Source organism: Myiozetetes cayanensis, unplaced genomic scaffold (genome assembly GCF_022539395.1).
Source record: "Myiozetetes cayanensis isolate MyiCay16 unplaced genomic scaffold, myiCay2020 scf2-11, whole genome shotgun sequence".
NCBI lineage: Eukaryota > Metazoa > Chordata > Aves > Passeriformes > Tyrannidae > Myiozetetes > Myiozetetes cayanensis.
In genome coordinates this window covers 99,392,328-99,514,223 of record NW_026087411.1, presented here as the reverse complement: position 1 = coordinate 99,514,223, position 121,896 = coordinate 99,392,328, and the positions used below count along the sequence as shown (strand labels likewise).

The 121,896-nt window shown below is 39.2% G+C and overlaps 2 protein-coding genes across 4 annotated transcripts; one reads left to right on the top strand and one right to left on the bottom strand.

The window, feature by feature from the left end:
* The first annotated feature begins 421 nt into the window (after positions 1 to 421).
* On the top strand, positions 422 to 78,074 carry KIDINS220 (kinase D interacting substrate 220). 3 transcript variants are annotated; one of them, XM_050315829.1, is made up of 30 exons: positions 422 to 565; positions 8,047 to 8,196; positions 13,176 to 13,274; positions 14,712 to 14,810; positions 16,242 to 16,340; positions 17,211 to 17,312; positions 17,733 to 17,831; positions 18,722 to 18,919; positions 21,073 to 21,171; positions 23,487 to 23,585; positions 24,220 to 24,318; positions 25,278 to 25,455; positions 25,959 to 26,123; positions 27,502 to 27,681; positions 28,054 to 28,219; positions 29,106 to 29,257; positions 31,655 to 31,944; positions 34,424 to 34,564; positions 35,197 to 35,440; positions 35,609 to 35,697; positions 36,652 to 36,796; positions 38,338 to 38,500; positions 54,384 to 54,562; positions 58,168 to 58,394; positions 62,525 to 62,635; positions 63,499 to 63,555; positions 69,724 to 69,864; positions 72,341 to 72,439; positions 73,529 to 73,777; positions 75,672 to 78,074. In XM_050315829.1, the coding sequence occupies exons 2-30, from the start codon at positions 8,089 to 8,091 to the stop codon at positions 76,941 to 76,943; spliced, it is 5,349 nt and encodes a 1,782-aa protein (XP_050171786.1). In that variant the 5' UTR covers positions 422 to 565; positions 8,047 to 8,088; the 3' UTR covers positions 76,944 to 78,074. The 3 variants fall into 3 exon arrangements, with proteins under 3 accessions (XP_050171786.1, XP_050171787.1, XP_050171788.1); XM_050315830.1 differs by lacking the exon at positions 63,499 to 63,555; XM_050315831.1 differs by lacking the exons at positions 62,525 to 62,635; positions 63,499 to 63,555.
* Positions 78,075 to 97,169: 19,095 nt separating this feature from the next.
* Positions 97,170 to 99,371, bottom strand: ID2 (inhibitor of DNA binding 2). The gene is made up of 3 exons (XM_050315846.1): positions 98,944 to 99,371; positions 98,682 to 98,746; positions 97,170 to 98,013 (listed from the first exon to the last, which is right to left on the bottom strand). The coding sequence occupies exons 1-2, from the start codon at positions 99,289 to 99,291 to the stop codon at positions 98,690 to 98,692; spliced, it is 405 nt and encodes a 134-aa protein (XP_050171803.1). The 5' UTR covers positions 99,292 to 99,371; the 3' UTR covers positions 97,170 to 98,013; positions 98,682 to 98,689.
* Positions 99,372 to 121,896: the final 22,525 nt, after the last annotated feature.

Sequence of the window (121,896 nt, the reverse complement as noted above, 5' to 3'; positions counted from 1 at the left end):
TCCCACCGAGCCACGCAGGCTTGTGCACTCGAGAATAAATAAATATCCGAAGAAGTCTCTCTCGAGTGTGTGATTACTGGCTTGTTGCACACCGCGTAACGAATCCGATTTTCACGGACAACAGCGAGGCGAGGTGATGTTTACTCTTTTTTTTTTCCCGTTTCCCAGTGGCAGCCCTCACCCTCGGTCTGAACACCACCTGTCACTGGGTTATCCGTCAGGCAGCAGCGATTGCCCACAAACCTTTTTCCCCCTCTTTTCTTTCAGAAAGCAGCCGAAGGACTGCCGCTGTCTCTCCAGGGCGGTGCCCCCTCGGGCTGCCGGTGCTGCTCCGGGCAGGAGCTGCCGCTGCCGTGCCCGCCGCCCGCGGCCATGGGCGCGCCCGGGCCCGGCCGGAGCCGCCCCCGCACGTCACGGCCCGGGCGGGCGGAGGCGCAGCCAGCGAAGATGGCGGACGCCGCCGCCGGGGAGAGCTGAGCAGCGCTCGGGGCCGCCGCCTCCTTCTGTGTCACTGTCAGGCCGGGCCCGGGAGCCGCCGAAGGGACCGAGTCCCCCCGGCCGTGGGGTGAGTGGCGGGGGGAAGGCGGGGAGCGCGGGCCGGGCGCGGAAGGGCAGGGGAAGGACACGGTGGCTGGGGGGTGGGGAGGCGGCGCTGCCGCTGCCAGACAAAGGGCACCGCGGGGCCGCTCCCGGAGGGGCCCGGGGAGCGCGGAGCGAGGGCGATCCGTGGCCGCGGTGGGCTCGGGGGCGCGGTACCAAAAGCCCCGGTGCCCTCACTGGAGGGTGCGGGCCCGGAGCGGCCGCGGGGCCGCTCAGCCCGCGGCATCCCGGGGCTCCGGCGGCGCCGTGTGCGGGGCGGACCGGGCTCGGTGTGGGGGTGTCGGGGGCACGGCCGGGGTTCGCTGTCATCCCCGCCCTGGCGGCCGGGGAACCTCTTGTACCCTGCTCCTCTCCTTCTGTTGACTCGGAAAGGTAGATAACGGTAGATAAGGAAAGTTTCTGGCATGTGATTTCCAAGATAAAGAATGACAGAATGGTTGAGGTTGTGAGGGACTTCCGTAGATCATCTTCTCTAACCCCTCTGCTCAAGCAGGGACAGCAAGAGTGGATCACCCAGGACTGTGCCCAGACGGCTTTTGTGTGTCTCCAAGAACGGAGACTCCACAATCTCTCTGGGCAGCCTGTGCCAGTGCTGGGTCACCCTCACAGTAACAAAGTGTTCCCTCATGTTCAGACAGAGATTCCTTTGAGTCCAGAGAAGGGCAGCGACGCTGGTGAAGGGTCTGGAGTGCAAATCCTGTGAGGAGCCGCTGAGGGAGTTCTGGAGAAAAGGAGGCTCAGGGGTGATCTTATTGCTCTCTGCAACTACCTGAAAGGAGCCTGTAGGCAGGTGGGGATCAGCCTCTTATCCCAGACAACAGGCAATAGGACGAGAGAATATACCCTCAGGCTGCACCAGGGAGAGTTTAGGTTGGACATTAGGAGGAATTTCTTCACAGAAAGAGCGATTAGACACTGCCCAGGGAGGTGGTCAAGTCATTGTCCCTGGAAGTGTTTAAGGAAAGATTGGATGTAGCACTTAGTGCCATGATCTAGTTGACACTGTGGTGTTCGGTCATACTTGATCTCTTTTCCCAACTTAATTGATTCTGTGATTGATTCCATGATTCTTTGTTTTAGTTTGTGCCCATTGCCTCAGGTCCTGCAACAGGACACCACTGAAAGAGTAGCAAAGTGTCTGAAAGGTAGTAGGGCTTTGCCACTGCTCATATATGCTTAAAAATTGGTTGGAAAAGTGATCTCCTCTCTATAGCTTTTGGTAAAGGATTGATGAGGGGAAGAATAATATGACTTTTCCTGGAAAAGTGTTTGAATCATGAGATTAATGGCCCTTCTGAGATCAGAACGTGTAAGAAAACCTACCTCCTTGTCTACTGGATAGGCATCTATTCTTTGTTCTGCAGCACTGTTTATTTAAAATAAATTGGTTAATAAGAAATTCAAATCTGCTTGAAATCCTGTGTGACCACAGCTTATGAAATGTTTCATTTTAAAGATCTGCATCACACGATTGACTTTTTCCTTAAGTGTAAATACTGTAAAAGTTAGATTTTTGCCTTATAACTTGTGTCTGTGGCTAACAAACCCTTGATTTTATGGTGCGGAGAAACATATTGGCCATATGAGGCCGTGTAAGGTGATGTTGCAGACTTTCTTGTTGTGCTTGCATGTGTTTTATACAGGTTTTGACAACTGATTTGTGTTGGTTGGTATAATTTAAAAAACCTTTAATAAGGGTACCTGTTTCTCTTTGCTTTCTTTATTTGATCTATTTAAAACCCAAAATAATGATTTGTAAGACTGAGCATTTTGTATTTTGTACAGGAATTGAATTATCTCTTAGAATTCACATGTTTTAGCAACACATTAATATTCATTGACTGTATTTAAATTTTTTCTCAAACTACTTTCTCTAATAAATTATAGATACTTTTATCAGATACTTCACAAACTAATTAAACTGATTTGTTAACAAGGGTAGAACATAGTTGCTATCAGCTGACAATAGCACTTTATTTGAGATATGTATCTACATCTTTCCAGTCTTATGTATGTAATCCCCAGTCTCCATTGGTTTATTAAAAAAAATTTAAAAATCCATCACTACAATATTTGGAAATGGCCGTTGCATTGAGTGCATGAGGTAGAAAAGGGCTTGTTTATCCCTGATTTCCTGTATTTCTTATTGTGTACAGTAATAATGGTTACAGCCAGAGAGACCTCCTTTTGTGCGAACATTTTTTAGTCATGTTGGCTTTGGGTTTCAAAAGAAGAATGTCTGTGTCTCTAGCTTTAGTTCACTTTTCGTGTATTTAGAATTTTTGAGTTACATTATTTTGTTTGTTGATAGAAAGTAACAAAAAACAAAAGGTAATCTATTAAAATGTTTCACATTTGGATAATAGGAATGTGGCTAAGAGAAGTAGAATAAATGTTCCCAGATAAATAAGGAAAAACTGAAAAGCAGCATAAGGTCATTAGTCACACCGGAATTTCAGACACTGGAGAAGAGGTGTGGGTGTAGACTACTTATGGAAACTTAGATTTGTTATTTCTCTCCAGCTCTGAACACCAGAAATTAATATTTTTAGAGACTCATTTCAGCTGTCCTGAAAATTTGTTCTGTAAACAGAATCCTAGTTGACTCAGTCTCCATGGAAAAAATATTTAAAAATATTTACCACTTCAAGTGATGCCTGACTTGTGATCTCTTAGTATTTGAGAAGTATGTCCATTAAGGAAGGGATTACAATAAGATGTCCTAAAGGGGGGCAATGCTTGTGTTAGCAAGGTTCCCTGCAGCCTGAGTAAAGGTGATGTTTCAGCCTGGTTTTCATTTCTTTATGCCATCATATAGCGTAAAAACCTGTAAGGATATGAAACTGCTTTATGTTAGTCTTTATAATAAATTTCATATGTGCAATTCTTTTGTGTTTCTCATTTTTTAAATCTAACTTGAAAAGGTGTCTTTTCCAGTGTTGAAAGGGTGAAATACTGCGTATTTACGCATTTGATTTGTACGTGCTCAGATTCCAGCAGCACAGTAATTATTTCCTTTTACAGTTAGCTGGAAAATCTGCCACAGTGTTGCATGTTGGGAAGGTGGCTTTTGTGTCTGGAAATAGAAGAAAGCATTGAAAAGAAGGCGACAATCTTTTTCATTGTATGATGAAAAGTATGAATCTTATATAAGTCATTGCTGTCTTTACCTATTGAAAACAAAACAAGAAAAGAAAGTCTTCTCAATTATGTTAGTATTTGTTGACCAGTTTTGGTATCTATTCATAAAAGAATCACTGCTCACACAATAAAAAAACATGGGGAAGAGCTATGGAAAAGATGATGATAGTCGGAAAATTTAGTGTGTAATAATGGTTTTTGTATGTAGTTAAAAACTGATATGAAATTCTGAGAGTACATAAAATATCTGCAGATTTGAGTTATCAGGACCTCTGCAGTCAGTATTGGTGCTGTTGAGAGAAACTACATTTATGCAAATTAACAAATTTTTGCAGTCTTTCCAAAACAGTGATAAAGGTATATCTGCTTCAGCTCAGGATGCAAGAGCCTTACAAAAACAGGTTAATCTCTCTGCAAACATTGCCTTCACCTGACCATTTGTGCTCTTTATATCTTTTCATAGTTCTTGGTGCATTTTTAGTTTTATAAAATTCCAGGATTTGCTGCCTGAGGACGTTGTGAGATTTTCAAGCTTGAAATTCAAGATTGTGAATGAAAAGCTGGTTTGTGGACTGGGAATTGGCTCACTTTGATGTGGGAGAAAAATAATAACATTAATCCTTACTGGAAAGGAGATTGGTTTCCAGATGGGTTCCTGGTTTTAATTGAAATTTTTGGTATAGATTGTGAAAATACTACTGTGTCAAAGAACAAAGTAAATGTGTTAATTGAGCAATTAAGGAGCGTTTATATATAGGATGCTCTTGAATGGTACTGGTTTTACAGTACCATTTTACTGTTTTACTGTATTTACAAAATTTGGCTGGGTTATGCTCTTATTCTTTATTTTCTTCAAGGATAAGCCATTTAGAGTTGTTTTTTTTTTTTTTTTTTGTTCTAGGGTTATTTGAAAGGTATGGTTATATATTTCAGGAGCTTTTTCCATGGGAGGGGCCAGAATAGAGTTACTTCTCTAGCTAGAGACTGTACCTCAGAGTCTTGTTCTAAAGTCTTTATGATAATTTAAAAGAAATCTGAAGCATTGGAAGAAATCGCACCTTGGTGACCAGCACACATATAGACTTTGAGTACAGTGTTTAACTTCTATAACATAATAACATAAATTTTATTTAATAAAAAGTCAGACTGCAGCTGTGCTCAGTTTATGTTGATGTGCTGTCGTGAGTGAAAGTATCATGAACAGACTTCAGCCGAATTTCAGGCGTGATCTGTGTTCTTGAGGAGAAGAAATAAAGCAAAGTTTCCAAAAATCTTAACACCACCCTTTTTTTACTAATCTTTGTTTCTGGATTGGTGGGGGTTTTTGTGGTTTTGGATGGTGGTGGTTGTCCCTAAACCATGCTTTCATAAAGCTCTTCAGTGATGCTGATCTTTTGAGGTGCTCTTAGAAGCTTGTCTGAAAAGGGACAAATAAAAAGCAAATATATGAGGATATAAAATTCACAGTTATAATATTTGATTTTGTGATTCTTGTTTTTATAAAATAGACTTATTAATTCTAAGAAGGAGATATTACGTGACAGTGAAGCATAGGGGACAAGGAATACTAATATTGTCAGAGATGGTTCACCCCTACAAATCTTTTTCCATTTCATAAAAGTCATATTGGCATGGATCTTGTAAACACATCTCTAGATGTGTTTATTGGCATCAGGTGTGTTGCTGTTAGTTAAAGGTTTAAGTTGCCCCTAGGGATTGAACTCTACATTAAGGCAGAAGCTGCACAGTTGCTAACTGGGATTTCTGGAGCAGGATGCTTATCTACAGTGCAGCAGGGCTGCCTTTGCCTTTTGGAAATATGTCCAAAGGGAACATCAAGGGAAGAGTCTTACTTTGAGGAAGAAGCAATGCTGAATACTTTTTTCCTTGTCACATTAACTAAGAATTAGTTGGTGAAATTTTGATAGCAACTGCAGAGCACAATTCATTTGCTGAGGCATTTTTGGTCATGTTTTGTGGATTTTTTTAGTACAGTTTTCGGTTTAGTATTTGATATGGAAAATAGCACGGGAATTTAAGGTACAGCTGCAGGAAAGAGGCTGTGACACTGCACAGGAAAATCAGAAAATGGCTGTAGTGGCAGTGGAGTGATGGCAAGTCACATTTCCTGAATTTCTGTTGTCAAATGTAAAAAATGATGGGAGGAATACAGGTGCGTCTGAATATCTAATGTCATTTTAGGTGCTTGAGAATACCTGAGAAACCTGCATAGGGCTGTAAGATGCTGCTGCAGGCCACAGGGGAGGTGGGGTGTTCTGGGTGGCAGCTGGATGCTGGGCAGGATGCTGACTTTCCTGCTATTTTTGTGTCTGAAATGGCAGTTGGAGCCAGTGTGCCTGCACTGAGTCACTAAAAGCAGTGTTTCTTTTCAAACCTTTTGGTTTTGGTGTACTTTAGTGGGTTTTTTGTTGTAAGTTTCCAACCTCTCAGTTGGCCCTTCCTTCTGCTGAAAAAAATGACAAGTGTATGACACCAACTGTTGTGCTGCTTACCCTTTGATGGTAATTTAGCTGTAGGGTAAATGTGACAGACCTTTTGTGGTCTTAGTTTATTTATAACTTTCTTGCGGGAGAGACTGGCTGTTTGGGCAGTGCCTGAGAAAACTGATGCTGGGCTTCACATCTAGATTTAGATCTATGGTTATTTTTCTACTGGTTTTAGGTGTCAGTTTTAAATAATGTCTGAATTATAGTTTCATATAGTTTGTAGTTTCTTTTGTCACTAGACATTCATGTGTGCCTGAATTTCATTTACACGTACCCAGAGCTTCTGTCATCTTAGCTGAGGTGTTAACTGGCATTTTTATGAACGAGGCATTTCTGTATATAGGTCATCTGATGGCTGCAGTACTGTGAGGGAGCTCAGGTTGTGTCTAACATATCCTGACAACACTGTGTTTGACTATACATACTTACTTGGTAAAGCAGAAAGGATGGTGTGATACTGTTACAGACTATGTAAGCAGCTTAAAGTGGAGCTAGATTATGTATTTTAAATCTCTGAATCTGAACTCTCGGTGCTAAGAATGATAAAGTTCCTGCTGGCTTCCTCTGTCTCTTTTTGCCCCACTTCAGTTGGAAGTGCAGAAAAATTCATTGGCTGCTTTGATGTGAGAGTAAAAGTAAGAACATTCACCCGGGAAAGGCACTAGTCTTTGGCTTCTGCCTGGTAGAGAATAGCCTAAGTGGTAGTCTTTAGCTAACACTGGAGTTTTTGCGATCCTGTCAGCAGCTGGTGAGGAGAAAGGTGTGGGGGTGGTGGAGTCTTGTGTTCATCCCCACAGCCTGTTCTGCGTCCAAGAAAACTTAATTTAGGTACAGTGCATGATTCGGCTTCTGCAGCTGTATGTGTATAAATTTGGCACAGTAATACTAGTGGTGCTCTGAACTCGTTAGCACACAGGTTTTTAGAAAGTCTGAAATGGTTCTTAATGGTCTGCCTTAACTAAGAAAAACCTTTCCTGTTTTGAATATTAGAGGTTAAAAACATAATCAGTTAACAGAAGCCATGTGAAGTTTGACTAGCGACTTAACAACGTGCCATCACATGCAGGCATGTCTGGATAAAGTTGATGATCACTGATTTAGTAAATGGTGTTTCTCAGAGTTCCTTATGGCTGCAATTTAGATAGAATCACTGTATTTCATAATGCTGATTAGTCTCAGTGTTCTGCTTATCTACATAAAGAATAAGGATTATATTGTAAATAAGTAGAATATATAAAGTATGTATGCAATATATCCAGGTATTCCTATAATGCAGAAACATTTATGCAAATAGGAGACTACTATGCATTACATTCAAAATATTCATTTAGGCAATACAGTGTCGGGGGAGTTTAGGTTGGATATCAGAGAAAGGTTCTTCACCCAGGGGGTGGTTGGGCACTGAACAGGCTCCCCAGGGCAGTGGTCACAGCACCAAGCCTGACAGAGTTCAAGAAGCATTTGAATGATACTCTGAGGCACATGGTGTGACTCTTGGGGATGGTCCTGTGCAGGAGTAAATGTTGGACTAGATGACCCTGATGGGTTCCTTCCAAGTCGGCATATTCTGTGAAGTTAGAATAATTTCTGTAATTTTCTAAGAACTAGAAAGATTAAGACCTTTCATGGAAATGTAGTGCATTTTAATGCCCTTGTCTCCACAGTATTTTGTTGAGCAGAATGGCAAGTATTTGTACCCAGCCAGTAACTTATTGGCATACACAGTTCATGCTTTGTCATATCAAATGTCAGAGATGTTATTGATTATTTGCTGATTTTTTCCTTTCTTGAAATACAGATAAGCTTTGTTACATAGAAGCATTTTAAATACTCTGTGAAGATGGCAAGTCTAATGAGTCAGAGTCTGTTGACCTATGTGGAAGAAGGAAATGTTCCTGCTCTGAAAGCACTTCTTGAGAAATGCAGGGATGTCGATGAGAGAAATGAGGTAAGATGATTTTTTAAAAGGTCAGTTTCATATTGCAGCTTATTAGTTAAAGAATGAATAATTAGTGAGATCACACTTGTTATTTAACGTGCATTCCAGGGTCTTTTTCAAGCAGTTGCTGTACCTTTACATAGGCTTAGTGCTGTGTGTTCAGTCTTTGTCAGCACCTCAGCATCTTTTACTGTGTATGTTTTCTGGAAGTTCTTCTCAGCTGGAAAACACAGCTCCCTCCTTTGTGAAATCAAGTTTATACCTGTATTTCTGCAGCTAGGAATTGCTTCTTGGTTCATAGATCCAACTGCCTGTGCATTCTTGCCCTGTTCATTTTGGGTTGAAACCTGGGATGATGATAAACCTTCCCCTGCATCCTGATTTTCAGCCAAGAGATACTTTGTTATACAATCCAAATGGGATTATATATTGCAATTTACTCTGAGCAGATTCTCATCTAGGTGAAAAGATATGTACCCAAAACATAAGTCTAGAGGAGCAATGGTCCAGTGCTTAACCACTGTGTTTGAAAACATTTTCAAACATATTTTTTTTAATTTTATTTATTAAATCTCCTTTGCTGCATCTTGTGACTTTTACTTTTTTTCTCTGAGGAGAATCTATCCTTGTTTTTGAAGATTTCCCTTCTGTCTAGGTAGTGTAAGACTGATGTTGAAACCCTCTTGCTCTTCTGTTTTTCCAGACTGAACAAATCCAGCTCTCAGTTCCTGCTTACATGTCTTGTGCTCCAGTCTCATAACTGGGTGACCCCGTTGCTGGACTTGGCAGTTTGTCAGTCTCTCTCTTTTTGGGAGTCTCTCTGTTGGGAGAGAGCACTGTATTCTGGATTCAGCCTCACCAGTGTTGAGTGGAGTGCCAGCTGTGCTCCTGGTAATGCAGCCCAGTGTTTGATTTGCCCGTGTTGCTGACGGGGTGCAGAGCGGGGTCATGACCCTCTTGTCCATTGGGACCCCATGCCTGGTTCTGCAGGCAGCTCCCCAGGCAGGCAGTCCCCAGCCAGTGCTGTTCCCTGTGGTCAGTCTCTTCCAATCTATGAATTTGCCTTTGAATTTGCACTTCAGGGAGGTCGTCAGCCAATTTTTCCAGCCTGGTGAACTTCCTCTGAGCAACATCCCCACGCTCTGGCATATCAGCTGTTTTCTATAGCTTGGAGCAACCCATAGAGCTGTTTTCTGTTTCAGGGTGCTGGGGGTTGAAGAAGATCCTACAATGTTAGCCCTGAATCGAGCCCTCTCAACAGGGCAACAGTTACTGTGAGCAGTTGGCCATCACCCTTTGGGTCTGACAGGCTGGGCAATTTTTTTGCTCATCTAGTAGTGTACAGAAAACTGGCTTTCCAACTTTTTTATGTTTTTAATAAGTAGGTCTTGTAAAATGCGTGTTCTGTTGCATTATTTTTAAAAATCTGCATAAGATGGAAAGAATGTCTTTTGGAAAGAAATCTCCAACCAAAAAACATCATGCAAACGTGAAAACAATGTACAGAATTTAGGCTTACTGTAGTTATTAGATCTGATTTCAATTAAGAGGGTTTTCTTTCATTATTGGCACATTCATTCCATGCTGTGGATGCACATATGCTGGGGGGTATTTGAGATGGGAGAATTTTTAAGTTTCAGAGCATACACATGAACCTCACCACCTGGCGTGCAGTGTGAGAAGTCTGTTCCTTCTGCTGGTAATTCTTTTCAACAACATGGCCGAAATCAGACAGATTGTGTTGATTTTATCAAGTGTCACTGCCTTCACCTTCTTTTCCAAATTTTTGTCTCTTCTTGGTGGGACTAAATGTGTCCTGACTTTCAATAACTGCCTTTTTTTTGCAGAGGTCATTTCCCCTAATACCTAATGTTTTCAGTCTTCTAATATGTTGCATTGGAGAAGGTAATTTCTGGAGACATACATGGGTAGTTGAATCAGTTTCAAATCCATTGGAGGGGGCTGTACATATGCATCAATGACAGGAGTTTTGTTTAAGTGTTAGCTCTTCCTTGGAATTCAATGGCTTTGAGTGCAATTCTCTTTCCAGTTTTGGATCTGCCAAGGCATTTTTCTTCTTGGGTAAAAAGAAAATACTGAAACGGGAATGCCACTGGAGGTCTAAAAAGGTTCCTGGTGAGAGAAGTTTTGCTAGTGCCAGGACCTCCCAGGCTGCAGTGACTTGTCCAATAGTAGGATCACCCACACTGTTGCCAACTCTTTGTATCTTGATCTGGTTGGTTGCCAGATAAACTAGGATGTCCCAGTCAGTCTGTGTGTGGATGGGTTTTTTGCATTAATGCCAGCAGTTTCAGTTAAGTGGAGCAAGTCTGTCTCTCTGCCTTTTCCCTGCACATCCTTCTCCCTCGTGTGATTTCTTTCCTCTCAGACTATATACTTGGATAACTTAACAGCTAATGATAGATGCTTGCCTGGTGTGATACACTTTGATCCTAACATCCTCCTCTCTCCTTTGATGTGCCTTTCTTTCTGCTCTTGATGCTGAAGAATCTTCTGCATGTTCAATTCTGAATCTTCTGTTCTCTCACAAACTGAGAGAGCACTAATCTGTAAGGTAACACCACTGATTGATTTCCCTAAAAAGATATAGGTGTGCTCCTTTATAATTTGGTTATTCCAATACTTAGACTGAGCTGTGATGTACAAATAGACAGTACTTAATTTGCCTGTGAGAAATATGGGTATTTAGTTTTTGTGGAGTGTATAGACTATTGGGCAACTTTTGGGAATTATCGGGATGTCACAGGTGTAGTAATCATGTTTTGTTTCTCTCTTGGTAAAATCTTCATGGTGGTTGCTAAAACATTATACTTTTATTTGAGAGTCTTCTAACAAAGAGGAAAGGATGTTTTCAGAACCCTTCTGAAAAGTTTTACATCTGTCTGAGAAAACCAAAACCAGTCTGCAGTTGTATGACACTTCTTACAGGAGAGATTAATTTTCCCATTCACAGCCTCCTCTTGCCCAGACATACTTTTCTTTAGTTTGTACTATCCTTTTGTTTTATCCACCTGTGGAAGACAATCAGAGTGATAACAAGAGTAACTATTCAGAAGGAGGTGAGAAGAATGGCCGTGCTAAAATATGTACTCAGTACAATAAGGTTCCTGTCTGCCCAGGTCCCTCTGGATGGCAGCCACTCCTCCCAGCTCTGTGTAGGCTGTGAAGGTGCAGGTCCTTAATGAAAGGGTTAAACAGAATCCCAGTATTGATGCCCTCACTAGTGGCTGGCCTCCAGCTGGACTTTGTACCGCTGATCCCAATGCTCTGAGCCCAGCAGTTCTGCCACTTTCAGTCCACCTCACTGTCCATTTATCTAGTCCATATTTCATTACCCTGTGTGGATGTTGTGGGACAGAGTGTCTAAATACTTGCTAGATATGTCATAAACAGTGCCTCAACTCTTCATTCACCAACAAGTGATGTCATCACTTAGAGTGGTCAGGCATGATTTCCAAAATCACTTGGAATGTGTCTTCCCAAAATAATAACTTCACAATAAGAGCTCATCTTAAAGAACAAAAGTTATGACAGTTCTCTTCTCCAGAGAGAGCTGTTCTTTTCTAAAATGTAGTATTTGCCTTTCTCTTGAGTTGGTTTTTTTTTTTTTAGATTTTTTTTTTATGACCTGACCTAAAACCCACTGCTTGTTGATACAAAATGTACTTTAGGATCTAGAAGCAATGATATGTGCAAAATGCAGTTATAACAGCATAAACTTACATAAGAGTTTAATTTTTCTCTGTGAAAAATTGCTCTGTTAGATATTGCATTATATCCTGTCATGATTAATACTGTTGGTTATCTGTAATGTCACAGGGAAGATTCTGTGAAGACTAGGGAATAGCTGATGGACCAGAAAGCTTTTCTCAAAGATGCCATGTGTTTCTGTGATTTTGTGTCTGTAAAGAGTAGAAAGAATCATCAAATATCTTCATTAATTGTACTGTTAACTGTTTCAATAATGAAAATTATTGATATTACTATATTCTTATTCTCCATTGATTTTTATTCGTATCAGGGAAATTGCTGGTATATAACTCCTAACATGTAGGTTTTACATTATTTAGAGACTAGATAATTTGAGTTTTCTCTATGTTAGGGGGAAAAAAACAGGAGAGTTGCCAGGAAAAATTATCTTCATTTATTAAACTTGTTGAAATTAACAAATTTACTGTAAAATTTAGCAAGTTTTACAGCTACTCTGTATGATGAAAAGTATCTCAGAAGTTTGCTGACACAGAAGTAGCTGATGGAAGGATGACAGATTGTAACTGACTTTTAAAACACCTCTAAGGCAAATAAACAGGTTTTTCTGTCTTTCATCTTCCCTGAGATGATACTGTCTTTTAAGAACCTGTGTTGCACAGGACAGGAATGATGTCTGTATTTTGTACACAGTCAGACAGCAGTGGGGTATATAGAACTTGGCTACTTTTTCCAAGGCTTCGGCAACTGCTCCTCTGAATCAGCGTGCATGTTTTAATGGCCATTGTGGTTCCTGTGGTGGATTTATTTATTAATTTCTTAACAATGTGACTGAGTTAGTTCAAGTTGTAAGGATATAACAGGCTGTATTAGAGATGTCTTCGGTGAGCAAATAATTCAGAAAGGCAGATGTTCAATAATGTAATTTGTTTCTTTTGATAGCCGTTTCTGATGTCTGAAATATGTGAGGGGCTTTGGTTTTGTCTGTGCCTTTTTTGTTTGGTTGGTTTTTTTGGATTTTGGTTTTTTGGTGTTTTTTTTTTAAGTTGCCTATATGACAGGGTTTAATACCATGTTCTCCATTTTTCTTGTGAGTTTACTGCATAGTTTGAAAACCAGTCCTTCTTACTACTTCTCAGAAGCAATTAAAAAGTGGAAACAATGCTCCTCTGTAGTTTCTGGGGGGTTTTATTGTGTATGTAAGTGTGTCATTTGTGTCACTTTCCAGTGCATCACTTTTCCTGTCATTTTGATTTCAGAATGGCCAGACTCCACTCATGTTGGCTGCTGAGCAAGGCAATTTAGAAATTGTCCAGGAGCTTCTCAAGAAGGGAGCTAATTGCAACTTGGAAGATGCAGTAAGTATTAGTGCTTTATATGGTGGAACAGAACAGTGGAGGAACAAGAAATTTCAAGAGAGGCAGGCAAAGAAAGGGAATTTAGGTTAGTGTTGGGGGCAGGAGGAAGAATATCAGGTGGAAAATGATGACATATAAGAGACATTTTATCCAAAATTCCTTGGCTTTTGTATTCCTCTGGGTTCTCATAAAGACTAGGGATATTCAAGCTGTTTAAAATGTCTGAGGCTCTCTTCTGAATGCTGCTGCTGTTTCTTGTGGGAAATTAGTTCTGGGAAGCTATAATATAATAGGTTAGGCAGAATAGAGAAATACAGCATCAAAGATGAGGTCTAAGTGATTTTGCTCATCTCAGTGATGTTGAGGTCTGTCAGTGGGTTTGGGGGTTTTATGTTTGTTTGGAATTTTTTTTTTCTTGGTTTTGGTGGGTTTTTTCAGTAAATACTGAGGGAGAATTTAGGTTAAAGGATTATTTCAGGTGAAAGCCAGAATGGTGGCAGAGAAGGGTTTCAAATTTATGAATTGTCTTCATGCCTTTGAGAAAGACGTTGACTCTGGATGAAAGATGCCCAAAAGGGATGAACAGGACAAAGATGTTAAAAGGTTTTGGAAGGTCTGTATATTCCAGTGAAGAGTGATAAACACACAAAAAGGATATTGCTTGTGTTTTTTCAGTTCTGCACTTAGTTTATTTACAGCAATGTGACCATCCAGGAAAAGCCTGGTGTGAAATCTGTCATTTAAAATAATAATAAAAAAAGTAACAACAAAAATAAACAACAACAAAAAAAACCAGTCTCTGTTTTTTGAGACATTTCCTTACAGTTGCTATAAATGTCACAATTTCTATACTTCTAGGAAGAACATCTGCCTTATAAACTGTTGCTATAATTATAAGCATATAAAACAGTAGTCCACACCTGGATGTGGTTGGAGTAGTAGGTGGAAAATTACTGTAATGCAAGAGGAAATGTATCTCCTGAAGTGATCCTAAATCTAAAAAGTTGTGGTCCAAATTCCTTCGTGTTAGTCCCTTGGGACATTACATACAGGCCACCAACATTTTCCATCTTGGTTACCATCTCATCCCTTCTCAGCAGTTTTCAAGGTCTTGACCTCATTCTTTAATCCTTTGTAGGTGTTGCTTCCTCTATAAAATTATTAAGATAACCTACAGTGAACTGCGGAATGGAAAGGGATGGATATTGGGTAGGGGAGCAGATAACTGGAGGGGAGATTTGAAATAGTTGTTTTGTATTTCCATGTGTATAACTGGCACACCGTGAGTTTGTTAGTACTTTTTGTTTTTTAACAGGACAGCTACTTTAAGGTCTTGTGGATTTCCTATTGTGGATTAAACATTGGAAAAACAGGTTTAATTGTATCGGAATATTGAATATTACTTTAAAATGTTGAGTTTGTTTTGTTTTTTTGTAGGATAACTGGACAGCTCTTATTTCAGCAGCTAAAGAAGGGCATACAGCTATTGTAGCAGAGCTACTCAATTATAATGTCAGTTTGGAGCATCGGGATTTGGTATGTGTTATCCTATGGTAAAAATAAAATAGTTTTTAGTAAGGAGAACAATTTTGTGAGTTGGACATTTTCAGTTCTGGAAAACAAAGGAATGTTCTTTCATTCTTAAATTATGTACTCAGTGCTGCCAAAGTGGAAAAGAACCTATAGTTAAATATTGTTTTTTACCCTTGTAAAGTAGTTGCTTTCAATAAAGTCAACTGGTTTTCTAGATCTACTTTTTCCCTCTTAATTTGTTTTGGAAAAAAACTAAACTGAAGAACAGTTTGATTTTTGGGTGTGTTTTGTGTGGGTAAGTTTTTTTGCAGGAGGAGGATTGGTTTGTGGATTTCTGTTGGGGTTTTTTTGTCTGTTTTGTTGATGGTAGTGGCTTTTTTTTCAAGGTATTCTGGTAAAATAAATGTCATCTTTCCCAGAGGATAACTGTGAGGAGTATTTACTTTTTCTCTGGACAGCTGTGATTGTTCATACAACTGTCCTTGTTTTCAGTATCTTGACATTTCTGTTCATTCATCTTGCCAAATTTTTGTATGGGAAAGTGGGTGCTACAATCCAGTCCACCTAAAGAATTACAAAAGCTGCTTATGTGATTCTCGGGTCAGATGCCTCTGAAGAGCTGAAGATTGTCTCCATTGACAGAACATGGAATCAGTACTAAATTAGTCCATGCAAGGACTAATTTTGCTCTGCTTAAGTTAGAGTGTGGAAAACCACTAGGGGAGAGTCCAAGTGCTTCCTTTAATTGAAGTTCCACTGTCTGAAGGCTGAGGCATCTTCACTAATCCAGCTTTTTCATTTAATGTTAAGCACATTCACATGGCCAGTGCTTGATTTTTAGCCCTGTATCAGTCAAGGGATCTTTTAACCTCCCCAGAAGTTTATTGTAGAGAAATAAATAAAAACTGTGGTTACAGTTATCAGAGGCATACTGTTATTTTAAAATTAATTTTGGTTACCTGACCTGTCAAATTCCTTAGGCAGTGAAACCTCTTTTTCTCCTAGTTTACAAAGGTAAATGAACACATCAATGCAGTTTGATATTAATTGCTCTTATGATTGCCTGTTGCAGAAATCAAAAGTAAACTTCTAATGTTAATTGATTTGGATTCTATACTTTTGTTTTAACATAGTGATGTGTTTCTTGTTTGTTTTTTTTAATACAGTGGTGGGATTTGTATGCATTTGAAATCTGAATTCAGTGTTAAGCAACATGTAGAACATGATGTTTTGTGAAGTTTTGTGTGCAGCAGGAAATCAGTCCTTTCATAGATGTACTTATTCTACATAAATAGGAGGATTACAATATCGTGTAGCCAATCCTTGCTATGGTTTGGATTTGCAAAACAGTCTTAGGACAAACAGAAAATGAAATAAAAGTCATTATTTACATTATTTTTCAGTTTTTACATTTCTTTGATTTGTGCTTGCCAGGGAGGATGGACTGCCCTGATGTGGGCATCATACAAAGGCCGTACTGAAGTAGCTAAATTGCTGCTTGAGAAAGGAGCAAATCCAAACATCACAGGAATGGTAAGTTTTAGTCTTAAATGATCCCTCCTCCAGAATGTTTGAAGGTTCTGCATTGTACACTCGTCTTATTATCTTGATTAAACATTTTGCATTTTTTTGCAATATGACATTAGTCACTGTACTTTATGGAGTTGCTTTAAAAATCTATGTGATAGCCACTGGGTTTTTTATTAATTTTGAACTTCATTAGTTGAAGCAAATGAGTGTATAGCTTATAATAAGATTCAAATTATCAGGAGAGGAAATAATAGAAAAGACAAGTAGTGTATCTAATACTACTTGTATAACAACTGTCATTTTTCTGCATCTGTAGAAGTTAATTGAATAACTAATGTGTGCAGTTTAGAGGCTTAGACTATATAAATGTGTACCATACGTACTAGAGAATTAAAAAAACCTAATATTTTGAGATTAGTTCATTTTATAGGGATATTCTATAAAAGCATAGCCATGTTGAAGCTTGACTGAACAATTTGTTTATACTGTCAGTTCTCTGGTGTTTGAGGCAACAGTGAACAATCAAGGAAGAGCATCAGTGGCCAGAACAACCTTTCTGATGGTTGATTTCCTCTGGTTTGCATGGCATGACTCCTCTGCAGTCCTGATTGCTTAGGGATATTGCATAGCTGTCTGTTGCTTCCTTCCTGTTCGTATTAAGATGAGGATGTGAATTTATAAACCTCGCTTGAAGAGTTTTTCTAGGTATCATCTAGACAATGTACTAGGTAACAATTATTAATATGTAGCTACATTTTTTTCTGTATATTCATTCTTCTGTGGGTTTAACTTCTCTTGGAGCATTGTTTTGTTTGTGGAAAATAATTAAAATAATTCAGACTATAATTATTTATTTGTTTTTTTAACTCTAAGCAATACAGTGTTTATCCAATTATTTGGGCAGCAGGACGGGGCCATGCAGATATAGTACATCTCTTACTGCAACATGGAGCTAAAGTGAACTGCTCTGACAAAGTAAGTTATATCTAAATAACATTTAATTTATGTAATGCTTGATAAATTTCTTGTAAAATGTGAGATTTTGGTTGGAAAAACGTGTGCTGCTATATTTTGCCCATGAAATTAGAATTAGTTGTTATGCTTGAAAGAGGTTTTGCCATAGTATGCTGAAGATGATCGTGCACATTTATTTCAGTGGAGCACCCTTCTATTTTCTGAGCTATTGGAAACCTTGCTTTCCTAGGTTATATAGAAAAATAATTCTTACAGTTACCATCTACAGAAGAAAAGAAAAGTTGAAGTGACTTTTCAAATGTTTGTATTAATTTGCAAGACCAAATTCTATCTTTGAAAAACGGAAGCAATAAAGTATAGGATAAATTCTAGATTGTATTCAGAGAGTAACGTGATAAAATGTTGTAAATGTTTTTTCAGTATGGAACCACCCCACTGGTTTGGGCAGCGAGGAAAGGTCATTTGGAGTGTGTGAAATATTTGCTGCAGATGGGAGCTGATGTTGATCAAGAAGGAGCTGTAAGTAACTGTTCATTTTGCAGTGATGAGAAGTGCACCTCCATGTGGCCTGTGTTATTTTATAATACAAATACCAAGAAATACATGAAAGGATGAAATGTTAGTATTACTCTAAGTGTATTACTTTCCAGCCATTTGCAGACTGCATGTGCAAATTATTGAAACTTCTTTGTGCCTTTTAATAAAAATATGATGTAACTAGGGAGTTGTATTGGCAGTGGGCACACTAGTATGTTAAGTGTAAGATTTAATGAACATAATGAATTTAGGTAATTGTCATCCGAAGGTTAACACTATCAAAATTCAATCTGTATCCAAGTCCGATATGTCCAATATCTTATTCCTCAGTGCTATTTGAAAAATAAGTCAGACAGAAAGTATCTGTTGAAATAGGTGACTGGTGACTGGGCCTTTTCAGAAGTTGAAATTTTATCAGGAGTTTTCAGCTGCATATTGTTTTTAAATAAAACAGATTACATTTAAATTACTTATCAAAATAAAAAAAACAGTTAAAAGGGGAAAATTGGGAAAACTTCTGGTATTCATATGATTATTTCTGCAAAAACCCTCATTGTGAACAGCATTGGTAGACCTAGGTGCTCTGATTATACTATATTCCCATATGACAAGAAAATTATTTTATCAGGCATGTGGCATTCAGGAGTTATAATAAACTGATGTGAGCTTTGCTGTTTGCATTTTAAGTGTTCTCTACTCTTGTACTTTGTTTCTTTTTTTAAAAAAAAGTGTACACTTTAAAACACAAAACTGAAGTAGCATTTGGATGGCAAAGAGAGTAATGTCTGAGTAACCTTTTGTTACTCAAGCTGCTGATGTAACGATGATTGCTGTATCCACTGTACAATAAAATCTGTTGGTTTTGTTTAAAGAATTCTATGACTGCACTTATTGTAGCAGTGAAGGGCGGCTATACTGACTCAGTAAAAGAAATACTGAAAAGGAACCCAAATGTAAACCTGACGGATAAAGATGGAAATACAGCTTTGATGATTGCATCGAAGGAGGGACATACTGAAATTGTGCAGGATCTTCTTGATGCTGGAACTTATGTGAACATTCCTGATCGAGTGAGTAAATTTTCATCATAATTGTTGTTTTATATATATGCAATAATAATGTATGTTTAAATACCAGTGTATGCAGATTTGTAAATACGTGATTTTTCTGGCTTTCTGATTTTTCTGCCACCTAGGGGTATTTTTATGTATTACAAGTGTGATAAACTGGAGAAACTACTCTTTTTCTTTGAGATTCTTGGAATTGAGAGTTTCCTTAGATAATTTGTTGTATCTGTAATGTATTAAAAAACAAAAATTAAAATGCAAGCAGTCACTCCCTTCCTCAAGGTAATATTCGCTGCTGATCTTTTTTGTTTCTTCTTTTTGTTTAAAGGAAGGGCAAAAAAGTGAATTCGAGTTAAATGTGAAGAAATAACTACCTTGTTCTTTGGTAGAAATCCTATTCATCAGCAATTAGGTTTTCACTTAAGTCAAATAGTGTTTCTTTAAACAAGAATTAATATCAATACTGAGCTAATCTGTAGATTTGGGATGGGGTTTTTGTGTATTAATACGTTTGTTACTGCTGTTAAAATTGCAAACCAATGCATTTTATAAAAAAGTATACATTTAATCAGCATGGACCTTTATCTTCTGTGATGAAACTTTTTACTAGAACACTTGCAAATATTAAAGGAAGACTTCAGCTCTGGGTTAAGACGTAGATGTAACACTGTTTACCTGAGCTGTTCCGTGTGCCTGACCTGTAGGTGCACTGCTCAACAGACGTGTGCAGCGTGGACAGTGCCCAGAGTGTGAATCTGCTTGCTCAGGGTTTTATTTGGGTGCTTACAGGTGCTTTGGACTGTCTGCATTGTCCTTTTCTCAGTCAGGTTTTTCTGAAGTGTCAGAGGCAGGCCAAGCACTGCAGCCTTGGGGCTATAGGTGCTTAAATCCCTAAACTTTGATGCCTCTGTCAAGATCAGTGATAGTTCAGAGCAGTAGTATGTTTTTGAGGCTACATTGCCAGTTTCTAAGTTGGATTGCTTGGGGTTGCAGAGAATAGAGGAAAACTTCCTAATTTAATAATTTAAAAGACTTTTTGGATGCATTTCCTATATTTCAAGTGTCAATGCATTTGTCAGATTGTTTGGTACTGAGCTGCAGTGTTGCATGTGACAACAAATTTGGTCTTGGGCACATATCAAAGCAAAATTTTAAATATCTAAGAAAATGCTTTGCAATCTCCCTACCTCTTTTTCCACAATGTTCTGTGAGGTCTGCATTCCTGTGCTTTTAGGAATGATAAATTACAGCTATCAGTGCAGCTGACTGTATTCCAAAAATATACCAAACAATGAGTACTCATAGTTTCAGATGCTAGAGTAGATTTTGATAAAGAAAATTTCTTGGTCTGCAGCCAGGTGTGTAATGACTGTGATTGATGGGGGATTTACTACTACTGAGCTCTCTGAGTTCCACACCTGTGATTTTGTAATACTTTTATTTATTTTTCCTATGTCATCTCAAAAAGACTATTAGTTAATTTCAGGGTTTCATATTCTGAAATTCTGGTATATGCTTAAGTATGTTAAAATCAGAAGCCTTAGGTACAATTGTAACTTTGTTTTATGAATATACAACTCCATTTACCATACCAAAATATTCTTTCTTTTGATCGTTTGGGGATAAAATCAGCCTTTTGCTTTTTTTTTTTTTATAACAGCATAGTGTATGTAAACAAGATAGAAGGCAAATCTGCACCAAAAAAAAGGCATAAAATTGTTCAAAATTCTTGAAGTCTTCTGTCAGCTTTGACACATCTAAAGGAGACAGTCAACATTATTGTCTGATTTTAAGAAGGTTATTACTGTGAGTGGTTGGTCTTCCTATGAACATAGAGTACAAATGTGTTTTTTTCATATTCATTATAATTTATGCTGTTATTTTTTAGGATAGTAGTTTAAGCTAGACTTATTTTTGGAGTGCTTGTTTTTCCACAACAATTTAATCTCTTTGAAAAAAAAGGCTAGAATTTTTTATTTTATATACCCATTTTTTCCGAGATAGAACTATATTTGTATCTTTCTTAAAAACAAGTGCAGATTTCTTAATGTAAGTAGGAATAGTGTGCATTTTGAGGCTATAATTTATTCTGTGTTACATTTCTTTTTCCTAATTAGTATTAATTAATGTTTAATATTCTTTCACATTTTTTCTAGAGTGGAGATACAGTGTTGATTGGGGCTGTTAGAGGTGGTCATGTTGAAATTGTGAGGGCCCTGCTCCATAAATATGCTGATATCGATATCAGAGGTCAGGTAAGTACAGCAATGTAAGTGTTAGAGTAGTTCTAAAATAGGATGTGAATTGGAATACCAAAAAAGTATATTGTGTTTCTGAAAACAGGGCTTTAAAACTTGCTCTGTCTACTCTGTAGGAAAGCCAGGTTCCATCAATCAGGAAAAATACATCTTGTTACTATGCCATTTTTAAGATATATGTAATTGTAATGACTTGTTAAGCAGCATTTTTTTTCAGTTAATTTATATAATGGTTGAAAAGCAAAAGACATAAATTCAACTTATTTCATCTGCACTACTGAACAGATTTAAAATAGTGACATACTTAAAAAAACCCTTATTATATATATATAATATATATATCATTATTTTGATAATATTTTAAATTTAATATAAATTAAATATGATGCACCTTAGATTATATCTGTTGTCAGTTCAGTTCTGTCACTGTGCTTGATTGGTTCTTATCTCCACCAACTTTCTATATTATGTTAACCACTATTGTCAGTGATTTGCTTGTTTTCTACCTACCCCTTCTTTCTTTTTTGTCCTTTGATCAAGGTATTATTTTTGTTCTTCTGTTGGAAGCTCAGGTAGTTGTTTTTATTGTTACATTCAACTTGCTTTTGTTTGCTTGAAGCTATTCAAACCACTCTACTTTTAGGCACACATGTTCTGCCAAGTTTGAACACAAAACTGAGTGGTCACTGAGAGCTGCAAAGATCCAGTGCCTGCTTTTGATGCAGAGCATCTGTGAGAGGCCAGGAAGCTTTTAGTTTGGAGAAAAAGTGGTATTTGGATCTCTTCCCTAGCCTGCCACTGGAACCTGTGTATCTCAGCTTCTTGCTGACATGGGTCTGAAAATCTGAAGCTTTTCAACATCTTGATAGGACTGAGGCAAGATAGAAATAGCAAGAGGACCCAGCCTCTTTGGTGGCAGGGAAGCTTGTGGCTTCTGGCAGTGTGAAATTGCCTGAATAACCATTTGCAGTGGTTGATCTAGAGAATACTTTTGTGGCCTTATTGGCACAGCTGGAGTCAGTGCCATCAGAAGAAGGTCCTGGCTGTGCATTTCAGGTCTTAGTTTAGGACCAGCAGTGTCAAAATCAGAGATGAGCAGTAGTGTTTAGCAACTCCCCTGCTGTTTGGCATTGCAGCTGCCTGCCAGCCAGACTTGTTCTGGGGAGAAGTGTTAACTGCCCAAATTCGTGCTGTTACAGCAAAGTTGCTGAGTCTTGTCCAGCTTTCCAACAACTGTGTTCCTTGCTGATGATTCATTCATATGGTCACTAGCTGGTGGGTGCCTTCAGCAAATAAAACATATGGCTCGAGAGTGAGTGTTGGGGCAGTGGAGAGCTCAGGTGGTGTTCTCCTCAGCCTGTCTGGTAAGGGGAAGGGCCCAGCTGGGAGCATCCGGCAGACCTGTGCCTGGCTGTGTAGCTGATGTTGCTGCTGAGAAGTTGACTACCTCAGGGTTGTGTCTTGTTGGAAGCCAGCTGACAGAAGGATAGAGAAGATGAAACACAAGTGGTCAGAGAGGAAAGAAATCAGTGACAAGGCTTATTAAACTGCTGAGAAAGGCTTTAAATTCAGTTTGCTGTGAAACCCGTGAGTGGAAGAGCTGCAAATGAAAGAATCAAGCAAGGTAGAAGGCTGCAAGAGGCACTTTGACATTCCTGCTTAGAAGCAGGTGTGTGTTCAGAGGCTTTTCTTAAATGTCTCTACACAAGTAACGCATCAAACAGAAAGAGTTGTGATGCAGTCACTAGGCTAAAAAAGATTGCAGGCAGAGAGACTTTCTGGGACAGCACACATCACTGGAGTTGAAAATTAATGACACAAGCAGAGTTGCACCTCTGAACCATTCCCCCTGGTTTGGTGACACAATGTCTGGCTGATCAGCATTCTGGTACTTGATGTTGACTTTCATGTCCCTTGACTTTTACAGCCTGGCCTATGAAAAAAAGTTATTTTATTTTATTAGAAGACTTTTATATTTGAGTTAAAACTGAATACTTGTAGTATTCAGTTTGTAGTTTTTGAAACTGTTTCAAGACAGGTTGAATCTGCTTGGATTGTTAAAGCCTCTTAATACATTGCACAAGGATTTTTAAAATAGATTTGTATTCTCTTGCCAGATTTTCATCCTCCCCACAAATTCTACTGTTGTGCAGTTGGATTTAGTGGCCTTTCCCTTTGCCCTAAGCTGTGCTAAAATTTGCTCTATTATATGCTGTTTTCAATCTATTATGGCTGTACTTTATATACAGTTTATGAAATTTATTGAACTGAATGAAAATACCGTTAGCTTTTAATACTCTTTTTTTTTTCAGGATAATAAAACTGCCTTATACTGGGCAGTTGAGAAAGGAAATGCTACAATGGTGAGGGATATCTTGCAATGCAATCCTGATACTGAAACATGTACCAAGGTAACAGAATTTTAATTGAATTGCTTTGTTTAACATCTTTGCTCAGCTCCTATGTGATTAAGATTATATTAAATGCAGTTTTTAGGAAGTGTTGGTACCTTGCATGCTGTAAAAAAGAGAATATTTTTTTCTGAAATACAGATTTTCAGCAATAGTGATATCCCCATAAATATGATTTCCTATTAAATCCGTGATAGCAGGGAGTGTGTGGATTCTTTATGTCAGCATCATTGACACGATCAGCAATAAGGACTAGAGAGCAGGTGCTACTGGAAACTGGGGAAAAGGGTTTCTGATGTTACTGAGCAGGAGTTTGGGTCACTGTCAATTGCATGTGCAGCAATAAAAAAAAAAGGAGAAAGTATGCACAGCACTGAGGTCTTTTCAAATACCTTGTATTGTATCTGAATCTTGTCTTTCTCTGTTTGTATTTTGTTCTTTGATTCTAATCCAATGCTGGGTCTGGGGTACTTTTTCACAAACATAAGTGCTGAAGTGTTGTTACTTGCACAGTAACATATTTAAATAAAAATTACCTTATAAGTTTTGGATTTAATTTCTTACCCAATCACTATTTTTGTCTTGATTTTGAGGATATAGGGATTTTTATATTAGGCCTACTTTTCCATTTTAGGATGGAGAAACACCACTTATAAAGGCAACCAAGATGAGAAATATTGAAATAGTAGAGCTTCTTCTGGACAAAGGAGCTAAGGTCTCTGCTGTAGACAAGGTAAAGAGTATTAATTTGTTTACTTTAGTATATTTAGTCATTTTAGATTTGCAGCAGGATTTTGTGGAGAGCTGTACAGAAAGAGAGCTTTCCATATGTTAATAATTATATAGACCATAATACTTAAATGCTTAGTCTCCCATATATTTAATAATTAAGTAAATCAGAATACTTAAATGTAAATTTGTTTCCCCTATTAATATATTGTCGTTCTATTGTTTGGGGTGTTTTTTTGTGTTACGGTGCTCTTAATAACTTGAAAAGAAAAAATCCAGGGCAAGAATAAAAATTTCACAAATAAACTAATTCTTAATGCGCTTGGAAAAAAGCATAAAGAATGCTTGCTATTTGTCACTAATGTTAGTTTTTGATTAACAGACATTAACCTTAACAATGCCAAGGACAAATACAACTGGTTGTTGGTGTCTCCTTATGCATCACCTACTCTGACTGTTAGCTTTCTAATTACAGAAACATTTATTTGGTAGTTTTTTTTATCTCTTAGTATTATGTTTAGGGCATATAAGCATTAATGTTGATTTGATGTAATAAGAAAGCTTTTACTGGGAAGTTTTTTTGAGCATTCTGAGCAGACATTGAAACAATTCTAACAAGCATTATTTCTTGTTCTGAACGAGTCTCTGAATTTCCTAATAGACACTTGTTTCTAAATAGAGACTAGTTTTCATGAACCTTAAGATACATTAATATAAGCACTTAAAAAAGAAGACAATATCTTAGATTTAGCATTCTAAGAACTTCTTTTTCATGCATCTTTTCTGAAACATTTGTAATGCTTTTTTGAGGGGAAAAAATGTTTGCGGTAAGGCATTGATGCTTTTGAGTGCCTTAAGATGTATTTCAAGGAAATAATACATCTGCAACAATGCGGACCATATGGTCTGTCAATAATCTTAGAAATTCATGGTAGATATTGCTAGTTTTTCACTTGATTGCAGAAAGGAGATACTCCACTTCATATTGCTATCCGTGGAAGAAGCCGTAAACTTGCTGAATTACTTTTAAGAAATCCAAAAGATGGTCGGTTGCTGTATAGACCCAACAAAACAGGAGAAACACCTTACAATATTGACTGTAGCCACCAGAAGAGTATTTTAACACAGATATTTGGTGCCAGTAAGTATAAGCGTTTTTTTTTTTAATCCCTCATATATTGAGAATCCAGTTTATTCAATTCTGTATTGAAAAGTGATTTTTTCATGTTGCAACTAATGGCAAAGCTTTAAAAATAATCAGTTGGCAAAAAAATTTTAGCATTCTGAAAGCCTAACAAAGGTCAAACATACCTTTTATTTTTGATTTTTGACACGGAATACTTTGCAAGTTCTGTTGATCGCTTTGTGTTTACTTGGATCTTGCTTGTGTAGGAATTACTTCCTTTGACTTTCTGTGATTTGGGATTTTGAGTCTTGTAAGCTGTAGTAGTCGGGATAATTATATAACTTTTTGTGAATGATTTAAAATTCCTTTGAACAGATATGTACCAATAATAACAGCTGTTATACAGGAGGAGTATATAAAAAAATATGGGTGAACCTGTTGTGACTTTATGTCTGAAAATTGTCATATTGAAGAGCTTTCTTAAAGCAAAGTTGTGTAACATAGTATTTGTATTGCAGGACACTTGTCTCCCACGGAATCTGATGGTGACATGCTGGGTTATGATCTGTACAGCAGTGCTCTGGCTGATATTCTGAGTGAACCAACCATGCAACCACCTATCTGTGTAGGTTTATATGCACAGTGGGGAAGTGGAAAATCTTTCCTGCTCAAGAAACTGGAAGGTAAAACTTGAATTAGCCTTTTTTGTAGGTTCCAATCTGTCTATAGAAAGCATCACATGGGAGTTATTAGTTTTTGTGAGAGTTGTTGGTCCATGTAATGTTGTATCGGGTCTCTGTTTCTCTGATGAAAGGATTTAAATTCTATTGTGGTTATTTCATCCCTAGGCTGCTTTGTTCATTTATACAATGTCAAGACAGTCTTTTAAGTGTTGCTGTCTATTGCCCTGTGAGTTTCCTGCAGCAGTGAATCTACCCTTTAAGTATGACTGAAAGTCTGGCTGCCAAAATATGCCTTGCAGGGCCTGTTTGAGTGTCAAATCGGGTTCAGGCCTCTTCTGCTGCACTATTTATTTGCTGTGCAACGTATGTACCTTTTTTTTTCAAGTTTAGAACAATTTCAGGCTATTAATATTTTATTCTCTGTAGCATAATTGCTTTGCATCTAGGTTTTTTCCGCTTTCCTCTTATTTACTTGAAAGTTTTTGAACTATCTGATATAGAGGGAAGCAAATGCAGTGTATGAAGTCAGTCAGTATTTTCCCCAATGGAAATAGGCATCTTATTTACAGTTTTAGCTTTCTCTAACAAACGATGCTTTTCTGAGATGCTTGGGTGTAATTGAGAATACCTTTACCTGTCTTATTGTTTCCTTTTTTCTGTGATTTCTCTGTTTTTAAAAGCTTCTGTATTAGCCAAAATGGGGACTCTGCATTAATTTTTTTTGCCTCATGCCCCATGTTATAAACAAAAAACATATTGATTTTGACTGTGATGTTTATTGTGGGTGAGCTCTTATGTGTTTAAAACACTTTTTCAGTGTTTTCTTCCTCACTCATGTTTTCATTCTGGATTGTGTATCTGATGCTTCTTATTCAATAGAACCTAAATAAGTTTCTTCAGGAATTCCTGTGTTACTAAATAGGAAACAGACAAACAGAAATAAATGCTGAAGCCTTCACACTGTACTGTTATATCTGACTATTTGAGGAATGTAGTCCATGTTTCAGTGATGGAGATTTTGGGGGTTGGGTGGGGTTTTTTGACAGATATGGTGGATTTATTTTTCTTCGTGTCAGAAAACATCTTTTACACTTTTGAAGTAGGATAGGAAATGGCATGACTTTTAATATGCTTTTAAAAGTAGAAAATCTGCAGCAAAGAGTGTGAATACTGTGTATTTAAAGGTTTTCATTCATTGCATGGATAAAAACTTTGGGTTTTGTACTGATGTTTGAAGAAGAATTCAAGCATCCACTTTCTTTCTTTGAATTAGTGATAGGGATAAGTTATCCAATCTACTGAAAAAGTGTTTAATTTCAAATATGATCCATTCTAGGGTGGTTTCACATGTTAACTGGTCTTTGTCTTTTTGTTTTAGATGAAATGAAGACTTTTGCAGGACAGCAGATTGAACCTCTCTTTCAGTTCTCCTGGCTTATTGTATTCCTCACACTTTTGCTGTGTGGAGGTCTGGGTTTGTTGCTTGCTTTCACAGTGGATGCAAAGCTTGGAATAGCAGTGTCACTCAGCTTATTAGCAGTTCTTTACATTTTCTTTAGTAAGTCCTATTTTATATGAAGTTTGTGAAGGTTTTTAACTATTTTTTGAATTAAATATTGCTTCATAGAATTGCTTTGTGATTCAGAAAGAAAATTACTAAATGGTTTTGTAGAAAATAAGACCCCTTTGGACCCTTTCCTTATGTTTTGCATATAGTTTGTGAGAGGGCATTCTGGAAAACAAAGAAGAATTTTTAATGTTATTTTCATTGTGTTACTCTTACCATTCTCATTTTTAGCCATAACTGCTAAAAGTTCATTAGCTTTTTTAAAGAACTCCATGCTTTATGTGTTCAGACTTCATGGTTCTTTCAACTGTGAATGTTGACTAAAATGAAACCATAACATGTTCTTAATTTTTAATATTTTAGCTGTAATTTACTTTGGTGGTCGAAGAGAAGGAGAGAGATGGAACTGGGCTTGGGTGTTAAGTACAAGGTTGGCAAGACATGTTGGATATTTAGAGTTGCTTCTCAAACTCATGTTTGTGAACCCACCAGAACTACCAGAGCAAACCACTAAAGCTTTACCTGTCAGGTTAGTTATTTAATTTCTTTACTCATGAATGACTCATTCAGGTTCACTCTGATACTCCTCAAACTGTGCATTTTAATGTGCTTGTTTATCTTCCTATGACAAGCTGTTGAGATTCCTGTTTGAAAAACAGTAGCCCTAGAAGATCATGAAGTTAAACTTTTCAATGTGAAGAAGATAGTAGTGTTTTCAAGAAAAACTATCTGCTTATGTTGGTGAAAGTTACTGCTTTTTGGAATTAGGGGGTTTGACTATCATATTAATAAAAATTTGTACCAGGCAAAATAAGAATTTTCTCGTGTACCTTATTGCATATTATGTTTAATGCTTGTTTTACTGATTGCTTCTGTTAAGGTCTTTTTTGGGGGGTCTTTTTTTTTTTCCTATAAGTAGAGCATCAGGCTGCTCAAAGCTTCTAGTTTACCTGAAAGCAAGAAAATTTATGCCATGTGTTTTATCATTTCAATTACTTCTATTGCTTAGAGACTTCTGTTTTAGCCTGCTGGTGCTTCTATGTGATCTTGTGCTTTTATAATTTTTTTTAATCCTCTATAAATGTTTTAAAATAGGTGAAAATACAGTTTCAAAAATACCTGTCAATATTATATTTTGGTATCATAAAAATATTTTTATGTTTTACTGTCATCTGAGGTGCCATTAGTAATGTGATCACTTTTATCTTCTTAAGAAATCAAGTTTTAGAATAGGGAGTGGGGCAAAGAAGAGGTTGATAAATGGAGAAGAAATATTTAAATTCTGTGTAGAATTTACATTTTGTAACACTTGAAAAAAACTTCTGGCTGCAGAGATGCAGCTAGACTTTTTTTGGTTTCCAGAAAATACTTTAAGCTTTCTAAAGTATACAAAATACTTGTGTTTTCTCTTTCAGATTTTTGTTTACAGACTACAATAGACTGTCCAGTGTAGGTGGAGAAACTTCATTGGCTGAGATGATTGCTACCCTCTCTGATGCATGTGAAAGGGAATTTGGTTTCTTAGCAACAAGGCTATTTCGAGTTTTCAAGACAGAAGATACACAAGGTTTTTTTTACCTGAATGACATTTCTGATTATTCCATTTCAGTGCACTGTTACCAGGGGTTCTGGTTTTTTGCTTTTTAAGCTCTTTTTAGAAATTGTTGTAGCCATGCAGAAATTCATATAGAAGGGGAAATTCTTTATTGTTCTGGAGAGAAAAATGCCCCATTTTCTCTGCTAATCTTGATTTTATTGATATAATAAAGGGATATCTTCTGTGAAATACCGTTTTTAGAAGTGCCTATGGAAATGTATATTCACGTTACATCCTTAATAGATACAGCATATTTCTATAGCAGTTAAGTCATTGTGTCTGAGTCAGGTAAAAGGAAAAGTATGTTTCTGTGTATTGCTAAGAGAAGTTTGTTTAGTTTATTAGATTTTAATTTAGAGCTTTTATGAGTGACTGCTACTTATTGGAAATAATAAATGTGTAGAATATGTTGGTCCAAAGATATAAATTGCTGTCATCAGTTCTGGTAAGATGGGATTAAATATTCCTGCTTGATCCAAATAGAACAAGCTTTTTTCTTCTGTCCCATATGTAGATTTCTGGAAAAAAAATAGGCATAGTGATATTGTGAAGGAAGAGTTTCTAGATGGCAACTTTCAGTTAATTGAGGACTTATTTGTACTTTTGAGTTCGGTTTCAGTCAGTTACTTCTCATTTAATTTTGACCTTGTCCACACATTGGGAAATCTGTTAGATGCTGTCTCCTCTCATAAAGTGAAATGTTTAGGCTCTTCTGTGTTGCAAAGGGTGGAAAAAACATGCAATGTTTGCTGTGCTCAGCTGTGTGCTGAACACAACTCACTCTTCATTGTTCTTTCTGAAATTAACTGCATGTTCTTTATGAAAGGAACGTGTGATATTTTTCACCCTTTTTTCCCATGTTAGGCATGCTGCAATTCTTCTCCTTAACCTCAGTGAAATGGCTTTCATGATGGTGTGATTTCTCCCAGAGATGTCTTGGGAATGGCACTGTAGTGCTGGCCTCTTGTGATTATTTGCAGTAATCATCCTTTCCCTTTCATTTTTAATCTTACCTTTCTCTTGTATTCCTTGGCTCTGTTGCCTTTCCATGTTATTCTTAATTATTTAATTGAGTTTTAAAATTTATTTTATCAGTTAGGTGATTTTGCACATCATCTCCTTTTCTCTTGTTGTTTGCAGGTGCAGGGTCATACATTTATTGTCTCTAGATGTTGACAGAAATTCCACATAGGCTTATTTTTAGTCTTCTATAACTTAAATTTTTGTTACATCAGTAAACTCACAACAAGCCTGTTCAATTGTCATTTCATTATTGTTGATTCCTTTGTTTCTCTCTAATCCCGGTCTGTCTCTTTCTAGAAAGAGGAAAGCTTTCATTCCTACTTCAATATGTCTAAAACTGAATATAATTATAAGTGAGCTGTTATTCTTTATTTCCTGCCCCTCACTCCTCATTATACATTTCTGTTTCTTTGTCCTGCAGCACAATCCTATGTGTCACATGTGTGAGTGATATGAAAAACCTTTCTAGCTCATACCCCAGTGCAGAGTATCATACATAGGCCATGTATAAACCTTGGATACTCTTTCCATGTAGCATATCTGCAGTTTGATTTTTCCATTCCAGTTCAAATACTGGTTTTTAGCTGTCATCATTTTGCTTCAGATCATTCTATGGTCTGCTCTTTGTTGTCAACAACTGTGTACAGAAGGTAGCGATTTTCTAGGTGTGTCCACCACTGGATGTGTAAAGGCCCTAAAGGCAGAGGCTGCTGCTTTGGACAATGCTGTTTCTTTGATCACTGATTTAGCTGTGCTAAGCTCCAACTGCAGTATTTCATTGTCTCTTCCTTGTCAATCCACTTGAAGTCAGGAGGTCTGTGTTCTCTTCTGAGGCCCTTGTGATCTATCCAAACCATATGTCCTCCTGTTTGTGTATGTTTTAGTGTGCAAGAAAGGATGGTCTCAGGCTGCAACTTGCAATTTTGTTTTAGTTCTCCATTGGCACTATTACTATTAGATTATGTAAGTACCAGGTTCCAGTTTAAAACTGAGTAGTACTGTTTTCCTAGGATTTATTTATGTAAATACACTTTACAGAGAGATGCCACAAAAGGGGTGATAACACTGATATAAAATCTATTTAATAATTGTTATTTCCATCCATTGTGGATTTCCTGAAACAGTGGAAATAAACTGAAGATTAAATTAATATCTGTACTTCATAATTTCCGAGAATTTTGCAAATAATGGATAATTTTCTTCCCTAGGTTTGGGGCTGGGTGGTTACACTGCAGTAAGCTTTTGCAAGTTAGTGTTTTATGAGAAGTATGTAAGTTAATAGATTTTGTACTCAACTGTCATTGCATTGCATATTCTTTCTAACAGCAAATACTTGCTTCCTAGGTAAAAAGAAATGGAAGAAAACTTGCTGCCTCCCATCCTTTGTGATTTTCCTGTTCATCTTGTCTTGCGTTGTCTCTGCGATTACCCTGCTGGCAATTTTTAATGTTGAGTCAGCCAACATGACAGTGAATGTCATTCTTATAACAGTGACCTGTATTGTTGGTTTGGCCTTTTTCTTGAATTGCCGCACGTGGTGGCAAGTGATGGATTCAGTTTTGAACTCTCAGAGAAAACGCCTCCACAATGCTGCCTCCAAGCTTCACAAGTTGAAAAGCGAGGGGTTCATGAAGGTAAGCATTTTTGTGAATTGACCAGTAAAATAATTGAAACAAACCCCAAAACCCAGAGCATTCTTAAGATGGGGTACCATTTATTTCATCAGGCCAAGTCTCACAACTGGAGAATGAAACTTGGTGAGTTTTTACTGACAGGAACCCTTCTGTGCCAGTGGTAATTGTGCTTAGTGTATGAGATCTGTCTGCTCAATCAGCAGTGTTAAATTTGGATTAAGTTTTCAGTTTTCTGATTTTCTTTTTACTGGGAGGAAGGTAGAAAACCAATTTTCTAAACTAGTAGTATTTAGTAGGAGTTTATTTTAGATCATAAGACTAGAAAGAATAACTTTGCGAATCTTCTGCTGATGAAAAACCAAGCCTTTGTCTGTCTGCAAGACCTGTTTATTAAGAAAGGAATTTTAGCACTGAAAGAACACTCCAAAACAGTACACATATTAAATGAAAAATTATAGAAAGCACTATTGTTTTGCTGGGTTATATCTATAAACTGATAAAAACTGTACCCATCAGGCTGTCATCAAATCTCCTATATGCTCCTATTTGAAAGTGAAATTTAGCATCATGGTGGTTAACTCTGTAGATTACAGCTAATATATTGTGTTACAATATGTTGTACAAATATTTTTCATAGATGATAGAGTAGTTTGAGTTGAAAGGGGCCTTTTAAAGGTCAAGTAGTCCAATTTCCCTGCAACAAGCAGGGACATCTTTAATGAGCTCAGGTTGCTCAGAGCCCCATCCAACTTGACCTTGAATGTTTCCAAGGATGGGGCATCCACAACCTCTCTAGGACCTGTGCTGGAGTTTTACCACCCTCATTATAAAAAAACTTTCCTATATCTAATCTAAATTGACCCTCCTTCAGTTTTCAAAACCATTATCCATTGTCCTCTTGCAATAGGCTCTGCCAAAATATTTGTCCAAATCTTTCTTATGGGCCCTCTTGAGGTACTGGAAGGCCACAATAAAGATTTCTACAGAGTCTTTTCCAGGCTGAACAGTGCCAATTCTCTCAACCTTTCCTCATAGGAGAGCTACTTCGGCCCTCTAATCATTTTTGTGGCCTACTGTGAACTCGCTCCAATACACTGATGTCCCTCCTTTGCTGAGGACCCCAGAGCTGGTTGTAGCACTGCAGGTTGGGCCTCACCAGAGTGGAGTGGTAGAATCATCTTCCTGGAGCTGCTGACCATGCTGCCATAAGACTTCAAGAGTGCTCCAGTGCTCCAGCACAGAGCCTGATATTATCCCCCTCCCCTGTCATGTCTAGTTTAATTAATTTAATGGCCAGTCTTCACGAGTGAAGATCCGGGGAAGGTCTTTACACCTTCCAGCCTGCGCATTGGATTTTTTAGGTGAGACACAGTGTGCGCGGAACTGAGCCCACCCTTTAATTCTAAGGTTCATCTGCCGGGGCCAAGCGAGCTTGGACGGTGGCAGCGAGGACGTAGGTGGGTTGCCTTTAAGGGCTAACGAGCTCCACCTGCCCGGGAGTGGCCCTGACCGGGAATCGAACCCGGGTCTCTGTGGTGATAGCGCCGCGCCTTTACCACTAGACCACCAGGGGCTCCAATCATGTCTAGTTTAAAGCTCTGTGAATTAGCCCTGCTGGCCCCTGGGCAAAGACTCTCCTGTTTTGAGAAAGGTGAATCCTGTCTGATGCCAGCATGCCTGGTGCCATGTTTCTGCAGCACAGAAAACCTTATCTGTGTCTTGGTACTGTGTTTCTTGACAGTTGTTTTTTGAGTGGTATTTATCTGACATAACTTCAGCCTTCTAGGAATTAGGTTTACCCTTTTCCGTCAAAGAAGAAAAATGGGTATTTCCGTTGAGTTTTTCATCTGTTTTATGTCGTCTTAATGTGCACATTCAAGATGAATCTAGTGATGAATAGGTCAGATTTTAATGTCTACCTGTTAATTGGAGAAATTAGGGCAGGTGAATTCCACCTTTCTTTCTCTCTTAAGGGTGGTTGTTAAATGTACAACAATGTTGAAAAGCTAAGAAATCTTCACATTGCATATCTTAAAAGGGAATGACTGAGCATTAGAGTAATAGCATAATGTGCCTGGCTGGAAGGCAGACGGAAAATTTTAGTGTACATTTTATGCCAAGCAATTTTTGAGGACTAGCTAAAGCTACAAATACTCTTTTATTTACTTTTGAAATACTGTTTTACAGTGTGTGAATATTAGTTTCTTAAATAACATTGTAATGGAATTTAAATAAGGATAGTTTGTTACTTCAAAGTGAAATATGAGTTTCTGCTGTACATTTTTGTTCAAATAGAAAATTACAATGTTGGAAGTGACACCTTAGGACCTTTCAGTTCGATTATTTTAAAGTTTATTCTTGTAATCTTTTTGAAGCATTTTTGAGAGAAGTAGCAATCTGCAAAAATAATTATATGTATTTTTATGAGTTTAAAGTATTATAGAGATGTCTTTTTCTTCTTTGCTTTTCATTTTTATAGGTTTTGAAATGTGAAGTGGAACTGATGGCCAAAATGGCAAAAACCATTGACAGCTTCACTCAGAACCAGACAAGGCTTGTTGTAATTATTGATGGATTGGATGCTTGTGAACAGGACAAAGTTTTACAGATGCTTGATACTGTGAGTTGGATCATTTTATGAAGATAATATCTGGATCATATGAATGATCTCTTCTATAGATGAGCTCGGTTGTGTGCAGTTATTGTGTATTTTCTGTAAAAAGAAGGCTATGTTGTAGTAGGTTTCTTTGTACATTGTGCCACTTTGTGCACACTTGCATAAATGTAATACTAAGAGTGGTGGGCTTAAAAAGTTGGCAATTAAATCACACATTAGTACTTTTGAAAAGTTTTGAAATAATCAGATGTAAACTATTGAAAGTATTTATCCTGTTGAAACAAACTTACAATGTTTGGAGAGGTTTTCATATTTACCCTTGAAGTCCTTTAGATGAAAAATGCTTAAATGCCCAGTATCTTTTGGGCTGGGACATACACTGCATGACACCTCTTCAGGGATGACTTCCACCGTAACTGCAACGGGTAAATTGTCAAGTGTGGCTGTTTCTAATTGTGGATAAGTTCCTAACATTAGGGATTTCATATTGAAGAAGGTGACATCTCTATACATCTCTTGGCCTCTCAGGTTTATAACTTGAACAGAATGCATATAAAATGTTGAGTCAGGTGTTCAAAAGATCTGCAGTTGCAGTTAATTATTATTAACAAGGTGTAATATCTACTTTTTTACAGGTGCGAGTCTTGTTTTCAAAAGGCCCATTTATTGCTATTTTTGCAAGTGACCCACACATTATTATAAAGGCTATTAACCAGAATCTCAACAGTGTTCTCCGTGATTCAAACATAAATGGACATGATTACATGCGAAACATAGTCCATTTGCCCGTTTTTCTGAATAGCCGAGGGCTCAGTAATGCAAAGAAACTGATGGTGGCTTCAACAACCAATGGGGACATTCCTTATACCGATAGTGCAGGTAAGGTTATGCAGGAGGATGATGTAAGAGTTTCAAAACCAATGATCCAGGAATCTGGGGTATGGAGCAAACTGTTTAAATAATTGATATGTCATAAGTGTTATTTTTATAAATCAGTCAAATGTATATGAATGGAGAAAATGCCCACCTGTGTCTTCCCTTCCATAGGATTGCATGAAGAGGTTGACAGGAGAGTTTCTCAGAACAGTCTTGGAGACATGACCAAGCTTGGTAGCAAAACTGCTCTCAATAGGCGGGTGAGAAAGATTTTTAGACTACATAGAGATACTGGTAAAACCTTTTTTCTTCTCTGGTTTTTTTTTTTTTCCTTTCACATTTTCAATAAAACCAACTTGAAAGACTTACCAAACGATTCTTATGAAATTTTTATAAATGATCCATGTAGGAAAAGGACATTCTTAAATTAGTAGACTGATACTTTGTCAAAGAGGAAGAAGTGTGCTTGCTCACCGAAGTGTTCCTTTCCACAAAAATTAAACTCAGCTCTCTGTGAACCCTGAGATGATACAGCAAATGTTGTGGTAGTTATGATCTATGTATATATATTATGGATATTTTTTGTGTAAGCCTGGTATCACTTTATTGCAGGATGTTGCAACAAGGGACAATAATTGTGAAATTTCAAATAATAAGTACTAGATTTGTACTGCAACATGTCCACCATGCTTTTTTCCTGCTTTCTGCTCTGTTTTCCCGTCTTTGCATAAAATCAGAAGGTGGTTGAATAAAAGGTATCTCTGAAGTTGTGAAAAAAACCTTCAGAGTCTGAGGATTCTGAGATTTTTGAGCTGGCATAGGTAGAGACTTATGGAGTTATGTAGCAGAGGAACCTGATAGTCACTTTAATTTTAAAATGCAGTTAGTTTAGAAGGACAGTAGGAAAAGATGATGGCAATACTGAAATTAGTAACCTTTTTACAAAATAATTCTGTGTCAATCTATTTTACCCTCTCAGAATCGATGTGGAAGTAAAATGTGTTACTCTTACCACTTCTTGGCTTCTGTGGAAATCATGTTCAGCTGTTGCACAGCTAAATCAGAATTAAGTTCTGATAAATACATTTGGTATTTCATGTCAGCCTCATGGACACAAAAGCTCTAACTGTATAATGAAGTAAAACTGACATATTTCAAATACACAACTCTTTTTGATACCAATCAATATTCTTTGCTTTTTGTGTCATTATCAGGATACTTACCGAAGACGCCAGATGCAGCGTACCATTACCCGCCAGATGTCTTTTGATTTGACCAAGCTGTTGGTAACGGAGGATTGGTTCAGTGATATCAGCCCTCAGACCATGAGAAGGTTGCTAAATATTGTTTCAGTGACAGGTAAGTGTGACATGGTTGTGTACAGTGAACAGTGTTGTGTTTTGGCTGCTTGTGGTTACACTCATACTTTTTAGTGTGTAAACTAAATCAAGCAGGTCAGTCCATGTGTGCGAGAGAAGCTTACAGACCATTCTATGTCTATGAAGAACTTACATAATACTAATTTCAGCTGGGAGGAAAATGATTCTAGTCCACATTTTTAGAAAGTTTTGTATTTTTAAATTTTTAAGTGGGGCAAGAAATACACATTTTTCATTTTCATAACACCGTAATGTGAACAAAGCTTGTAGTGATGATATCTAAAAGGGTAAGCTGCGAGGGAAAACCAGTTATGTATCCTGTTCCTTTTTGCTATGGATATTTAGAGTCCTTTATCCCTAAATGATGGTGTGGGGCTGATGGAAGCATTTTCAGACCTGTTTTTCTTCAGCAAAATACAATCAGGATTGTATCTCTGAGGTTTAGAAACTGGAAATAACTGGAAAAGGACTTACAGAGGTTTTATAAAATCATGTTTCATGTAGTAAGTGAATAGGGAATGATTATTTGCTGTCTTTTCTATTACAGACACTAAAAGGCACTGAGAAGCCCTGCAGCTAACTGGTTCAGAACAAACAAATTGAGTTATTTTTTGCACGGTTTATAGTTAAGAGCATAAATCTGCAACAGATCTAAAATTCTGAGCTAATCTTTTAAATAAGTGTGCATTCTCCTAGCTTTGTCAATTCGATTTGTAGCATGAAATGTCTTGTTTTGACAAATTAGAGTACAGATATGAAACTATAACAAAATCACAAACTGTCAGTTGTAAAATTAAACAACAAAAAAACTCTTGCAAGAACACTTTTAATGTAGTATAATCTGTGGTTACACCGGATGATTTCATGAACAGCTTCATGAGCAGAGCCTTCAGGCTGAAAGTTATATGTCATTACCAGTATTGATAAAGCAATTCTAGAAAATTTACTAAACTTCAAATGCATACACTGTAGCATTCACTTTTTCTGTTTTTTTTTAATAACTTTATTTGTAATTTATACTTTACCTTATTTATTTAAAACAGTATTTTTTTATAGCTCTGAATTTTACTGTATTGGCTATTGAGGTTGGCAGTTGTATGCTTACCTTGTTTGGACCACATTTCATATGTCAGTGCATAGAAAATCTGTCAGAGTATTTGCATGAATTTCTGGTTTTATATTGAGAAGTTAATGCTGTGTGAAATTCCTTATTGAGTTTTGTTGAAGTCAGTTAAGCTTCACCTGTGATGGGATGAGGGTAATTAGTGTTTAGGTTGACAGCTTTGGAGAGTCTCATATTCTGACCAGTATTTGCAGGAATTTTTATTAGGTTGTAAAATGATATTCTTAGAGGTGACTTGAGATGATTTTTAATTTACTGAGCAAAAAATATAATAGCAGAAAGTTCACAGATCAGATTAAAGTCCTTACATAGCTGTTACTGTGAGGAAAAAAGAGGTATCTTTCAAAAGGGGAAAAAAAATCCCCTGTGCTTTCTTCCCTCTTTCCCTGTTTTATTAGGTCGTTTATTGAGAGCTAATCAGATCACATTCAATTGGGATAGACTGGCTAGTTGGATCAATCTCACCGAACAGTGGCCATATAGAACATCATGGCTCATCCTGCATCTTGAAGAGACTGAAGGTGTTCCAGATCATCTGACTTTAAAAACCATCTATGAGAGGTAGGCATTATTCTGGTAATGGTATGCACTTTCGGTGATTAAAATAATGATCATTATTAATGATGATTAGAAGAACATGGCTTTCAAACAGCCATCAAGTTATAATCTAAAATTTCCACAATCTGACTCTTTTCTGCTAACTTTTGAAATCTCCTAGGTGACTTTCATTGCTATTGAATGCACCATATATGAATGAGTGCTTTGTATTTTAAACAAAGAGAACTATACTGGAATTCTTTCACAGGTAGCTAGCTATGCTTCTGTCTCGTGATAAATTTTCATCTTTACCTTGGCCAAGCTAGAAGTTGCAGGTTTTTTCCCCTTGTTAGTTAGTCTGAAGTAGGTTCTGCAGAAACTGCCCTTACTGATCAAAATCTCTAAAGATTTCTTGCAAGTGTGCCTGGGGCTATTGCAGTGCCATATGCTGCAGTTAAGGAGTGGAAAAATAAAGCATGACTTTCTCCATTTCTGGTACAAGTTGCTGTCCAACAGGGCTGTCTAGGTATTGCAACTGAGAACAAATGGTCTGTGTTTTCAGTGAGCACAGGACACGTGTGCTTGTATGAAGGTACTTGGGGATTATGTCCTGATGACAGTGGGAAGAATGGAAGACAGAGAATGTGACTGAGAGTTGGGCCTATAGGAGAAAAACAGAATCTGAGAATGAAAGTCAGTGAGGAGAAAGAAGGGTTTGACTTGGGTAAGAAATAATTGAGATTAGAGGAAAAGAACAGCTGAGGTAAAGAGAGAAGACTGTGACTGACTGAACAAGTTACCAGAAAATCTAGAGACCTTGCAGAGTCCAGGCAAAAGAACTTGGAGAGAACATTTTGGAAGTGGGCCCTGCACTGGAAGTCAAAGAATAGGAGAAGATGAACTGGATGAGGGTCTGTGGTGGGCTGGAAATGGTTGAAATATTGAGAATGGAATGAGAATTGGCTGGGAAAAATGACTAAATGAGTTGTATTAGGAAAGGAAAGTCAAAGGGAGCTTAAGATCTGGACACAGACAGGTAAGACAAGAGTGGGCTGGGCATGATGAGGCTGAAGATTGAAGACAGATGAAGAGGGCAGGTAGTAGACTAGAGTAGCTTCTAGGTGGGAGATTCTTTCCAAAATACCAAATTTCAGAGGCATATAAGTGCGTGATTAGAAAACACTTTCCTCTGGGGAATGAATGCAGTTTCTGGATTTTGCATTTCCTCTGTGAGTGTAATGTACCTGTGAAATCAAATATAAAGTAATGGGAACCCACCTTTCCATTGTGGATTCACATGACTAGTGTCGCAAACATTTACATGATCAGCTAGATACAGTCATTCAGACTCATCAGGGATCCCTTCTCCTGTCATGCTTTTCATTCTAACTTCTCTTTATTTAGATTTGCTATATGGCATGCTTCACAGTTTTATATTTTCATATCCAACAAACTTATTACAGCTTTTTCATTATTAGCATCTACAGTAATAAATCACTTTGGAGTGATCAAAGTCCAAAGCTGTCTTCAAGACATAACAATGTTTATGTTTTCTGATAAGCCAAAGGAGGTGTACTACCTGGTGTAGTCATAAACGAGTACTTATAACTCCAGTATTAACTGATGTTAAATCTGTAGTAAACCAACATGAAGAAAAGGAAAGGACAGTCACAACTGAATGTGAATGACTTACTTGGGTTCTGTATTGTTTGTTGTTAGTACAGGCCCTTGAGCTGTTGATACTGGGTGCTGTCTGGGGCATATCATGGTTTATTAGTTCAGGTGTGGAGGATATTCAGCACTCCTGCTATCTTGTTGTGCCTTTTGCTGTGCAGGTTGTATTTGGAATTAATATAGCTACTTGAGTAGACTGACAGTTATAACTGTATAGATGATTTTTAGTATATAAAACTAGAACACGTAATGTGAAGAAGCAGTGAAGAACCCTGTACCATGTGTTGGAAAAGGGAGGGTGGTGATTTTCTTCTAAGTAAAGCTGTTGGTATTTTACCTACAATGCCAGGAAAAAGAAAATAGGACCAATATTCTAGATTCTCTCTTTAGCAAAAAATACTAATAGGATTATTCGATATGAAAGTGATAAAGCTACAAGACCTAGTTTCTTTGACTACTTAACAATTAAAAAAAGTTTCCTGATAATAATGTTACTTTGTACTCAGGAAGAGAATTTGATGTCTCAGATATTTCTATTTAACCTGTGTAAGGAATTAAAGATATAACTCTACTGAAGTATTGGCAAAGCTGAGATCTCACATGTCTGGTGATTTGGATGATCATCTTTACCATATACTGAATATGAAAAGGTCTATGAACTCTGGGATTGTCTGGAGTTCTAAAAATTCTGTTTTATCCAAAATAATCCTTTCTGTGTCATTGTTACTGTTTTTATCTACAACTGTTTGAAGTGCTTTGGCTTAAATATGTTTCCATATCATTTCAAAGTTAGTTCCTCTTCTAGAACTTCAGTTTCTGTTTTCTAACTTTTACTAGTTTAAAGAACAGCTTTCCCATTTGGAGTCTCATGAATAGATACCAGATTTTGATAATTCTGTAGCGTGTTCCTGTGCTAAGTTTGTGTTACTTCTTTCCTACCTTTTCATCTGCAGGGTTTTTGTTTGGGTTTTGTGTGTGTGTTTGGTTTTTTGTTTGTTTTTGTTTGGGTTTTGGGTTTTTGTGTTTTGTTTTGTTGTTTTTTTGTTTTTTAAATATTTGATGCTTTAGAGCAGGAACAAGAATGTAATTTTCCTAGAACTGAATAGTTTGTGTCAAACTACTTTTTATTGTGACTGTGCAAAGTCTTTGGTTTTGCTGTTCCTTTGGATGAAAGCAATCTTGTAGGTTCTGTGTTAAGTATAGGAGTTTCACACTTGATCACATTCTCTGTATAAGGAAAATGCTTTGATATTATTATAGTTGCTTTTCCAACATTTAAAATATCCTGTGTTCAAAAGCTTTTGAATCACCGGTGTTACCTTGCAGTGAGAACTCCCCGCTGCTGACTGTGCAGGGCAGAGGGGGCACAGTGGGCTGGTCTGTTACAGCTCTCTTGGGCTGAAGAGTTACAGTAGATAATTCACGTGCGCACTGAGGGTATGGCTGACAAGCGGTGATGAACCCCGCGTTGTGTCCCTGCCGTGTCCCAGGTTGTTCCCGGCCCCCCTCCCAGCGCCGCTGGTGCCGTGGGAGCCGCGGCTGAGCGGGGCGCGTTCCCGGCTGCGGCGCGGGGCGGTGCCGGCAGGTGGCGCTGGCGGAGCGCCCGCCGAGCCCCGGCCCCGCCGCTCCCGGCCCGCTCATCCCGCGCATCCCGCGCTCCTCTTCAGCTCCAGAATCTGATTTTGCAGACTGTATTTGCAAACCGTAGTAAAGGAGACGGCCGTTTTCTGTCACACCTCGGTGCTAGCTGTTGTAGTTTCAAAGAATGCAATAGGAAAACTAAACTAAGACAACTTAAAGCTGCTCTACAACTATGTCAGAGTTTGTGCGATGCTGGGCTAGTCACCTCTATAGTACCTTTCACTTGGGCAGTACTTGTGCCTCTGTGGGGAGATGGCATACAGCTTATGGTTCCGTAGGCTGATATTAAGCACTTGGTGTTCAGAGCTATTTCTGGAGCTACTGGGAGCTCTATTTTCAGTTAATGGAGCACTCTGAAAAAAATGGATGTCTCAGTTTGATAACTACATATGCCTATATCTCAGTGCTTCAATTTGTCTTTAATGCAAAAGCTAACTAATATATTCTTATTATGAAAAATTGTTGGGGAAAATAAACTTGTGGTTTTCTGGAGATACTGTGAAGAATGTGAATATTGATGAGTCTGAAACCAGTTCTGTCAGGAGAAGTGTATCTTTGCTGTATCATACTATGCAGAGGTGGAAAAACCTACTGGATGTTACAGTGACAACTTTTCCCCTGGGTTTTTAAAAAATATGAAAAATACCCCTAAAACAATACCTCAAAGAAAATTAGACTGGGATTTTTGGCATAGGCATACCTTTATGAATCTATATGAATTGGAGTCACTTAACATCTCCTATAGTAACAGGTAGAATGTTGCTATGCTGTAATTCTTTCACAGAGGGAAGCAATCCCATGCTTTGTATCTGGGGCAAATTTTGAAATTAAAACAATGGTGAATCTGCATTGCTGGCTTTCAGTCCATATTCTCAAAAAGAATGCCTTTACTCTTTTTTTACTTCCTTAAATGGACTTACTGTGTCGTCTCACTTCTATCCTCCCACCTCCAGCCTTTCTATCTCTCTGCTGGTCTGAGCCTTTACTTGGCCTAGCTTTCCAGTTGGTACACTTACTAGTACCAGTATTTATTCCTCTGGGTTTATGTGTTGCCTTTTCAAGGCATCTCTCATAATCAGGAATTTCATGTAGTTTCTTTTCTTACCAGGTTAAGCTCTAAAATTCTGAGTTTGTCTGTTGTGTTCTCCTTCCCCTTTTGTGCTTAGGTACCTTTGTGGTCAAGCCCCCTGTTGTCATTACTAACCTCTCATCCTGGTCAGGTTTAATTATCTTTACCATTTTATTTGTAGTTGTGACATATAATTAATATTTCCCTACATTTCTATTGTGCTCCTCCGTGTTGCTGTACAGAGTCTTCTTAATGTCAGTTTAACCAAAGGGGTTTGCAGAAGTTGCAAAAGGCAAATTTTGAGAACTCTGAAGTGGAATAAAGTAATGGGCTTTCTGCAAATGAATTTATAAGAGAATTAAGTTGTCAGATTAAAGCAAGTTTCTGTTGAATGTTTGCAACTGTGATTTCTCAGACTTGTAAATTAGCCATCCATGGGAATGTGCTCTCTTGTGAAGACAAATTAAACATCCATAACATCAGAATAACTGACAGTGCCCGATCTAAATAAATTATATCCTGGGAAACATCCCTGTGGCTTTTGTAGAAAGAAGGTATGTTTCAAGAAACTGAATTCTCAACAGTCAATAAACATATGAAGAAAGCAATGAAATATTTTGAAATCTAAGAAATTTTAAGACCTTGATCTAAGAACACCTAAATGCATGAAGATTAAAGATAATAGTAGGTAAGATTGCCTCAGGAAAACAAAAGATGGGAGTACGTGACTCATGAGAAATTTACAGGTGAGGTTTCCAGAGATAATTCTTGTGTTCTTAGACATACCTGTAAATGGTCTGACAGAGGGAGGAGATGCAATGTGGGGATATAACCAGGATAGCTGTTTCACATAGACTTATGGAAGTAGTTATGAGTAAGTTGCAGATCGAAGTCATTGTGGATATAGGTATCATAACATACTGGGGAGAATACTCTCATCTATAATCCTGCTCACACAGCAAGGGGCTGTAAATCTGCACTGAAGAAAGGAATTCATGAATTGTTGCTGGTTTCTCTGAAAAATGTTCAGTGCCCCTCAACAGTCGGAAAATGAAATAGTCTTTAGGAGTTCTTAGCAAAGCAATGGAAAGAAGGAATGTATTGTATTATACAAATCTGTGATTTTTCTAAATTTCAAGCACCAGAGTTTCTAGTCATCACATTTTAAAAAGGTTGTACCAAAGTAGAAAAGATATTTAAGAGACTAAGGAAAGCTCTAGTCTCACATCAGATTTTACTGTGAATATCATCACTGTCCTATTTCCTATGCAGTGATAAGTCCCAGTTTTGTTTGAATACTTTCTCCTTTCTTCTCAAGTCTCCCTTAGTCTAAGACATTTGATTCATTCATTTCTTTTCCCCAAAAACCTTAATTTTTCAGTTCAGTTTGAGGCTCTGAATTTTGGTCATGTTTGTTTCTTGGTATTTTCTACTGCTTAAAACTGAAGATGTCAGGGATTTGATATTGCCACCTTGTTGATTAAAAGTCATGCTATTAAAGCTGATTTTATGGGAAGGAATGTCTTCTTAGTCCTTTTCCACATTAAGTTGACTCACTAAATAAGATAACCTGCTGAACACATGTTATCTCTATATCCCTCTTATCATGGCAGAAATCAGAGTCTGCAGTACTTTGTCAATTGAAAGATGTTCCTAGAAATCACTAAACTAGTTCTGTAACCCTATTACCTGTAAGCTTTTTTTACTTCTCAAATCTGGAGATGTTAGGGAGAGTTTCTGTGTCTCTGAACTAACCAGTTCTCTTTTAGATGTGGCAGATCTACCAGTCAGTCACTTCTTAGGGCTGTTAGTAGCTGGACTGCAGGGTTTGTACAGCTGAAAGTGAAACTTCAGGCATGTGTGTGCCTCTTGAGTTCAAGAATACATTTCAGAATATGATTGGCTAAATTTGTAAACACTTCAAAAATTACGGATGGTCTGAATTATTACTGCTGAAATTTCTGCAACATCAGGGGTTCTGCTACTGTGAATGCCCAGAATTGCTGTAGGTTACCTTGCATCTAGAGCCTATTCAGGCACATGAGAGTCAGTAGCTGAAGCCCTTAAAAAGCCTGGGGAAATAAATGTGGTTTGAGCATGGTTGCAGCAGGAGATAAAAATCAGGTTCAGCACAAAGCACAGCAGCAAAGTCTACTTTAGTTAGAAGAGAAATGTGTTTAAATTAGTTATAACCAAGTGCTGGGGCAGGTTGTGTGACAAATTGCAGGAACCTTGTGGTCCTGGTAAACATAATGTGTTGTCCAAGCAGACAAAGGCACTGTAGAAAAGTTCCAGTTGGCCTTTGAAAAGAAGATGGCAAGGAACACACTGCAGGCTACCAGAGCAATTTAATGACCTACCTGTTATGGAGGGCCCCTTGGAAAGAGAAAAGTCAGTATGAAGTTGATAATAATCCATGAGAATTTTCTCATGGTCATATGTCGATATCAGACATAGGTAGAACATTCACCCAGGAATTAGGTACATCTATGGTAATTGTTGTCCTCTCTCTTGTGAGGTTAGGATCTAGATTCTGTATCTTTCTGAATATAATTCTAGCTATTACCTGCTGAAACTGTGAGAAATGTAAGGATGGTATATCTAAGAAAATAGTTCTAAGAAAGACCATGATGCATTGTCTCACTGCTTAAAGGTGCTGGGAAGGGGTGGATGCTTATCCCCAGAACTGAATTTACAATTTTTTTAATGGTACATAATTCAGGTATTCACACAACCTTCTATTCAGGTACTTCCTACTGGGTGCTTTTGATATTAGTCTGTTTGTTGGGCTTGATGTCTCGAGGGACAGTCCTACCTGTCATTCTTTGCCCAGGCTTTGACAAAACTGGGATATTAAGACATGGCTTATCAATTCTTTGTGAGGATATTGCAAATAGCTGCTGGTGCCTGAATTTCTGTGACTATTCTTACATATTTATTAAAAATATTAGAACAGAAGAATCTGGCTCAGGATAGAAGAAACTCTCAAGAGCCATCTGTTCAGATTAGAATCTCCACCCTTACTTAATCTCCTTGAAAATATGCCTTTTGGGAAGCTGAAGCAAACTATGAAAATCAAGAATCTTAACTTTTTGATTTTGAAAAAAAGAGAGTTTTCAGGATGAGAAAATACTTATACTTTCCTCAGAGTTGTAAGTAACCATTATTTAAAACTTAGCAACATATAATGCATCCATCACTTGGGCTTAAATTAACCTCTGAGATAAAGTCTTTGTGCACATATGTATGCGTGCCTACCTATGATGGGTGGCAAATTGGATGGCAATACAATGTGCCAAGGCAGAACACACCAAATTTAGAAGAATAGCATAGCAGCTTTCTTTTATTCAGGAATATTTTTTGGGGGGATGGAGGAAGGGGGTGGAGGAGGGTGGGGTGGGAGAACTAAAGGATCTAAACCAGCCATAACTCGTGTCTTAGTTTTTTTAATGCTTTTGCAACTCTTACACCATTCCAGGGGATGATTTGCGGAAGACATCTGCTCTGTCTCCTTTATCAATAATGGAAAGTATTGTTGTATCTTAATTTCTTAAGTTCTAGTCCAGTTTCAGCACTGGGATATGATTTCACTTGGTGCTTTTTCCAGTCTTTACTGAAGTTACCCCTTCTTAAAATCAACCACAGAAAAAATTATGTCTAGTAATGGTAACCAGAAATACTCAAGTTCACGTTACTAGATAACTCATCCTCTGGTTTGGTTTTTTTTTCCTTTTTTCTGTTTTCCTTCTTTCTTAAACTGATAAAAACTAATTTAGTTTTAGGTGAAACTGCACTTGATTCCTGTAGATTGGGAGTTCTATAGTGGGGGCTCATTGGTGTCATGTTTTACTGACAGGTTCAGATCTCTTGTGTGATACACCCGTGTGAATCAAATTAAGAAATCACTTAGGTTAAAACTGTTTCACACACAGTGGAATATTGCTACTTCATTGTTTACTACTCCAATTTAAGAAAGTATATTTACAGTGAACTAAAAATACCACCAAGATATAAATGATATAAAATTATTTTATTAAAGAAATTGATTTCATAAAAAAAATAGTATTCTGTAGCACTAGTAGTAAAATTTATTTTTCTCTATATAAAGGCTCATTTATTTTTATAGCAATTTGATGACACATCTGCTTGCTTTATTTAGCTGAAAAGAAAATGTTGGTTCTTGGTGTTTTGTAAAATTGCTTTGTTAAATTATTTTCGAAATCGCTCAACTTTTAACAAATGACATTTGATACTAACATTGGAAAGCAATTTCAGCTAATTAAGTAGATCCTTCTATAAACCATTGGAACATTAAGATGACAAACTGTTCATTCAGGATTATTTTAATTGGTACAATTATTGTAATTTTGTTGCAATTATGTGTTGAGCTAAAAGCTTTTGTTTAAATCATTTGAGGTTTTTTTGTTAATATACATAAGTAAGAAAAGAAGTAAAATAAAACCCAAAGATAAGCTTTATCTGTCTACTTTTTCATTACAGTGCTTTAGACAAGTATCTGTTGAATTATTCTTTTAGAAAAGTGTGTTACATGTTTTCAGCACATCTCTAGCAATGTTAAAATTGAGCAAGATCATTTGAAATGTAACTTTCCTGGAAGGTTATTATGTTAATTCCGGTTTTGACACTGTTTAAATGTCTTTTAATAAAAAGGGTGAAATGAACTTCTGAGGGATTTGTGAGTTGCTTAATGCCTATTGATGTATTAATTTAAGAAGTGTAGCTATTTAGTGATTATAGAAATTAAAAATGAAAAAGCTATGAAAGGTGCCACATTCATCACTCTGATGATAATGTTCTCTGCAATCATCTTTGCCCAGGCCAGGTTTAAATAAATCACTTCCTTTAAGTAGACAATTTCGTATTCTTGTGGACCTCACAGTGAGGCATTACCTCTAAAATAGTTAACCTGCTTTTTGTTTTCCTGTTTCCTTTTATTGCCTCCTACTTAAAATGCAGGGCACATGGAAGTTATTATGTTTCTTACTGTGCTAATAGTGTGTGCTCAGTGTTAAAAGTCAGTGCACCAGTTGAGTAGTAGGTGGTTGATGCCCAAACTGTCTCCTAAACAGGCTTATATGAGGCAGGGCTAAAAGAAGTAAAGTACTAGAGGACATGACAAGTAGTCATGGAAGTAGGACATGGAAGTTCAGATGAGAAGGCAGTAGGGAGAGAAAAAGGATTGGAACAAAAACTGATAAAAACAAGAAAGGGGAATATTTTTAGCTTTTTTTTTTTTTAAATGTACCTTTGTAATAGAAGTCATATTTTGAAAATACTTTCCAAATAAGTTTAGATGTTTCCAGAATAGTTAATGTGCATTAATGACATCTGTCAGAAATGTTCCTCTGTATTTTTCATGTCCCTCCAAGCACCTCTGATTGATACTTGTTTAAGGTAGAATACAAAAGGCTTAATTTTAACAACATTATGTCAGGGAAGAAAACTTTTATTTTAAACCTGTGTAAGTCAATTCCTGAGACTTCTTTATTTTGGGGGGAATTGATCAAGTTGGGAAATAAAATCGGAGGTGATGGCTTTTTGTGCCTCCTGAACATTTTTGCCAAGCAGAATGTTTATTCAAAACCTGATGGGAAAACACAGTGAGGTAAGATGATTAGCTGGAAATGCATCTCTTAGCTACATACTGCTAGCAGCTCATATCCTGGCCTAACCCCACAATAAATGTGATGTAATCTATCTCTTGGGGAAAAAGAGGAGATAAAATACTTGCTTCGTATTCAGAAATTACTTTTGTCTTATATTGCTATAAAAGCCTGCCACTGACCAGTAGCGTGGAATATCAAGTTCTTTGAAAGCTGATGCTCTGGTATTCCTTGCAACAACTTGCTCATATACCTCATAGAACAAATTTGCCTCATTAGGCCAACTCTGTTATAAGAAACTGCTTCAGAAGGGCAAGATAAGGAATAGATCAGGTAATCCAAATGCTGTATAAAGGATGTAGTGTGCCCTTGGTTCTGTTTGACTTGGATCTTGGTTATTAACCCTAAAGTTAATGTAGTTAAGCAGTTGTACCTTTTTGCCTTCCATTTCTGAATAGCATTTGTAACAGATTGATAGTCTTTGACTTTGAGAAGTGGAGCTCATGCTTCTGTGAGTGTAGTTTTTGCGTGGACTTTTGGAGGAGGAGTGTTCTGCCCGAGGTTTAGCTGTATCCTGTGGTGTAGCCCCAACAGAGTCCTGTGCTGGAGGCTGGGGTAAATCCTGGCCATTTCTGATGCTAGAGGACCTCCAAATATTTGCTGGATTTCTGAATTCCTACAGGTGAAGGCACTAAAAGAATCCCTGCATAAAACCATAAGGGAGCTTTGTAGCTGATGTTCAGTGATGAAAATACCAAAACCAGATTAAAACAGTATTCTTGTAATTCACTTGTGTGAGTGATCTTGTTGGACTTGTGATACAAAATTACTTTTTTGGTTACAGACCAGCTTTGAGCAATCTTAGATTCTTCTGTGCTATTGTGTTTCACTGCTTTTCCATCTCTGTAATAAGTATAATAATTTTTAAAAAAATTCTTTTGCCTTTTGTAATTCAAATAGTACTGCAAAGCTGTGAATGAATCTGGCATTTGTAACTGCATGAACACTTTAAATTATAAACACTTTTAATTATAAAGAATGCCAGTGTAGGGTGTGTTCTGGAAAGTTGTATTAAAAATAGAGCTTTTTAATATGGCTTAGTGACAGTGCATGGTACTGGGTGTGGGAGATTAGTTTAGTAAATATCAATCTTCTAAGGATGAAATTGTTTTTTCTTTCTGAAATGATTAAAAGCAACACTGAGGAGAGGTGCTTTATCTGCTGGTATTTGAATTGGATAGAGTCACTTCTGCAAAGCAAGCTTTCCTGAATACCTATGGTAATAGGAGTTTTTAAATAGCTATTGCATCTGTTCAGTGAAGTCTCTTCTGCTTAATATGCACTGAGGGGGATTGAATTTTTGTCTAGATAGATCTATCAAACTATAACTTTCTCTTTTTTTGGTCTTTGTTAAGATAAAGCATTTATTCCCTTACATTTTAGTATTGAGTGTGTGATGACTTTTTATTCCTGCCTTTATACAAGTGTGTTTATAAGTGAATGTTCTTCTTCGGTGTCCAAATGACCTGTTGCAAATTTCAGTTTGAAGGAATATTTGCAGCACTGCTCTTGACATGTTAATAGTACTGCAAAGTTCCTGGAGCATTATATTAATAGTATTTGTTTATTTATTATGTTTCTCTGTATCAAACCTCTAGAAAAAGTGGGATTTTATAATTTTTAATGAGAAGTTATTTCATTATTTTAAACAAGATTTTACACTGTATTGAGAGAAAAACTTTAAAAGCACATGCTAGATAAAACATGACATGCCCTCATGCACATGCCTTCTGTTGCTCTGTCTATTATTTAATAGCAATGAATTAAGTCTGTTGCTTTTTATGGAGTTAAACGACTCTTCTCATGCGCAGCAAAGTCAACCTTCCACCTGTCTGGGAACAGTAGGGCAGGTGGCTCCGTGAGAGAAGGTGAGGTGGGAGCTGAGGAGAACAGCAGGGCAGGCAGGGCATTGTCCTCGTGACCAAGGAGTGCATTCCCACGGTAGCCAAACAGGAAAATCAGAGCAAGTTCAGTGACAGTAACCAGGGACAGCAAACAGCCCAGTTGGTCTGTTAGCCACAGGGCACATTTTAGGCCAAGGCAGGAATTTAGGTCAGTGGGTCAAGGTCAAGACAAAGGTACATAGATGTAACTCAGGCGAGGACCAAGGGCAGAGGCCTGAGCTTTAAAGATGTTCTTAACTCAGGCGAGGGAGCCTCCAGTGAAGGTTCTCACAGCTCGTGTTACCGCAGTCAGATGGCAGGTCACTCAGCTGCGCTGTGTCAGAGCTGGCCTTGAGCACAGGCCCCAAAACGCCTGGCTGGGGGAAGAGATGGTGGAGCCTGTTGGCATGTGCCAGGGCCTGACATGCCCAATGGCACAGGCAGTGTGGGCACAGTGCAGCCTCAGGTGCAGATAGAGGTAGTTGATGCTGTTGCCATTTTACCACCACCTGGTTGGGTGGTGAAGTAGATGGTGAATAGATGGGCAATGTCATGTGTAGCCCATGCTATGCTGGCAACGTTCAGTGCTGGGCACGCTGTTGGACCACGGTGGTTATTTTCCAAGTCAGTCATGGAACTGCAAGATGAACATAACTAGAAAAAAATTGAATCAAATTTTTACAGTCTCTTGAATGGAAGATAGGATGATGTAACTCTGTGTACTTGTAGTAAATTATCTGTATATGAGGAAAAAGCCAGAAATAATCCATCATTGTTGGAATATTACTTAATCCACAATGAAAGCAGTTTTTAATTTAATTTTTTTTTAAGTAGTGAAATAAATTTTTAAGGTTCATTTCTGTCAATGTAATGTTCTGTTTTGGCCTAATTCCTTTTAAGTTCAAGTAGTTTCTTTGGGAACAGACACTCCGTAACACTGACAGTTTTTGATGTTTTTGATTTAAAAAGTAATTCTCTTGCCTCAGGAATCTAGCCCCAAAATGAGAATAGGGTGTTCACAGTGCTTTATTTTTAGATCTGCACGCTTCTGTTTTAGAAGTAACTCCTGAAGTGCTTTACATGCTAACCTTTTATTTTTTATCTGAGAAGTACAGGCACGTATGGGTTTTGTGGCTCTTTGCCAAAAGATTATCATTTACATAAATATTTCTTTCAAAGGCGTAGTTTAAGACACGGAGCTCAGGAGGTTAGAATAGAGACTTCAATCTGCACACCAGCAGTGGGCTATTGGCTTCTGAACAGTAGCTTTGTTCATCGTATTCGGAACACTGTTTGCATTCAGACTTAAGTAGAGCTGGCATTAAAATTCAGATAATTTGTTTCATGTGATTCATCAGCTGTGTGTTTTATTTAAATCTATGTCACATTCTCTTTTGGCTTTTTATTTTGTGGATTTAAGTGTTGAAGTAGGCCACTCTTTAACTCTTCAGTCCCTGACTTAAAAAGTGACTTAATTTTTAATTTGCCAGTGCTGAACTCTTGTCTAGAATACTCACAGTAAATCTGTGTAACTAATATATATAAATAAAGCATGCATTAGCGATATTACCTTTTTTACGTTTCTGTTCTTAGATTAAAAACAAACACGTGCAGTCAGTTTAGTTCTAGTTTTCTGTAAGCCAAAATAGAAAAACCTAAGGTAGTAGCTAAAAATTAGGGTAAAATATTCAATTCTGAGATTCTGTGGAGTGTACAAGTTTTACTTTGATACTGCCAATGTTCTTATTTTTTTCTTTTAACCATTCACTCCTTGAGGTTAGGACTACTTTAGCTTCTATTAGATTTCTTTAAACGCTGCCAGAGAAGGAACTGTTCCCATTATTTGAAACTGTAACCTACTTCTGGTTGTCGAGTTTGGCTTCTTATAAAACCACCTTTTATTCTCATAAGGCTGGAGCCCGCGAAGCCTTACACGCATTGAAATTCCCCAAAGTGGATAATCCCACTGCCATCCAGACAACATCTCGTAACGATTTAAAGGATCAGAACCTTTGTTAGAATAGGCTACACTTGCTTTTATGCTTTATATTTGTTACATTTTTCCTGTGCTGTAGACGTAACTTCTCACTATGAATGAAGTTATTCATAGACACTGTTTATGACAGCATGGTATGGCAGTATCCTCCATCTGTTAGGTACGTGGTCCATTCAGATGTTTTCTGACAAAATTTATAGGAATTTGTTAATTCTACTTTTAGTATATGGCAAGACTATCCTGAAAGATCAGACACAGTTGAAATACATTTTTTAATGTGAAGAAGTTGCACTTCAAGCATCTAGCATTGGTCCTCAATTGCTTTATTTCTCTTAACATTAAATGCTAAGTATTCTGTGTAAATCAGCCACTGTTGTCTAAGGAAAAATCCCATGGTACATAAAATTCTACCTTTTATGGAGGTTCGAAAAATAAAGATAAAAAAAATATTGTTGCTTCTAAAAAGCAATTAAATTGTGAAATAAGGTAAGATTGTTCAGCTAATGATAGACTTAGTTCATTAGGTCTGTTGAAAATACAATTCAGTTACAACCAGTTGTGATGGTTCTTATAAGTGTTACATTTTTTTCTCTTCATAGACACAAGTGTAAATTTATTTAATGTAAGAGATTCCTGGTTGTACTGATAAGTTACTGGGTGTGCTTGAGGGCTCCTCCCTTCCCATCCGTGCATCAGTGCTCTCCCACATGACAGCACTGGCAGTTGCCTTGGCTGCTTTAATTGTCCTGTAGTCAGAGAAAACTCTTACACTTTCCTTGTGCTGTGCTATCTTCTTCTTTTTGACAAGTTGCAGCAGCTCATAGAACAGTCAGCATATCTATGCTGTCACCCTTTTTCACAGCACTGTACTCATAATATGTCTTTGGAAAAAGCCATTAACTACTGAGATACATCATTAGTTTTGTATTTGTATAAGGTTTTTAATCTTTATGTATTTTTCTCATATTTTTTTCCTATTTTTACTTTACCTACAATGTAGTTACTTCACTGGTATCCATATAGAGTGCTGTGACAGTCACTTTTTAGCCATTACTGTAACTGTGCATTCTTTCACTGTTTCCATTTTTATTATACTGGGAGTAAGAAATATTTTTTTATCTTAGTAATCTTTAGATCATTTCTCATTTGATATTAGATGAGATCTTGGTACTGTGAGATGAGATATCAAATAAGATAGGTCCATCTGACCCACCATGTTAGCTTCCATCACTTGATTGCATTTGGCAGGAGCTTTCCATAAACTTCCACAAGACTAACATTTAATCCTTCTCCTTGTTCCTTCCTGAAACTCCCCTTTATACAAGTGCTTACCAAACCCCCACTGTTGCTTGACAATAGTCATAATGCATGAACAGTCCCTTACTTAGATTGTGTCTTATGGTTTTGTTGTTATCCTTTGTGGCTTGCTTTCTTAGAAGGTGAATTACTTGAAAGAAGGTTATTGTTTTCCCACTTTTTACCATGGATGCACAGTTGGATTTTGATCAACATTAAAGATGCCTGAGTGTTCTGTTACTAAAGGTGTTAGTTTAAAAATGAGATTTTTTTTTAACCATGGACTTTCTGATTTGGGTATAGGAATTTGAATAGATGTTTGAGATTAACATTGACAAATGCTAACTTCCCCTGACTTTGCATTTGATTTTACTGCTCTGTAAATTCTGGATCTGATTTTTGTCTTCTGTATGGCTTCTTTGACATTTCTCTGAAGAATACAATTAGATGAGATTGTTTAGCAGTTTGAGGTTTTTTGCATTTCAGAAAATGTTACATTAAATTTTCTGCAGACAGTGCAGCTCTCTATAGGTTCTCTTATTTTCCAGAGAACAGGGAGAATGGATGCAAAAGTACTAGTATTTCACCCTAGAATATCACTACATAAAACAAAGTCATACTCTAATAAATATGGTTTATGATGTATCTAATTTCACCCTCCCAGAATTTCAAAGAATATTCCTACAACTAAAGATGTTGAACCTCTACTTGAAATTGATGCAGATATACGGAACTTTGAAGTATTTTTATCCTCACGAACACCTGTTCTTGTTGCACGTGATGTAAGAACCTTTTTGCCTTGTACTGTGAACTTGGATCCCAAACTACGTGAAATCATTGCAGGTATGTTTTCAAATAAATGGAAAATGACAATTCTATAATTTATTTTCATTTTAAGTACAACTATTTTGCATGTTACCCAGAATACTGATTTGTTCATCAAATCAGACCTTCAGATTGTCTGATTTGACTTCACTAAGAGGCCATACCTCTTTGTAGCTTTGCTGTAATGGCCAGATCATACTAGATTAAAGCCTCTGTTTTGGAGGAGAGAATCTGCTATTCTTGCTTTGGAGGCTGCTTTAGCAGATGGAGGAAAGCCATTCCCCCTTGTCCTGTCACTACATGTCCTTAATAAATGATCTCCATCTTTCTTGTGGGCTCTTGTCAGGTGCTGGAAGGCTGCAGTTACATCAGCCTAAGCCTTCTCTTTTCCAGGCTGAACAAACCCATTTCTCTTAGCCTTTGCTCACAGGAGAGGTGCTCCAGCCCTCTGTTCATTTTGGTGGCCTCCTCTGGACTCACTCCAACAGGTCAATGTCCTTCCTGTGCTGGGGACCCCAGAGCTGAATACTCCAGGGGGGTCTCACCAGGATGCAGCCCAGGATATGTTTGGCTTTCTGGGCTGCAAGCTCATATTGTCAGCTCATGTCCAACCTCTCATGACCAGCACCCCCAAGTCCTTCTTGGCAAGGCTACTCTTGATCTGTTCATCCCCCACCCTGGACTGATATTGGGGGTTGCCCTGATCCAGGTGCAGCACCTTGCATGAGGTCTTATTAAACCTCATCAGATTCCCATAGGTCTACTTCTTGAGTTTTTCTGAATGACATCCCATGCCTCAGGTGTGTCAACTACACCACTCAGCTTGGTGTCATCTGCAAATTTGCTGAGGGTGCACTCGATCCCTTTGTCTATTAATGAACATGTTATATAACAGTGATCCAAATACAGACCCCTGAGGGACACCACTCATCAGTGATGTCCATTGTGACTCTGAGCCATTGACCACTACCCTCTGGATGTGAGTGTCCACCCAATTTCTTAGCCATCTAAAAATCCAACCATCGAATCTCTACAGTTTAGAGAGAAGCATATTGTGGGAGATCATCCAAGACTTTACAGAAGTCCAGATAAATGACATCTGTAGCCCTTCTCTTGATGTAGTCACCCCACCATAGGAGGCCACTGGGTTGGTCAGGCAGGACTTGCCCTTGGTGAAGCTGTGCTGACTGTCTTGAATCACTTCACTGTCCTCCATGTGTCTTGGAGGATCTGTTCCATGATCTTCCCAGGCACAGAGAATTCTGACAGGCCAGTAGTTCCTGGGGTCATCCTTTCTACTATTTTTTAAAATTTGAAATCTATCCATCTTCTGATGTAGAGGGCAACCTCTCCTCCCCTCCTTCCTCCCCTGTCCCTTCTGAACAGCCTGTAGCCATCAATAGTCACATTCCAGTCTTGGGATTCGTTCCCACCAAGATTCCAGAATGGCAACTAGGTCATAGTTTTCTAACAGCACAGTGGCTTCCAGCTCCTCCTGTTTGTTGCCCATGCTGTGTGCACTGATGTAGAGGCACCTCAGCTGGGCTGTTGGCCATGTCATCTTCTTAGAGGAACATCCCTTTCACTGGTGTTTCCCTGTTGGTTTCCATTACCACAGGAGCTCCTGGCTGATCTCCTTAAGACTTCAAGAGTGCTCCAGTGCTCCAGCACAGAGCCACTGGCTGAGAACACTCACTGGCACTGCGTCCCTCTAACCTTGGTGTGTCATCCACAGCTTGTCACAGGCAAGCCCAATATTATTCCCTTCCCCTGTCATGTCTAGTTTAAAGCTCTGTGAATTAGCCCTGCTGGCTCCTGGGCAAAGACTCTCCTGTTTTGAGAAAGGTGAATCCTGTCTGATGCCTGGTGCCCTGTAGGCCTTCGTGTTATCAAAACTGACAAAATGTTGGTGGTGACACCAGCCGTGGTGCCATGTATCAATATACAGTGTCACTGCCTGCAGCTGAAAGGATGAAGGGAAAATAACTTATGCTCCAGATTCTCTCACCAATTGTTCCATGGTCCTCAAGTCTCTTTTGATTGCACTTGGACTATGCCTTTCAACTTCATTGCCTCCCACATGGAAGACCAGTCATGAGTAGTAGTCCAAGGGCCATATCAGGCCTTTCCTGGTGGTATCCTTAACCCAGGTCCCAGGGAGGCAGCAGGCTTCTGAAGGGGATGGTTCATTACAGCATATTGGACCTTCTGTTTCCCTTAGAAGGGAATGACTTACAACTGCAATCCATCTTTTCTTCCTTGTGAAACTGGTCTTGATATGAGGTGTAGGCCTTTCTGACCCTTGGACTACCTCTGGTGTAATGGACTGTCTTTGTCATCATCCACTGACTGGCCTTTCACATCCAGAGCCTCATACCTATTGTACAGAGGTACCTGGGAGTGTGAGATGGGCAAAGGGGGGTTGTCTGCTGCCCTGAGCAAGGACTTTGCTCCATTCACTCCTTTTGGAGATACTATCTTAGAATCTTAGAATCATTAAATTTGGGAAAATCCTCCAAGATTATCGAGTTCAACCTTTGACCAAACACCGTCATGTCAACCACAGCAATAAGTGCCATATCCAGGTGTTTTTTATTGAATGCTTCCAGGGATGGTGACTTCACCACTTCCCTTGGCAGCCCTTCTGATGCTTAACCACCTCTTCGGCAATGAAATTCTTCCTGATGTCCAACCTGAATCTCCCCCAGCGCAGTTGCCTTCTGCCTGCTGTGGGGAGGGTACAGGACCCCCTGGATCCTGTTTTTTTCTGGTGGCTGTTCTGTCTCAGGGAGGCCAGAGCATGATTCCAATAGTTTCTCTTCTTGGACTCTGTCATGCTCCTTAACCTTTCTGCTTCCTCACTTAGCTGTGCCACCAGGCTGGATCAGGATCATCTGCCTGATCACATCCCACACAGCTGTTGTCTCTACTACTGTCCAATACTGGTGACTGGCTCTGGCCCTCCCTGCACTGTGAGACCTGGATGGGAACTTTGTTTGGGTTGTCACATCCTTCATGGCAAGTGCAGAGGACATAACTTTCTGCCTTGTGGATACCATATCCGAGCTCCTTCCCAGAGGGTGATGACCACCAGTAGAGCTCACCTCTTGAGTTGGTGGAGTGACTACCCCCTTCCTGTGCACATGGCTGTGCAAACTGCCTCATCGTGCTCCTGGTCAATCCCACTCCCTGGGCTGAGGTGTGCTGGGGACCTCGGTTTCATTAACACCTGCTGTAAGAATACTGAGAGCTCCTGGTGGGTCTGAAAAAACCCCTTTGTGGAGGGATCTGTTGCTCTGCCATGGAACAGACCAGCCTTGGAGCAGCTTCTCTTGGACAGTGACAGTTAGGTTCTTTTAGGTTAAAAAAAAAGTGTTTAGAGGCATTTAGTATGCTACATAAATTTATGCGATGAATTGTCCTAACTGTCTTAAAGACTCCTGATGATCATCAGGAGAAATTAACCAAATACAGCGGAAATTTGACATTCTACTTGGCATTCTACTTGGTGAATTCTATTTGGAGTTAAATACACAAAATGTACTGTGAATGAATTGGCAAACAAATGAAAACTTTTCCAAATAGCTCAAGCAAGATCTTATTCTTACCTATTTATTTTTCAGATGTTCGTGCTGCAAGAGACCAAATGAATATTGGAGGACTTCCTTATCCCACATTGCCTTTACATGAGGCACCTGCAAGAGCAACATCTGTGTTCAGTCAGCCTTCATCAGCTTGCTCTTCTACAACCTCCTTCAATGGACCTTTCAATAACGGAGTTTTATCACCACAACCTCATAGCAGTTACTATAGTGGTATGACAGGACCTCAGCATCCCTTTTACAATCGGGTAAATAATCGAGATCCAATTAACATTCTTCTGATTTAATCTGGTAATACTGCAGGTGCCATCTATAAAATACCCATGCAAGTTTTATTTGGGAGTTCAGCAAAGCCCAGGAGTTGACAAATCTCACAGTAACGTTCAGTCACTGTTGTCTGGGGGAAAAATGTGGTAAAAAAAAATTAACAAGGAGGAAAAAGGTCAAATCATTTTGAGACACTGCTCAGTTGTAGAATATTTTAGAGTTGTTTTTTTTGGGATGGAAGGGTAAACTTTACTCAGTTATTCACATGCTCACAGACATTGAAAGGGATCCCAGGTTTTTCTTGGTGACTTGTTAAAACATACAGAAACTCAAGTGGGGAGCTACATTACGAAAATGTATGTCTGTCTTCCCTTTTGTCTCTTTTTAAAGTTTTTCTGTGATCTTTTCCCTAATCCAGTGTTGCACTAGTTTAAAACAGTTAACATAAGTTGCATAAAACATACATTTTGAGCTATTTGTGGGCCTCAGGAAACGTAGTCCTGGGAATGGCTCACCTGAAAATTAAATGAAGTGCTTTACTGTACAGTCAAATCAAGTCTAAACTTTCTGTTTTTGTGGGATGTATTCAGTATTTTTAAACTTTATTTTTAAATTTTTTTTTTAGTACTATCATAAAAAAAATATAGAGAACTGAAATAAGTCATAGCTTATTCTATCTGTAGGAAATAGCCTTAATTTTAAGTAGATTTGACTGTAGGTAAATGTATAAAGTAGTAAGCTGGAAAGTAAATTGAATTATTCCTAAATCAGTGTTTATTAACCAAAGCAAAAAAAAAAAAAAAAGTACATGTAGCACAGAAGTTTTTAAGTTACCTATTCTAAAATTATCCTTGTATATCTTCACTATAGTGACATAGTGTTTTGTTGAAAATAACGTAAAATGACGTATACTTTGAAGTAGTCCAACACTGATAAACACTTGTCACATGAGTATTTGTGCTGATACCAGCTCAACTTTGTTAAAATAGGTGTTTCATTGGCAGCCCTGTTTTTGTGTCTGTTTTGCCCTGTTTTGTGTTACTGTACATGACAAGGTTTAAAGTCTGGGGTGATAATACCACTGAAACCTGTATGGGGGTTTTTTGGCTCTAATAAGCATTACAGAAACAATTATTGGTGAGTCATAAGCTGTTCTTACAATCGGTTTATTTGTTCATTTGTGTGAAGTACATACACAGGCTTACAGGTATTCTTACTTTTTTACCTGCTGAAGACTAAAACGCTTCAGTTTTGGCCTTTCTCCCTGGAATTTTATACTACCCTTCTAAAGTGTAATTGTTTTTAGTGTTTCACTTACACATATTGTCGAGAGAGCTGTATTCATTACTTTAGACTCATAAAGGTACTGTCATGAACACCACATACTGAGATAAGTGATGAGGACCTTTTAAGAGTAGGAAATTCATCCTGAAAGACTGTTTCCTTCAGCACTTTCAATCATATTTCGCTTCCCAGGTTTTTGTAAGAATGGTGTTTAAAAAAAAAAAAAAAAAGGCAATTGAAGAATAGGCTTTCCCCAGTAGAAGTTTCCAAGAGAGGTCTTGGATTCTGATATGACACAGCACAATAGATTCAAATGCTTCTGTGGACGTGGCTGAATTTTTATTCAAAACCACCCTAAGTTCTGGGGATATGTGCCATATTCTGACCAGTAAAAGGTTCCTGTCCTGTTGTCTTTAAGCATTCATCTGTGCTTAAGAAAAAAACCTTTGAGCTGTTGGGGAAAATGCTCTGTTTATTTTTAGGAGATACACTTTTTCATTACATATGTTTCGTCTTTGTTCTTTAGATTCTTCTGTTTTGTGGACATTGAACTTGCAGTGATGTAATTTATTAATTTTTGTTTTAAAATCCCATTCTCCCTCTGGGTAGCTGTAAAGGAAATGGTCCTGTTTATCAGGTCTTCAACTTAACGCTCTGGCTCTCAGTATAGGACTGTGCTGTCATGTATAATTGACCACTGTCTAATGACCTGATTACAAGCTGAATTCAGGTTCAACTTCTAAGAATTGCAGCTCTCATCGATCATTGTGGGGATCATTTTTCTTATAGGGAAGGTCACAGCAGTAGGCAAGTCTACCTTGGGATTTTGTGAGTGGGAGCTAGAATAAATGGTATGTGAATACTTGTTTGGGTTTTTTTTCCAGAAAAGAAAAAAATTCTCTGGTATCTTGAAAAACTAATAACCACTCCCATGTTTTGTAGGCTATGTGCAGACTTGATGAACAACTCTACACTGATTTATGCCCAATATGTCTTTATATTGATATCATGTTTTTATGATACCTGTATCATCATATTTCAAATGAAGATTGAGTCTGTAGTGTTCAAGCCTATAATTGAGAATTAATCCCACAGTTGGGAAGCAGTGGAGTAGCTGAAGTGGGCTCAAGGCTTGATTAGAAATTATGGAAGAATTGTGGGATATTTATCTTAGTGGGCATATTTTTTTCCATTGCTTTCTAGTTTGATGTCTCACAACCAGCAAGTGGGTGCTCAGTGTGTATTTCAGAGAACAGACACTGCAGTGAGAGCTGGGCACTTGAATGCAGTATGATCGTTGAGCATTTCATGCTTGGGGTATTTCCACACGGTTTAAAACTCTTAGTGGAAAACTGATGCATCAGATTATTCCATTATATTTTCTGGAAATTAATCTCTCTTTAAAAAAAAAGTTCATATTATTTCTAGAACATGTCTTATGACAGTGGGATAATTTCAGTTCAGTGAATCTTCTGCATCTTTCTAACCAGGTATTTTCTAACCAGTTAAGGTAAGGCAAAGGCTAGCTATTGGTTCTCCTACCTATTTAAACCAAACCAAACTTCCCATTTAGACTAATGGTTACAGTGCATATTATGTAACTTCAAACATTGGAGGAGCGTATGAAATTTTTGTGGTAATTGTGTGAAAGTGTTCAGAGTCTCCTTCTAGCAGCTAAGCATATGGGACCATTTTTATTTTCCTTAAAGTGCTCAAAGTTTTAGCATATGCCATTTACGTAAGTGATACCCTCAGACATTAAACTTAAATTTCTTAATTCATAGAGAGCTGCTTCTAAATACAGAAGGGTTTTTTTTCTATTGACAAATATAAAGTGAAATATTCCAACAAATTTTACTCTGCCCTCATAGATTGACCCTTGAGTTATAGAATTATTTACTCTTTACTGAATTTGCTGCAGTAGATTAATCAGAATCTTGTCATGTGCAGAAACACAAACCAAATAATGTATTTTTTGGTTAAATAACTGGATAATACCATTTTGGAAATGCTACATATAGAAATCTACAGAAATCTATAATACAGCCATTGTTTTGAGATTTTTTTAGGGTTTTGTGATTTTTGTTTGTTTGTTTGTTTATTTGTTTGTTTTGGGGGTTTTATTAAGAACTGGGTAATGAGTTGAAAGCAATGAGTGCTATAATTCTGCTTTTTCCAAAGTCTAAATTAACATTGTCCTTTAAAATGATATTTGCTGAACAACATGCATTAACATATTTCCAACAAAACAAAGCTCAAATACTGTCTGCTATAAGAATCTATTTATAAATTTATAAAATCTAGCATTTGTGGAAACCCTCAGGTTGGGTGCCACAAATATGGGAAGTTCTAGTGATGCTATTATGTGTCACACTTTTTGTTTGTTTGGTACAATTGTCCTGGCTATTGTTAATGATTGCAGGTTTTACTGAGCATCTGATTTTGAGTTTAGAAGGTCAGAGAGTGAAATTGTCAGAATTATTCCTTAAATTATCCTTTTGCCATACTCAAAACAGATGTTAGAGTGTAGCTACCAAAAAAACCACTCCAACTCTGTTCCTGCAGAAAACCATGCCAGAGCACCTGTTGGCTCTGAGGAAAATGAAAGGGTGTCATTGCTGAGGGATTTTGAAGAACTCACTCCAGAGCTTTTGACTGAATTCTGTTCAATACAAAAAGCAAAGAAAGCAATTAGTAATTTCTGTTTTCACTTTATTAAATTCAACTAGAGGATGTGTTTTGTTGAAATGATTTTTATTTTATTATTACATTTTGATTTGTGTAATTGTTTGTCCCTTTTTTGTTACACTTTTTTTTTTTTCCATAGCCATTCTTTGCCCCATATCTTTACATGCCAAGGTATTACCCTGGCAGTTCTCATCTCATCTCACGTCCACCACTAAAAACGAGTTTGTCCAGAGATCAGAACAATGGCCTAGTAAGTATTTTGAAGGGTAATTCAAATACTAACCTAGACAATAAGTATAGTGAGTAATGAAAATGAAGGTTATTAATGATGATTCTCTATTAGACAAGTATAAGCTTTATATTATAAATATTTTAAGTGAAGGTATTATTAACGTGTAATGTAAAATGTATTTTGTTTTAACTTTAGAAATTCTGTACAGAGGAAATCCAACTCTAACATCCATGTATCAAGATTAAAGGAGTAATACTGGAAAAAAATATTTTAATGAAAACACCAATTGTACTGTAACACCAAAATTGATATAGTTTAATATTGTAAGAAAATGAGTATTACTTGTAAACTTGTTCCATTTTTTCTAATAATATGTCACAAATTCTTTGGCGTATCTGTAGAAGATAAAATTGCATCCTTTAATGTTGTAACAAATACTAGAAACTGGAATGTGAAATTAAAAAGTTAAAAGAAGTGTAAAACAAAATACATTTTATCTTAAGTGTTTTTGCAAGTACATATAATTCAACTTTACCCGTTGAAAAGGAGAAATGAGCAGACTTTTCTACCTTTCTATAGAATAATACATTTCCTATTTAACAGTATTTATTTTACTGACAGATGGCTGTTCAAATGGATTTATGAACTAAGGAAAGATAAAAATGTAAAAGCCTCACTTGTCCATCACTTTAATTCTAGGATATTGATACAATGAGCAAAACTGTTAAAAGGTTGTAACAGTTTTAATCACTTAAAGAAAACAAATGTGTTTCTGTTGAATTATGTATTATTATGAGATCATTCTCATTCACTGTTTACTTCATAATTTTTGTTGAGCCCTTGATCATTTTACCCAAACCATAATATTTTGTTGTTGTTAGGATGTTATCAAGGAGGATGCTGATGAGGGGCTTCCTTCACCCACAGACCCCTCAATGGTAAATGAGTAGTCATGTGGTGTGGAAATTTTAGCATCTCATTGCTTTTTCAGCAGTAATGAGTCTGCATTAATCATAACTGCAGTTCACTAACACTGCATCAGTGGCTTTGGTGGGCAAATAGAGTAGTTGAAAACTAATGTAGTTCGTGAATGAATTTAAGAGCTAATATTTCACTTGTGAGATGTATTCTATTTTTCCCTGTAGTTTTCCCCTTGCCTTTCTCAGTAGCTGTGGTGAGCTTTCAGTAAAGAGTGTTGTGGTAGCTAAACAGAGTGAAGAATGACAGCTGGTCATTCAGTGCTTAAATTTTAGAAGTAACTGTGTTTCTCTGCTTCAGTCAACTCTCTCGCCCGAACTCTACTTCTTTAGTTGGTGACATAAAGCTATTGAAGGTAACACTGTATAAAGCAACTTCTGATAGAAATGGGAAAAAAGAAATTGCTGGTCATAAGCTTATTCTTGAGTCCAAATGCTAACAGCTGCCTTTTCCATGACTTGTTGTTGTTTTATCATAAGTATTCACACAAAGAAGTCATCTTTATGGTATAAGTTTTAACTGTAGTTGTGATCATGATTTATTACTGAAACAAAGAGGTTCAGATGACGGTCGTGTATGGGTGATGCAATGGAAGATGTACCCTAAAGTTCTCTCCCTCACATCATTAACTACCTTGTGTGAAGGAAGTAATTTTTCCTTGTAGTATATTTTTGGAGATGCTGATGTCTTCCCTGTGTTTGATTCCTTATCTCAGTATCCCATTCTCTTCCCAGACCATTGAAATTTCTCAAAAAAGGTCTTTCTCAGAAGTATTAGAGTGATGACTGAAGTGTGTGTGAATCCATGAGTGTGAAAAGGGACACAAGCCTGAAAAAGTGGGATTTAGTCTCAGGGCAAAGTAGTGAATGATTCCAGCAGCAGCCCTGGACCTGGTTGCTCTTCTGCTTGCTGCTGCTATCTTAAAGCACACATAGGCTGCAGCTTCAAACAGCAATTTAAGAGATTCCTCTAAGTTATAGAATCTGTTGCCTGTAAGTAAGGAAGAAAATATAGGAGTTAAAACAGTAAAAAGAAACTGTGTGTGAAATAACTATAGTGGAGGATTTTATTAGATCTATTTTTGAGTTTAATTTAAAGTATTGCGAGTCTGTGTAGTGCAGCACATCAGATCATATACTTTTCTAAGATTTAGCAACATTTAACCTATGGTATAAATCTAAAACTTTGAATTTCTTTTTAAAGTCTCTAGATAGTTGACAGGAATGTTGTCAGTCAGGGTATGGTATTTTGTGTAATGCCTTGTCAGGGTTTCATCTATTCTAAAACAACTTCTTTTGTCAACTGTATTGAGTTTTCTGTGAAAAGAAACAGTATTATACTTGTGTTATGTACTCAATTATCTCTAGATGATAGGTGCAATAATTTCATCCAGCTATTTAGGTAACTCATAATTGATGAGTCGTTGCTACTGTATAAATGATACAACTTTACTTATTAAATGGTTTGGTGCATGCGAAGTAATTAAATAAAGTAAAAAAACTGCACAAAGTAGTTAATGAAAACCAAGATGTGTAATTGGTTTGGTGATTGAAAACAAGAGGAGCATGTAGAATCAAAATTGTCTTTCATGCATAACTGGCAAGGAGCCAGAAATGTTGCAATTTTACTTCTGTGTAAAATAGAAAATAATCATTATTTTGAATGTTTGAGTTGTAACAGGGCAAAAAAAAAAAGGATTAGTCAGGAGTATAATTTTTTTTTATATATAGATCATCATTGCTGCTTATTGCTTGAGTTGACAGAGCTGTTGAGGCTGTTATGTGATCTGGTTAAGGCCTCAGTGTTGTTGTCAGTCTGACATTGGATTTGACCAAGTTCTGAAATTTCAGATCCTAATCATTAGTCCCGTAATATCAGTGAAAGTCTACGTTAGCTTAGGAGAAATGAGGAATATTTTGGGAACGGTCATCCCGTATAAAGAATTTGATACACCTTCTACCACTTTCTGTATTTCTATATTTGTATTCTTCTATATTCGGATTCTGTTGCTGATGATAAAACTTGTCTGTCTCAGACTGTAGTTAACTGTTCTTTGCTGAATGGATCCAAACATAGGTGTCAAACTGGTAAGTTTACCAAACACCATCTAGTTGTATCGGCATGAAGCTGCATTGCAAATTTTAGGGTATTGGCTTAAATCACTAATGAAAATAGACTTCAGGTATCTTTGACAACCTTTGACATCTGGGATGGAGGCAAACATGCATTTCTGCTGTTTTTACTGTACAAATGCTTATTCCTGAATAACTTTTGAGTGCTCTTTTGAAGAGTTTGTAGATGGATTGCAGTGTTACCAGGTATGGAATGGTAACATAGAATGGCTCAGAGGATCCTCTATTACGTTAGAAATCAAACTAGCATTAGCAGTGCTTATCTGTGATAAAGTTGATTTTGTGCTTTAGTTTGCATTGTTAAATGTGACAAGTTAGGATGCAGCTTGTTGCGATATAATTCCTTTGTTTGCTTAAATACATTTTTCGTACTGCACTGAATATATAATCACTTAATATGCAGTTAGTATGTGTGCTTTGAATGAGAACTAACATAGTCCAGAGCATGTAGTGTAGATAAATATACAGCACTCTAAGAAACTGGAAGTAATTTTCAAAGCTTTGAGCATGAATGAAAATGTATGGCATGGGAGTTTTCTTACAGATTTTCCAGTGCTTTTATGCGGCATTTTTGTGATTTGAATATTTGTTCTCATAAGAAATAACTTTTCAGTTCTGTGGGTGTGCTGGTTTGCTTTATTTGGGGGGGGGGGAGGGTAGTGGGCAGGTTCAGTTATACAGAAGTTTTAAGAACTACTTGAGATACATCAGTGATATAACGTGATCTTGAAATGACCAGAGAATGTTTTATTAAAAGCAGGATTTTCAATTAGAAACATTATATAAAACTTTTATGCAAAACAAAATATAGCAAGTGTTGTTTTTTTACAAGTGCAAACCAGAGTTGTCTGCTCATGGGAAAATAGTATTTGTATGGCATATCCTAAGTGTATATTGTGAAGATCTTCTTAGAGGTTTCATCACATTATATCCCATTTCTGTCCTAACAGTGATTTCCTCTGTTTACTTGAAAGCATGTCATCTCTATGTTCAACCTGTGTGATGTCGCTTTAAGCTGTTGTTTCTTTTAATTCTGTTTTGTCCTTTTCTGAAAGCTGTGTGAGTCTGGGTTAAACAAAAACAGACAGGTACAGCCACTTTCTGTGAATTATCATTCACTTGTTTCAGAGTCATTTCAGAAGCTCTCATAGTGGTGCTTCATGCTGGGCTGTCTGTAAACTAATGCTCATTACTAGCCTTGAGGTTTGTTTTGACAAGCTGCTTTTAGCTTTTGCATGGCAAATACTTTTCAGACTAATGTTCTCTAAGCATCTCTCACAAAACCACTAAGGCTGAAAAATGTGTCAGTTTAAGTACAGTTTTAATTCACTTACATGATGACAATATCCCTAAAGCTATTACATTACTTATTCTTCAGAGAGTGCTTTTTATAAAGAATGATTTGGATTAATGTGCATCTATTTCAAACAGTTCACACTTCAACAAAAATAGTCTAAATATTTTAGCTCTTTTATGTATTTTTTTTATACACAGAAAGCAAAGTTTCTAAACTAAGTCTTCATGCATGCAGAAAGAATAACTTGTTCTTGATTGCTAAAAAACCATTTTGATCTGTAGGAGAACTGTTAAATTAGAAGTGTTTAAAACTTCATTTATTTCTGGATATGTCATAAATGTATTTAATAGATTCTGAGAACAAAGGCAATTGCTTGCATACATTGCTTAGGGATCATTTATTTTAGTAGTGCTGCAATGTAATTTTTGCTATAATGGTTTACTTTATTTTAATTGATAAGCTTTTTTTCAAAAAATAATTAAGATTTGAATTATCTTAATATCTTTTCTCCATTGATGTTTTATCTAACTCATGCCAATAGTAAATAGTGTGTTTGTGGGGAAATAATGGACAAAACCAGTATTCTGAAGAAAAGCTGAAAACTGAAAAAAGTTTTTTAAAAAGGAAAAATAAAGATGTTCATAAAAGTATATGATAAATAGTTTATGGGTGAAGCTCCATCCTGTCATCTTCATCAGTTTGATGGTTGTCTTGTATCCTTAACATGATGTAGATTTTAGATGTGCTAAAAATCAGACTAAATTAAGACATAAAATTTGTCCTTTAGATGCCTGTGTGATAACTAATTAGATATTGCAGGCAACTAATTAGGGAGACATTGCAGAATCTGAAAAGTAGCTGTCTTGTCCTCAGAAGGAATACCAAACCCTTGCTTAAGAGCCTAGGCTGCAGTGGAATTATAATGTCTAATTTTGATGCAATAATTTAGGTAGACTGCCCTCCCAGAAGATGGGGTATATCTTTTGTCTGTGTAGTATCCAGTGGACATCACACTAAAAAGACAAAAATATAAATGGTCACAGGGACAAAGATTAGTGTCCCAGCTGTTTCTAGGCAAGTGTGTGAACCGCCAGGCTTAAATTCCCAACAACCTCCTGTAGGGTTCCTGAATGGAGTTGATAGCTATTTTTAAGTCCATTTCAAGCACATCTGGCAGAGAACTTGAGGCAATTACATGTAATAGCATCTAAACTTTGAAACTGTGAGCAGCTTAGCTGGGGAGAACACCTTCCTCTCCAGATCAGGATACCTTTGATAACAGTGCGTCAGAAATAACTCTGAGGTTAAATGGTAGTAGATAATGGGGTTTGGATTGCTGCCTTGGAATTACTAGTTGAATAAATTCTTTGTAAATATCCTGGTTTAGATAATTCAGATATTGTTAATGGCATTCTCTGTGATGATCCTTGGTTTTCATAAGCAGTGTATTTGGATCTATTAATTTATATTAATTCTAAAAGATTAAACAACTTTGAAGTAAATAAATAAAAATGAGGGGAAAGTATTGCAATTATAGAACCAGTCTTCACTGGTGATTTGAGTATAATAAAACTTGATTAACTGAACTCTGGATTGTCAAAGCACACGTTTACATCCTAGTGTTTATGCATCTGATGATGAGCTCTGAAGCTTTAGAAGCTCTTTTGCATCCTCCCAAAGTGAGCTGTTTGGTGCCTGGTCTACAGTGCTGAAATCAAAATTTCATGTTCAGGAAAAAGCGAGGGTGCAGCCTCCCTCCCAGGAGGAGAGTGTACTCTGTACCTACATAGGGGGGTACTTTATAGCTGATAGAACTGTTTCTGATTTTGCTTTTAGGAATTTGGAATCACTAGTGTAACTGTGCACAGGTCCCCATCCAAGGAGTATATGGGGTTTTCTAGAGAACATACTGTCTTAGTGTAGTGACTACATGCAGATGCATTTGGTTTGGTTTTCCACCCTTTCTTTGAAATTCCCAGAAGCTGGCAACATTAACGGGACAACTCCTATGTTTTCAAAGCTGAATCATAAATAATTTCTACCTAAATCTTGCCAAAGTTTGAGATGTGTGAAGCATCCTTGTAGTATCTTGGAGGGCAGTTGCAGTGCTGATGAGTGTTTCTGTACTGTGGTACACAGCCCCTGGGCTGATCTTGCATAAATGGAGTTTAAGGAACCTCTGGAAAATGGACAGATGTTGCTAAAATTACCCAATGAATCCAAATCATTGAGGAGCTATGTTTTAGGTTATCTTTGTCTCATACTAAACCAGAAGTTTTTAAAACAGGAAAATCTGAGTCATATCTGCATTATTTGAAAAAAACAAACATCCCAGAACTAAACTAACTACTAAAATCAGGGAGAAACTTGTGAGTAAAGGTCCATTTTAAATTGATTAACCCTTACTTAGTATTTCTGATTTTTATGTTTCTTTTCTTAACATAATTTAGGAGAGTTATTTTGTCATAGAGGCAGAACACAAGATGCTGGGGTTTTTTCTCGTATAAATATCTATAATAAAGGTTTCCCAATATATAGATATTCTGATAGCAATTAAAAATGCCTGTGCATTCTTAGTCTCAGCTCTTAATTTTAAAATGTAGTTGAACACAGCTTGATTTGTGTTAGTGTGTATTGTGAAATTCTCGGTGTACTGAGTACTTGAACAAGTCTTATGTGCACATTTTCTCACATTACAGGGAACAGGACCAGGATCAACCACAGGAGGATCACATGTGTCTCTGAGCACAATGAGTGTGGAAGCTGTGTGTGAGAAGCTAAAGCAGATAGATGGTCTGGATCAGAGCATGTTACCTCAGTACTCTGCAACAATAAAAAAGGTATTAGCGGAATTTCATTGATGTGTTTAGTACCTAAACATGGAGGTACACAAGGAAAAGGAAATACTTAGTTGCCTCTCTTCTTGAAAATGTTTACTAAAACACATAAAATGTCGAAACAACATCCTAACTTCTGTGCATGCCAAGTTTGGAGGACATTTTTAATACAAGCATTTTTTTTTCTGAGAAAATGTGTTCTGTCAAAAGGGAAAAGCAGTCAGAAATATAAATGCTGATGAGACTAGTTATTTTGAGAATAGTGGCGAGAAAAACGTTTTCAAAATTGCCATGTATAATAAATAGATAAAAAAGGTTGAAAATGTGTTCTATCTCCAGGTAGCGACATCCCTTTCTTTTTCTCTGTGAAAAATTGGCACATCTCTTCTGTTGTAAATGAGTGGTGAAGATGGTTCCATTTCTTTATCACAGTCCACATCTATGTGCTTCAGAAAAAGGCCACTGAACGTTTTTGTGCTACTGTTCTTTTTCTGATAGATACATTAGCACAGAATAATTTTTTCCTTTATTATTTTTTTTTCACTGTTCTGTATGCTCCTTTTACAAAGAAAGAAGGGAAAAATACAAAGGTTGTCATTAGTGAGTGTTTTTGCTGAGCTCGCTTTGTCCTGGAACTTATCATATCTTAACAAATACAGGAAGGATGTTGATTCAAGCATTAAGAGACAGGTTTAAGTTGCTTAAAGCAAGAAGTAGGATGTTAGATTGCAGGTCATTAAACGTAGCAGCAAAAAATTTCAGTTGCTTCCGTTGCCCTACAGTGCGAAAAGAATGTGCTCATCAGTTATCTCTAATGAGATTCCTCTTATTTATATTCTTGAATTTCTTGCTGTAAAAAAGAAGGGTGAAAATGGCTCAGCCTGGTCATTTTCCTGATTTGATTTAAGACCATCTACTGGGATACGGGAACAAAATCACTGAGATCCCTCAATATGAGTGGAGCTCTCAACTTGGGTCTTCCACTTTCTGACTGCTCTCCTAAGACATGGTTCCTCTTTCACATTCTGTCCATCCACTGCTATGTGGCATAAAGAGAAATACCTCCCATTGTTATGCAGTTGAAATGGTTCTGTATTGAATTTGGTGCCTTTGAAAGTTAAGCACTGTATAAACATGCCTCATATAAGGAATCACCTTTCTGGAATATAGATGTTGTTTAGGCACTTCTTTCTTCAGAAAGAAGTCTAGTCTTCTATCCCTGAGTATTTCTGATGATAGGAGGAATGTAAACCTGTATTATGCAGAGAGGAAACTTGATGGAGGTAGTACTTGATCTTAGATGCCTTAAGCCATGGGTCAGATCATGCCTGGAACTTCACTGTCTGATTGTCTTCAGATGCTCAGGCATCTGCAGTCCAGTTGTGTTCTGAGTCAGAGAAATTTAGGCAGACTAATATGGTTTATTGTCCCTGGAATTTTCTACCACTAATATGTTGTTTCCTTATGTATGTTTACAGAACACAATCATATTGCTTTCATATACACATTTTTAGTGTATATTTATATTATTATTTAATATTTCCATTTTTTTCTGTGACTCATAGAATCATAGAATTAACTGGTTGGAAGAGACCTCTGAGATCATCAAGTCCAACCCTCGATCCAACCCCACTGTGATTACTAGATCATGGCACTCAGTGCCACATCCAGCCTCATTTTAAAAACCTCCAGGGACGGTGAATCCACCACCTCTCTGGGCAGGCCATTCCAATGCCTGATCACTCTCTCTGTAAAGAACTTCTTTCTAATACCCAACCTAAACCTCCCCTGACAGAGCTTAAGCCCATGCCCTCTTGTCCTATTGCTGATTGCCTGGGAGAAGAGACCGACCCCCACCTGGCTACAACCTCCTCTCAGGTAGTTGTAGAGAGTGATGAGGTCACCCCTGAGCTCCCTCTTCTCCAGACTAAACAACCCCAACTCCCTCAGCCTCTTCTCACAGGACTTGTGCTCAAGTCCCTTCACCAGCCTGGTTGCTCTTCTCTGGACCTGCTCCAGCACCTCAATATCCTTCCTGAACTGAGGGGCCCAGAACTGGAAACAGCACTCCAGATGTGGCCTCACCAGCACTGAGTACAGGGCAAGGATCACTTCTCTTGTTCCTGATGCAGGCCAGGATGCCATTGGCCTTCTTGGCCACCTGGGCACACTGCTGGCTCATGTTCAGCCTCCTGTCGATCAGCACCCCCAGATCCCTTTCCACCTGGCTGCTCTCCAGCCACTCTGTCCCCAGCCTGTAGTGCTGCAGGGGGTTGTTGTGGCTCTTGTCCATCAGCAATCATCAATAAATATACTTTTATAAAAACACATGGTTATTATATAGAATTGGAATTAAGAGTGGTGTTGGGGAGTTTTCACTAGTAGTCCCCATCCAATTTTAATTACCTTTTTAGTCTATTAGTACCAATGCCATTAGTCTTGTATCTGTAATTTACATTATTTAGTGTTATTGTTTCAGGCAAATATAAATGGTCGTGTCTTGGCTCAGTGCAATATTGACGAACTGAAAAAAGAAATGAATATGAATTTTGGTGACTGGCACCTGTTCAGGAGCATGGTAAGACTTTCTGTTCACTATTCAGGTCATCATAAATTAGTCTTTTTCAATATTAATATTTTTTTCTTCCTCTTTGCTTTCTAGTTGTCATCACTTTTAAGTTTGTGAGTCTTAAAACATGCACACATCTATTATTTTGTTACATTGTCTTTTTGTCTTGAGCACTAATGAATAACTGTTTCCCTATGGATTTTCATCTTAACTGATTGTGAACTCTGAAGTTTTGCCTCCTCTTTTTGTAGGATCTGTTTTTTCCTTTATGGGTTCCCCTTTCAAATTTGTCTATTTTAATGAAATGGTCAGAACTTAACTCTTTTTGAAGCCTTTGTCCTTCTGTTAAAAATTACTCAGAGAATTCAAAGTATGTGTAATAATATGGGCAAGGAATTGGACAGCCAGGCTGTTAGAGATGTGTGGTCCACAGTTGCATAAGCCTGATTTTTAAAGGAACTAAGCTAACAATCAAGCCAATAAGATAAATATACAGTATTCTATTGACACATACTTGTATAATACAAGAATGCTCCATGCTATTATTGAAGCTTACATATAGATTTTTAATATCCCCTATTTCCTTCCTCCCAGTTTGAAAGTAAATGGCAGTGTTACAGGAAGAGTTACACATCACAGAGAACTGTGTTTTCTCTTAAGTATTTTTAGACTATTGCCAGTTTTCTTTCTGAAAATAACAATATGTCTCTCAACTGCTAAGTCAGTCTTGAAAACACTGAGAATTACAGAATGAGATTTATTGTTAGATAAGAAGTGTTTGGTTTTGATTTTAAATTTATTGTGTATCACTAGTTTAACAAGACTTTAAGTGTTTTTGTGACATGAATTATTTCAAGGGTCTGAGCAGTAATAACAATTTTTAAATACAAAAAATTGTTAAATATTAAAATGTGATTTGCAGTAAAGACAATGAAAGCACTAGGTCTGTGAACAGATTTTTCTTTGCACTTTTCCATGGTCACAACCACATAGGCAGGTATATTTTTACAGTTGTGAGTTCCTCAGTCTTCTTTTTAATAGAATTCTTGTTTGTCAGTTTTGGAAGCTATTTCTAACTGTTTCTTTTTGTGCATTAAGATACTTGAAATGAGAAACTCAGAAAATCAGGCTGTTCAGGAAGATTCTCGTGGAGCAACTGAGCACGTTACAACTGCGATTCCTCACAGTGAACTTACTCGCCGTCCTGGGCATAACACTGAGTTGCCTCACACTGAGCTGACAGGTCTTGCTGGTCAAGCTCCCTACACACTTAACTTCAGCTTTGAAGAACTCAACACAATCGGTCTTGATGAAGCTCCTCCACGCCACAGTAACTTAAGTTGGCAGGTATTTAATAGAGAAATGTATTCTGCTTGTTTATCCATATGGAAAAGAGGTTTTTTCCATTCTTTCATAAAGACAGGTCAAGAAATATGTCTGCTGGGACGGTTCATATACTTTCAGTTCTCCATTTTGGTAAAAACTTGTTCTGCAGAGATGTGAACTCTAACCCAACTCTGCAAGTCAGAGTCTTTAGTCTTCATCATCTGAAAACTTTTCATGTGTTCCAGTAATCACTCTTCATGACAAAAAAATGAAAGCTGTCATGCTTTTTTTCATCTAGTTTAGAGTGGTGTCATGCAATACTTCCGTTTATCGTAGTATTCAGGTTTTGTGTATGAAATATTTTAGCTAAGTGCTAGCTAGATGTTATGCCATTCAAGGGATTACAGATATATTTGTTAGGTTTTTTAAAACAGACAACTACAGTGCTCCATGACATCAGAGCCTTGTCCTGAGAATGCATAACCTATTCAGAGACTCCAGAGCTGACATCCGTCACTAACTTTCTGCCATAGGTTGTGGTAATTTTTTCTGTAACTTATGAAATCACCTGAAGTGTGGAATTTTCATTTGTCTTTATGAAATAAGGCAAATCAGTTGGTAGCCAAATAGTGGTTAGAATTTAAAAAACCAAGCAAACAAAAAACCCCCACCAAACCCAAACATTTTAGCATTTTTTTCGTCTCTGGAAGTAAATTAAAAAATCTTGAAGGTTCATCAGAATAGGAAGACACTGCAAGTTACTAACTATAGATGATATTTTTAATAATGAAAATTGTCCATGAAAATAGGTTTGGGTTATATATCCCAGAGATAGATGTCTATCCCAGATAGCTCTGAATGTGTGCATGCATGTTTGTGTGTGTTTGTAGGGTCCTGATTACCCTTACTGCCTATTTCCAGCAATGGACTATCAGTGTATGCTTTTCCAAACCAAAACTGGCATTACTCACAGTTGTTGTATTTAAGTAAATAGTGCTTCTGATGCCCAGTTATCTGAAGTTGAATCAAAAGAATGAGAAAGGTAGTTTGTCCTTAAGAAAACATTAGAATTGACCTGTTGGAATTTTTTTAATCAATACTGATTAAAAAATAATATTGCTGCTTCTCTGCTGTGGTGGGTTGACCCTGCCTGGACACCAGGTACCCACCAAAGCTGCTCTGTCACTGCCCTCCACTGACTCAGGGAGAGAAAATACAATGAGGGGCTCCTGGGTCGAGATAAGGGCTGGGAGAGATCACTCACCAGTGACTGTCATGAGCAAAAGAGACTCCACTTGGGAAAATTAGTTTAATTTATGACCAATCAAATCAGAGTATGGTATTGAGAAATAAAGCCAATTCTAAAAGCAGAGGAGGGGGCAAAGAGAAATATGTTTGCCAGAAAACCAACTTTTCTGAAATCAGCTATATGCAGTGGCGTTTTGCCAGGATATATTGAAGTATGTAGTGTGGGGGTCTTTTAAAAATGTTTTTGAGAGATGTTCAACATTTAGATGAATTCTTCCTGTCTAATATAAAATGCTAATTTTGTAGATGTACAAAAATGTATTAGAAAAGCCCATCTTGACATACAAATTCAATTCTTATAATTATATACTCAAATGTTAGCCTCAAATGCACTGGATAAAATGCTTGTTTTGTGGAAATTTTTCGTTACGGGGACGAACAATAAGAATACTTTGTAAGTTTAGTGAATGTGTGTGTGATTGCATATATATGATTATAGTAAGCTTATTTTAATTATAGCATTGACAATTTCACTTGCATAATCTGTTTGCAGCAACAAAAAGAATAATTTAAGCACATACTTAATGGTCTTAGTTCATTTAAGATCAGTAAAAGTAAAAATAAATAGTTCATTTAACTGTTCTCTCTTCTTTCTTTTTTTTTCCAGTCACAAACTCGTAGAACTCCAAGTCTTTCAAGTCTTAACTCTCAAGATTCTAGTATTGAAATATCAAAACTTACTGACAAGGTGCAGGCAGAGTACAGAGATGCATATAGAGAGTATATTGCTCAGATGTCACAATTAGAAGGAGGTGCCAATTCTACTACAGTAAGTGGGAGGTCCTCCCCTCATAGCTCAAGTGCTTTTTATATGGGGCAGAGTACATCAGGGGGTTCCTTGCACTCCAGTTCAGAGCAGGAAAAAGGAAAAGATGGTGAACAGAAACAAGACGATGGAAGAAAGTCCTTCTTGCTGAAGAGAAATGATGTTGTTGATTACAGCACTTCAGGTGTTTCTACTAGTGATGCATCTCCTTTGGATCCTATTACTGAAGAAGATGAAAAATCTGATCAGTCTGGTTCCAAGCTTCTCCCAGGGAAGAAGTCTTCAGAAAGAACAAGTATATTCCAGGCTGCAGATTTAAAACTTAAGGGAGTTACTCTCCGGTATCAGAAACTTCCCAGTGATGAAGATGAGTCTGGAACTGAGGAATCGGATAATACTCCTCTTCTTAAGGAAGGTAAAGATAAGAAAACAGATGTCAAAGTAGAGAAGCAGCCCAAATCTCCAGAACATGGTTCTGAACCTATTAGAACCTTTATCAAAGCAAAGGAGTACTTGACAGATGCCCTTTTGGATAAGAAAGATTCATCTGACTCTGGTGTAAGATCCAATGAAAGTTCTCCAAATCATTCCCTCCATAATGAAGGAGCAGATGATTCACAGCTTGAAAAGGCAAATCTCATTGAGCTTGAAGACGACAGTCACAGTGCAAAGAGAGGAATTCCACACAGCCTTAGTGGCCTTCAAGATCCAGCTGTGGTTCGCATGTCTATTTGCTCAGAAGATAAGAAAAGCCCTTCTGAAAGCAGCCTGATAGCAAGTAGCCCTGAAGAGAACTGGCCAGCTTGCCAGAAAGTCTATAATTTAAACAGAACCCCTAGTACAGTCACCTTAAATAACAACAGTGCTCCAAGCAATCGAGCTAATCAAAATTTTGAAGAAATACAAGGTATCAGAGATCCATCTCAAATTATCCTGCACCCTGGCTCAGGTTCCAATCCCACTGCAGTTCAGAATGAGAACCTGAAGACGGTTGCTCACAAGCGGAGCCAGCGTTCAAGTTACACCAGGCTTTCAAAAGATTCATCAGAGCTCCACACGGTTGCAGGCTCAGAGGGAGCTGGTTTTGGAGAAGAGAGAGAAAGTATCCTGTAAAGAGCAGCCAGGTTAAAAAGAGGTTGCCCATGAATTGTAGCTTACTTGGAATTCTTTGTCAGTCTGTGGTTACATTAAGCTTTGTAGTTCAAGCTTTCAGTATTGTAATAGATGGTCTAGATTATTTTCAGTCATTTTCTTGGAGAGAAGGAGTAATTTTTACAAAAAGCAAACTACTTCAGACCTTCCCCACTTATAAAAGCCGTACTTGACGGCATGGAAAACCAGTTCTTTGTTAAGACACTGTGCAAAGGTTTGGTATGGGGCAGATGTTACAGAGTAAGTATGGTTTAATTATGAAAATTATGATGTGATTTCTGTTGGGATATGTATTACTTATCCCATCTAAACATTCCAGTTAATTCTGTGTACTTGCAAGTAAAGTTAATACTGTCCATCCTTGCCATTTGATGTATCAGATGCCAGAACATTAATATCACAACCTGTGACACCCTTATCAAACTTTGCTTTGATTTGTGGATTCATGTGTGCAACATATATTACATATGTTGAAATTTGAGTGTTAAAATACTTCTTTGCCTATATGTATGCTTTTACTCTTTGTATGTTCAGTAATTGCAGTTGGCTTTGTGATCTTTGGGTAAAGTGGTGATAAGGTTTGTAAGGAACATTGTCTTGATGTGTCACTGGAATTGGCAGTTATTTATAAGGTAATACCTTATCACTGACATAATTGATCCGTTATTTATTGTACGTACATAATTTTGCAGTCACTAAATAGATGATCTCAATAGATGCAACCACCTGAGCTACATTAAAATGTTATGAGGATAAGGTATGAATATGATGTCTGAATTTAGGAAGCATTTGTAGCTGTGTGTGGTTTTTTCTTGGTACAGTGTTTATCATTTGGTTATGGAAAGAAACTTAAGCAGTGTTTGCCCTTCTAAAACTAATACATACTTTTTGGAATCTTGTCAAAGCTGTACGCCAGCTTCTTTACTTCTGAAGTACAGTGTTTGAAGATTTTTTTATTATCTTAAGTAACGTACCTGAATGATGTTGTAGCAAATGCTTGTACTGTCCAGTGAAATCTGCATGGTTTGGAGGAAGAATTGTTGAAACTAGAGTCTGCTAGTAGAAAGAGAATAAAAAATAAATTGACGTGTTGGGCTTGTGTCCAAATTTTTTTTATTTGCGGTATTTTGTTCCTTCACTTGATAAAAATGTTAAATCCATATTGTTTTGGTTAAAGTGCTTCAAAGATTTAATTTTTATAAATGCATTAAAACAATGTCATTAATAATACATCAAATCATTAAGTATAAAAATACATTTGATTGATGCAATTGCCAAAGCAGACATTTCTAAAAGAAGTGTGCTGTGAGCTGCAGAGAAGTGGCCACCTCCCACTAGTCCAAAGCAGTAACCCTGCTGTTTGTGCCAGTTAACATGTACTGGTAGCTCTGTAAAGCTTTGTTTATGTCCCACTGTATCTCCAACCAGATACTTCCCGAGGGACCATGTGGTCTTGGCCTTTGTTATCCAAATCAAGAGGATGCATTTCCATGCCAGAGTCAACATAAAAACTGGCTTTATCTAGGCTCTCTGTTTTTTTCATTCACGGATGTCGTGTACTTACAGGACTGGAGATGTGGTCTGTATAGTTTTGGATTCTGTTGAATTGGTGTGTTATTTGATTGAATTAAAATTTACTCATCAAAGCATTACTGAAGTACTGGAAATTTGTATGCTCATGTCTCTGTCTATTAGATTAACAGTTTAACCGAAATGCCTCCCAAAACAAAATAAGAAGTCCACAAAGCCTGCACAGCTTCATGATATTTCGCTAAATCTTTGGGAACAGTTTTTTGGGTTGGGTTCTTCCTATTAAAAATAAAAGTTCATTACTCTGCTTTCAGAAATTTTTGGCATGTTAAATCTTTTTATGGAAAGATACTTATAAGCATTGTTTTTTAAGAGAAGACATGTAGCATTCTTCGTTTAGACACACTCAGTTTTTATGAGAGATACTAATGTTTTAAAATATTTTTAATTTTTTAAAGTCCTCAAGTAATCCAAATGGATGAATTACAAATTTCCATGTAGTTTTGAGGTCTTTTTCTTCCTGGAAGTTTTCAACTCTTCATAAAATACCAACATTGGGATAAAATAGGCACTTGAGTAGAAAACTTCAGCATTTTTAATCTTATGTTCACTAATACCAGTGTAGTTTGTTACCATCATTAAGAAACAATAGTTATAAGCAAAGTGTCTGTGTAAGATGGCACAGGACTTGGTGTAATACTCCCTTTGGGTATGAAGATCCATGTCTTGGATGGCATGTGGGTACCTAAAATCATTTCGGTTCCAAACAGCAGTTCGATCCTGTTTCACTGAACTGCTTCAATTGCATCATATATAATGCAGGCTGTAGTTTATATCATTAGATGTGTTCATGGACTTGATATTTAATGCCTGCCTAGCAGAGTTCCTAGAATAAGGAAAATATGAATCCTTCATAGCGTATTTAAGGATAATATGCCACAAAAGCTGGTTTTTAACAGGGCAGTAAATATAACTGACTCTTAGAATCTGCTTGCATAAAAATAACTACACAGGATGCATTTTTCTTCTCCATTGAAGAACCTTGTAAAATTTTTTTATACAGGTGTTCGTAAGCTAACAGAAGAAAGTGTTGTACTGTGATAGAGGGAGAGAGGAGAAAAGAAAGAAGAGAGAAATGGAATACTTACTACAGCACAGTAGTAAGAAGTGTCTTTTAGTACATAACAAGTATATGTGAGTTACTGCAAATGTTAAATGATTTTTTCACATGTAAAATATGACAGAATAACATTTGCAAGAATTAAAAATACACTGCAGTTTCCTAGCTGAAATTAGTTCTTTCTCTACCACAGTTTCTATGGTTACTTGCTTGCTTAGTTTGTTGCACAATTCTTGGAGTTAAAAAACCATAAACAATTTCCAGTGTTGAAATATTAAATGTTAGCTGTGTGACTTGTGGGAATCATGGAACCCAAGAGTTCCATAGAGAATGGAAATGAATGAAGAATATAAAACAATAAGACAACTGCAGACTTATTTCTGGTATTCACCACTTTCCAAAACTCTTGTAACGATAGTTTATGTATCCACTCTAAGTTTGAATGGCTGAACAGAGGAACTTGAAACCACGACTGCTTTGCCCAGCTGAACCTTATGAGCACAGTTTGGCCTGTCTTGTTGTGATGCCTGGATATGTTTGCATGGTAAGGTGAAAATAGATCAGTTTTGGAAGGAATAATTGGATGCAAGTAACATTTCAGGTTTTATATGAAAGTCTTACGGCTATTTGCTAGCCAGGGTGGCAGTTTAAGAGGAAGGGGCAGAGGGAAGTTTTTACATCCCCCTCATAAAACTTGCAACAAAATAATGGTCTGGTAAAATTCTTGGAGAGTCTGGAGAAAAGTTTCCATTTTGTGCCTGTCCTGGTCACTCTGTGTGACTTAGCCCATGCAGTAGAATATATGTGTGATACTGGTAAGTTTTCAGTCTTTGGCTTTCTTCAGTTTTCTTTTTAAATACTGGAAATTTTTTTGTTTCTTCCCTAATTTTTTTCTTTATATAATCTTTGGGAAACTTTCCTGAGACACACTTATGATGGATTTATACTGCATGCTGGAAATAGGTGGTTTCTCTTGTGATCTGGGATTCAACTGTTCACTTCTGTCAACAGAATCCTTAAAGTCTTTTTCACATTTTCAGCTATAGCAGGAAGCTTTCTGGACCTCATGTTAAGAATATGGGAAGTTCTGTGTATGACCACAAGAACCACAAGCAAAGGATCCCAAATAGCATCTTTTATCCATAGTCCAGCATGTTGTACCCTGTGGCCTTGATAATGGATCAGCTTTATCATCTGTTACAGGTTTATTTACGTTTCTAAACACGTTTGTAAGAAATTGCCAAAGAAAATGATACCTGGATATTTGAGGTCTCTTACATAAAAGCCAGTAGTGTTCATACCAGGTAGTGAATTTGCTGTTGGGATTTTGGTCTTTTCTGTGCCACATAGTAGCTGTAGTGGGGAGAACTTAGAGCAAAATTCCAGTTCCAGTAAAGCAAAGGAGACTGCAAAGGCTGTGCTAACCTTACATGCTGTTTTCTGTCAGCCTTGTGGTGTTTTTTTTTCTAGATTTCTGTTATCTTTATATTTCATCAGTATAAGGACAGGATGGGGAATATTTTACCTACAGTTTTTCTCTCTGGGAATATAGAATAGTTTCGTGAGTTAGACATATTCTCACGGGTTTCTGAATTTTAACAAAAAGGAATAAAAAACAGGAAAGTGGATGCTCAAAAAATTTAATAATATAAAGTATAAATAATATTGAACCATGTTTCAAACAGAACAAGAGTTTTCTAAAGACTAATTGGCACATGGAGACCAATCAAGCTGTTAAAAAGATGATCTTAGCTGTATAACATCCAGCTAACTTTTTCTTTAAAGATGTCACGCAAGCTGAGTATGCAGCATGTTCCACTCTTTGGAAGCAGGTTATAGAAGTCAAAATGCAATTTAAAGCTAATTAAAAGTTGTGAGAGGTTTTATATAACAAAAGTTTATAATTGAGAGTTAAGGTATATTTCTTTTAAAGATGAGATTCTAGCAACAACTTTTTGTTATGTGAATTAGCGTTGCCACAACAGAGTGTTCAAGGTTTCATGTTTGAGCTCTCCTTTCTGAGTAGTGACATTTCACATCCTCGTTGCTTCTTACAGAAGTAACCCAGATTACAGAATTATCTTTGCAAGTAAACCAGAGTGTCTGTGTATTGTTACTGGCATACAATAAGTTTATTGTTTATGAAAGAGAAGGGGAGGAAAGGAGTACTAGTGGTCCATCCTAAGATTTTATTTGTGTCCAGGATTTCTCATGGTAGAAAACAAAAGGAAAAGTTTGAATGTTTTGTATGAGTCCCTGGAACCTAGAAATAAAAACAAAGGCATAAAATATTGGCTGTGGGGAACAGTAAAACTAAAATGAAAATTTTGTGATGCCTCTCTGCCTTTCCTCACTAATTAAACCACAGGGAAGCAATCAGAAGAGATTTAACATTTTTTGTTTTGAATACTTCTCTCTTCTGAAATAATGTCATGGTTTGTGCTTGGCTAAAAGCAATGCATATTCTTGAATGTGTTTACATATTGTGGCACCGTCAAATCTTAATTTGCTATAGTACTTTGGAGAGGCAGCAAAATTTTACTAATTTCATTTTGGACCCCAGAAAAATCCTTTCCCACCTCAGCAGTGGTAGAATACAGAATTATACGTATATTTTAGGAGAGTCAAGAATTGAGTCCTGAGCTTTCACCTGCCAGTCAAATTGGACTTTTGTTGATATCAAAGACCCGCTTTATTTTATGTTCATTTAAACCACAAGAAGTCCTGAAATCTAAACTGAAGATTCCTATTAAGTTAACTTTCTCTCATTACTCAGCATTTTTGTTTTCCATCCTCTTTATGTTTCCTGTTTGACTATAAACCTTGCAGCCTGTTTGTGGTCCTCCCCTTTTGGCAAAAAGTTAAAGATTCTAACTTTGAATGTCTTTGGCCTACCAGTCATTTTGGACTTGGTGTATTTGCTTTCCCTTGTTCTTACTGGACATGCTTATGTCCTGTCTTGTCTCCCCTCAACTTGTTTGGTGTGTAAGTACATCGTGTACTTGGAGCTGTTTCAGTTCTGCCTCACCACCTGACTGGTGATCAGGGCTTTGGTCCCTGGCAGGGTGACTTCACCTTCCCTTTGACTTTTTCATCATAACCTCAGAACTGATGTACTCTGCAATTTTTTCCCACTTCAGCAGTGGCAGAAAATGCTGTTGTGCTGCAGTGGTGGTGGGTGTTTTTTGCCTGGATGGGGATATTTATTTGGGGGGGGGGGGGCTTATCTTAGGGAGGTTTTACAACCTAAGTAGGTTCTGGGTTCTACAATATACTTTTTCCTCACTTCTCTCCATCCTCTTCCTCTGGAAAATTCATAGAACATACACATCCACAGTCCACAAAGCTGATTTTAAAATACATTTTATTTGATATCTTTGTCATGGACAGTATTGTGGACACATCTAAAAAAATGCACTAGTTCATATTTGCTGGTGGAAAGAATCTTCAAACTTTATTCTGTCGGGGAAAATCTGCTTCTTGCTTTCCTTGCAGCTGTTCCTGGTAAATAATCATGCGATGCTTGCTCATAGGATAAGCACAGTTGTCAGCTCATCTGTGTTGTAAGTAGTCTGTTAAGATCCTAGAAGAATTTCAAGGTTGCATTAAGGAAAAGTTAATATTCCCCATGGTTCTCTAAGTTATGCTTGATGCTGCAGGTCTGAGTGACACTGCAAATAGTGTAATGTACAGGACATTTTAGCTCGCTCTTTCAAGTAATCTGAAGAAAACAAGATTCTACATTTGTTTAAAGACTCAAGAGTCAACCTTTGGTGTTCAGGTATTTTTACTCTGAAAGATAAAAAGAAATCTTGATTTTTTCATTTTTTATAAAAGACAAATCCTCAAACCATAAGCCTATTTAACCTCAGGACATATTTACATCTTTGGAATATAAAGGAGGGTTTAGAGGTTTTGTTGTTCCAGGATGCCTTCTGGTCTTAATTTTCAACATCATCTTCTCAGTAGCTTCTTTCAAGGTGTGACGAGGAACCATGAATAATTTCCTCTGTTTTCACCATCTGTGCTACCTTCTGCCTCTCTTCCATCTGATGACAGACTAGCTCAGCTTCATCTGATCTTTTTATATGCTAATATGAACTGGAGTCTTTAATTTTGTTGTCCATGACTACGGTGTTCAGTAATTTTAATTTTTTTATTTCTTATCTTCACATCAGCTTTCAGGTCTCTCTGTATAATAATTTCTTTAAGCACCTGGTGGTACTTTGGAAAACTGAGATCCATAGAACAAATTTGTCTACATTTACGGTACACACTTTACTTCCAAGCAGAAAGTACAATGGTGATTCATCCTAGATTTGCAAGAGAAAGCATTTATGCTTAAAATTCAAATTCAGGAAAGTAGTCCCACTTCTGTAATTTTCCATTATAAGAAGGTACTGTTATTTTAATGACATCCTTGAAAATACTTGAACTTTCAGAAAAAAATGCAAATTACTTTTGTTTGGACTAGTTGTCTTTTAGCAGAGGCCTGACAGTGCTGATTAGGACTGCAGGACAGAACCTGGAGTTTACAGCATTGCCATTCATGATCACGCCTCTTTTCAGATTACAGCATTGTTCAGGAGAGCACCTGAAATCCGCACTTAGGATGGTCTCTGCCACTTTCACTTCTTTGGATAAAGCATCTGTGAAGTCCTAGAGCTTCCCCTCTTCCCAAGTGATTCTGTTTTAACTAGGGGGTGTAATTTTATGTAGCCTCCCCATACCTAGACCATTCTTTCATGACCAGGATGCTAAGAGGGGGTGTTTTTGTCTTCAGAAGGTCAAGTCAGGATCATGTTAAAAGCAAAGCAACTCTAGCAACCTGAAAAGCCTGCTAAAGGATGATATATATGACATTGCTGTGGAGGAACCTGCTCAGTGTCACACCTCATCAGAACTCTGGCAACCCTTGCAGAGAGTGCCCACTGTAGATAGTTGAGAAGCTCTTCTCTGCTCAGAGCAAAGCCAGGAGACTTGGAACTGACATTCAGCAAGACTGAAGGCACCACACAGACATCAAGGAGTTGTTGCTAAACTTGTAAGATTATCTGTAAGTCGTAGTATGAGGACTGTGACATCCCTTTCCAGGTCACTGAGAGTCATGCATGGAGATGTTTAAACACACATTTAAAAATGGAGAAAAAAAACATTCTTAAGTTGCACTGAAGGGTAAGTCTTTCTGAGAACTCTGGAATTCTGTAGTGGAGCCAGGACTGAGATGACACAGCACCTGTATCTGAAGTATGTGTGAAGATGTGGTGTGAACACATGCTGTGGGTAGTGCAAAGGTTGCAAATTCTTAACTGCCTGGGAACATGTGCAATTACAATATAAATATGTAAATGAACAACACTTACAGGAAAGTAAATCACTGCTAAAGAAAAGACATTTCAGAAACAAAATTACTGAAGGTAGTCATTAAAGTCTTCCAAGTTGATGCTATGTAGCACTGAAATTTTATTCAGGTATCTTAGAATTATTTGGATTTGAAAATTCTTAAGAAAACATCATCAAAATTCACTCATGCTTAGCTATTGTATTGTATTGTACTGTATTTCTTTTTAATGCTTTCTGAAGAAAACCAGGCAGAAAAAGAAAAATAATTCAAGGTAAGTTAACTCCACATAACTGTTTGGCTTACAAATTTTTCTTTTCTCCATTTATCTTACAAAACTAAGTTAGCAGGACAGTTCTAATAATCCTAAAAAAATTAATAATTGTTAAGAAAAGAAAACTTCTAAGATCAGAAATGGGAGGTTCTGAACACTTAGACCTGTCCAGCATACCAACAGGTTTTTGTGCAGATAGTAATTTAAGCATACTTATTTTTCTTTCAGTGGCTGCCTCAAGTCAGTATGGCCAATCTGTTAAGCTATTGAAGTTAAGGATCCAGTAAAAAGAATCTATGCACCATGTTCAGTGTTCTTGGAGAGAGGGGGAGACAGCTGTATCATGGAGATAGAGCTATTAGAAGGTAGGAGGGGACCACCTGAAACCACACTGAAGACAAAAAGGGAGGCCCAGGGGAATTATCTTTACTTTGACATCTGCAAGAACTTCATCAAGTATTTGAACTTGAAGTATGAAAGTCAGTTTTAAGTTTTCAGGTATGATCCTTATGAAATTGCTCCAATTTCCTCCTTTGGCTGAGTAACCAACCTGCAGACGATGGATTCAGCAGATGAGATGTTTGACTGCACTAAGACTTTTATCATTAAAGCTTAATGAAATCATGCAATGGAGTAAAAGCAGACTGCTTCAAAAGGTAAACTTAGAGTGATTATCAGTTATCTCATGTCAAAGTAGGGTCACATGTTGGGTCCATTCTTGTTCAGTACTGTAATTGCAGTTGGTGGAATTTCAGTTTACTGTTGTCTGAACCTGCCTTATCTCAAAGCACAGAATTACTTGATGCATAGAGGACTGTAAATAAACATGATGCCATTCACTAAAGGCAAGTATAAAGTATTGCACTTACAGAAGTGAAATCAGATGCACAAATGGATTATAACCCACTGAAGTACTGCAGAAGACAAAGGGATTTTAGTGTGACTAGTAAACCAGTACTAAGCTAACAAGATAAGTGGTACTATGAAAAATAGAGGGGGAAAAAAGTAAATCTCTGATGGGTGAATTAATAGAGTATCATCCAATCCAGGAGAGGTATGTCCTGCTACTGAAGGTGTGTCCAGACCTGAGCAACTTTAAAAAGCAACTGGAGGAGAAGAGCAGAAACACAGAAAATGTGACTTACAGGTATGTAATATTGAAAGAGTTGGATTTGGAGGAAGGCTGAATGGACATAATTTCTTCTTGTATAAAATATTGTGACAGAAAGATGAGAAGCTCTATCAGTGGAGCATAAAGTAATCAGCTTCTAATTTGGGGTGGAAAAAACCCCTGGTAGTCTGAAAATAAAAGCTTTCTAATAAAGCAGTATCAGAGATACCTAGCGAGGTTGTGGAATTTCATTCACTGGGAGTGCTTGAGAGTAATATAAATGAACAATTCATAACATGACCTTCTGCCACCCTGGTTTGCACTTTTTAGTTTTACATGACAAAATGCACAGAAATTTGTTTCAAACATCTGCTGTAACTTCATTCACCTTGGATGGGACTCCCAGAGGAAAAACAGCATGTGCCAAACCATTTGTATTCCTGGGAAAATCACTGATGGAGTAGGCCTGGGTGTAAATACCCACATAAGAGGAAAAGTTGCAAAATTCTCTCTCACAGCAGCAGAAGCAGAAGTTCAAATGCAAAATGTCCCACTTTATACTACGAAACAGAAAGTGCCAGGTGACAAAGAGGCAATGGCAACAATAACCCCAGGCTGTTCCAGTTGTATGGGATATAGTGGCTGTCAGTTGAAACAGAGGAGCAAACCAGTGTGTTTTGCATATCAGAGTAATAGCTTCTTGTTCGTGCCCTTGATGGCCAGGCTTTCAGTCACAACTGTATTTTGCACTGTATTTTTTTCCACAGTGACCTTACACCCTGCCTATCATCATATTGAGTGTTTGCTTTCATGTTACAGTGTTATTAACATTGATAATCAAATGTATCTACTTTGGAAGAATTAAATTAAAATGGTTTGCTCTTTACTTTTTAACTTCTTAAGAAATTGTGCACTTCAGTGCCCTGTCTGTCCTTAGTCACAGTATCATCCAGATTCATTTTAACTGTCTCCTCACTGTTTACATGATGCTGTTTAATTCCTCAGAGTTCTGCTAAATTTAAATCATCATTGTATTATTATAGTATGGTAAGAAAGGAGAGAGAGTATCTAATGTGCTTATTTAAGCAAAACGCAATCAATATAAAATCATGTTACCTGATCTGCATTCAGGCTGAAGAAACTGCTTTTTCTTTACACAGAGATGTGTGGCTGCCCAGTGCTTATGCTTTTTCCCTGGCTCTCTTTTACTTAGTGACATAAGGGAAACCAGGGCTTGAACATTAATGTTTCCAACTGGATAAGGACCATTCTTTGGCCCATTGCAATGAAATCTCTCCTATTGATATTGATATTCTCTCTGTAGAATGTAATGCTATCCTGGAAGGGCTTGTAGGCTGTGTAACTCCCAGGTCATGACTGGCAATTTTTTGTGTGTGTGGCAAGTAGAGTTTCACATGGTAAATGACCCATTTTAGTGCCTAAGATGTTCCCATTTATAGTATTACAAAGGTAGCCCAGTGTCATGCCATATCAGACATACTGGTTCATAAGAATTCCTGACAGAGAGAGAGAGAGAACAAAATTTCTCATTTTTACAGATGCCTAGAAACATGAAGAAATGAAATGACTTGCAGAGGTCACATACAAAATCTGTAGGAAATTTGGGCTAAGAGCCATGTCTCGTAGCTCCCAGTTCAAAGTCTTAACCACAAGATCGTTATTTCCCCCCCACCCCCATCAGTGAAGCCCTGTTTCATCACCTTCAACAGCTTATAAATTACTGTTTTGAGGTGCTTAAACTCCAGAACTTTGAAGGGAAAGCTAAGAAGTTTTTGTGGCTTTTAAGCATTTTCATAGGCACCTTAAATCATTCATCAACTCTATAGGAATCAAATGAAATGGACTTTCTTTCCTGACTTGTAATTACGTGCTTAAGAAATCTGTGGAAGCCATTAGTTTATTAAAAAAAAAAAAATATATATATATATATTTCAGCAATAGTTCAGAGACTAAGAGACAGTCAACTAGTACATCTAAAAGTTGAAATGAATTACATTTATAAAGCACTTTTTTTCTCTCTCCAGGAAACAAAATAATGTCTATAAACACCTCCTCAGTGTAACATTCAGTTACTCAAAGAGGCATCTCTATCTTAAGGTCTTCTTGAAAGTGTGCTTCTTTGAGATCTTTTTCTGTGATGATTCACATCAAATTGCCACACAGTTACCTTACACTTACCTTTAGGTCCTACGTTTCAAAGTGACACTGTCTGAAAGATAAGGACAGATACCCAGTAACTAGCTGTGTCAAGTATTAGTTCCAAGTATTCCTCCACTGCAGGCCTTTGGCATTTACTTTTGGGCATGTCTATGCTGCAGTCTGGTGGCATTAGGTCAGCTCATGCAGATGAGTAGGACAGAAAAAGTTGTCCAAAGCATCAAGAGCAAGTCAGGTTGCAAAGATTTAGGTGTCAGTACAGCCTTGTGTATTTTCCATGGCTGTCTCCTACATTGAGGTCTGTACTGGACAATCTGCTTTGATGTTGGTACCCAGCCTAGCAGAACAACAGTTTGCTTAGGCTCTTCTTTACGTACTGCAGTCATGCTTCCCTTGTATACAGAGGATATCCTTTTTCAGGATTGGAAGAATGCTGGATCTTCACATCCACTCACTCTCTAACGTTTGGGTTACTGCATGAATTAATGCTCCCCAAAATAGCTCTTATAGAGCTGGTTTTCCTTGTAAATCTGAAGTTTTTATATCAAATGAACCTGTTGTTATGGTTTCTTAGTGAATGACTTTCATTGACAAATCTGATTGACAGAGAAATTTAGATCACAGAACTCTTGGTTTTAGCATCAGTCCTCCTTTCCTCTGTCATTTACTGAACTCTGCTCATCATATCTATTATTTCTGACATAATCATAGTCCTTTTTATCCTTTGCTGCACATAGTTCTGAAGGAGAAAACCCCACTTTTTATTCCTTGTGTAAGCAACATAAAAAAATTCTCCTGATTAATTGTTTGTTTACAAATTTATTGGTAACCCCCTGAAATCTTATGTGAGGTCATGATGTTATAAATACATAAAACTTAATCAGAAATAACACTAAAAAACGTAAGTATGAAATCTCAAAAAAGTTGCCAAAGTTGGCCTATTTTTTTCTTCTCCCTGCTTTAAGTGAATTACATGCTTCTTACAATAATATTTTGTTGTTACTGTATGCTTGGCAGGAATTGTGTTACTGAAGATGATTCATTCCTAATTTTCCTAGCAAGTGAACCTGCAGAAAGAAGTTTTTTTGAAATACTTTTGCAGGTAATTATCTTATTTTTCCTTAGAAAATGTTCCATTTGATCTATTGTGGCAGGTATAGGAATCAAGGGTTAAAATCCTAGTTTATTTTCCATAGGTTATGCAGTGTGAATAATTTACAAAATGGAAAAGAAGAAATCATTTATATTCTGATTGAGGTGCAAGGCCAGCTGAAACTAGCATTTTGTATTTGTAAATACTGTGGAATTACAAGAGGGTTTTCTAACACTGTTAAAACTCTTTGGTGATGCTGAAGGATAAATCTGTCCATCCCTTTCCTGAGTTCACAGAACATGTTAAGTGTTACAGGTTTCTGTTCTAATAGCTCTGCTTTTTTTTTCTCATAGAATTTGTGATTGCACTTACTTTCTACATTGTAAATGTCCTTTTTTGTGTTCTGTCTCTTTCTTACCTGGACATTTCTTCTTTACTTCATTCATTGTATTTTCCAAGTTTTCATTACCTGTAATTCTTTGCATAAAATCTGCTTTTCTTCCCTTCCCTGGCAGAGTAATTTCCTTCAGGCTTTACTTCTCTGTGGGGGTGTGTGTGTACATGATACCACTTATTCTTTCTGTCCTGCGTATCCTTCTTGTCTCATTCTTCCACTTGTAGTCATATTTCCATTGTTTTGTGACAGGGTGCTGTCACTTCACATTTTTCAGTGGAAGTCCAATAAGTCCCATAGTACTTACTGGAAGTACCTGCTTCATTTTCTCACTTTGATGCCTTGCTTCTGAATTGCTTTTTCCATTGGAAAAATTTTGGTTATTTTTGAGCTCATAACTAACAAATCTCCCCTCCTGAACTGCCATAGTTCAGGTATGTTTCTGCCTTTGGATGTCTCTCCATAAGTGCTTCCTTTCCCTTAGCAAGTACTGTTCATCCATCTTTCTTTTATCTTTTTCAAAAATACTGCTCACCTCAAACCCCCCTAAAATAATAATAAAAATAATAGTATTCAAAGCTGCCAAAAGATAACATACTGTTCAATATTAGTGACACTCTGTTTCAGATTTTCAGATTGTAAGAATTTTTTTCATGCTGTCAATAAACTGCTAATTGTTTGTTGGATGTCATGTGTACCTAACATACAGTTTTTATGTATATGTTTACTACAAAGGTCCAGACTTCCAAGTAGGTAATCCTTTTTCCTCTAAGCATAGCTTTTTCTTCTATATTAGACTTTTAGACATAGGCAGGTGCAGGAATTAAAATAATTCGGTCACAAAATTCAACCTCCAAGGAACTCTTAAAATTTTTGAATGACTGAAGAAGCAGATTTATGGTGGAATTTAGAATTTAATTTCATAGATACTGTGATGTCTTGACAATTACAGGATGAGGCCCAACCAAGACTTCCAGCTTTTCCTGTAAGAGTGGTAGGAGCAACAATGGGATAATCTGAACAAAATGGGAATCAGCAAGGATTAGTAAATAGCATATGTCCACATTTATAACATCTTCATACCTATTGGGAGGAAATATATATCTGCTGTAAAACAGCTTTTTAAGAAGAGCTAGACTGAGTTCCTAGATTTGGCATGTGATTTACTCAGCCTTCTTTTGAAAAGTACTAATGGGAGATTTACTTGATGTGTTTTACACAAACTTTTTAATTAAAAAAGGCAAACCCCTACCAGTGGCACTGTGTTGTCATATACTTATGAGGAGAAATATAAAAGCAGAAAGGAGATAATTTCCCAAGAAGTTATGAAATATAGCTTAAGCAGTTTTTCTGGAAGATAAGTATCTTACGACTGCCACATCTCTTGTAGTTAACCTCCTGCATAATGATGTCCATGAGAAACATTTTCTCCCATTTCCACTGAGGTAAGTCTGTGTCCTTCTGATGCTCTATGAGAGTATGTCTTTTCTAGAGGGCACTGATACGTTACTGCTGGGTCTGAGCATGGGAGAAATCTCAGCAGCAGCATCTGTTGTGAACACAAGCTCTCCTGTATTCTCTGCTCTCTGCCTTGGTTTAGAGTAGAGCAGAATCACATTCCTTCCCTTCAAGTACTGCACAGATTTCTAAAAGGCCACATAGAACTTGTGGATAAGCAAAGAGATTCATAGAAAATATGACTGAAGGACACTTCTGAAGTTTTTTTAAGACATTGCCTTTCCCTGGGGTGCTGGTATCAGACATAGCCAAACCAGCTCAGTTGTGTGTGTGTCCTTGAGTGACACGGTCTGTCTGGTTTGGAGGTTGGGCTCTCTACTCCAGGTGAAAGAAACATGCACAAGACTGAAAACACAACTCAAACTTCAACTTCATTGCTTTTTTAAAGCCAGATATGCTGCTTTGATCTTTTCCAGTCTAATATGCAGGAAATATTTAGTCTTACATTATCTCTGTCCTCCCTTTTTCTTCCTGCCTCTCTCTCCCCCTTTAGAGCTCTACATCTCTTCTCAGGATGAGGAAAAAACGACAGGTATAAATCCAGAAGGATATTTAAGTTCTGTATTGACAAACTACATCAAAGTGAATCCACATGCCAAAAATATGAGGAAAGCTGTTCTAGGAGAACATGAGATGCTGAGAATACATGGAGGAAGTACCACCCAAAGCTGATCTTGTGCTCATTCCCAAGCATCGGTTACTGCAGCTGTTAGCAAGAGGGCTGCACGAGATGGGCTTCAGTGAGGCAGTACTGCTGATCCTGTGTCTGCTCAACTGCAAGATGGTAAGTACCCAAATAATTTGTTCTCTTCCAAATAAAAGAGAAATTCAGCAAAAATACAGTCCAGTTATTAAAAAAAAAAAAAAAATCCCAACTCTAAATGAGCTTTTGAAGTTCTGCCATCAGTAGTAAAACTTAAGAGCTGTTTCAGGCTGTTAGTTTTAAGTAGAAATACCTGATGTATTCATAAAGTGTTCACCACAGACATGGTGTAATTTGTGGTGATATTTACTAGAAATTATAAAAACTTATTCTTTTTGGCAAGGAATGTAGTTAGTTTAATTGTTTCAAATCTGGATAGGTAGCTTGATATAATGTCATTTTATCTATCCATTCATCATGTTCTTGTGAAATAGCAACTAAAGGACTGTCTTCTAGGGCATCTAGCAGCAGAGTCCACTGTAGCACTTCCTGTGCAATTATTTTTTTCTCAGTTTGGCCCTATTTATAGTTTTTGCCCAGGGGTCTCCCCTTTTTGAATATTTTTTTCAAATCAAGTAACCATCTGGAATATGAATTCCTCTCAGTTACTAGGATTGACTCCAAAATTGCATTTGTTAGTTTTGTCCTTTGTTTTGTCCTTCAATTCACTTTAGCTCAGGCTCATACAATCAGTGACTGTTGCTGTGCAATATCAGTTTTGTTTTACTGAGATAGTGTTTGCATTTGGCTCCTACATTGTCAAATTATGATAACTTATATGGCTGTTCTAGAGAGGAATTATGGTAATGTGGATAAAACAAATTTGATTTCAAAGATCAACATTTTCATTTATCTGTAGAATCAGGAAATACTGATCCTTTTACAAAACTGTAGTTTTAAAGAGTACATTTGTGAAAATCTTTTTCTGAATAAAATTGAATACCAGCATTTATGTAGTTTACTGAATCTTTTGTCATGCGACAGTTGCATTCTGCTATCCCTTTTCCTTACAGCTTCAGTAAAAGCTGTGTAAATCATTTCTTGTTGTAAGTAAGTAAGTAAGCAAGCAAGGGCAGTGGTAAACAGGAAGAGATGCTTAATCACAAATACGATAATTCTCGTGAGTAAATTATAATTTTATCCCTTTCCCACATTGCGTGAATTGATCCAGACTGCAAACTGTTGTATGGAAGAATCCTTAACACATAACCAGATTGTTTAGAGAATGTGTTTTACTTTCCAGAATCAAATACAAATTAGTGCTAATCAAAGGGCACTTTTCCCCATAATGGTACAAGCAAAGGATTTATTATTTCAATGCAGCTTTTTCTTCACAAACCGTATCACTTCCTAGGAACGAACTTCCCAGCCAGCAGGGCTGAGTTCGCTAAAGCATCTTTTCCCAGAAGCAAGTACAAAACGGGGTTTTAAGTAATGACGAGAGACCTGGGCGCTGATGGCAGCCCGTGGAGGGCGTGCGGGGCGGGTGTCGCTGTGCGGGCCGGTGTCGCTGTGCGGGCCGGTGTCGCTGTGCGGGGCGGTGTCGCTGTGCGGGCCGGGTGTCGCTGTGCGGGGCGGTGTCCCTGTGCGGGCCGGGTGTCGCTGTGCGGGGCGGTGTCGCTGTGCGGAGCGGGTGTCGCTGTGCGGGCCGGTGTCGCTGTGCGGGGCGGGTGTCGCTGTGCGGGCCGGTGTCGCTGTGCGGGGCGGGTGTCGCTGTGCGGGCCGGGTGTCCCTGTGCGGGCCGGGTGTCCCTGTGCGGGCCGGGTGTCGCTGTGCGGGGCGGGTGTCGCTGTGCGGGCCGGTGTCGCTGTGCGGGGCGGTGTCGCTGTGCGGGCCGGTGTCGCTGTGCGGGCCGGTGTCGCTGTGCGGGGCGGTGTCGCTGTGCGGGGCGGGTGTCGCTGTGCGGGACGGTGTCGCTGTGCGGGCCGGGTGTCGCTGTGCGGGCCGGTGTCCCTGTGCGGGGCGGTGTCGCTGTGCGGGCCGGGTGTCGCTGTGCGGGCCGGGTGTCGCTGTGCGGGGCGGGTGTCGCTGTGCGGGCCGGTGTCGCTGTGCGGGCCGGGTGTCGCTGTGCGGGGCGGGTGTCGCTGTGCGGGCCGGTGTCGCTGTGCGGGCCGGTGTCGCTGCGGTGCTCGGTCGGCCCGGAGGGTGGCACTGGACCTCCACGCACCGCCCGCCCCGCGCGGCGGGACCGAGCCCGGCGCGGAGCGCAGGCAGCTTAAAGGTGCTGCCTTTGCTAGGAGTCAGCGCTCTCGGTCATGTTTTTTGTCAAAATATTGGCACCGGTTCTGCAAGGTGGCTTCTGAATGGTTTTGGTGCCATAGGCACAGTGCTGTTTTCCCGGGAGTGAGTAAACAAACCCCAGCCTGCTCTCTGCATTCCCTTACCCGGAGAAGGGCAGGAGGTACACCCGTGGGTAGGAGCCCGTCGGTTTCTGGCTGGGATGAGACTGGGAGCTGGGCCATATGTTGTTAAGGGCAATACACAAGAAAAGCCGGGTTGGGAAACCTCTCTTCTAGATGAAGAGTCCTCTTGTTGCATCTCTGGTTTTTTTCCCCCATGGGGAATTGCCTATAGGAGCATTTGCAACTTCCATATGTGGCCTACTCAAAAAGATCTTGCAGAGTTTAAATGTGATTGTTGCCCACAATATTTTGCTATAACATCGTTGACTGCAGGTCCTGATCTACTGTGTTCAGCTACTCAGTTAACAGGGCTGTTGGCAACAGCTGTGTCCAGAGACAGTAAGTGAGCCAGGGAAAGTGGTGAAAATATCACAGATTTTGCTTATGTATTCTAGGGGGACAATGATAATGCTACAGAATAAAGAAATCCCACATCTTTAAGGAAACTTCAAGAATAAATGTTAAGGCTTTGGGTACTCAGTTTTGACCTTGCTGTTTATCTTTAAATGATAAAATCTTTCTTAAGAACAAAATGAAAGACTGAATCTCTAAGTGAGCACCTAGCTTAAGCCCCTAGTTCCGATCATAGGAATGTATTGTCAAGACAAGGAATTAGTTAATCCTGAAAGGGGAAAATTTTTTTCTTTTCTTTATTTACATTTTTTAAAACATGTTTGTTTGTTTTCCTGCTCAGCTCCCCACGCCTTGTAAATTGTGAATTTCTCTTTTGGCTATGCATGATAAGGAAATCGGTTTCATTCTACAAGTGTGTTAATCATCCCGTAGTTTAAAAATATTGAAGTGTAAATGCCTTAGTTTCTAAAGGGGTTGATCTTAAAATAATTCCAGTGATGTGACCGTTGCAAGCTCTTTCATTTTATAAACTGAACTGCAGGTTTAAAGTGACGCTTAATGTGGTCTCACCCTAAAATGAGCAGGAGGGTGAAAAATTAGTTTTGACGGTGACATTGGTGGCAATTGCATTAGATTGTTACTAGCTTGGAACGACAAAGATCTTAATACTGTGATTACAATCCCGAATGTGCAACTGTTCAGGGTTAAGTAAAATACACAGGAAAAGGAGTATTTGAGGGACTGAGGCGTGCTGAGTTGCGGCACTGAAGTATTTCAGTATTGGGCCGTCAGGGTTAAACGTTGATTGCACGAAGCTGGAACAAGCCGTGCTCTCCGGGCACTGAGACAGTAGCAAGGGTTGGCCACAGGAGGCACAGCCGGTGTGTGCTGCAGGGAGAGATTTCCCTGATCCCTGCGGGGCTGGGCATGGTGAGATGCAGATCAGCTCTGGGCCGTGTCCGTCTCCACCCCCCGCCCCGTCCCAGCTTTTGCTAACCCTTCTTGTCTTCTGATTGCATTGATCCTCTGAGAGGGCGCGCTTCTGCTTGGGCAGGGCAGCGTCAGTATTAAGAGATCAGAGCTGGCTTTCTCCCAGCCTACGTGAATGGATTTGGTGTCAAGGGCAAGGAAGGCAGCTGCTGCTGCCCCAGAGCACCACCCACCCACCTGTTCGCTGGTGAAAGTGTTACTGGCCCCAGGTGAGGCTCCTGCCTTTCACGCTAAGAGTCCCAGAGCACAGGAACCCTTAACATGCTCCCTCAGGCCCAAAGCATAGTGCCTGCCAGAGAGCTGTACTTACCTGAACCAGCAGTGAAGTTTCTTTTGTTCCAATTTCAAGTGACTCTTCACTTCCTAAGCAGGACCCACAGCTTAACTTCCCATTTCAGGGAAGTTTGAGTAAGCTTAATTTAGAATGTCATCTGATAAGGCACAGTTCCCACATTTACTGTCTTATGACAACTAAACAGATCTAATGGACAGTAGTTCCATAGGGTACATTAAGCGTCCCTTGAATAAGGGATATTATAGCATAGCTTCCGAGGGCAAAAGAGAAAAGAACAAACAAACCGTTGCTGGCTTTCAGGAATTTAGACTCCTATTTCAAACTTAATTTAATTCTTATGGAGAGAGTCCCTGTAGGAGCAGCCAAAGTTTAATCAGTAACACAACAGCGATTTAGCTCAATTCCCAGTATCTTAGTCATATGGAGAAGCTGCTGCAACTGATTAGAAACCCCATTTCATTGAAATATTGCATGGAAGCATGAAAATTCCAGTGTGGAAAGGCAACAGTCACTTCATCATTCTAGATCCCATGTTAACGCATCACCAACCCTCACATTCAAAGCCTTTTTAGAGAAATTTAATCATTGGGGGACTAATAACCACCCACTACCCTGAATTCTTAGTGATTATTCTAAACACAAATTACCAGATCTGGGCCATTACTACCCTAAACTGAATCATTCATAGGGGTGGGAAGGAAAAAACCAGGCAATACTCCATGGAATGTCTCAGGATTAACTGCTATTGTACATTTCCAAACACTTTTGTCAATAGCATCCCCTGTGTAATAAATTCCTCACCTAGTTCCTTTCACACTGCTTACAGGCAGATCACTTAGAAGTTTGCAATATACACTCAAATAAGACTTTCCAAGTTACAAGAATTATTCACTTCACGTAATTTTATTCTTTGTATTCTCTACATATTTTAATTTGTACTTAATAAAAGTCATAACAGAATGTGTAAGTATTAAAAAAAACAAACAACAAAAACACAACACAAATCAAAGCCAGCAAACAGTTGGTCCCCAAAGAATAAAGCAAGCAATCAGTTCAATAAACACACTTGATTTATTTTGTATAAAAAGGGTTAAGATTACAACTAAACTTTTATAAAAAGTTTAGCATGATTAAGTACATCATTACACTTTTTGCAGAAATGTATATTTCTGCCACTATACAAGAAAACTCTAATTAAAGAGTTCACAAGATTTCACTCATATATATATATTTATATATAAATATATACACAGCATTCAGTCCTAGGTTTGTGTCAGAAAGGTAATTTCTGACCACAGACTTTCCTAAAAAACTGAAAACTGGATCCTTCTGGTACTCACGCTCCACCTTTGGAAAAAAAGGCAAAGTCTGCTTTAAAATGGGCAACTCCTTGTGAGATTTTTGTTTCGCTCCCCACGTTGGGAATAGTATATAAAGGAAGCCTTCCAACTAGGGAAAGGGTATTTAAGAGTCTCTTCATAAATAACTAGGTTCAGTCCAAGTTGAAAAATGGGGTGGGGATAAAGATCAATCTTGATTTTTTTTCTTATGTATTAATTTTAAAAGGTCCTTTTAGTCGAACGTGGATCTTCTCCTCCAGATACAGCTGAAAAATAAATTCAGCACCTCAAAAAAAAAAAATCCTGTAGACGTTTTCTTGTGCAAAAAAAAAAAAAAAGAAAAAAAACAACCACCAACAAACCAGAACACAACTCATCAGTGGAACACCTGCAAGAGATTGAAAAGAGGCATATTTAGGAGAATGCTAACAGGGCAGAGATCCGGACAGACTGGCGCCAGAGAGGAAGCCACAGTTTGAACATTTAACCAAACACTCAGAGATTGGGCAAACCCTGGCGTCCAGATGCAACACATACACGCTCGCACACTCGCTCTCAAGAACACAGATTGAACATTAAAATAACATACACTCCAGGGAAAGGGTAGAAAGAGGATTCTCAGTCCAATCTTTATTTAGATCTCTGTAAACGCAATGTTCAGAGGCGCCAGTCTGCCTCTTAGAGCAATTATTTGATTAAAAGCAGTCATTTATTTAACTGATAGCGCAGACAATCCCACATCACAGAATTAAGGAATTTTGCCAAGATTCCCGACTTAATCAGTCACTTTGGCCCGGGAAGTTAAGACTCCAAGAACAGATAAGAACTTGCATTAAGGAGCGAGCAGGATCAGAGCAGCCTGCGTTGCTGGGTGAACCTCAGCGACACACACACTTAGAACCCTACGACCCAATTATTACCCTTATTTCTTAGTGATTACAAAGGCATCTCCTAACCAACTTTTAGGACAGACTTTTGGCACTAACCATCACGGCTCCCGTTCCCCAGGGAGGAACTTTTTACGCGAAGTTTAGAAATAAGACGCACTGCACTCACCGCTCTGTTCAGCCACAAAGTGCTTTGCTGTCGCCTGACATGAGCTCTGAGGGGAACTCGGATGCCTGCGACGAGAAAAAAAAAGAGCACGGTAAGGGCGAGGTGGCCGAACACTCAGGGAGCGGGAGTGTCCCGGGTGCCGCAGCGCTTCCCCCATGGCACGCCTGCACAGATCCGCGCCGCGGGGACAGGGACATCGATAATGCTACCCGAGCTCCCGATCCAGGTCAGCGGCGAGCCGGAGAGCGGGGGAGCCACGTACCTGTAGCGAGAGAATGCTGATGTCTGTGTTGAGGGTGGTCAGAGGAGTTCTGGAGGAAGGGTTCTGCCCGGGTCTCTGGTGGTGGAGGCTGACGATGTTGGGGTGGGAGTCCAAGGCGATCTGCAGGTCCAGGATGTAGTCGATGACGTGCTGCAGAATTTCCATCTTGCTCACCTTCTTGTTTTGCGGGATGCTGGGGACCAGCTCCTTCAGCTTGGAGTAACAGTCGTTCATGTTGTACAGCAGACTCATGGGGTCATCCACGGGGGTCTTGCTGCGGGAGATACCCAGGTTGTGCTCCGAGAGGCCGGTTTTCCTGACGGACCGCACGGGGCTGAAGGCTTTCATGCTGGCAGGCGGGCAGAAGAGCGCGATTCCAGCGGGCGGACCGGAGCCTGCGGGGCTGGCGCTGCCGTCCCGCTCGGGCGCTGCCGGAGCTCGCTCTGAGGGCCGGCGCTGCGCGCTCGCTCTTATACGGCTGCCGCGGCCGGGCCCGGCCCGCGCTCGCTGCCATTGGCTGCCGCCGCCGCGTCCATCACCCCGCCGCGTCCTCACTGGTGGGGCCTTCCGCCCGCGCAGCCAATCGCGGCGGGGGGCGTGGCCGCAGGCACAGCTGGGGCAGTAAATAGTGCGGGGCTGTGCGGGCGGCGCGGGTTGCGGGGGGTGCCGTGCTCGGGTGTTCGTGCCCTCCCCTGTCCTGTACCCTGCAGTGCCCCCTGTCCCACCCTGCCCTCCGCACAGACCCTGCAGGGTGCGGGGCTGGCGGTGCGCGACGCGCAGACCCCGCCGCAGTGAGCGGTGGTGCGGGCTGAGCTTTCTCCAAGTCGTCCTGAATTGGAGCATCCCGGCGGTGTTTCTGTGAACCCAGTCAGCACACGGTCCCGTAAATCACTGACTGGGTCAGCAGCCCAGCGCTGTAGGCTGCGGGTGTAAGCGGGAATAAGATAAATCAAGATTAAATAAACCTGTAAAGCCCATTGCAACTTTCTGCCCTGATGAGAACGGGGCACTAAACACCCCGCCAGTCAGGCAGGCAGGCGCTGTTTCCAGCGCCCTGCTTCCCGAGAACAGGACTACTTCAGATCATACTATTAATTGGAGATCATTAAGCAAATGTGCATATTGGAAGTGCATTTACATGTATTACCCTTGAAAGGCTGCTCATCTGCGCCCTATCAGTGCTCGTGACACAGTGCTGCCATTAATTATGCATAGATTGTTTCTGGTGACAAATGCAAATGCTTACTACACGCTGTACTTTTAGCAGCTTTTGGCTGCAGCCAATGAAACATCTTCCAGAAACATTCCAGAGGAAAAAGTTAATTTATTTTGTTGTTGTTGTTTAGCTGGAGAACTGACTTTATTTTTAAGTTTAGCTCCGCTGTATTTTCCTATATTTTGCTTATACTAGCGGCTGTGTAACAAACGGACACAGCCTCCACCCCCCATTTCACATACTACCTGAGGAAAATTCAACTCACAAAATTGTGAACATACATAGATACAATTAATACAAATGAAATTCTGCACAAATCGCAGCAATTCTGTAATAACCACACGGATGCTAAAGTACGTTAGCGTTCATTGCAAACAAAACCGTAGTAACGGCACACATCCATAAAATCAGTGAGGATTGTGCTGTCAATCATAACTATTAAAAGCAGACAAATATTGGATATATCTGCACAGTTGTTGCGTAGCTACGCGAAGGGAGCCGGGGCTGTGGGGGAGGAACATTACGGACACTTGGAGACAAAGCTGAGAAGAGCCGCATCAGTGTTTTTTCCAATTAACGTAGCATTCCTGAGCTGATGGTTGGCTATTCTCTAGCAGGACACTTTGGTGACTGTCACACCAGGGTGTTTGCCCCGGGGATGTTCTCCGGGGGTGGACTGGAGGCGGTGCCGAGGCTGACAGGAACACAATTCAACGCGTTTTGAAACGCGAAGTGTGAAAGTGAATCTCGACATTCAATCTGATAGGAAGACAAATACACTGTTCAAATACAGTTACAGAAAATAAATAGTAAGAACTATTGTTATTGTTACTGTTATTATTATTAGTTACAGTAACACTGGCAATTAACGACTCGATTAAAGTCACTACTGAGATCGACTTCAATCCTTTACATCGCTAAGCTATCAACTGGTGAGGGTACTTGGCCTGCGGCCGCAGGTTTTAATCTTGCAACATGATTGCGTTTCTGTCTAATGAAGGCACCAGTGGAAGAAATTTTGACAGTTTTTAGTGTAATAATAGCCAACGTAAATATGTTCATGCTTCTCCCATCGCTGTCGTGCTTGGACAGCGCAGCAGCGCGGCAGCACCGGCCGGCCGGACGCTGCAGAAGACCCTGTGGTAATGCTTTCCGTTTTCTACACCGAGGGCTTTAAGAACACCGGGAAGTTGTGCGGAGAGTCTAACCTGTCAATTTTTTCTGTCATCAAATGACTGTCATGTGCGCTTTCTGCGCGCAAAGTAGAGCCCGCGAGCAAGCTGCTCTTCCCCCAAGCGAGCGGCTGAAGTGGCTTTTTTCTAACGTATCATTCCCACAATTCTGATCTTTTAGCCATGACAGCTTTGGCAGGGGCTCACAAGCTCTGGAAGCTCTTGCGCTCCGACGCAGGTTCCGCGCGCGGTCCCGGCAGCCGCAGCTCTGCCGCTGCCCGTGGGGGGAGCGCCGGGAGGGCCCCCGAAACCATCGGGGCCGCGAGCTGCTCCTCGGGGGCTTTTCCCCACGGCCCGTCCCAGGCTGCTCTGGGTGCCTCAGGAGCGGCGCGTTCGCCTCTCTATAGTTTTCAGCTGGGATTTTCATAGCCGGCTCCCAACCCCTGAAACGCCGCCGCTGCAAACATCTGGCAGGACCCGCGGCCGCCCAGAGCCGCGCACAAAGCACCGCTTTCTCCTTAAAAAAAAAAAAAAAAAAATCAGAAGCGCGGGGCTGCGCTCCGCGGGCGCGGGGGGCCCCGGCCCGCCCGGCGCCAAGCCCGGGGCGGCTCCGGGTGCGCGGCAGCGGCGGCGGGAGCGCGGCCGCCCCGGGGGCGCCGTGTCCCCCCCCGCCACCCCCGCGCCCCGCCCCGCGCCCGGGGCCGGCCCGGACTGCGCGGCGCCAGCCCCGTGACATCAGCCCCTCGCCGCCGCCCCCCCCGCCCGCGCCGCCCGGGCCCGGCGGCGCCGCTCAGGCGGCTGCCATGGCGACCGGGGCTGCGCCCGCGGCGGCCGCCCGGCCCCGCTTCCCCCTCCCGGGCGCACCTGCAGCGGGGGCCGCCGCCGGACGCCCCGCCATGCCGCGGGGGGGGGAAGGAGGGAATGTGGGAAGGGAGGGAGCCCGCAGAAAGGAAAGAATAAAACGGGGGGAAATCGCGGAGGGATGAAGGGGGCGCGTCCGCGGGAAAGGTCCCGGCGCTGCTCGCCTCCCTCCCGGCGGCCCCGCGGGCCTGGGTCGCCGCGACCCGGGCTGGGGTGCGCTTGGGTCCTGCCACACCAGCAACACCCCCTCACCCCCCCACCAAAAGGAAAAAGTATTTTCTACGAGGAAAACAAGTCATGGGTTTTTTTGAAGGCTGTCTGTCCTTTCGCCTTCTAAGGTCTTCTCAGCCCGGGGTCCCCCTCGGGGGCGTGTGCGGGGCGAAGGACTGCGGGAACAGCCCGCGGGGCTGCGCGAGCAGCGAGTTCCTCCGCGTTCGCGTCCCCTGCCTCTAATGAAATTTATCTAAAACATCCAGTAATAATGTAAATGGCTTTAATTACCGCGTACTTAAGCCATCAAAACAGACTAAAAAAAAAAAATCTGTTAAAATTGGCCCGTTTCCAAGTCATTGACACCAACCAGCCTGTCCAAATGGGGTGTCCAAATATGTTTTGGTACAGGAGTTTTCAGTTTACCAGGTAAAATATCTCGCTAAACCCAGCCGCTTTTAACTACCCGCTCCCTTTTGTTTGCCTCACGTTTCCAGTTCATTCAAAGAAAAGTTTTAGAAGTTTGGGAGTTGGCTTTTTTTTTTTTCTTTCTTTTGAGCGGGAGGGAGAGTAATGCATGCAAAATATTTAGTTACAACTTCTGCGAAAGGCACCGATCTGTAACAGCATTTTCTACTTTCACAAAGGATTTTCCTGTTACTTTTGTTCCGGTCACAAAATTAAAAAAAAAAAAAAAAAAGGCGAAAGAAAAAAAAAAAACTTGGGGGAGAGATAAGGTCTGGAAAACAATCTGGAATTGCCAGGCTGTTGGTGGGAGCTCTGCGGGGCTGGCGTCAGGAAGTCTGCGCCGCCTTCTATTACTGTTGATCCAGCTTTGTGCAGCTGCACTCAGTACAATTAGCTTGTAGAAACAATCCTGCTGTAGGCAGCCTCTTCCCTTCAAAGTGCTTTTCTATACTGATCCCCTCACATCATGATGCTGGAAATCAAGTCACAAGCCGACCACTGTTTGGCCAACATCATCTGTGGGAATTCATTAACCTCCATCGCAGAGATGCAACAAGAGATTGTTTGTCCAGAACTAAACTTACAGCTTAATATGATGTAGCCCATACAGGAAAAAAAACCTATGTCCCCGTTTTTTTCCTCCCCCCCCCCTTTTTTTTTTTTTTTTTTTTTTTTTTTTTTTTGTCCATAACAAGAAACACATTGTGCAGCTTTTTATTCTTTTTTTTTTTTTTTTCTTCAGGGGGTGGGGAATGTAGCTGAAACCAGGCATGAGCCGGCTCCTGCTAAAACTTTGCCATCAAACTGTTTTTTTGGTTCATCGGGCTGTAGTTTCCATAGAAGCAACTTATCCCCGCGATCATCTTGTCGGGTGCACTTCGCAAGCTCATTTCCCGTCTGAGCTTGCTCCGCTGCTCTCGGATGCTGCAGCTGACACATTTCCTCCCCGTGCACTTTGCACCCACCTCATCCTTGCCCAGATGCTCGGGGCTGATTGTGCCTAAAAGGGGGTTTCAGCGCACTCCACAGCTGCCTTGGGGGAAGGGACTTTTTTTTTCCTTTTTTTTTTTTTTTTTCTTTCAAATTTTATTTCCACTTTTCCCTACCTCGTTGCTCACTTCTCACCACGCCAGCAGCGGCCCTCCCCCTGCCGCCGTCCCCGGCGCTGCAGACCCGGCTGGCAGGGGCGCGGCTGCGGCCACTGTCCCTCCACCACGCACGTGTCCCGCGTGTGCTGCCCTGTGCGACCGCAGCCGGTGTCCCCCGGCCCTGGGACACCGCTGCTGCCGTGCACCACCGGCTGGGGAGCGGGGCCCCTGGGTGACATCGCCCTGCTCCCGGGGCTCTTTGTGAATAGCAAACATGCTGGGAGCGTGAGTCGTGCTTGCCGACACCGGCTGTCAGGGCGGCAGGGCTGGGCGTCACTGCTCCCCCTCACTTCCAGGTACCTTCACTGGCCAAGAGAATACCCATTGCTTCCACCCACCCCACTCTGAGCCCCTCCGTGTTTTGCATCAAGTAACAGATGGATGCACCTTCTTTCAGTCCCGTTTCCAAATTCCATTCTTTTCTGGCCCGTATTTGCAAATGCCATGGATCTGCCAACTTTTAAGATCTCTTTTCCTCTCCTCTCTGCTTTTGAATAATGTTGCTTTTGTTCAGTATCATTCCCTTCATCCCCACTTTTAGGCATCCCTCGTCTGCTGCTGTTAATCCCAAGCCGCATGTTGTTGGAGGCTTGGGACATATTGTAGCAAAACATAAATGTTTTTTCATTCTTTTGAGGCATTTCCATTTTCATTAGAAGTGTTGGACTATAGGATGGGCAGGCTTTTGTTCAGATTCTGTTTTGACATTGGTATCATTTTATGATCAGGTTCCTAAACTATTGTTTTGGAGTCAAATGCCTTAAACTATTTTCTATCACCACCTTGGAAAGAGGGGTGTTTCAATGTGAATTGCATGGTTTTGCTGCATTTATATCTAATACAAATTCAGACAGTTCAATACTAATGTTTTCTTCTGTTTTCTAGGTTTTCTCATTTCTGCAAGTAGGACCAGAGCCCTGAAGGCATTTCTACATAAACTGTCACCTGTAAGGGATCGTTGCTTACCTTATCCTACTTGAAGAACAATGATATGAAATCTTTCTGAGACCAGCATCTCTCTATCAGAGTAAGTATTACTGGTATAAGGTGTATTAGATCCATGTATTAACTATTATGTTTTTAATCAAAGGTAAATACGTTTCTTACATTTTAAAAAATCTTTATTTTAATAATGTAATATCTATGTTTTAATTAAGTTACACATTGTCCTCTAGAAGTGTTTATAGTGAACCAGTTAGGTGGCTCTCTAGCTTAACATAGTTGTGCTTAAGTCTGGGATCAAGCAAGTTCACTTATTAGCACATGCCTTATGTAGCAGATGGTTTTCATCTAGCGTAGCTTTTCTAGTGATACCTTTAAATTAATGTAGGTCTAAAATGTTGCAGATTTTGCACTCCCCACCAGTTCTCTGGAAAATCTATTCGGGATAGAAAAGAGAGAGGGGTCAGGCAAGAGGTTACTGACAGAACCTCACATACAGTAAGGAATAAACCAAGGAATAAAAATGGCCTTATTCTTCCTTTTAATTATCCAGCTGGCTGGTCCAGCTTCCCTCAGTCTCCCATTTTGGCCTGATTGTGATTTTTAGGTATAGGTCTATGGGAATAAGATGACAAAATGCTTGGCATAATTTCACTGGAAAAAAAGGAGGGATTGGAAATTGAATTGGTGGGAGATGATTTTGCAAATATGGTTTAAGACCACACCTCCACCCCCCAAAATATAAAGTTATGATAATTTCAAATACAGATTCGCTTGTGCAGTGTGCTCTGTGTGTTTTGGTTTTGCTCTGTAATAATGTTTCATGAGCACAGAGGATAAATTGAGTCTGTACTGCGACTGGCAGTAGTGACTAGTGACTAGTTGTTGGTCAGTCTATAATCTCGCCTTCCTGTTGGCTTCAGGAAGAAAACCTCAGTTCCATGGTGGAAAGCCTTGTAGTATTAAGCAGGTAGTGCTAATTTAGTGCTTTACCAAAGCTATTGTTACAGGTTATATCAAGACAGGATCCACAGCATTCTCAGTCCTTTTAAACTAATGTATAGACCATAATTTTTTATGGTCAGGAAAGCCTAATTCCACTCAGGGTTTGAGTACTGGAAGTGCAGTTTAGCAAAATACCTGCACCGCATCCCAAATGCATGTGCACCCTCACGAGTCCTGCTGAACCACGTGAGTTCCAGTCTCTCTGGCTGTTAAAACTTTGCTTCTTTATAGGCCCAGACTGAGCATTATCTAGGTTAAACTGACTTTCTCAGTCTGTCGCCTGCATGAACCCACCTGGGAATCACAAAATAGGTATGTGTCTAAATCTCTGGAGAGGCCTGGTCCAGGAGGTGTGCTCAAGATCATGGTTAAATGCACATTGACAGCATGGAGCTTAGCACAAAGCACAGCAGCTGGAGCTGCCGGGAAGTTCGGGGCAGAGAAGGAAAAGAACTGCTGCTTTCTCATAAGCAGTTTTTCTCATGAGAGCACTTGTCCTGGAAGTGAGAGATTCAGATTCAATGTTCCCCTCATTAGAGGTGATATAAGCTCTCTCCTGCTTGCAAAGCAACCCTAAGGACCAGAGATAAGGCCAAGGTGGAGGACACCCACCCATCCTGTTCAACCTTGCCACAGTAAAAGAAACAGATGCAAATTTCAAAGGGCCAGAGGGATTATAAACAAGAGGGAGCCTGACACTGTAGCTCAGGGGTAGAGGCATCTCCTGGATGGCAAGAAGCCTGAATGCTGGGCCTGGCCTGGCAAACTCACCCATTATTGAGGGTGAGGTTCATCTCACCTTATCTTAGCTATTTAGAGGTTTTGTGTCTAATCTCTCTATAGTCAGTGGGATGAGAGAACAAGAGACACCTGCAGAGAGTGATTCATTCTGTGCCCATCCAACACCTCTGTCAGGATGGAACAAATCTCCTCACTGGGGGCCATTGCTCTCCATCAGTTCTCGGCAGAAGATACACAACCAGGTTCAAGCCTGACTTATAGATGCCAAGTAAGGTGGATTCCACTGTGGATGACTAATATTTCTGATTCATCATACCCGAATTTGGCCTTTAAAATTTGGGTATGTAATCAAAGTTATCTGAGTTCTGTATCTGTACCATGATCATTCCTTCTATGGGGAGGCTGGACATGGGTGGCTGGGGTGAAACGTCTTGGGATGAAGTATATATTTTGCTGAGCCTGTAGATCCTAAAAACCATGTGTGCCCCTAGTTTGCACTTATGAATCCTCATGCTGGGTGTCTCAAATTTAAGTGTGGAACCATTAAATGTCATTGCATGAACTTCTTTTGTGGATAGCCTCTGTACTGCTTTTAAGAGAAGAGATAGTTGCATAAAATATGCATAAAAATATCTGAAGATACTACAAAGTTACAGTTGGGAATTTCAAAAAGCTGAAGGGCTTCTTACTTAAATCAAAGAAAGTGAAGCACTATGGAAAATGGACTAAGTGCATACTGCGTGTTATGCACTTGAATACCCAGAAAAATTTGTCTCCATCTTCTGAGCCTGGAGGTTGGATGCTTTTAAAAATACCATGTTTAATCCTAGCCCTGAAGAGATGAGCCTGTAATTTTCAGTTTCAAAAAGCTACAGTTTTTCATTTTTGATAATATGGAGTAGTGCTGTGGTGTACTTCAGGATAAATCCCAACTATGTACCTCATTGTTTCATCAGAGATCAGCAAAAGGTCACTCAGCCTTCTTATCAGATTACTGGAGCGCAAGTGCTTTTTGTGCTGGTCTAAGTTTGGTGCCTGCATATTCTTTGCAAATGGATGATTTCAGAAAAAGGCAAGCTATGTGTTTTTATAATTTAATGTTTGTTAAAGGTCACCAAAGACTTATGTACAGTCATTTTGCAAATTTTAGATTGTATAAGCAATGGTGGAAAATAAGTGTCCAGTTTGGCAAAATTACAGTAATATGTTCTCCTGATGTGTTTCCAGCTACAAATACAGTTGGTGATGATGCCACCACATTGTTCTTGTCAATCACTCCATGAGGCTGAATGCCTTAAAGTATTCCAAAACTCTTGGTTGAGAAACCCTTCTACCTCTTTTATCAAAATACTGCGGATATACGTTTAAATTTGGCATTGGGAAAGCAATTGGGAATTAAATTACTTAAGGCCTCAAGCTATTGTTTACAGCTGAGGCAACAGGTCTGAAAACATTAAAAGGATGCACAAACTTGCTAGAATATTTTGAGCCAAAACAAAACAGCTCGTTTATACCTAGCTGAGGATCTCAGTTCTCCATTGAACAATCAGAATTTGGACTTTTAGCGGTTTCTTAATTTCGTGCCTTATCACTCAGCTTGTTTTCACTTCATTAGCAATAGTTCTGTGTTCCTTATTCCCTTTCACAGCTCTACAGGTCTCTTGGCTCTGGAGATGGGATTCACCTCGCTTGACTTACAGCATGTGTCTGATTGATGTCTACATCTAAGCCTGTCTTTCAAGACTCAGTTTACAGACAATTTAGAAAATCGTTGCTTCTATGATGACTTATCTCTTCCTAATACAGAAGTCTAAAAGCCTAACTCTACCCTTGATACTATCTTGGTTTCTGAGTCCAGCTGTCCTTAGCCCAGCCAGTGTATGGTTTAACAAGACGTCTGGGTCTTGATGTGGATGGTCCACGTCAGGGTCAGTTTTCAGACTTTCCTGATAATTTTACACCTTTTTTTTTTTTTTTTTTTTTTTTTTGGTGACTCGACACATCTGGCAGCAGTGAGAAAAATGAGCAGTGACTAATATACTTTCACCAAGAAGTTTTTCTGGCTGTGGTCTTGTGAAGTACTGGGGATTTACAATCCACAGTGTGTAACCTCTAGGCTAGATGCTCATAGTTGTACGCTTTTGCATTTCTGCACCATAGTTCAGCCTGTTGTTAAGTGTGGTAATCTCTGCTAGCAGGACTGTGTATTGCTTTGGGACATAGATATGACTTAAATAGTGAGGGAGGTTGCTTTCTGTGGAAGTCTTACCTCAATTGTTGTAGAAGGTACACAAAGGGTTCTGAAAGAAGCAAGATGCTCTCTTAAAACAGCTGAATTCTGCTGTGGAGGGCTTAACTGAATCCATGCCTCTGCAACAAAGTTTTTTTTTTGTGAGATGATGGACAAGTCATTTAAAGCAGACATTTGTCAGGAGACTGTTTACCACATGGGAAGTCAATGAGAATTTTTCTTAAATATGTAAAATGTGATGAAAATGCCACTTTGAAGTAACAGGTCCCATCAATCACAAGTTTGGCAGCCAGAATTAGATTACTAACCAGTACATTTTCTGGCCAGATGCTTTACAAATGACCACTGGTTTAAAGATAACAGCTTATAATTATTTCATTTTTTTCTTGAAAAGAGAACCTTTTGATGGTAGGACAGAGTATATTCTAGTAATTGTGGGAAGAGATTCTAGAGTGGCAGAAGTAATAATTGTAACAAGGAGCATTCTGGTGTCCTTTCCAGTACACTTTTCAGGGCCCGTAGAGTGATTCCAGCTCCTGTTTTCCATCTGGGAACTCCCAAGGTGTTGCAGTGCCAGTAAGGTGACCACCAGGGACCAGTCTCAAAAAGTCACAGCTGGATGAAGATTTGGAACAGCAACAAGGAAGTCTAAGGATTAAAGGGGGGGAACTAGGAGAGAGGGAGAATTCAAGTTTCAGATCTCTGTTCATCAATTTAGGTTTCTTTCGTTTGAAATGACAAGCTAAAATAAGCAACACTATCCAGAAAGTGAATGCTTCTGAAGAAGCTTCCTGTATTTCTGTCTCCTGTTAGGACAACTTGTGAGGTAAACTGTGGTGATTTTAGCCCTAGCTAAATAAATTTCCTAGCTTATAAAAGGCATAGGTTCATGGTTGATCCAGTGATATCCTTATAACCCTCACAGAAGAGACACTTCAGAAGTGGTTATTTGGGAAATTCATTTGGTGCAATGGAAATTCTAAGTTGCAGTCTGACCTGGGAAGAATTAGATATGAAGCCTTGTTTTTTGATAGACCTTGTAAGCATCAGACCACTTCTTTGAGAATTTCCTGAGAAAATGTTCAGGAGGATAACCTTGGTTTTCTTCTGAAGCATGATTGTATTTTCTTTTCTTTTCTTTTTTTTTCTTTCTTTTTTTTTTTTTTTTTTTTTTTTTTTAATGTGAGCTTCTGTTTTGTTTTCAGTAGTATTTTTATAGATTCTATCAAGGGAAAAAATGTCATGGGAAAGTTTTAGGTAATTTTTTTATTGACTGTTTTTTGTTGTAATGCAGATGCTCCTTTTTTAAACCTGGTAAAGGCATTGTCATCTGAGGACGTGCTACTCTCTGCTCTGTACTGAGAGCAGCAACACACCTTGAAGAATTTTTAAGAAGCAATCTGGAGTGTGCCAATTTGTCTCTTTTCTGCTATTTTGGTAGTGTTTAGTGGAGTTAAGCACATGTATATAAGCTGCAAATGTACATTCCTGTATAGAATAAGCAGGCTGTCTTTGTGGATCAGCTGTTATGGGGGTGGCTGTGGGTAAGACATGGAACAGGCTGTGGAAACTCCTTTGATGGAGACTCAGTAGTCTTGATGCTTTACACATATGGAGCCTGATGCAAATCCAGTGAAACCCAGGAAGACTCTCCCTGTCAGTTCACAGCTTTGGATCCAGCTTCAGGTGAGTTTGTGAATGTGTGTGAAGGATGTGGCTGTTTTTTGGCTAGTATAACAGGTGCTTGTGAGAGCAGAGAGGGAATTTGTTTCACTGCTCTGGTTGGCAAGTGAATTTTATCTAAAGCTTTACACTTGCACATAGCCAGCCTGCTCACGTTCTAAATAGATTCTGCCCTCAGACTGTAAAGAACAAGATAATAACATTATGTTATGTACTTGAGAGATAAATTATTTTCAAAGTCTGAAATTAGCAAATGAGGAGGAATTTATTTGCCAAATACATTTCAGAAGCAGCTTGGGAAACCTGTCAGAGCCCATCTTTAACTGCTTAACTAGTGGCTGTTCAACTTAATAGCTCTGAATTATGCTTACAGTATGAGGAAGACCAAAACAAAATCCCAGGATGTGTGAGATTTTCTTCCAGACAACAAAAAACACCATCAATTCACAAACCAGATAGTTAAAGAGGAAAACCTGCACCTACAACCACTAACCTCACATAACACCCCCTGTGCTCCAGGCTAAAAAATCCTTGCTCTTTTTTTGAACTCTTTATCCATTCTTTCCAGCTCTATTAACTTAGTGCATAGTTGAATATGACCTTTGCTCTGCTAGCAATGCCGGCCTGTACCAGGCGTTAGTCCTTTTACCACACAGATACCTTCATGTTTTCCTGTCCTCCATGTATGGAACAAAGGTCTGGTAAATTTGGTAAATTCTTCCCAGCCATTCTCCTTCAAATCACTCCTTAAGATGCACTTCACCCTTGATGCCTGTGGGGCATTGCTGATAATAGCTGGGCAGAGTGAAAGTTAAATTGTTTTCTAGGCAGCCTGTGTGAAAACATGTTCACGTTATTTCTGCTGCAGATCTTCTGTCAACCCCTTTCCTGCTGGGGAGGACAAGGCCATGATGCCGTTCTGGTAATCACCAGCTGTCATTGGAAGCTGACATAAACAGCAGCAGCTCTTGGCTCTGCTGGTTGTTACCTTCCCTCTCCTTCACTCACAACTCTACCAGTTTGCTTTTAGCCACCATGCTGCTTTCATCCTTCCTGACTCTGGCATATCTGTGAATTCAGCTCCCGTGCCTGGCTGAAGGACTGACAAGAGTCCACCCTTTCAGACTGTGTGAGCACATTTTGGCTTCAAGCATCAAAGGTCTGCTGGGGGGGTGACTTTCTTACATATGGAGGCACAGATCTTAACCCTTCAGCATGGCAGAAAGACTTCCCTCCCAGTTGTTACTACTTGCCCAACTCCGTATGGAAGGAGCAGACATCCTAGCTAATCAGAGCTTCAGACAGGCAATTCTTCAAATTGTTTTAGAGTTTTTAATTAATACTGTAAGCTCCAGCATCATGTGGCAGAGAGCCAGTATCAGTCATCTGACAATAGCCTTCACCATCCGTCAACAATAAGGGAATTCCTCAGCGTATGCTTCGGAGGCTTCTGAAACGGGTGAGATTGCAGTTTGCAAAGCATCCTGCAACATTCAGCCTTGCAGGTCTGCTGATTTTTAAATTATATAAACAAAACCCTGTAAAATCCGCATAGCTCAAAGATAGTGACTTCTGTTTATACTGTCCAGATCACAGATGCTGAGCGTGAATGCATGAACAGTCCTTTTGTGTGGTGTTTGACACTTTCTGCGGCTGTCTGCACTGTTTTTTAATATACAGAATCCCTGATTCTCCACTGCCTTGCACCCTGTCTATTCATTCTCACCCCTGTGAAGTGAGGGTAAAACACTATCAAAACAAAATGGTACCATTTTGCATGTTTTCCACTCAGTTTGTTCAGGTGTAAATAACGACAGAAAGAATGGGGCAGAGCAGAACCTGACCTGCAGTCTGTCTCTCAGTGCGTCAGGGGTCTTGAAGTGGGGGGATGACAGAACAAACACAAGCTGTTACCTTGCCATTTTTGCTAATGTTTTAAAACCAGGCAGCTTGCGAGGATGACAGATACAAAAGTCAGGCAGTACTTTGTTCCTGTAATCCTCACGTGATGTGTTCTCCTAGAGCAATAGAAGTGTTACCCATGGTGTGGATCGGTGCTTATGATAGCTGGTATGGAAGCAGAGCTATCAGTGAGAGTCATCTGTCTGAATTGTTCAGTTGCTTCACTTAGTAGTGGAGAAAGAAAAATCCTTTGTACTTTCTGGTGTTTGTTACATTACCTTGGCTTTTGTAAACGCTGGTAATGGAGAATGAGCTCTTCAAGCTGTGCTGAGCTTGCTGCTTTGTCTCCTGGGTCCTGGACTGAACAGCACTCAAGTGTTTTTATTTTTTTTTTTAATTTGTTGTCATTATAGCAACGGAAGACTGTACTCATCCTAACTGACTTTCCGTCCTCTAATACTTCCTGACAGAGCTCTGCTAGTGAGCACTCAAGCCTTCCTTTGAGAAATGGTAGCTCTTTTCCCTTCCCATCTTTCTCTCTGCTCAAAGCCCAGCCCTGACACCTTCCTTACTTTCCTGAACAGCACTTTAGACGATCCTAACCCTGCTGCCTGTTTTTACAAGGACACAGAATTTATTTATGATTTCTTGATAAGATATCACTACTACCCCTTGTGGTATAATGCACTTCACCATTAATGTAAAAAAAATAATGTTGTACTGCACAAAAAAATTCCACCCTCCCTTAATAAAGTCCCCAAATAATTAAAAAATCTGTATAGATAAATACTGGCAAGATCTGAATTGAACAAATGTTGCATAAACTGTTGTAGTAGGTAGGAATAATGGGCAGAAGTTAAAGTCCCTTTTGAAATCAGAACAGTAAATATTTTTGCTTATCGTCAATTGAAATCTCAGCCTTACCATTGCATTAACATTTCCACTCATTTTTAGAAACTGTGAATTTTCATGACTCATTTGAGCGCTCTGTAACTATTTGTATGCAAATGTGACTCAAACATTCTCACACTCACATGCTTCACCTTCCCATTGGAGTTCTGCTCAAATGGGAGTGGTGGTGTTCCTTCTCCTTACAAAGCTTACTTTTCCTGAACAGTCTTGTGCCTTTCTCACATTTATAATAACATTTGAATAAACACTTGTTCCTATAATTTCAGACTTAATTCAAAGTTGAAGGACTCAAAAAGAGAAATAAAAAGCACATTGTATCAAAAGCATTTTTGTTAAAATGTTGTGTTCTTATATCTAAATATGGGAGGTTTGAGAAGGAGCACACGTTTACTTCTGACTTTCAGAAAAAAACATACAAGTTCAGGCCTGAAAACAAGCATGAGAACGTTCAGCTGGAAAGGTAATGTATCCATCAATGTATGCAAAGACTTAAAATGAAATTGCCATCTCAACCATGACTAGAACAAACACAGCTGATGAATAAATGTATATTGACTAGAATAAATACAAAGTGTAATGCCAGATGTGGACAATGCAGAATGCAGAAAGGCAGTAAACTGAGTAAACATCAAATTAAGGATTAGCCTTAATTGTGAGGAATCAATTCCAATGAGAAACAGAACTGGGGAGCTCGTTTGTCTAAAAGCAGTTGAGGTACCTTCCTAACTAGAAGAGAAGCTGCCTGATCTGTCACTGCATTCCCATCTGAGGCTCATCAGCAATGATCTGCTGCATACAACACACAGTTCAAAGGCTGCCTTTACTTCTGAATATCTCTGATGGGGTTGTCAGCTTTACAGCCCAGCCAATTTGGTTTGCAGTTTTTGTCTGCTTTTCCAGAATGCACCTTCCTGTTCTCCATAAACATCCATAAGACTTTCTGTAGTCACACCCCTTGCACTGCAATCACACAAGCAAGTATGTTTTTATATTTCAGTCTCACAAAATCCAAATGACTATAATGGAGTCTTCCAGAGTTACTTGTTCAGAAGCAGTATTTTTGGAGTTCTGATGAGACACTTCACAGAATCACAGAATGGGTCAGATTGGAGGAGACCACAGTGGATCATCTGGTCCAAATGACACCAACTGCAGTCAGTGAACATCTCATCAGTCTCCAGGGAGTGTCTAACCAGTTGCCCAAATGTGCATGTCTGCCTTTGAGTCAGTTGCATGGCTCTGTAGTCTTTGGCCACTAACTTGCAAATTGACACCTACCTACAGACGCTAAAATTGTTTCTCTTATCCCAGGAACTAATTTCCACCCTATATGTAATTTGTTTGCTATACTATGCCTTTCTGGAATGGCCTGCACACCCAGCACAGGGAGACAGGCTAATGTATACCCAACTGTGCACCCACTCCAGTGCCCTGTGACACCCTGCTGGTTCTCAGATGCTTTTCTTATTTGAAACTTTTTGTCTGTTTATCTGCTTCTGGTGTTGCTGCCATTAGTAAGCAGCCTTGGTACGGGTACCCTGGCTCTGCTATGGCTACAGTTAACATGGCTAAATCAGCTAAATGCAAGTGAACTCAAGTGTCTTGTTGTTGACACACCTCTGACTGAGCTGCACGATCAGTTGGTGACCAACTAAAGTTTGTAAGTTGTGTGAAATTAAGCAAGCAGCAAAAGCTGTAAACAAACTGTAAAGAAGAGGAAGTAGGAATTTGGTACCTGGTCCAGCTGCAAGTTCCAGACTGATGCATAACCTGCCAACATGAAGTTCACTGCAGGATCGGGTCTTATGAAGGATGCACTCCCTCTTCTCTTAATGACAGCATCATTAGTAGTGCAGGTATATAGATCTCTTAAATTAACAGTGCACCAGATTGCTCCTGCTGCACTTAATAAGCAGTTCAATATAACAGCCATGAGCTAAAATATTTGCAAGTTTGTGTGAACTTCAAAGCAAACTTTGCTTCTTTCTAGAGCCTTACAAACAACTAAGCACTTTTTCTCCCACCTCATCTTTAAAGAAATTACAAAAGAATGTATACAGCAGGCCTGAAGTTCCTGCCAGTCCTTCATCTTGATTTTCTTGGCATATTGGTAAGGAATCTGGATGCTGAAATTTACTGTTAATGAGTACCTTATTTTATGGATGTGTTCTTTTTCTGTGCACTAACGCTTATCTGAACTGTTTGTGCTCTTATGGAGGGCCAAAAAAGACACCTAGAAGATAAATGCTGAAGTAATCAGTGAAATATTTTACTAATTTGTTGGGTTTTTTACTTTGGAAAGTATGGGTGGTCATTAATTGAACGGAATTTCTGTATTGATTTAGGTATCTGTTGTTTATAATTCTACAAATTACCTGCAATCTTCATTTCAAGCGTCTCTGTGGCTTGTGATGGATTAAATGTAGAGGCAGCAATTATTAGGGAGCTGTTGGTCATGCAAACCAAAGTGGCAGGTCGATTGGAAACAATGATGTAGATGAAGTGTACCTAAACACAAACGCCAAGTGGAAAAAAAGACTGTAAAAAGTGGCAAGGACAGCAGCAATTCTAGAATGGCACAGATGAGGGGAAGCTAAAAACACTTGCCTTAGAAATGAAATAAAACCAAACCCCACCAGCAGTAGGCTGGAAGGATTGAAAAAAGTGAGATAAAAATTAGAAATGCTGTACACTTACTGCTAATTTCCAAGAATACCTAAGTGATTGTTGCTGGAAGCTGAACTAAAAGCAAGGGAGATGAGAAGTCAAAGGACCCTTTGAGGGGAGAGTAAGAGAAAACATTTGCCCTTTGAAAGAAAACAACAAAAATTTCTGCTGGGTTCATCAAAACAAGAGTTGAACCCTGTGATCTATGAGGGTAAAGGAAAAAATCAGTGTTTTTATCATGTTGTGGTCCTAGATTTACACATGTGATTAATATGATGTTTTACATTATGTAAATTGAGTGTTTATCCTTAGGAAAATTTTGAGGACTGAAGACCCTGCAATGTCTTTCCTCATTCCTTCACTGGAAACAGCAGCATAGTCTTCTCCATACTCTGTGCTTTTGTGCCTCAACCCCCGGGGAAAATCTTCTAGCCTGTATGTCTGCTACCTCATGCCCTTCTAGAATCACAGAAGGGTGTGTATTGGAATGGATCTTAAAGATCACGTAGTTCAAGCCTCCTTGTTGTAGGCAGGGACCCCTTTCACTAGATCAGGTTGCTCAAAGCCCTACCCAACCTTACCTTTAACACTTCTAGAGATGGGGCATCCAAAACTTCTCTGGGCAACCTGTTCCAGTGCTTCACCACTGTCACAGACTTCTCCCAGTCTGCACTCGTATCTGTGATTGCCCTGACCCAGGTGAAGCACCTTGCAGTTGGGCTTGTTGAATTTCATGAGTTTCTTGTGGGCCCACTTCTCAGGTTTGTCCAGGTCCCTCTGGATGACTTCCCATTCTTCAGCTGTGTCAGCTGCACTGCTCAGCTTTGTGTCATCTGCAAACTTGCTGAGGGTGCATGTGATCCCACTGTCTATGTCACTGATGAAGATATTGAAGAACACGGGTCCCAAGACATAGTCCTGAGAGACACCACTTGTCACCAGCATCCACCTTGACATAGAGCCACTGACCATAACTTCCTGGCTGTGTCCACCCAGCTAATTCCTTAACCACTGGACAGTCCATCCATCAAATCCTGGTTTCTGTAATTTGCAGATAAGGGTGTTGTATCCAGATGTCCTTTGTTAGTCCTGTCCTTGATTTTTACTCACAGGCTCTCAACCTGTGCATGGCTGTTACTCAGAAGCAGTTCTTCACAATCTATCCCTTCCCTAACATGAACCACAATACTCCTACCCCTCCTTTCCAGCCTGTCTCTACTGAAAGCTTGTAGCCCTCAATTGCAGTGCTTCAGTCATGTAAGTTGTCCCACCATGTTTCTGTGATAGCAATTAGGTTGCAGCTTTTTAATTGCACCATGGTTTCCAACTCCTACTTGTTACCCAGGCTGTGTACATTGGTGTAGAGGAACTTCAGCTGGGCTGTTGACCTCCTCACCTCTTGGGTGGAGCCCTCTCTGATTCCTTTGGGATGATTTGCAGGTGTTTCCCTGCTGTTCCCTAAAGTGGTGTTGTTTCCTGGTTCCTTACTGACGCTCAGTAGAGCATCTCCTTCCCCTGCCAAATCCAGTTTAAAGGCCTACTAATAAGTCCCACCAGTTTTCTCCCCAAAACACTCATATGGCCCCATCTGCCACTGACATGCCCAGTCTGTTGGAGGCACATCCCAAATCATATAACCCGAAACCCTGAGAATGGCACCAAGTCTCATAGCCAGTCATTCACTCTGTCCACTTCTTTCACTCTGCCTGGGTCCCAGTCCCCTATTGGGAGGATAGGTTCCAGTCCCCTGTGCTCCAGATCCTTTCAACATCTTTCCAAGGGACACGAAGACCCCTGTGATATTTCAGAGTCTCTTTATCACAGCTTCAGTCGATCCTATATGAAAAGCGTAGGAGCAGATGATAGTCCTAAGCTTTTGCCAGGCTTGGTGGCCTCTTTGTGACATCCCAAATGTGGGCCCCTGGGTTGGCAGCAAACCTCTAGGTTAAGGCATCTCCTCTTCTGAGGGGCTAAGCTGTTCTTCATGTTAGAGATTTTTTTCCAGCTCATTATTAAAACTGGAATTAACTGATTGTCTTGCTGCATCAAATTCCTGAATAGATGTGAATTAGATGCCGTTTCACTCAGGGTGGGATGCATTGAGCAAGGCTGTAAAGGATTCTGCCTTCCTTTACAAACTCCTGTGGTTCTTATTCTAATCAAAATTGTATTTTCATTTGCTTTCATTCATTACAACTCTAATAAGTGTAACTGAGGAGCAAAGTGTGTCTAACTCATGGGAGAAGAGGAAGGAAATTTTTTTCCTGTCTTGTGTAGTGTCACTAAATCAAACAGCCCATACCCATACAGAAATTGCAGTTGAAAGCACTGTTACTTACAGGATTGCAAGAGGGAGAGGGAATACAGGTTTTCACCTGTAAGTATAGGTTTCCATGGCTGAGGAGGCAGATTTACCTCTTTATTTTCTCCTTATCTTCTGGCTGTTGGAGCAATAGGGAGCAGGACTGAGCAGCTCTGACCAAGGAATGAACACCATTATGAAGAGGTGCCAGTGTCCCATTTCAAACCATCAGCATTACCTTTGGCATACATCTCCATGAGTTTGTAGGTGAGGGCAGACGGGGAGATACTGCGCTGCAATTTCAGAATATTAGGTGTAGTCATTGTGCTCCCACATTGTGGGAGCTGTTCAGAAATGTGAATGTTTGTATACTGGGTTAAAAAACTTTTGAGAAGGATTGCATTGTTCTTTGTAGTAGCCTCTAGGAAGAAGCAAGCAGGGGAGATGCATACCACCTAGATAATAGATAAGCAATCCCTTTGCAAATATGGGGAGGCAGTTGCAACACAATACCATACATCCATGCCTCAGGCTGCATTCAAACAAATATTCCTGAATAAAGAGGTCTAAAGTGCATTGAATACTTAAAAAGCTCTTTCCAGCAAAGGATGAGATCAGTTGTCAATAGGTGTAGGAGACACAGAGAATGGCCAACTACTTTAACATTTGCCCTCAGATACTTGGAGCAAGTGCATCTTCCTCACTGGCACTGAGGATTTGCGTCCCTCCCTCCCCCCGCCCTCCACTGCTCTCCAACGGGCAAGTCAACATCTCAGCTCTCTGCTATGCAGGACATCTTGGCTTTAACCAACTTGGAAGCTCTGCTGCCTGGAAAGGAGGAGACTGTGCTGTGGAGACAGTATGTGTGATTTCTTGATAACGTTTCCTCTTCATAACTGCCTGATGCCAAAGGGCACCAGAAACCCTTGGTAGAAACCATCCTTTTGGTGTGCGAGGTTGCCGCAGCGGGATTTACTAACCAGGACTTGAAACTCTCCTGGGCTTTGCTCTCAGTTCCACATTTTTGCCACAGCAGTTGTTGCATCAAGGCCCAGTATCACTTCACAAGATGGGGTCCTGTCTGAATTCAGAGGCACCAGAGAGGTAGCGTGGTGTTTGCCTTTGCTCTGTATGTCCTGCTTGAGCAGTTAATGTTGTGTTAGGTGGCAGAAACTTTAGTTAACTTGAAAGCCAAAGCGTGGACAAATAGAGTGGGCTGACTCTGACTCAGCAGCTGGTTTTCATGGGTAGGTAAAACAAATTTATTGTGTAAAGGGTATTCTTTTGCATAATCTACTATAAAAGTTCCATATGTTTTTTCTTTGCAATGTTTCTTTGCAGATGTTTTTTATTCTTCGATTTCTTTCTATTTTTATACAAGCAGAAAGGTTTTTTCCCTGTATTTCCGTAAGTATTTTAAGGAAATGTTGTTCATGTTCATCAAGTGCTACTTTACTCTTCATGGGGCTGTTATCATTTGTCCCTGGGCATCCATGGGCAACGTTTCTGAGTCACTGTGCTGGTAGAGCTGTCACTGTACCTTACAGCTGTCTATCCCTCTGGAATGATGTCTAAAAGACATATCCTCACATGTGGACCTTTGTATCCTTAAACATGACAGATTTAAAGATCTCAGGATTAAAGACATGTTTTTTTGGCTAGTCCCAGTAATTATGAGTTAATTCACCCATGAGCAGCATATGTGTCCTACCAGTATTTTTTGTTGCTCCTTTTCCAAAGGAATAACATATATCTCAAAAATCGTGACAATGCACCTTACTGCACTAAGCACAGGCAATAATACTTTAGCCCAGGAACTAATCCAGCACAGATGCTGTCAGTGACTATAGTGGTTCCAGTCTTACCCTGTTGGAGCTCCCCCATAAGACAACCATTAATTGTCAGACAGTGATAAAGTGTGTCTTCTGATACTGGAGACACTATGTTTGTGTCAAATGAGAGTAAGAAATCTTTCAGTTTCTGCTTCAAAGCAGTTCTTGAGTCTCTATGACTTGGTCTTGTGCTCCATCTGCCTTTAGATGGTTTTACTTTGAATAGCAGATATGGTTGATGCTGGTTCTGGCAGAGTCCTGCAGTCATTGTTAAAGTAGAACGAACACTGAGCTCTAGGATCTGAGTGGTGGCTGAGTGACATTCACAGAATGTAAAAAAGGACTTGGTAATGACACTATTTGGGTCAGACCAATGTTCAACTGCCCAGGGGTTCTGTCTCCAAAAGCAGAAACAGGAGATGTTATTTAGGGAGACCATACTAGCCTGGCCACTTTCTGCAGTTCATTCCCCTTTACTTCCCTCCCACACCTGGAGCAGCTGTGTTAGGGATGTTAGAGTGTAGCCCTGCTTAGTCCTTTTGGCATCTGCTTATGGACTCTTGGTCCATCGAAGTATCTCCTCTTTTTATGATCCTACAGCTGCAGTTTCCCTCCTCAGCCTTCTGCATCAGCAGGTTCCACAAGTTGCTTTGTAAAGAAGTACTCTTTTAAATTGATCTCTTTCTGATTTCATCAAGTGACCCCTTGTTCTAGAATCGCAAAAGTTCTAGAAGAGTTCTGCTACCAGCTTTTCTACCACCTTCATGATTCTAGCAACCTTACTTTTATTCCCTCTTTCAGTTACCTCCTCTTCAAATTGGAGTTCCCAATCTTTTTTAGTCACTTGTTCCTTCTTTGAGCATCTGTTCTGTTAAAACAACTTTGTTTTAGTTGTCCTTGTCTGTACCTGCAGTGACTTTACTGCACCTGCCTAGAGGTGCTGGGAGCAGCACTGTGAAGAGTAGTCAGGATTTGAGAGGGATACCACAGACAGGGTCTCTAAGCAGAGTCTTTAGTCACTTGCATGAACCCACCTGTAACTCTGATCCCGAGCAGTTGTCCATTTGTAAGCCATACTGCTCCCCTCTCGGTGGTGGGGTTGGATGGATGTTATGCTGTGGTGAAGAAGGGGGATTGTGTGTGCTATACCTCTGTGCTTTCCAATTCAAAATGCCAGATTCTACCAGGACACAGTGTTAACTTATACAAAAAAAGGTGTCAGGATACATACAGACCAGAAATGGAACATGCATTGACAGATCATCTCAAAAATCTGCACTAACTGTAAGTAACAAACTATCCCTTTCTCTTCAGTCAGCGTATGGCTAAACTTGGACATATATACACATCTGCAATGATACCTGTTTTTATAGGTCATATTTGTTCAAGTACATTATTTCTACAAGAAAGACATAGGTTTCCAATAAAGATACTTTGTGTTGTCATACCAAGGCAGTATCTACATATTTATTGCTGATGGCGTATTGCTGAAATAAACTTTCTCATATTTATTCTTTAACAAATCTTGAACTGTTTCTGTTAAAGCAAAGCTCATACATATGATGAACTGAAGGAAACTGTTAGAACGTAATTGCCATTAACACAGACTGTCTTAAGCAATTTATTGTATTGATAGATTTA

Coding starts and splice junctions, on each gene's coding strand:
- KIDINS220 (XM_050315829.1), top strand. CDS start 8,089: ATGGCAAGTCTAATGAGTCAGAGTCTGTTGACCTATGTGGAAGAAGGA. Junction 13,275..14,711: donor ATTGCAACTTGGAAGATGCA/GTAAGTATTAGT, acceptor GTTTTTTTGTAG/GATAACTGGACAGCTCTTAT. Junction 36,797..38,337: donor AAATATTGTTTCAGTGACAG/GTAAGTGTGACA, acceptor CTGTTTTATTAG/GTCGTTTATTGAGAGCTAAT.
- ID2 (XM_050315846.1), bottom strand. CDS start 99,291: ATGAAAGCCTTCAGCCCCGTGCGGTCCGTCAGGAAAACCGGCCTCTCG. Junction 98,747..98,943: donor TCAGCATTCTCTCGCTACAG/GTACGTGGCTCC, acceptor TTCTCGTCGCAG/GCATCCGAGTTCCCCTCAGA.